At 36.0% G+C, this 144,179-nt stretch overlaps 5 protein-coding genes and 1 long non-coding RNA gene across 6 annotated transcripts; 4 read left to right on the top strand and 2 right to left on the bottom strand.

Annotated features, from left to right (window-relative positions):
- The first annotated feature begins 30,049 nt into the window (after positions 1 to 30,049).
- Positions 30,050 to 33,409, top strand: LOC136200841 (uncharacterized). Its single transcript, XM_065991317.1, has 5 exons — positions 30,050 to 30,617; positions 30,702 to 30,775; positions 31,922 to 32,057; positions 32,188 to 32,478; positions 32,928 to 33,409. The coding sequence occupies exons 1-5, from the start codon at positions 30,489 to 30,491 to the stop codon at positions 33,186 to 33,188; spliced, it is 891 nt and encodes a 296-aa protein (XP_065847389.1). The 5' UTR covers positions 30,050 to 30,488; the 3' UTR covers positions 33,189 to 33,409.
- A 4,690-nt stretch (positions 33,410 to 38,099) lies between these two features.
- On the top strand, positions 38,100 to 44,387 carry LOC136200899 (putative pumilio homolog 7, chloroplastic). Its single transcript, XM_065991404.1, has 5 exons — positions 38,100 to 39,836; positions 40,864 to 41,026; positions 42,228 to 42,391; positions 43,522 to 43,777; positions 44,018 to 44,387. Exons 1-5 carry the CDS (start codon positions 38,374 to 38,376, stop codon positions 44,120 to 44,122), a joined length of 2,151 nt encoding a protein of 716 aa, XP_065847476.1. The 5' UTR covers positions 38,100 to 38,373; the 3' UTR covers positions 44,123 to 44,387.
- Positions 44,388 to 45,266: 879 nt separating this feature from the next.
- Positions 45,267 to 47,460, bottom strand: LOC136200986 (annexin Gh1). The gene is made up of 5 exons (XM_065991503.1): positions 47,309 to 47,460; positions 46,562 to 46,707; positions 46,253 to 46,471; positions 45,931 to 46,143; positions 45,267 to 45,799 (listed from the first exon to the last, which is right to left on the bottom strand). Exons 1-5 carry the CDS (start codon positions 47,382 to 47,384, stop codon positions 45,503 to 45,505), a joined length of 951 nt encoding a protein of 316 aa, XP_065847575.1. The 5' UTR covers positions 47,385 to 47,460; the 3' UTR covers positions 45,267 to 45,502.
- A 35,460-nt stretch (positions 47,461 to 82,920) lies between these two features.
- On the top strand, positions 82,921 to 83,728 carry LOC136234716 (uncharacterized). Its single transcript, XM_066024190.1, has one exon. It carries the CDS (start codon positions 82,975 to 82,977, stop codon positions 83,611 to 83,613), a length of 639 nt encoding a protein of 212 aa, XP_065880262.1. The 5' UTR covers positions 82,921 to 82,974; the 3' UTR covers positions 83,614 to 83,728.
- Positions 83,729 to 104,935: 21,207 nt separating this feature from the next.
- LOC136200961 (uncharacterized) lies at positions 104,936 to 106,664 on the top strand. The gene is made up of 2 exons (XR_010673621.1): positions 104,936 to 105,279; positions 106,248 to 106,664. It is a non-coding gene; the product is annotated as an uncharacterized lncRNA (long non-coding RNA).
- Positions 106,665 to 107,479: 815 nt separating this feature from the next.
- On the bottom strand, positions 107,480 to 109,577 carry LOC136200960 (MDIS1-interacting receptor like kinase 2-like). The gene is made up of 2 exons (XM_065991465.1): positions 108,257 to 109,577; positions 107,480 to 107,931 (listed from the first exon to the last, which is right to left on the bottom strand). Exons 1-2 carry the CDS (start codon positions 108,837 to 108,839, stop codon positions 107,639 to 107,641), a joined length of 876 nt encoding a protein of 291 aa, XP_065847537.1. The 5' UTR covers positions 108,840 to 109,577; the 3' UTR covers positions 107,480 to 107,638.
- Positions 109,578 to 144,179: the final 34,602 nt, after the last annotated feature.

Below are 144,179 nucleotides of genomic sequence, written 5' to 3'. Positions count from 1 at the left end.
TATATTCATTTGCCTAGCTTTTATTCCTGATATACGCCCAGTGGCTGGCGAATGAAAAGTTCCACAGACGGATCAATTACCTCAAAGATAGGACAATTGATCCCCATCACGGGCGTATCCCCTTTCCACAAAGATAAGAAGCACAGACCCTCAGGAGCTTTCAAATGAGCTCAACTCTCTCCTTAAAGACAGGAAAAATATTGGTCACCATCAAAAGCGGGTTAAAATTATCTCAAACATGAGAAAATTACACCCTAAACTTTCTCCTCAAAGATAGGAGAACAATAATCTCAGCGGCGGATCGATCTACCTCAAAGATAGGAAACAATTGATCGTCGTCAGAGACAGAGTTAAAATATTTCTCAAACGTGAGAACTTTACACTCTCAAATACTCTTCCCAAAGAAGAGTCTCAAGACCTGGCGGCGGATCGATTCACCTCAAAGATAGGAAGCAAATCGAGCGCCTAAGGCAGCTTAACTTCCTCACCAGGAATAAAAGCTTCTAACCTTCACAAAGGTTCACACATTGGGGTACGGCTGGCCACCTACCCCAAACAATCGGAGAAATCCTAAACCAGATTCTAAAAAGTTACTTGCTAAAAGATATAATGCATTAGTAAAAATAGTTCTGGAAAGAAAAGGGTTCATCCAACAATGAAGCCTCGTCTTCATCAAAGTAATGAAGCCTCGTCTTCATCTCCAAATAATGAAGCCTCGTCTTCATCCAAATAATGAAGCCTCGTCTTCATCTCTAAATAATGAAGCCTCATCTTCATCCAAATAATGAAGCCTCGTCTTCATCCAAATAATGAAGCCTCATCTTCATCTCTAAATAATGAAACCTCGTCTTCATCCAAATAATGAAGCCTCGTCTTCATCCAAATAATGAAGCCTCATCTTCATCTCTAAATAATGAAGCCTCGTCTTCATCCAAATAATGAAGCCTCGTCTTCATCAAAACAATGAAGCCTCGTCTTCATCTCTAAATAATGAAGCCTCGTCTTCATCCAAATAATGAAGCCTCGTCTTCATCAAAACAATGAAGCCTCGTCTTCATCCAAGCAATGAAGCCTCGTCTTCATCAAAAGCAATGAAGCCTCGTCTTCATCAAAAGCAATGAAGTCTCGTCTTCACAAATGCAAAGTAAAAACACTTTGGAAAATGAGTAAATGCTAAAAAGGCAAGTGCCTAGAGTGTCAAAACCCCCCACAAAATGCACAAAAGTCCCTAAATGGATGATCATTCTTACTGATCCCTAAGGGCGGGTCATTCTCCTCAATATGGCAGAACTGAAGAAAAGAAGTCCCTAAGGCGAATCATAATCCTATGCGGTAGGAACAAATGGTCCCATGAAGGGCAGGTTATTCCTTTCTAAAGGAAATATAACTCTCAAGAAGCCCCTAGAGGCTAACAATAGATACGGTTGACCACCTATCCACGAAGAAGCAAAATCCCCTAAAAGCGTATCATATCCATATGTGATCCCCCATCTAGGGCGGATCCACTTTCCTCCAAGATAGAAAAATGAAACACCATTTAAACAGCCCTAAAGAGTTTTTTATACCTTTAGGGGGGCTTCTGATAACAACCCAAATTATTCTTGAATAAGGAATAAGGGAAAATAAATAGAAATAATGGCAAACCATTATTCCTTCTAAAAGAGATATTTATGCATGATTAATATGAAATTAATGACAATCATTGCAGGATTAATGCAAGGGTGAATATATAAATAACGAAAAAAAGGAAGGAGTTTCTAGCATTATGCCACATCACGTGGACCATGGCGAGATACGCCATAACGAGATACGCCCGATGGGAGCGAGTAGTGGAGACCCGCCATAGCTCTCAAGGAGAGCGTACATACGCCTTGACGGATCAAAGAATACGAAAAGGCGCCTTTATTACCATCCATGAATGAGAATAAATACAATTAAATGATAATTAATAGCCATTAAAGGGGAATAAAGACTTTACTGTTCGAATACCTCAACTCTGAGGGTTTCAATACTAAATGTTGGGATTAATGGAGAATCGATAGCAATTAAAGATGAGTAATGACACAACTCTTCACCTGCTTCCCCATTAATGCTGAAGGTTACAGAAACCTATATAAATACCCCAGCTTCCTAGGATCAAAGGTACACTTACTGATTCTCTACTTTTGTGCTTACAGTTTATTCTTAGAAATATTACTGACTTTGGCATCGGAGTGTCCCCGACCGATCCCAACGGCGCCTCACAGGGAAGTGCTCCGATCAAGGATTTTTGCACAAGTTATCAATTCTCAACTACATTGTCTTCCCAACTAGCCCCTAGCATTTACGTAATCCTAAACTCATATAATATCAGTGGCGGAACCACTAGAGCAAAGAATCTTGAGATTTTCATCATTTTGTCTCGCTTGATTCTTCAACTTGTCGTCTCTTATCCTTTAACTCCTCCTTATTTTTCATAGGCTCCTTAACCTATCTCTTAAAAGTTGTTTAAGGTAGATGTTATTAATAAGAAACAATAACTCGAACTCTTTAATTTAATAGTGCTTCTGAATTTTATAAGTATTACATTTTAGACATAAAAAAATAAATTACAGACACAAAAACTCGCTCATTTCCAATATATAAAGCAATAAGCACATAATCCAAAACAAATTTATTTGTAAACTTACTCTATCAATAAAAAAACAAACTTGCAATCACACCTTGTATTAGACGTAGCGCCTCCCTTGTCAAAAGTGAAGTGTTTCTTTCTTTTCTGAATGTCGAAAAGACGAAAATAATTAAGTTCGTAATTAATCTAGTAAAAATTGAGAATTAATTAAATGAAAGAACATAAACATAAATTGATAAATATTGTATAGAAAATGGTGTAGCAATTTTAATTTGAAAGAGGTGAAACCCTCAATTTACAAGTTACCTAATTAATAAAAGATGAACCTTAACTCTCAGATGAGCAATTCTAATTTGATTTATAAAAGATAACTTACAAACATAAAAGAAATGAACTTATATCCTTTTTAACCTAAAGGATAAAATTACCTCAAAGCCCAATTATATAAAAACCTAAAGGATAAAATTACCTAAAGCCCAATTCTATAAAAACCTAATCTAATACAAAGAGAGGATCAAATAGTCAAATTATAAAACTAATAAACCTATGGTCATCATTATAATTTAACTAAAGGAACTAATTAAAAAAAAAAGATAACATTATAAAAGAAATTAAAGCATAAAGGTAAAGACGGAAAATGTTGGAGCCAAAATGTAAATTGCCACTGAAAGAAGGACCTAGGGGAACATTCACCAACTATCACTTTGATTCAAAGAATCAAAGCAGTAATATGGGAAAAGGGATAAGAGCTGAATATGACCTTAATGGTTTTGTAGAAGCTCATATTTAGCTCTAACATATAAAATGTTCTAAATTTAAATCAAATGTTTTCAAACAATGTCGATTTTAGTCATACGTTACCAAAAATTGAAAAAAAAATAGTTTAACTGTTGTTTAATTGTCAAATCGGATCTTCAAAATATCAATTATGTTTAAAATATTTAATGTGATACTAACACAATTATGAAAAAAACTGTTAAAATTAAGTCTGCCACATATAAGTGAATCACAATTTTTTTTCAAAGCGTCTAAAATATTTACCGTGCTACTAATACAGTTACAAACAACCAACTAAAATTGTACAAAATGCTCGAGTTTGTTCAAAAACTTATTTAGAAGGTATGATGTAACAGTTAAACCAACTTTTCAGATTTTCAGTAACGCATACCTAAAATTGATCTTGCATGAAAATATTATTACACCATCAAATTGTGTTCGACCAATTTATTTATAACGAGTCAGAAACTAACTTGTTACAAAAAGCTTACTTGCACTGGGCTTATCAATACCGTCACAAAAATTTAAGTTAACTTGATTTGGTTAGACTATTTGTAACATGATCTTATAATGACTAATACGAAAAATGTTATCGCAACGATGCATGCATGAGCTTGTTACAATTATAGTATTACTAATGATGTTTTTCTACTAATGATCTCTCTTAGATAATTCCATTCAATTCGATCATAGACCTTACTCAACGAATTTCAATGTAAAAATCTCTTTTCTTCCCTTTTAATCTAGTTTCATAATATAAAAGACTTCAACAACTACTATAACATGACCAGTAGGAAAAAGATATCAAAATAGTCTTAAGATTTTTATGGAAGAATAATTTTGTCTCCACATACAAAATAGTACAATTTCAGTCGCAAGATTTGAAAATGCACAATTAAAGGCTTCATTAATAAAAATTGACACATCAGATGAACGTGTCATTAACCTTACAATCAGAACCCTCAAACTCAGAGACAACTCATAGAGGGTGGAAGCATTATATTGATGCAGATAGCAGTTCGAAGTAGAAATTGTTTGAAAATTTTAATTTTAAACCACCAAAAAGATTCTCAAGTTAGTCAGAAGGGTCACCCCTTATGTTGAAGTGCCTTACTCAAAAGAGCAAGGCAATTTAGGACATCGGGCAAGTTGTGCTCCCATCAGAGTCTTGGGTCGCCAACCTCGATGTGAGGTCGATGACATGAGACGATTCTGTCGAAAAATAAAACGAATAGTTGGGAGAAATCGAGTTAACGAAGTTCAACTCGAAGCAAAGAAGGAGAATCAAAATTCATTATGCCTCTTATTAACTCGAGAAAATAGTAACAAGACAATTTGAATGTTCGGATGTGCTGAACGATTTAGAGTTCAGTGAAATACATCAAGATATCGCCAGGAAACAAAACACATGTCGAGAAGCATTTTCAGGGGTCCAAATTGTCGACCCGAGAAAGAGAGTCGACTCAGTCCCTTTTATTTTTCGACGGAATCGACTCTCTTTCTCGGGTCGACGATTTGGGCCCCTAAAAAATGCTTCTCGACATGTGTTTTGTTTCCTGACGATATCTCGAACTATTTCACTAAACTCTAAATCGTTCGACACATCCTGAACATTCAAATTGTCTTGTTGTTATTTTTTCGAGGTAATAAAAGGCATAATGATCTTTGATTCTCCTTCATTGCTTCAAGTTGATCTTCTTTAACCCGATATCTCCCGACTACCCATTTTAACATTTTTTTTATCAACTTAATACCGTTATCAAATATGACATCTAGGTGTAAGATACATTAATCCAATGTTTCACATTTAGGAGTAATAATTAAATTAGCAATCATCCAAAAACCTTATGAATATTATAATACCTTATTACTTATCATTAATAAGATTCCCAAGCACAAATTGAAATCTATTAGCAATAATCTTTGAAATAATGATTGCAATGGATTTTGAACTTTTAACTAAGAGATAAATAAAGAGTAAGGTTGAAAGAAAGAGGCATAATTCCCGCACAACCAAAATAAGATTAAAATAATAGCGAAATTGGCTCATTAAATTATAAAAAAATAGTTTGATAGGTGAAAATGATTTGATACGAATGAAAGCTAGTATTATTTATTAATCATTAGGCATCCCTGCCGACACGACTTCTATCTCCTTCCTTCTCCGATAAATTTGGCAGTTAGTTGCTGATATTGATATGGATGTTTACTTACAATTAATCATATTTGGGTATATTAGATCACAAGAATTTTTACATACACCTTAATGAGCGAGTGAATTTACTCATTCACCGTTAGATACAGACTTATTAAATCTAAATTTAAGAATACTTTAAATCTCAACCTTAGGATTCTAATAAGCCTAGATTTAACGGTGAATGAGCAAATTCTACATGCTCATTAAGGTGCATGTGATCAAGACTGGATTAGACCATTAGTTATTTGTGATTGTTGTATTTGTGACGAAATTTCGTCACAAATGCGACAACAATGGAGGAAAATGGTGGAAAATATCGAAAATTGAAATGATACCATTACAGATAAAGAAAGAAGCAAGACTAGCGAGAAAAGCAGGCGTATAAGTTAAAAACATATAATTTCTACGGAAAATTGAACATAATACTTCAAAAATCTCAAAAATCACTAACGATTGATATCAGAAATCGAAGAAGATGAACCGAAGAAGAAGAAAATGATGAAGCAGATCCTTTGATCAATAGAACTAAGGGTAATTTTGTCCAAAGTGGATGAAATGGTCTAATTTGGTAAAATGGAAGTAACATGGGTTAAATATATAAATGACATCTCTTAATTGGACTAGATTTGTAATTAGCCTTATATTAGACCATTGTTGTTAGTTATGGTTGTTATTAGCAGTTTGCCATTAGTGGATTAAGATCCGTTTGTTTTATCTACTGTTTATTTTGTTTGTTGTTTGTTATGGTTTATTGTTGGAAAAAGCTGTTTTTCCTGAAAGCATAGATTCTCTGTTTTTATAAAATGCTACTTTTCAGGTGTAAAAGGCAAACATGAGGTCCTAACCAAACACATAAAGCTCTCTATTTTGAAGTGAAAATTCATACATGAGTATGAAAATGAGCAAGCAAATGCCTCTTAAATTTTCAGTGTTTGATAAAATTATTATAGTAATATGTAAAATAATTAATAGTTTTTTATTTGAAAATAATGTCAAGTTTTATTAACTTAAATCAGATAAAAGAATGTTGCTAAGAAATGGCGGTAAACATGCTCACTCACTCCGAACAGACATAGAATTGACTGCTTTTACTAGAGCATGGACAGTTGAATTCGTTGAATGCTTAATAAAGGCGATAGAGCACAACTTTAAATCTCGTAATAAAAGAATACAATCAGATATAATATCAACTAAATACGAATGACGTTCTAAACCTATTTGAATTGTCTTGATTATGATGAGACAATCCGACTGAATTTGAATTTTTCTCACTAGGGCGATGCATCTTAATCCAACTTAAAGCTTTTTTTTATAGTCATGATCTCGGTTAGCTAAGGACTTAATATGAATATGTTTTAAATTAGTTAATAAATAAATTATAAAAATAAACAAAGTAATAAAAACAACGAATAATAATTTATTTAATGGAATAAAAACTTGTTTTTTTAGTAATAATATTATAGAGATAAAAAAAATTAACGTTAAAAAATAAACGTGTTTTGTGAAAATAAAAATGATAATTTTTTAAAATTAAATAAATACAAACAACTTTTTATGAAAAGATCTAAAACTCTAATGCTTTCATCAAAAAGACTAGAAATTGTTGTTTTATAAATCTAAATAAACACTGTGGGGTGTTTGGCAGCTACTTTTTATGTTGTTGTTTGCCTTTTCACTTCAAAAGAGAGGGGTTTAGGCGTTTGGTTAGTGACCTCATGTTTGTCTTTTACACCCGAAAATCAGCATTGTATAAAAGTATGGAATCCCTGCTTTTTGGAAAGACAGATTTTTCCAACAGCAAACCGTAGGTAAAACAAACAGACTTTATATTTTCTGCGATTTGGAGTGAAACACTAAGAATGTGTTTAGTAAATACAACTTTCTCAGCCTTTCTAGCTAAAAGCAGCTCTAAAACCTTAACGGGGTGTTTGTTAGAGGGGATATATGAGGTGGGATAGAGATAAAAAAAAACCGAGATAAGTTAACTCATGTTTTTTTGATAGATAGAAGAATGAGACAATGGAGGCATGAGCCTCTTATCACTTTAAAGTTATACCTAGAGAGGAGTGATATAAGAAATAGAGATAACTTATTTGGATGGAAAAGTCTAATTTGTCCTTCAATTTTTATTATTTATTCCATTTGGTGTGTTTTAAAAATTTAGTAGGATGTTACGAATATGTCTCAAGTTAATTTTAATCTTTGAACTTTTAAAAATCTAAGTTTGTCCATATATTATTGCAGTATCAATGTTGAATAAAATTAATTAAATTTATCATCTTTAAATATATTAGATATTCCATTTTTTTTGTTTTGAAAATTTAATACAGTGTTTCAAGTATTTATCAAGTTATTCCATTTTTTGTATTTTGAAAATTTAATACAGTGTTCCAAGTATTTTCAAGTAGGGAATTCTAACCGGGGTATCTGATTTCAGTGGATCATAAGATGCCTTATGAAAAAAGTATAACCGTCAGGACACGTGTCCAAATCACAGAGTCAAATTCAAATATATGTTCCTAATACTTAAGAAGCGCCGTAATTTACACTAAAAAGGAGACATGTATAAAAGCATACAGAATATGAGCAAATTAGGCATCAACACGTGGAGAACTACTCATCAGTATGTACTTTTTATTTATCTATAAATATATTCCTAAAGAGACACATGTACGCAATCAATTCCGCCTTCACTCTGCTTTCAAGTCTTACTTTCTTCCTAATAAAATCATTGACTTAAACATTAAACATTGAAAAAAAGGATATCGTACACCGATCCTTTTTTAACAGTTTTTTAATTCTTCTCAGATGACTCTAGCTCAGTCTGTCCGACCTATTTTGTAAAATGGAAGGAAATCAATATACATTGACAACACAATTTATTTATATAACTAAATAATTCTCAATCTATAATGAGTCATTTTGTGCACATTGTGTAAGAAGATAGGAATAGAATTTTATTAATTAGTGCTTTTCATATGAGAGCCTGCAGATGCAAGCTTATCCCATAACTACAACTATTACTTTAACCAATCCCAGTTTCTCTTAAATTAATAAATATATATCAAAGTTCACTTTAGCCACATGCTCACATTGTGATTACAAAATCCCATTCATAAAAAATAAAAAGATAAAGATATAAAAATACTCAATCATTATTAATAAGGAATAATTTTATCTCAAACATGTAATTGAAGGTTTAGAGGGTGTTTATTTTTACTTTGATGATTTTGGAAGTATAAATTTAACTCTGTTAAGTAAGATCAATTTTAGCCATACATTATCGAAAATTTGAAAAGATTAGCTTGACTATTATTTAACTATCACATCGAATTTTTAAAACATCAATTATATTTAAGATATTTAATATATCACTGACACAGTTACAAATTTCTGGTTAAAATGCTAACAATTAAGTATGAAAGAGGATGGAAGAATTGCTGCCGGCAGTGTATTGAGAGATGCATGAGGTGCTTGGTTGTCAGGTTTTGCTCAGAATCTGGGGTTGGGCTCCTCTTTTATTGCTGAGCTCTGGGTATCTTTTCTGGGCTTAGGGTGGCAGAGGATCTGGGGATTTGGAAGCTGCTAGTGGAGTCAGACAATCTCGAAGCAGTCAGGATGATTTCTGATAAAAGGGCTCTGTGTTTAGGGAGCCAGAATTTAGTTGAAGCAATTAGAAGGATTTGCTCCTCTTTCGATTCTATCAACTTTTGCCATGTTTTCTGGGAGCAGAATCGGGTGGCAGATCGGCTTGTTGCTGAGGGCCATGAGAGGGGTTTGAGCGTCTCTATTTTCTCTTCTCCTCCTGATTTCCTGATATCTTTGCTTTCTGAAGATATTGTGGGGGTTAGCTTTTCTAGGCTAATCCCGGGTTAATTTGTTGTGGTGTTTGTTTTTTCTTTACTTTCTTTTCTCTACCAATAAAAAAAGTCTGACACATAAAAGTTAGTCAAATTTTTTTTTATCAATGTGTCTAAAATGTCTACTGCGTTAATAGAGTTGCAAATAACCAACCAAAATTGTACAAAACTGTTTCAGTTTATCGATAATTTGTTTTGGAATGTCTGATGTGATAGTTAAATAACAGTCAAACCAGTTGTTTCAAATTTTTAGTAATATAGGACTAAAATTAATCTTACTTAAAAATATTAGCATTAAATTTAAACTATTTCATACGTTATGATCAAATCTGCGGTTCACTTAAAATAATAGATTTAAATTTGGCTCTTATTTATTTTTACTTTTCCAAACAGTTTTTACTTTTTTTACTTTAAACAATAATATATTTAGTGTTTAATTAGGTTATAAAACAAAAGTTATTATTAGCTTCTTTGATGAAAATAAATAGATTTTTTTTTTTACTTTTCAAGAAAATTTAATTGTACTTAGAGATTTTAAAAAAAAAAGTGTATTAATTTGATTTTAATAAAATTATTGTTTATACTTTTAAAAAATAGATTTTTTGGGTAGGGAAAAGAAAGTAAAGATAAAACAAACACTACAACAAATTAACCCGGGATTAGCCTAGGAAAGCTAACCCCCACAATATCTTCAGAAAGTAAAGATAACAGGAAATCAGGAGGAGAAGAGAAAATAGAGATGCCCAAAGCCCTTTCATGGCCCTCAGCAGCAAGCTGATCTGCCACCCGATTCTCCTCCCTTTAAACATGGCAAAAGTTGATAGAATCGAAAGAGCAGCAAATCCTTCTAATTGCTTTAACTAAATTCTGGCTCCCTAAACACAGAGCCCTTTTTATCAGAAATCATCTTGACTGCTTCGAGATTGTCTGACTCCACTAGCAGCCTCCTAATCCCTAGATCCTCTGCCACCCTAAGCCCAGAAAAGATACCCCAGAGCTCAGCAATAAAAGAGGAGCCCAAACCCAGATTCTGAGCAAAACCTGGCAACCAAGCACCTCCTGCATCTCTCAATACACCGTCGGCAGCAATTCTCCCGTCCTCTTTACGCGACCCATCGGTGTTCAACTTTACCATCCCTTCACCTGGTCTATCCCAGCCTATCAGCTGAACAGTCATCTTTTGGATAGAACCTGTTAAACTATCAACCTTGGAACACTCAATTATTGAATTAACTTTTCTAAAGAAGAAAGCCAATAAATTAGGAATGACAACCGCTCCTTCTCCAAATACCTCAACATTCCTCCAATGCCAAATTTGGTGGCAGACCACAGCAAACAGAATTACTCCATGTTCGAGCTCAGCCAACAACTTCCCTTCAACACCCTCCCTAAACCAGTCTTGTTCTGAATAGGAAAAGAAGGCAAAAAGACACTGCTCAGACAGAACTTTCTTCCACACGGCCTTACTTCCAGCACAATCTCTAAGAACATGGCAACTAGTTTCCGCATAAGCTTTACATTTACTACAAGCATCAGAGTCCACCAAATGTCGTCTTTTCCTTTCAACATTCGTTAGAAGCCTATTCTTAGCACAAAGCCAAAGAAAACTCCTAATACGATAAAGAACCTTCAAGGACCAAATACCTTTCCAAAGGTTTGAAGGAGTAACATCCAAATTGTGATTAAAGGCCTCAAAAGCAGATTTACAAGAATAAGCACCATTATTAGTAAACGACCAACAGTGAGTATCGCCATCTTCCTTCATACTGCTAACTTTAACTCCCTGGATTCTCAAGAGCGTTTCGAGATTGAAAAAACGATCAAATGTAGACCAATCCTACTTGCCCTCCTCAGTCACAACATCCGCAATTCTCCAATTTCGGACCTCAAGAGGCGGATGAAAAGTACAAATCTCTAATAAAGGCCGCTTCCCAAGCCACGCATCATTCCAAAAACTAATCGATCTACCATTGCCAACTGACCAACCAATACCAGTACAAAATTCAAAAAAAAACTGCATTAACCCCCTTCTATAAAAAGGAATAGACCTGAACCTTTTCTTTTTCCCCCCAAAAATCCTATCATTCCTATATTTCTCGCACAGGAGCCGAACCCACAGAGCAGACGGAGATTGTCACATCCTCCAAAAGAGTTTCATTAATAACACTTTGTTATTATCCCTAGCCTGTCTAATCCCAAGGCCACCCATACCTTTAGGTTGGCAAACCTCCTTCCAATGAACAAGATGAATTTTCCTTCCCTCCACCGAGTCCCCCCACAGGAAGCGCCGATTGATTTTATCTAAACCGTTGAGAATTGGTTCAAGAAGACGACAAGCTTGCATAATATGATTGGGCGAGGATAGCTCCCATTTATATAATGTTTTTAGGATTAATTTAGATTGTTTTAATTAGCTTCTAGTTCAATTTTTGTATTAATTTGATAGTTTTTAGTTAAATTTAGTATTTTCCATTATTTATGGTATTTTCGGTGTTTTCAGGGTTTTTCAGGACTATTTGAGCATTTTTGAACCAGACCCAAGCCTATTGGAGCATTTCCGGATTATTTAGGGATCGTCAGAGCACTTTTGGAATTCATCAGGGACCATTAGACCACTTTTTGGAAGCCCATGGACCTAAACAGATAAAAGTCGGAGCAAAATCGCCCCATTTAGGACCTGTCTCGTCGAGACAGGCCCTCGTCTCGTCGTGTCTCGGCGAGACGAGGCGGGGAAAGGCACACCAGCGCCTTCCCCCTTAGTGGAATGCGCGGATCGGACCCTAAAGCCCATTAAAAACACTTTGTAAATGTCCTTTTTTACCCTTGAGGCATTAGGGTTTGTTGGTCCCGTGTAACTTAATATGATTAGTTCCAAGGGGGGTTAGGAACTAATATAACTTTTTCGCTTAATAATGCTGACTTAATTAAATGTTTGATAATTTAACTCAGCTTTAGTTCAGCAAGGCTGAGTGAAGTGTGAGACCGCTTTAATCAGACACTGACTAGAGCTGTTTCGATTGTGAGTTGGAAAATAACACTTTAGGTCAGCTTCCAACTCAGCACTCTGATTACTCAGTGTCCGCTTATACAAATTATGTACTGAGTAATTTAAGCAAGCAACACATACATATATATATTAAGAGAAAGGGTTAGAGATTACTCAGCAGTCTTATCCTGGTTCAGCCTCACCGCCTACGTCCAATCCCCAGAATCCCTCCGGGCTTTTTCAATCCACTACTGAGCTCTTTAAAGGTAGAGCACAACCCATTTATAATAGCAATTGAATATGCAAGAGTACCGTCCTCTATTCGTCTACTCAATCCTATCAACCACTGAGAACTATAACCGAACACTCAGATTTTCTCTACCATTGAGTACTAAAACCGAGTACTCAGCTTCACTCTTCTAACCTTTACAATTGATACAAGATTGTTCTCACTAAATGAAGAACACTTTAGATGAATACAAATTCACTCTAGACTTTTACACAATGATTGGAAATTGGGTGTAAGAACTTGCTTTCTTTTCAGATAGCTTCTATTTTGGATTTTCACTCTTGTGAAGATTTGCTTTTCTGTATGTTTTTGCTTGTATGTGTCATAAGGATCCAAATGATGAACTTGTCCTTTTATAGTGTATTCTGAAGCTTCAAATCATTTGAATTCCGATATATCCGTTGGGAGTAACGGTCTTTAATCGTCATTGAATGGTCAGCTTACAGAACCGCAGGCCAATCCTGTCTTCTGATTTGCGCAGGAGGCAGGCTTGCCAGTTTCGTCTTCTTATGTCAGGTTTTGTTTTCTAGCGCCAGGTTTGTCTTCTAGCCAAACGCCAGACGGTCCATGTGTCTCGAAAAGGTCTTTGATCGTAATTCCGAGGCTTCTGATTTGTTGCAGAGATCTGTCGGACCTTGTCTTTTAGTAAACGGATCATTGGCGCTGACCTGACGAATACGCAGCTTGATTGTTCGACTTTGCCTTTAAGATTTTTCCTTTATCGGGACTGAGTTACATATTACTCAGCTTCTTTGATCGGCTTTGCCTTCAAGCGTTATTCTGAAGAAGACTTTTCTTTTAACGAGGCTGAGTTACACTCTACTCAGCTTCTGCTGTATGTCTTTTCTTGTGCTGACTTCGTTCTGTCTTTCTTTTCATGAACAGTTCCTGTTCTAGTCAGTTTACTTACTCAACATTGAACAGACACATTAGTACAATTAAATCAAAGCACTTAAATTTAATTGTCTAAAACATGGGATTAACGTAAATAATTTTATCAAATCAAAATCATGTGGAAAGGTGTTTCAACAGGGTTTCCTGCCTAACTCTATAAATAGGGAGCTAATCCTAATCTTTGAGGGGGAGATTAGTCATTCAATAAAGAGGGGGAGATTAGTCATTCAATAAATCAGAGAGCCGTTAGGGCTTTCTCTCCTCCACAATGTAGATTTATATTTTTGTTTAGATTAGATTTCTAACTTTCTAGATTAGGTTTATTTTCAGTTTTTATTTCTTTCAAGAACAATTGATGGGAGAAGCTCCTTATCTTCTATTTCTGTTATCGGAATCGATAAAGCGGGTTTTGGATTTCTATCTCTCCCTCTTATCTTTTACTTTTATATTTAATTGAAGCTTTTTCCATTATTCCTATTGTCCTATTGCTATGATTGGTTTGTCTATGAACTGATCTCCATCCAAGTTGGGATGGAGATGAAATTGATTGTATGAATATGTATGATTAGGGAACTAGGGCCTTTTGATTGATCAGTTTATGCATGCTTAATGCCTAGATGATGTTAGGAAGAGGATTTATGCTAGAATGAGCATTGATAATGGTCAACTAGCCTATTTATGTATATAATGTGCTTAATGCATGTGACCCTGACTTAGATAGGATTATAGATAGACGAGAACCTGACTATGGAATTGTCTATACCGAATACCTGACTTCGCTAGAGACCACTAGGAATGAGGCATTGTGGCTGGGCTATGGCTTTAGCCTTAGTTGTCAATAAACCTAATGCTTTGCATGACCTAGGGTATATGCCTAATCAAACCTTCACCCGAATGTATGTGAATAGGAAGGACGGATACTGATCACATTAGTCTTTCACTTGGGACAATTACCTTCAATCATTGGTAAAACATAAATCTGAACTCCCTAAACCCATACATAGGATTTAATCAAAGGATTCCTTAGCCTAGATTGTGCCATCCATTAATTCATCTTCTACCCTGTCAATTGTTAACTTTATTTTGTATCTTTATTGCTTTCAATTAGTTAATTAGTTATTCATAAACCCAACTCTTTATCCAACCCTCTAAACAATTAGATCATTCTAGGTAGATTTACTAGTTGTAACAAATAGCCTTTGTGGTTCGATCTCGTGATTAGCACAATATTACTTATTGCGATAGGATACACTTGTCCTATTAAATGTTATATACTTTACGAGCATCAAGTTTTTGGCGCCGTTGCCGGGAACTATTTCGTTTATAATTAGATTAAATTTATCGGGAACTATTTTATTTATGATTAGATTAAATCTATAAATACCCAACAACACCACCATCAAGTTTTTGTTTGGTGGCTGTTGTCGGGGACTATTTCGATTTTGATCTGTGTAAATTGAATAGGTTGAAATAATTGTTTAGATTTGTATATATATATATATGTATATATATTTTCGGATTTTTCGTGTCGTCTCGTCGAGACACCTGGCTGTCTCGACGAGACGTAAAAAAAAAATTTCCGTCTCGTCTCGGCGAGACACTGTTCATCTCGCCGAGACGGACTAAAAAAAATTTCGTTTTTAAAAAAAAATTAATTAAAAAAATTAAACTTTGTTTCTTTTTCTTTTGTTTTCTATATTCTTATGTTTGTTTTCTTTTTTTTTTGGCAGAACCCTCTCATCGGAATACTCACCGACGCCAAATTGATTTCCAGGACATCCGCTTGGATTTGAACAATTTAGCATCGTATATTCGGGGTTGGATGGACAACCACCTCTGAGGGAGTTTTTCTATCCTATTTCTTTTTTGCACTTTATGTTTTGCTTTTATGTAATGATGGAAGTAAATGCATGTTGTAAGTGTGGGGAGGAGGTATAGTATATGATGATTTTTGCTTCTGTCATTTGCATATTTTTAATTTTTTTTTTTTTAAATTTTCTATATTAGGTTGCATGTTTTTGTTTTAATTTTAGGATTTCATGCTTTCTGTTTTTGTTTGCTTTTTATTTTGATTCTAGGAATAAAAAGAATCCTAGGCAGTTGAATTTGATACATTTAGCTATCCCGCAATACAGTTGACAATGCGCTTAAAAATTTGCACATTCTAGATGAAATTTATGCATGCGAAAAATCTTGAACAACGTTTGAGTCTCCAAAGAGTATTGTTTGCCTAAAATTGACATGGAACAGATCGTTAGTTGAGGCTAGAATTGATACAAATAACCCTTAAATTGTGAGTTAGAGCCAGAAAGATCAATATTTTTAGACTCATATTTAGGAACAATTGATCTCTTAGGTGTGGGATTACATTTATTGTCATTGTGCTCATAGGAATTGGATCCAATACTGGTTGAATGTTGTGTTTTTATTAAACTTGAAATGATTAGACAACCTAGGTATAGCACTTTGTGATTTAGCCTATTCTTTGTTTAGCCAAAATCCCTTAACAATTCCACTAGAGCCCCTTTTGAGCCTTTTACCTCTTTCTTTGATCAACCCTGTTACAAACCTTAGCCTTCTTAAATATCTTTTCTCACCCAAGTTAATTGACTCAATTTAGTTTTGATAAATCCTTAGACACACATATCCTTCAAATTCCCGCTAGCAATCATTAAAAGGTTGTAATTTTAATAGACGAAACAACCTTTACCCAATTGAATTTCACTCTTTTCCCCCTCTATTCAAAAGAAAAAAATGGTTAGAAACCAAATAAAAAAATAAATTATAGAGGAAAGGATAAAAGATGTGTTTATATTTTAGTTGCTTTCCGAATTCACAAAAACAACCTTGAGCTTCAACCTTCTTATAAATAGCGGAAAAACGTGTCCATTTTGGATTCTGACTTGCTTGAGGACAAGCAAGATTTAAGTGTGGGGAGGTGGTTGATAGCTTCCTAATGCGAAAAATGTGTCCTTTTTGCAAAATTTTTAACTATTTGAGTCATTAAATTTTTGCCTACAAATTCCCTTTTTCCTACCCTAACCTTTAGCCAATGTTACAACCCTTTAAAGACCTATGATTTTATTTAATTTTAATGCATTAATTTTGACCGGGTGCATGATGCAATCCCAATGTGACCACTTTGTGCAATAACTTTTAGAGCGTTTACAAATAAATTTTTTTACCTAAACACTTGAGCGTTAGAGTGACCACTTGTGAGCTATCAATTTTAGTTCTCTTCTTTCATTTTCGTGAAGTGTTGATTGATAAAACCAATTAATCAGTTTTGGAGACTCGTCTGAGGTTCATTATGTTTTTAATTGCAAAATGAGTAGTCTGAACTATTGTGGATAATAAAGTGTAGTAGATTCTTGTTTTTGTAAAGGAACTATTTGTTGATTTTTCTCTGTTGTGAATTCTGTCTTGCTTGAGAACAAGCAAGATTCAAGTGTGGGGATGTTGATAGCTCCCATTTATATAGTGTTTTTAGGATTAATTTAGACTGTTTTAATTAGCTTCTAGTTAAGTTTTTGTATTAATTTGATAGTTTTTAGTTAAATTTAGTATTTTCCATTATTTATGGAATTTTCGGTGTTTTCAGGGTTTTTCAGGACTATTTGAGCATTTCCGAACCAGACCCACGCCTATTAGAGCATTTCCAGATTATTCAGGGACCGTCAGAGCACTTTTGGAATTCATCAAGGACCATTAGAGCACTTTTCGAAAGCCCATAGACCTAAACAGATAAAAGCCGGAGCAAAATCGCCCCATTTAGGACCTGTCTCGTCGAGACACTCCTTGTCTCGACGAGACGAGGCGGGGAAAGGCACACCAGCGCCTTCCCCCTTGCTGGAATGCGCGGATCGGGCCCTAAAGCCCATTAAAAACACTTTGTAAATGTCGTTTTTTACCCTTGAGGCATTAGGGTTTCCTCCCTAACTCTATAAATAGGGAGCTAATCCTAATCTTTGAGGGGGGGGGGGGGATTAGTCATTCAATAAATCAAAGAGCCGTTAGGGCTTTCTCTCCTCCACAATGTAGATTTATATTTTTGTTTATATTAGATTTCGAGCTTTCTAGATTAGGTTTATTTTCAGTTTTTATTTCTTTCAAGAACAATTGATGGGAGAAGCTCCTTATCTTCTATTTCTGTAATCAGAATCGACAAAGCGAGTTTTGGATTTCTATCTCTCCCTCTTATCTTTTACTTTTATATTTAATTGAAGTTTTTTCCATTATTCCTATTGTCCTATTGCTATGATTGGTTTGTTTATGAACCGATACTCATCCAATTTGGGATGAGGATGAAATTGATTGTATGAATATGTATGATTAGGGAACTAGGGCCTTTTGATTGATCAGTTTATGCATGCTTAATGCCTAGATGATGTTAGGAACAAGATTTATGCTAGAATGAGCATTGATAATGGTCAACTAGCATGTTTATATATATAATGTGCTTAATGCCTGTGACCCTGACTTAGATATGATTATAGATAGACGAAAACCTGACCATGGAATCGTCTATACCGAATTTGTATTAACCCGACTTCGCTAGAGACCACTAGGAACGAGGCTTTGTGGCTGGGCTACGACTTTAGCCTTAGTTGTCAATAAACCTAATGCTTTGCATGACCTAGGGTATATGCCTAATCAAGCCGTCACCCGAATGCATGTGAATAGGAAGGACGAATACTGATCACATTAGTCTTTCACTTGGGACAATTACCTTCAATCATTGGTAAAACATAAATCTGAACTCCCTAAACCCATACATAGGATTTAATCAAAGGATTCCTCAGCCTAGATTGTGTCATCCATTAATTCACCTTCTACCCTGTCAATTGTTCACTTTATTTTGTATCTTTATTGCTTTCAATTAGTTAATTAGTTATTCATAAACCCAAATCTTTATCCAACCCTCTAAATAATTAGATCATTCTATGTAGATTTACTAGTTGTAACAAATAGTGTTTGTGGTTCGATCTCGTGCTTAGCACAATATTACTTATTGCGATAGGATACACTTGTCCTATTAAATGCTATATACTTTACGAGCATCAGGCGCCGCACAGTTCACTGACTGAATCAAAGTAAGACGACCTGCAAGAGAAAGTGATATTGCCTTCCAATTAGCACTCTTACAATTAATTTTGTGAAAAACATCATTGAAAGACGTCATAGATACTCTATCACTATGGAGAGGAATCCCCAGGTAGTTGCCCAAAAATTTGGTAAGAGGAATGCCCAACAACTTACTCAGCCGTTTACAGACACCCTGATCCATATTATTAGAACACAACATCCGCGATTTTTGGATATTAAGTTTGTGTCCAGAGGCAAAACAAAAGCAATTGAGGATATCCATAATCACCCAAATTTGCTCTTCACTTCCTTCGACAAACATCATCACATCATTCGCAAAAAAATAAATGCGTCACCGGGAGGCAAAACTTGTTAATGGAAACAGGATGAAAACTCCCAGTTACCACAGCCTCCGTAAAAAATAGATTTTTATAATATTATTGTTGAATAAATAAAATTTTGCACTAAATTAGAAAACTCTATTGAAAAATTCAAATTTTCAAGATAAAGAAAAAATCAATTTTAAAAATTGGTTCTCATTTTGTAATTTGAATTCAATTTTTGAACCCAAGTGTATCTTGATTACCGTATCATCAGGGGAAAAATTAAAAACATAAGGATTCTTTTGGGTTCCAATTTGTGATTTCCATAATTTCAAAGGAGCTTTCAGTAGTTACAAATTTTGAAAACGTTCAAACTTCAAAACACCCGTTTGGATAAACTTTTGATTTTAACAATGTTTTGCCCAACGGATACCTTTACCGTTACGTCACACAACAATCAAATCCAGATTGACTAATGACGAAATTGACCCTCTATCAATCTTTACTTTACTACTATAAAAAAAACATTGACAAGAAGTAAATTACCTTTAATGCAATTTGCGTAACTTCCTTAAAAAAAAAATAGACAGTTAAAAAGTTAAAAAGTATCACCAGAACCTTAATGTTTTAATTTTTAGTTCATTGCTTCAAGATCCATGACGAGTTTTGTTAAGCTGATGCTTCGTGACATAGAGGTTCCCGATGAGATATTGAAGGAGTTAGAGCATCTCCAACAGCCTCTTAAGTTGGCTCTTAAGTTAAAATTTGAGGATGGAGAATAAAAAATCAGCTTCAACAGTCTCTTAGTAGCTCCTCAAATCACTAAGAGCATCTTCATCCCCTCTATTAATAGAGAGCTTCTCTCCACCTCTTAGGCCTTGTTTGGATGACGGTATTTTAAAGTAAAGTAAGGTACGGTAAGGTAAGTGAAGTGAATTGAAATAATTTGTTGTGTTTGGATAGAAGGTAAGGTAAGTGATGGTTTAATAATGTAATTGTGTTTGGTTTGATGGTAAGGTAAAGTAAGGTAAGGTAAGTTATATACAAAATTACTTTTATATCCAAACAATGTCTTATTTTAAAATAAACTATAGAGGGTAATTTTGGAAAAGAAAAATCTGTCACCTCCCTACCCTCCAATTTGGGGTGTAAAGAAAATCACCCAAATTTCACCCCACATACCCTCACTTACTATTATATTAAATTACACCTCAAAACAAACAAGATTAGCTACCCTCACTTACCCTCACTTACTTTAAAATACCTCCATCCAAACAAGCTCTTAGTGTCTTTTAACTCATTTTTTATTAATAATTTTTTATTAAAGATTCTCTCTCCTTTCACTATTGGTAAATATCACAACAATTAATAATTTTAATGATAAAATAATAAATAAGGAGTGAATATAAAGAGTATTGTTGGAGATGATATGTCTTAGTCACTCTTAAATCACTAAGAGTCAATTATTTATATTATTTTTAGGGAGTGCACTAAGAGTCTCTTGGAGATGCTCTTACAAATGCAATTGAACCTGAATTTGTATAGGTAAATTTTTACCGATGTCAGTTAGAATCATTTGAGTCAAACAATGTTTCAGGTTTTTGAATTTTTCAATTTCAAATCAATCTCTACCACTGTCGGCTAAGTCTATTTCGGTCGGGTTTTCACCATAGGAGGTCCGTCATGATGTTACACTACTGTTTGAATTCTGATTCCAATTAAGAAACGACAACTAAGCATGACATGTGTCAAAGAAAGAGTCGCCACTAGGATTTTAGGTCTAAAAAAGTTAAAAAGGTTTCTTGCGGAAAACAATTAGGTTCGAAAAGTTAGATACATTTAGGGAAGATTAATATTCTGATACATCCCCAACCTCATGAACTCTCATTTTTTTGTCATTTAGCGTCGTGTACTTAGTGGCCAACTTTTTGCCTAAATTATAACACATTTATGACTAGCTAGTTTCTCCTTAGAAGCATTAGCAATAATGTCGATATATCATATTATTCTGACTCGAAGATGGAAGTTAGAAAATCAAATGAACAAAATAATGCAACAATTAATTTTGGAATTACATTTATTATTTATATATGTTAATTTAAAACATGTATGTATTAGTAATTTTTATACTAACAGCAATAGCTAATATAATTTTAATAAACACTAAAAATCAATTTGCTATCGAGAAACAACTAACAACAATAGTAAATAGTTGACAGTAACAGTTGAATCAAACAGTTCTTAAATATTGAATTCACTTTTACCTTAAACAATAGTAAACAGCCGATAGAAACAGTTGAATCAAGCAGTCCTTAAGATTATTCGGAAGTTCAGCTTTACCTTACAAAATAACTTAACTTTATCTTATTAGTACAAAAATTGAATTCACTTTTACCTTTTTACCTTTTTTAATATGAAATTTCATTGCTATTGTCGTCATATTTAGTAAAAAAAACACAATATTGTACTAGGTTTGTAAGCAAGGATAAAAGTAAATTAAAACTTTTATTATAAAAGGAATGTCTCATTTATTTGTCGGAAAATGTTTTGTAAATAAATATTTTTTTTTAATTTTTCGGTATATGTTTTCTTAAAAAAATAAGTTAATGGATTAGTTAATAGAAAAATATATTACAAAAGCGAAAAAATATTATACTCTTTCCAACACCTTTCAGAACCATATACTTTATCCCGTTGGATTGAGACTAAATCATAAAGCACTAAAAGATTGAAGCATTTGGATTTGCAAAACGAGTCAAGAAATTCATTATGGAATGTCAATAGAGGTGAAGAGGTTTCAGGGGAGAACATGAGGGAGAATGGAAGTGGAGAGGGAGAAAATAATAGTGGTTTGGATATGTAAAACGAAACTAAGGAAGGGGCGAGGAAGATATCAGGTTTTTTGTAGGGGCTACGTCGGCTAGGGGAGGCGGGAAGCAATTCGTCGAACCGACATAGAGTTAATGAAGAGGGGCGGAATAGGGAGGCAACGAAAACTTGTGAAGCAGGAGGCAGACAAACCAGCAAGGGCAGAGTTCTAGACAGTCAACGGCAGAACTGTGCAAGACGGCAGCAGCAAAGCCGATAGGTACAGTGGCAACGTCTTATGCGGGGTTGGTTGAAAATTAACATAGACGACGTAGTGTTTCAGGCAAAAAAATTCAGTGGGTGGGGATGAGGATGTGCAATTTATGGCAGGAGCAATGAACAAGACAGACGGAGCGCAGGAAGCACGAATGGTGGACGTCTACGCGCTGAGGGAAAACCTAAAATGGACTAAGGAACAAAATATTGAGGCAGCAACTTCTGAGACAGATACGAACGAGATAGCAGATAAAGTAAATATGGAGACATCAGGCATTTTGTTGTTTGGAGACTTCATATATGATTGGAAAGAAATAATACAAAGTAATGCATTTTTGGTATCATTTATTCCTAATCTAACAAATAGAGCGGTTCATTCTGTAGCCAGAATAGCTATTTCTCATGCTAGTATTTTCTAATTCTTTGATTTGCTGGATTAGTTATCAGTTGTTATTCTTGATGATATTCATGCCCTCGTTAATTTAAAGTCCTAGTATTGATTAAAAAAAATTGAAGCATTTGTATTTTTTTTTTAACTCACGATGTAAATAGTCATGAATGTTTTTTAAAGAGTGGATTGTTTTATTCTATGCTGATATATGTAATATGTGTAATAAACATTTCCATTTGTTTATTACAGGCCTAATACATCACCAGCTTCCTGAACTTGCCTAAAATAATAGACTTTTCCTAAATTTTGCAAATGTCTCACTAGCTTTCTAAACTTGCTTATTTCGTATCACCAGCTCTCTAAATTTGTCAATAAAAGTAGATTAGCTCTCTAAACTTTGCAAGTGTCTCACCAACTCTCTAAACTCTCTTATTATGTAACAACTAAATATAAAAACTTATTAAATATAAATTCTAAAAATACGTATTTATCTATTCGAGAGGTAATTTTTTCGCTTCTCCTATCTTTCAATCTATTATAAGAGTTAGTGTTGCAGGTTTTGAGAGATTGAATGGATGAGGATCGAGAGTTCGTATTATGGTTTTTGTATTTAGTTGTTACAAAATAAGCAAGTTCGGGGAGTTGGTGAGACACTTGCAAAGTTCGGGAAGCTAATCTACTTTTATGGACAAGTTTAGAGAGATGGTGATACGAAATAAGCAAATTTAGGGAGCAGATGAGACATTTGCAAAGTTCAGAGAGTCAATCTACTATTTTGGACAAGTTCAGGGAGCTAGTGATATACAGTAAAACCTCTATATAGGAATACGTTTGGGACCGGACAATTTGTATAACAATTGGGAGGTTATTCTTATATAGAGTTTGGTACCCAAAAAAAAATCAACACTTAAAGTTTATAAATTTAATGTTTAGCATATCAAGTCTACGAGTTTTATTTCCAATACCTAAAGAATTGGAAGAGTTTTGAGTTTAGTTTCCAATACATAAAGAAAAGAGTTTTATGGGAAAATGGTAAGAATTTATAGTTAAAGTTGGAATTTGTGTACCAACTCATATTTAATCTCAATAATTTTTAAAATTTTTAATAAATTTTGTTTAAATCCTTAATACATATATACATTATTTACATAATTATTCCTATATAGAGGTCTAGTTTCTAAAGGTGGGACTTGGATTATGTATAACAATTAACATTTGGGAGGTTATTCTTATTTATAACCGGCCCAAGTTGGGACCGAAATTTTTTATAACAAATTGGAGGTTATTCTTATATAGAGTATTCCTATATAGAAGTTTTACTGTATTAGGCCTTTATTATAATATATAAATTTTAGTATAATTTATAAAATTTACAGCCGAAAAATAAAAAGGGTAAATTATATCTATGACAACTGAACTGTACACTTTTTAATATTGATGGTCACTCAACTTTAAATAACTCATCAAAATGACTATTAACGACCTCAAAAATGAAAATACTCAAGAATTAAAGTTGTTTAGAAAGACATTTACCATGAAACCACATTTTTTATTTTCCAAAAACACATTTTCTAGAGCTTTTTCTCTCTAAAAATTCATTATCTCTACTAACCAAACAACACCTAAATGACCTCTATTTTTTTAAGAAATAAAGTTCCTTATAATAAAACTCTTCGAATTTTGTATTTTGAAACCGTCAACGGTCGTTTTGAGTCGTTAAGTGTCCACCGGTGTTAAAAAGTGTAAAGTTTAGTGGCTATACCATTAAGTATTGAAGTTCTATGACCATAATATTAAAATAAGTAAAGTTCAGCGGCCATAAATATAATCTACCCAAAATAAAAAGTATAATATACTACAAGTTAGTGATAAAAAATATTATTCATTCCCTAAAAAATTTCCAAGAAATAAACAAATAATTTTCTTTCCAACATAGTATCCAATCACCGGAAAATATTTTCATTCAACTATAATTTTTTTATCATCCAATATTTTTCAAAACATAATATTCTAAAAAAAACGTCTAAATTAGTCTATTTTATACAATATAGAAATAATTTATTTTACAGAACGATTTCTTGCTAAAATTTAACTTTTATCCTTTATTTTAAGGAAAAAAGAAAAAAGAAAAAACCACCCAGTACTCAAACGGGAAAAAGCCTAAAAAAGATTTGAACCCTATATATGAACTGATTTATGTGTGTTAACAAGTTTATGCATGTTCTTACAACTGGAGGTGTGGAGGGGAAATCGACAGAGAAGCCCATGTGGACTATGAATACACCTTCTTCATAAGGGGTGTTTGGAGGGCCCTTCATCACGGCAGTCCATTGCCGTCGGTCAGGACCATATATATTGACAAGCCACCTGGGTGCCTCATATCGGAGTAGGGAAATCTGAAACTCAACATTATGATAGAGGTTCCTTATAAGTCTATCCATGCTCGATGTAACTAGAGTAAGTATAGTGTTAGGTTGCCTTGGGTGACTCTTGAGAATTGTTAAACGCTTCATATTTATAATGTGGGTGGGTAAGTGAAGGGTCTCAGAATGGAGAAAGGGTAAAACGAGATTAATTAGGTCTATCTGTATACGGTACGTAATTAATGAGCATCATCAATTGGTTTTGCAGATATCAAGACTTTGGGGATTCTAGGAAATGATGACTTAGATATGCTGCAGTTCAAGTTGGATTTGGCTTTCCAATCAACACCACCACACCTCTTGAAAGATTGACTACATATTGAGAGATTTGGAGATGTACATTGCTTATTTTTTTTATCTTACTACATTCAGAAATTTGTGTAGTTCAAATGTACCCAATTTTCCAGTGTTTGTTTGGGCAAAAAAATAAGTCAAAGAAAAATAAATGGTAAGTCAATGGAAAAGGAATGAAGAAATAAGGGAAAATGTTTTACCATTTTCAAAAGGGTAAAACATTTTCCCCAGAACATATGCGTTTAGAGAAAAATAAGGAAAACGTTAAAAAATTTAAAATACAAAAATATGAAACACGAAAAAACATTAATAATGTGAAAACGTTACAAAACACGAGAATATGAAAAAAACCCCGCAAAAAACATGAAGAGGAGAACAAACGTGAAAAACACAAAAACGCAAAAAAAAAGCAAACACTTGAAAAGGCACAAAACATGAACAACGCGAAAAAGTGGAGAAATACGAATTATATAAAAACGTGAAAAATACAAAAAAAAAAAAAACACAAAAACGTGACAATAAGTGAAAAACGCGATAAACATGAAAAGACAAAAAATGCAAACAAAACATGAAAACGTAAAAAACACGAAAAACTGAAAAATACAACAAAAAAACATGAAAAAACGTGAATAACACGAAAAAGTAACAAAATGTGTAAAAAACGTGAAAAAAAAGAAAACGTGAAAAACCGAAAAACTAAATGTGAAAACACAAAAAAAAATGAAGAAAAAATGAAAAAAAAAAAAAAAAACACAATAACGTTAATAACACGAGAAAAAGCACGAAAATATAAAAAATGTAAAAATGTGAAAAAACATTTTTCATGTTTTTAATATTTTTTTACTTTTCGTGATTTTTGCATTTTTCCACTTTTGTGTTTTTAACAAATTTTCAGTTTTTTTTTGTGTTTTTTCACGTATTTAGTGGTTGGAAAATATTTTCTAGTGTTATAACCAAGCACCGGAAAATATTTTCCAGTGGTGTTGCCAAAACAGAAATTTTTTTTATTTTTCTGTATAATATTTTTTCTGCATAAAATTTTCAGAACACAATATTTTCCCTCAACAAATGGGGTCTAAATATGAATTTGAACGTATATCTCAAAGCACCAGAATTAGGAGACTTGAATTTGAATGATCGGGAAAAAAATATCATTTTGGATATTCGATAATAACCACTTAACGCCATAATTAATTTCTTAAAAGTAGTAATAAATCTTAAAACAATCTCAATCAAAATCAAAATCAAATCAAAACAGGCCAATATATCATTTCTGTTATCAATTTACGGATATGAACTGAAGTTTTAATGATTAATGACCTTTATTTTTTTATTTTTTTTTGCGATTAGGGACTTAATTTTTGAAACATATTAATTTTTAATTTTTAAATTCATAAACAACTCAAATAAGGACTTTTCTTATCTTTTTCCTTTCCTTAGTTATTATTTTTGTTATTACTATCATTTTCAAATTCTGCACCGACCTCTAGGCATATGGAAAATCATTTTTTTAAGAAAAATATGACATTATGAAAATAATGAAATTTTAATTTTAATAAAAATATAAAAAATTATAAATTTTAATAACTTATAATTCTTCATGTTTTTCTTTTGATGCTTATTTTTTTTTTCACTATATGAATTAAAGTTGAAACGAATTACGAACAATGTATAAGGTCATGTTATTTTTATTTATATATAATTTATTATTAGTAATTTCAGTTCAGTTCAGTAGCATTCAGTTCAGTGATTTATCATTATTTATTATAATTATAATTATTTATATATAATTTATTATTATTTATTATAATTTATATATAATTTATAATTTAGCATTATTTATATACAATTCATCATTATTTTATTATAAATATAATTATATATATATTATATTATATATATATATTATATTATTTATAATTTAGTATTTTTATATATAATTCATCATTATTTATTATAATTATAATTATTATATATAATTTATAATTTAATATACATATATTTTATCATTATTTATTATAATTATAATTATTTATCTATAATACATAATATATAATTATTTATTATAATTATAAATATTTATATTTATATATAAAATTTATCATTATATATATATATAATTTATCATAATTTATTAATTTTATTAATTGATCATTATTGTTAATTCAGTTCAGTAAAAAACGTTTAACTCTCAAAAACTTATTTTGGACCTTCATAATATTCAAATCTCAACTCTTGTTTGATGAAAATAATAAATAATTTACTAGTCCTTATATTTTTATTTAACATATTGTATACTTCTTGTATTTTAATAATCATTAACTTTTGTTTTATACAATAGTTTAGTTCCTTATAAATTATATAATAGAGTTACTAAATTGTTTAATAATTCAAATATTTAAAGGATTTAACTTTGAATATAACAAAAGTTAAGTACTAAATAATGTATTATTAAAATATAAAGACTAAACTGTATTATTAGGTTCCTCTATCCATGTCCTCTCTCCAAACAGCCACAAAAGGTATTAGGATATACCCTTCCCTTTCCAGAACTAAACCAGACAGACAGGGAAATTGATGACCATTTCTTTATTTTCTGCTTGTTTTTCTTTCTTAGATTCATTTCCGTTACCCATGCGCGAAACAAACACCCCTAAAAGTTTATATAGTTGAACTGTTATTTACTATTTGTTTTTGTTGGTAAGCACTATATATTAGTAATTTTTCCCTTTCAAAATAGCATGTACCACATCCACCTTAGGGGTAATGGCATTTCTAGGGATGTTAATGAGCTAAGGAAGTTTGGAAATTGTTCAAGTTCTGTCGGGTCAAATTTCGGTTAAAGCTTGATTCGAGTGAGCTTGGCTCGAGCTCGGGATTGGCTCGAGAAATTAACAAGTCGTATCTGAACTTCATTAAGTTGGGTTTGAAAGCTCACGAACAAATTCGATAATTTTTTAATACTATATATATTTAATTAATCTTTAATTCAAAATAAATAACTAATCATTGTGGTAAAAAAATAGAAAGAAGAAGACTAATTAATCTTAGGGCTTGATTGGATGAAGGGTAGTGAAGGGTTAATAAAGGAAGGGTAGAGAATGGTAGGGAAAGGTAATGAAAGGGAAGGAAGGGGAAAGAAAGGTAATTTCTAACCCTTCCAAACCCCCCAAATTGGAGGGTTTAAAATTGTATGAAATTTCTTAAAAATAAACCCTTCAAAACCCCTCCAAACCCTTACCCTTCTAATTTTTTTGTGTTCCAAACATGGGTTTGTAGAAACTCTTACTAACCCTTCCCCCTCCCAAACAAGGGTTTCTATCAACCCTTACTAACCCTTCCCTTACTAACCCCTCTGAACCCTTCATCCAATCAAACCCTTAGGGGGTGTTTGGTTGCTCCTTTTTAGGCTCCTTTTGCCTTTTCACTTCAAAAGGGAGAGTTTTAGGTGTTTGATTAGTGACCTCTTGTTTGCCTTTTACAATTGAAAAGCAGCATTAGGTGTTTGGTTAATGGTCTCCTGTTTGCCTTTTATACCCGAAAAGCAGCCTTTTACAAAAGCAAAGAATCTCTGCTTTTTGGAAAAACAGTTTTTTCCAAAAGCAAACAGCAAACCGTAACAGCAACAGCAAACAACAACAGCAAACAGCAAACTGTAACAGTAAACAGCAAATAGTAGGTAAAACAAACGGGCCCTTAGACTCTAACTCTCAATTAGTCATAATTCGCCAGACGATTCAAATAAATACTTAACTACTGCTTTAGGAATTTGACTAGGTGAAAAATTAAGAATTCAAAGTTAAATTATGCTAAAGACTAATCAACTTCTCGCTCTCCAAGTTCTCTCTCTATGTGTACTTGTTCTATGCATGAATGATAAATATGGTTAAAACTAAGTAAAAGTTTATTTTAGTCAAAGTTTGGTCAAACTCGGTTTGAAATATTAGCGAGCCAATAATATCGAACCTACGTAGGTTCGGTATCAGTTCGGCGGCTCGTTAACACTTATATACCTTTCTCGTTAACACCCATAGGGCTTTCTGCAAAAGCAGGTTTGATAACTCGAATAATATTCTTATCTTAAGTTTCAATAAAAGCAACTAAGCTTTAGGAGGAATTTTATTTGCCAAGGATTACAAATTTTTCACTTTAGAGGTTTTGACTAGTGAAACCTCTAATAGTTGTGTTTGGTGAAGAGACGTTTGAAATAACTTATTTAGTAAAAAAAAACTAATTTTTAAAAAGTTTATTTTAGGAGATTTTTCAATTACCTTATTGCTCCATCTCTTTTTATGGATATTTTTACTCCTAATTAATATTTTTTTAATCCCAAATGAATGTTTTACCATATCCTTATTTATCATTTTATTTAAACCGTTATTAGCCATCAGCTAAATTTTACCAAATAAGTTTACAAAATCCACTAGTCAAATCTGCTAACCAAGAAGGTAATTAGCTAACAACTAATGTAATCAATTAATTGCTAAATATGATCATTATTTAAGTTATTTATAAAGTGTAAATAAATGGATTTTAAACATTAGTAAATCAAAAAAAGAATTAAAAAGATTGGGTGGGTAATTACACATGGGCCATTACGACTTCCAAACTATTTAATGGTGGAACCAAAAATAGATAGAAGCATATGAAGCTGTTAATCTGGTTTGTTTGGGGAGCTTTTAGGATTCGAAATGAAAGGGGCAGTATGGGCAACTCAATTATCCTCCTAACACCGGCTAAGCAAGTAAACGCCTAATAAAACCGACAGGTGGCAGTAATTCACAAGCACATGGTAGGCATAAAACCCTCGAGTAGTAGGCGGTACGAGATTCAAATTGAAGTCTAGTGTTGGAGGAGGAGAGAGAAAAACCAGAGGTTTGGGTACCGGGTATAAATAGAATCGCCTCTCTTTCATTTCTCTTTTCTTTGCTTTTAAAACAGAACAAAGAGATTTAGAAAAGAAGAAGAAGAAGTAGCTGCCACTCTTTCTTTCTCTCTCAAAATCATCCCCAAAATCAAAAATCAAATCACCACCATTAATACGCAGAAACTTCCAGATCAGTATACTCTACTCCTTGGCCTAACCTAACCTAACCTAACCTAAAACCTATCTTCGTCGTTTTCTCCGGATCGGTCCTTTCTTTCTCCGGCTGAAAAAAACCTAACTAGCTCACTCACTCACTGTGCAGTAGGGGGAGGGAATTGCTTTTGTTCTCATTCATCTTTAATTTTGTATTGCTTTTACTAAGGAGGAGGAATCGATTAGAGAAAATAATGGAGAGGATCACTCCGGTGAGGAAACCACATACTTCTACTGCAGATCTGCTTGTCTGGTCTGAGAATCCGTCTGCTGATTCTCCTGCCGTCGGCTCCGCTCCTCGCTCTGCTGCCCGTTCTCACCAGGTATTTCCATTTTCAGCTACTGCTTCATTTTGATTCTTGGTTGAATTTAATCGTTTAATTGTTCTTTTTGCCTATTTTGATTAGCCGTCCGATGGGATCAGTAAGGTAGTCTTTGGAGGTCAAGTTACTGATGAGGAGGTTGAGAGCTTGAACAAGAGGTAAGATCTGCTTCTGCTATTTTCACTTATTTTCTTTTAAAAATAAATAAATAATGTTTTTGTATTTTTTGGTTTAAATTGTATAAATAAACGGACAAATAAACTGATTTTGTTTTCTTATGGCGGTTTTTTTTCTCTCCATATTTTTTTGTCCGTTTCTCTTCATGATTTTCTCTACCTATCGGTGCATCCTTTTCTATGCCTGTCATTTATGATGACAAATTTATTGACTTTGAATTATTTATTTTCCAGATATTTTTCTAGCTTCATCTTCTTTCCTTTCTTAGTTTGATCTGCTTGTGAAGTTTAACTGATCTCCTAGTTTGATTCTTGGATTTGAACAATTGTTTCGTTCATTTTGTCTGGGTGATTACACTTTATAAATTTTCCTTCGCTACAAATATTTTTCATTCTCTGAAATTTGAGAATGATTTGATTTGGGCTCAGGGTTTGATTTGAACCTATTGGTTGCCCTCGTTTAGATCCCTGTTAAAGAAATTGTATAGTTAAATATCATCAGTTGTAGTGATTAATAATAATTTGAGATTCTATCTAGTATGTTAGTCAAGGATCACAATTTAGGAATTTGTTGCAGAGCATAGTGATTGACAACAGAAAGAATAATTAATATGCAGGCCTGATATTTGATTTTAAATGTTTTTCCGTGGCTTGAAACTTTTGATTCTTTTAACAAGTTTTCAATTCCATAAACATTCATGTTTACAGTCAACTTTGTCCAATCCATTCATCCTGTAATCTTTTATTAACAGTTTAATTGTGGCTGTATCCTGATTAAGGTGTTATAGTTTTTAAAGTGTCTATCTCTTAGGAAAGATTAAGAAACAGAAAAATAAAAAGCACCCCTAATGCAGTACCGCTGCATTAGCTGTTAACAAAAAGGTAATCAATTGGGAGGCAATTTCACTCAGGCAGCTAATATTTCTACGGTGTCACTGAACATAGATATTTTATATTTTGTTGTGTCAATATATACTTGTTTATTGAAGAGTCTATCAAACAAATCGATATATAATTTGTCTAATTGCAACCAGGTTTTCCCATTTTGCGTGTTGTTTATGGTCAAGATTTTGATATCATGTTTTCTAAGTACAAGGTTTCTGAATTATGTCAACTTTGCATTTTCAGGAAACCTTGTTCGGGGTACAAAATGAAGGAGATGACTGGTAGTGGTATTTTTGCAGCCAAAGGAGAAGATGATGAATCTGAATCTGGTGGTGCCAATCCTACTTCAAATAGCAAAACAGGGATACGCATGTACCAGGTAATTGCTATATCATTTCATTTCCAAGTTTCATGATTATCTGTAGGTCAGAACAATGAGATTTGCCACGATGAATTATGAAATATGCGAACTGATTTTCCTTTTATAATTTATGTTTGGTAATTGCTAGCAAGCACTTGCTGGAATTAGTCATATTTCATTTGGAGAAGAAGAGAGTGTTTCACCCAAAAAACCTATTACCTTACCTGAGGTGGCAAAACAACGAGAATTAAGTGGAACTATAGAAACCGAGGCAGAAAGGGAGGCCAGGTTGAAGAAACAGCTTTCTGATGCCAAGTGCAAAGAGCTCAGCGGACATGACATCTTTGCACCCCCTCCGGAAATTTTACCACGACCAACTACTGTGCGTGCTTTGGCATTGAAAGAAAGCATTGAATTGGGTGAACCTGCTCCACGTGATGTAAGTACTTTTTAAGAAAGTTTCTAATTTGAGCTTGTTCGGTGCACAAACAAACCATTTGCTCCTTTTGTACTAACCACCAAATATGTGGGATTCAATCCTTTATATTGATTACGCAGCAAAGATTGCAATATTCATTGTCATAGGCAAAATATACCGATCTGTGGCATCGGTCTTGTGTTTCTAATCCTAGCACATAATGAGACTGAAAGTATGCTATGACTAACAACTTATTGCTACTTTATTTGCTTAAGATATAGTTTGCAGATAGGTTGATCATATTATGAAAATCAAGATTGTCGGGCATTAATTGCCCCCTAATTCACTCCATTTATCACTTAGAACTTCATAGTTTTTCTGCAGAATAGCCTTTTATGATGATAAATGTTTATTATTCTGAAGTCATCTACATCTAACTGGTTTTTCTTTAATCTGCTTAAACTTTATAGCCCGTTGGAGGACAAATTGCTGGGGAAGAGCCACTCAAGACATCAAAGAAAATTTACAACAAGAAAATTAACGAGCTATCTGGAAATGACATATTCAAGGGAGATGTTCCTCCTTCATCTGCTGAGAAATCTTTAAGTGTAGCAAAAAAGCGAGAGATGAGTGGCAATGACATATTCTCGGATGGGAAGGCAGAGCATCGGGACTACCTAGGCGGCGTTCGCAAGCCCCCAGGCGGGGAGAGCAGCATTGCATTGGTTTAACATGTTTAGGTCTAACTCTATTTATCTTATCACTGTGTCTGGTTTTGTTCTTATTCCTAGTTGGGATGTGTTATTATATTATTTTACCTGGTATTATTGTGGGTTTTGGGGATCTATCTTAGGGCTTAACTTGTCATTATCCAGTAATGTGGACTGTTCTAATTGGGTTTTTATATCCATCTTCTTGTGTTTTTCAGTGCTTGTTTTAATGATTTATCTCCCATGCTACTTGCATAATTTAACTCCTTGTTTCTATCTTCAACTTTTGCCCACTTTTTAGATCAGATGGGCAATTTGGTCCCTAAAGTTCTTTAATAGGATCGATTTAGTCTGAATTTAAGTTTGGGTGTTACTTTGGTTCTTCAACTTGGCATTTATGATTAAACCAGTCGAGAAATGACACTTGTCATTATATGATTGATAGTTATTGGGTATTGCTATTTGCCGCCCCTTAATTATTTATCACCGCCTTCTGTTGGATATTTTCACCCTTTGTATATTTTTGAACAAAATTTGAAAACCCTCTCTCCCAAGCATAAACTGAAATTATAAAAAAAATTGACCCGGGAACTTCGGAAATAGATGATTTCAAACACGAGGTGACAAATCGATCCGAGAACTACTGAAATTAATGTTTTGGTGAAATTACAGAGAGAATTTCAGTTTTTGTTCAAAATTATGCAAAGGGTAAAAATGTCCAAGAGGGAGCGATAATAAGTAAAAAAATGGCGGTATTTAGCTCCACGCTAGTTATTGGATATATGTGTTGTTTCTTAGGTTGACATGTGTTATTTTGCACGGATTCAATTTCAAATGTCAAATTAAAGGACTAAATTGATATTAAAACTTATGTTTGACTAAATTAATTAATTGATTCTACAATAAATTGATGTTTGACTAAATTGATTAATTGATTCTACAACAATTTTCTGTTCCTTAATTCAAGCATTTGGAGATCTAAAGTTTTTAATTACTTCATTGTGCTGATTCATGCCGATGATCACTAGAAATTTCTATTTCCTAAACTTTGACTTTAATTTGTAACCAATAAAGTTTTAATTTGACTATACTAATTTCAATTGCACATTGGAATCGGATGCAAAGCAATTTTGAAATTTCTTAGCCAATTCGATTTATACGTTGCTATTTTATTTTCTGGTTTTGTTAAAGTAAGCAAAGAAAAATGAATTGAAAAAGCAAAAACCATAAAGGCACATAGAAAAATAGAAAGTTTTAAAAAAATAAAACCATCCATTCCATTGCTAAAAAGGGCTTAAATATACCTTGGCTAAGAAGATACCTCTGCTGTACTCATTTTCCTATCTTTTACCTTGCCTAACAAATTTTTTTCTATCTTCTCACAATTTTACATATTAAAGACTATTTAGTGACATTGACATATCCAAGATTACGAGTGCTCAATTTATATTTATTTTTTAGTATTTTTGCATAAAAAATTAATTTTGGTGTTTTACAATGACCAAAGGCTGTAATCGTTCTGAGTAGAGGTTTGGCTTACTTATGGTTGGCTCATCAGAAAATTAACGAGCTTCAAGCTTGGTTTGAGTTTGAAATCTTATTCGAGCTTTGTTCATAAAGGAAATTATTTGTTCGTGAGTAACTTGTTTATTTTGTTTATGAGTTTTGTCCGTGAGCACATCGTTAATTTTGTTTATAAATTTTTTCGTGAATAATTCATTAATCATATTCATAAGCAAGTTCATGATGAAAGCTCATGAACAAATAAACATACTGCTTGTGAATAATTCGTTTATTGCTCGTTTATTGTGTTCATGCACGAACTCATTTATAGCAAATAAAATAATATCAAGCTAAGCAAATAAAATACTATCAAAAATATAAATATCTTAATTCATCAATAATTTTAAAATTCTAAGAGAGTGTTTGTTTTAATTTTTCGGATGAGCATTTAACGTTTCACTTCAAATCCCAGGAAATATAGCGTTTGGTTAGATTTATACGAGAACATCCATTAGCATTTTCTTATGGAAACAACTTTTCAGAAAAGCTCAGAAAATAAACTTTTCGTGAGCAGCTGTTTGTATTTATTTAATATTAACAAAATTATTATTTTTTATTTCCATAAAACACATTTCTCCGAAATAATAATGTTTTACTTCATCCAAGAAATAATTTTTTTATTTTTATTTAATTATTTAGATTATTTTTATTTTTTTTTTTTGGTAAGAAGGGAAGAAAAAAATTTAGATTAGATTAGATTATTTTTATTAATTTGTGTATTACAATTTTTATTTTTTTATTTTATTTGTTGATTAATTTAAAACATATCCATATTAGACATTTGAGTAAATAATTTATTAGTCTCTATATTTTTACCTAACACACTATTTAGCCATTGTGTTTTAATAACACAGTTTTTAGTTCTTAATTTGGTTTTATTCAACAGCTTAATTTTTTACATATTTGAGTTATTAAACAATTCAGTCTCTAAGCCTTTGTTTGAGAGTTTGAAGGTTAATGGAGGTAATGGAAAGGGAATAGAAGTGATGAAAATGTAAGTTAAAAATTAACATTGTTTGAGAGTTTATAGAATATAAATGAGGTTAAAAAATTTAAGTTTATTTGAAAATTTAAATATAGAGGGGAATGAAAGTTAACTTTGCTCGGCAGAGATAAAAAAATTTGGGTAAATAATTTATTAGTCATCTCTTTTTTACCTAACACACTGTTTAGTCCCCTTATTTTAAAAAATACATTATAAGATCCCTATCTTTTATTTATGTTAACCATTTGGTCCTTCTGCCTATTCTTTTTTAGATTTTTAACCGTTATATTTGACATAAACAGGCAGACAGAAAATAACAGAGTAACATGACCGTATTATATCTGCTATGGTTGTCCTGAAAGCTAAGATATGTTTGGTTAAAAATCTAAAAAAACTAGACAGAATGACCAAATGGTTAATATTGACAAAAGATATGGACTTTATAATGTGTTTTTCAAAATAGGGGACTAAGCAGTGTGTTAGGTAAAAAAAATGAGGACTAATAAATTATTTACCCAAATTTTTTTAATGAGCTTTACGTTACTCTCATTAACCCCCAATTTGGAGGTTAGAGTTTGGAGGTTAAATGAAGTAAACATTTAACTTCCATTAACATTCCTTTACTTAAAACAACTCACAAACAAGGTTAACATGATATTTAACCTTCTATTATTCTAATTTACTTCCATTAACCCCATCTCAAACAAGGGTTAAGTCTTTGTTTGGGAGTTTGAAGGTTAACGGAGGTAAGAGTTAATAGAGGTAATGGAAAGAGAACGGAAGTGATGGAAATGTAAGTTAAAAATTAATCTAGTTTGGGAGTTTATAGAATGTAAATGAGATTAAAAGTTTAACTTTGTTTGAAAGTTTAAATTTGGAAGGGAATAAAAGTTAACTTTACTCTGCGAAGATAATTTTTTTTAATAAACTTTACGTTATTCCCATGAATCCCAAATTTGGAGATTAAATGAAGTAAACATTTAACTTCCATTAACCTTCATTTATTCTCACAAAAAACTCACAAACAATAATAACCTGATATTTAACCTTCCATTACTCTCATTTACTTCCATTAACCTCATCTCAAACAAGGGCTAAGGGATTAAACCTATTAAATAGAACAAAAATTAAGGATTTTCTTTTTGATAAGAAAAAATTGAGGACTAAACATTGTAGTATGAGGTGCTGTTTGATAAAACTGAAAATTAAGTGCTGAAAAAATAAGTACTGAATTTTAAGTGCTGAATATTATAAGTGCTGAAAATATTGAATGATATAATTTTTATAAAAATATTAGTAGATAATGTTTAACTTAAAACGTTAAGTTAAATATTTTGACTTATCAAAATAAGTGATTTTTAACTTAATTAACCAATTTAAGTGGTGGAGAAATAATCGTTATCAAACGCACTTAAATTAAATTAAGTGCTTAATATTTTAATTTAAGCAATTAAGTGCTTTATCAAACAAGGCCTTAGTATACGAGGACTAAACAATGTCTTAGATAAAAATTTAGGGACTAACAAATTATTTGTCTTAGATATTTTAAATGCTTACAACAACCACTAATCACAATTTTACCAAACAGCTAAGAATCAACAAAACAATTATTAGCTAAAAATTGAACCAAACATATCCTAAATCTCCAAGAATCTATTATTGAACTAAGTTTTTTCATGTACGTTATAATTTAGCTTGTTCACGAGTCTATTTACGAATCTATAACCAAACATTGTCGTGAGATTTTAAACCGATAAAATTCAAGCTCAATTCATTTATAAATCGAATCTTAAAATCGCATTTAAACTCGATTCATTTATAAATCGAAAACAGTCAAATTTTTTTATTGAGCCAGGTGGCTCAGCTCATTTACGGCTGAATCTCTCCTGATCCTTCGAATCTGTAACCATCAAGATCATCTTTATTATTCTATATTTCAATTGAGTAATTATTTTGTTTTATCTGAATATGGAAAGAAAATAAATTCGATTTACGTTTTCCGCGTTCCATTTATTAAATAATTAAAATAATTAAAATAAACATAGAAAAAAAAGGAAAAAGAAGAAGACAACTTCTTAAGGAAGGATAATAAGCTGTGAACAAGTCAATATCCAGTGAAGAGAAAATCAAGCTTTCTGTTTTAACTTAAAAGATTCTTATAACTAACATACGAAAAATTAATTATTATAATATTAATTAAATTAATTATCGTTAATTAATCAAATAATAAATCACATTAATTAATAGAAAATAGAATCCTAGTCAGCTTCTCTCTCTTCTCTCTCTTTTATTTCTCTCTTCTTTTCTTTCTGTCACTGTGTGTTGTGTTGTTTCTTCATTGTGTGTGTGTAGTGCCGACTCACAACTTCATTGTAATGGCGTGAGCCTGAACACTCTGTAACTGAACCGTACGGCCTCCCTCTCTCAATCGTCTTCCTCCATTGAAATTATCACAATCGCTTCCATTTTCTTCATTTCATCTTCTTCTCTCTCGATTCCTAAATTCGTTAATTGAAATGGAAAAGCGGAATTTTTTATGCTGTTTTTAGTCTCTCGAAATCGATTTCTGACGTGGGTTTTTGGGGTTTTCGAAAAGGGTTTTTTTCGTTGTCTGTCTGTCTGTTTGTTTGTTTGTTTTGTTTTGTCTGTACACTGATAATGGGGAAACTTACTGATGGTGATAAGTGGATGAATGGGAATGTGATCAGAAATGGGGATTACTTTAATGATCAACGAAATGTGCCTTATTTTGGGCTTCTGATTCCTCAATCGATTGGAATTGGTTCTGTGATTCAGTCATCGGAATGTTCTTCTGGTTCGTCTTCTTCGTCGAACTCTTTCTCTAATGGGTTTTTATCACATGAAGATTCGACTGTGAAGAACGACAGAGAAAGGGAGATTTTCAATGATGTGCCAAATGCGCCATACTTTATTCCTCAGAGTATGGTGTCAAATGGGTTTTCATCAAATGAGCTTGGTTCACAATTTATGGCTCCTATATCTGAAGAGTCGTCTAAGTATCAATTAGGACTGTGTTTTGATTCGAAATCGCCTCTTGATGAATTTGGGGGTTTATCTCAACGTTTCTCTGGAATCAATATAGGTGAAGAAGTACTAAATGGTGGTGGTACTAAAATGAAGGGATCATTTGATGTAGACTCTAGTTTTGGGTTTGGGTTTAATGATCATAATGTTCAATACAATGCTAAAAAACATAGCTCATTCTGGGATTTCAACAATGGGGGGTCTGGTTTTCAATCATCATCATCTCCTAATGGTGTTTCTTACACTAATTATGATGATTTAAACCGTACAATCACTGGATTGAAAAGGGATTCTTATAATACTTCTTCAATGGGGTCTTCTCTTGCTCATAATCTCAATCTCCCCAATAATCTCTGTTCAGGCTCTGCTTGGTACACTAATAATCAAACTGATTATCTACTGGAACAGAGGAAGGAAAAGATGGGAAGTTGGATTAATTGGGATAATCATAATCCATCATTAGCTGGATCTTATCTTGTTGATCCTTCTCCTATTCTCTCTCAACCAATGAATCAAAAACTCCATGATGGTTCTGCTAGAATTTTGAGAAACAGAGGAATTTTAAACAATGGGTTTTCTCATCCAGTGAGGTCTATGAAATGTGCTGAGGATAGTTTCATTATCCAAGGAGGAAAAGCTTCAGCAAATCAACATTTGTACAACAAAAGAAGTGAGTCACTGTTTAATGAGATGTCAGTGAGAGGAAAAAGCATTAAGCTTGATAATTCTAGCCATGATGGGTCAAATTGGGTGAATGTGAATGTGAATGTTCAGAAGCCTGTGGTTCCAAGTGTTAATTCATTGAGTGAAGTTCAGGGTAATATTTATTTGATGGCTCAGGATCAGAATGGATGCAGGTGGTTGCAGAGGATTTTTGATGAAGGAACAAAAGATGATATTCAGATCATTTTTAATGAAATTATTGAACATATTGTTGAACTTATGTTGAAGCCTTTTGGCAATTATGTTATCCAGAAGTTCTTGGATGTTTGTGATGAAAAACAAAGGTTGCAGATTGTTTTAATGGTCACTGATCAACCAGGCCAGCTTGTCAGAATTTGCTTAAACACTTATGGGTAATCTATTCTACTCCCTTTATGCTTTATTACAACTACAACTTGAATTTTTTTTATATTTTATGTATTATTTTGACAAAATTACTAGGGCTAAGTAAATTGTACATTTACATGTTCGTGATTTAAAAGTTTGTAAATGCGGGTTTGATGTTTCCTTTTGCAAAGATAAAAGTTTTTTTACTAAACTTGTTAGTATACAAGAGAAATTTGAGGAATTTGTATATGTTAGGAGGGGTACAAAAGATGGAAAGAGGTTATAAACTTTTAAATTATAAAAACATCTTTGCAAAACTATAAGCGTTTGTTTGAGAGTTTAGAGGTTAATGGGACGAGAGTTAAAGGAGGTAATAGAAAGGAAAGAGAAATGATGAAAATGAAAGTTAAAAATTAACCTTGTTTGGAAATTTATAGAATGTAAATGAGAGTTCAAGAAAAGGAAGGTTAAATGTATTCTGCAGAGATAAATTTTTGTAATGAAGTTTACCGTTACTTCCATTAACCCCCAATTTGGAGGTTAGAGTTTGGAGGTTAAAGGAAATAAATATTTAACTTCCATTAACCTTCATTTACTCTCCAAAAACAACTCAACACAAGGTTAATGTGATATTTAACCTTCCATTACTCTAATTTACCTCCATTAACTCCCTTGCAAACAAAGGCTAAGGTTTGTTTATGTACTAAGAACCAATGTTGCTTCTGAACCGGTCCTAAAAAAACAGTTTATGATTGCACATTTGCAAAGACATGTTCGTGATTTAAAAATTTACAAATGCGGGTTTGAGGTTTCCATGTGCAAAGATAGATTGTTTTACTAAATCCGGTAGTATAAAAGAGAAATTTGAGTAATTTTATTATTTTTTATGCTTAAATTTGTATAGTAGAGGAAACTTCAAACTTGTGTTTGCAGACTTTTAGATCACAAAAATCGTGTTGCAAAACCATAAGATTTGTTTTTGTACTAAGAAGCAAGAACCCAGGTTGTTTCTGAATTTGCAAATTTTGATTAGAATCTTTGTGTTGTAAACAGGACACGAGCAGTGCAGAAACTGATTGAAACTCTGAAGACAAGGCATCAAATATCATTTGTGGTAACGGCACTGAAACCTGGTTTTCTTGATCTTGTCAAGGATCAAAATGGTAATCATGTCATTCAACGTTGCTTGCAATGTCTCAGCAATGAAGATAATAAGGTAAATTAAACTTTTGAATGTGTTTTGGATCAAGTATTCGCTATTTTACTTTGCATCTATTTGAATTCTTGAGTTAAATTTAGTGTGTTTTACTTTATTTTCTTACTTGTTTCGTGTGCTCTTAGGTTAAAGTATATTTATCGCCCCTAGACGTTATTTCAGGACATAGAAGTTTTTGAGCTTTATATTATAGTAACATAGTCCATAAAAGAAAATCCATTGAAAAATAACAAAGTGATGATCTCGAAATAGATATTTGACCATAATTTATAGTGACATGGATAAAATAAGAGTTAATGATAAGTCAAACTTATCTAAGTCATCGTATTGTTAATTTTTTAAATGGATTTTCTTTGATTTAGACTATAATGTTACAATAATATAAACTTCAAGGACTTTTATATCACAATATGAATTTTAGAAGACATAATGTGCTATTGAACAAAATGGAGTCTTTCGTTGGAGGAGCAGAGAGCACTATCACAATTTTACACAAGTAAATGCATAGTTGTTAAAGGCGCGCGCACAAGGCACTAGGCCAAGCGCCTTAAAGGCATGTGCTGTTGCCAAGGCGACAACAAGGTGCGACTTTGTGCGCCTGGCCGTGATTATAAGAGGCATGTCATGGCGCACTTATGTGGGTTATTTTAGGATTTTAATCTCCACCGTTAAATTAGACACACATATACACAATGGGAACTGATTTTGTAGAAGAGTATCAACAACAACAACAAAGCCTTAGTCCCGAAATGATTCGGGATCGGCTAACATGAACCATCATATAAAACCGTGAAATCAAGTCGTGTCAGCGACACAAATTCTCTCCCTCCACTTTGTTCTATCCACTACTATATTTTCCTCGATCCCCAATAAACTAATATCACTCTCTGATCAGCTTATTCCAAGTTTGCTTAGGTTTTCCCCTACCCCTCACCACTACATCCCTTTGCCACTCTTCAGTCCTCCTAACCGGCGCACTTTGTAGATGGGTATCATTTGGATTAAAACATTCTTCATTAGAAGCAATCTGAAGTCATTTAGTGTTTAAATCTCAAGAAAATTGTTCATATCCTATCTGATTTTCTAATTTCTTAATAACATAAAGGTATGTTAGTGAATTAAGCATTGTTTATTTATATCCTATCTGAGCGTTTTACTTGTGTTGAAAGATTCTGAGCTTGTTATTCCTTTGTTTGTGCAGTTCATATTTGATGCTGCTGCAAAGTTCTGTGTTGACATTGCAACTCATAGACATGGATGCTGCGTAATGCAACGCTGTATCACACATTCTACTGGGAAAAGTCGAGACAAATTAGTAACTGAAATTTCTAAAAACTCACTTCTGCTTGCTCAAGATCCTTTTGGGTAAATTCTTTTTACTGTTTGAAGCTCATTTGTCACTTCATATGCTTACTTTTAGGCATGTTTATGTTGTGCTATTTAAGAGTAGTAAAATGGGTTATCATGTCATAATCGTGTTATGTGCATTTATACCATCCATGTAATTATATATGATATAAATGATACAAAAATGATAATCATGTCAAACGAGTCTTATTAAGTGGGTTGTCGTGTCAGAGATTGACAACCCTAGTTTTATTGCCATGCCAAATTTTAGCTAGGTAGTTCTAGAATAGGATTACTATAATATATTGTGGATGAAATGCATCCACGATCACTAGAGTAAGGGGTCTATTTCTCAACTCAACTTCTTTTTCTTTTAATAAAATCAATACTTCACATTTCATTTCAATAAAGTCATTCAAGCGAATTTGTGTACAAAAACTCATTGAAATATTGATGTGACACAAGTCAATTCACTATATGCCAATCAAATGTCATGCCGGTCATGTGTGACTTTTATGGTTGATGTGGCACATCCAAAGATCATTTTTGTTTTAAATCACATCCTTGTCTGATGTAGTGCTTAGTTGGGAGAGATAATCTGCTGTCCCCAATTTGGTGTCTCCTTCCATACCTCTCTCACATAAAAAGTCAATAAATTTATGTGTGGGTCCTCCTGACCTACGTAATAAAAATTATTGACTTTTTATGTGAAAGGAATATGGAAGTGGACACCAAATTGGGAACGGGCAGATTATCTCCTCTTAGTTGGTATATAGTCAACCAACTTATTCTTTTTGTGTGTGCTATGTCAATGATTTAGTGAAGTTTTATACATAAATTTACCGGAATAACTTTATTGAATTCAAATATGAAGTTCAGTGATTTTACTGAACGAAATAAAGTTCAAAATTCTTTGTAAAACTTTCCTAAATGTCGGTGACCGTTGGTGCAATTTACCCGATATACTGTCGTGTTTCTTAAGCTTTTGAATATAATGTTGAACATCATGAATTTCAATAGCTAGACTTTGACACTAGTGCTTACAAATACAAATGTTCCATTTTCATATAATTTGGTAATTCTTTTCATTTTGCAAGATAGATCTGTTTATTAACCTGAACCTTTGTTTCTTCTTCTCTTTGTGGCAGAAACTATGTAGTTCAATACATTGTAGAGCTGAAGAGCCCATCTGCTGTAGTCAATCTGCTAACTCAATTCAAAAGGCACTATGTACACCTCTCAATGCAGAAATTTAGCAGCCATGTTGTTGAAAAGTGCCTTAACCATTTGGAAGACAGCCGCGAACAGATTGTCCGTGAACTTATCTCCGTTTCGCGCTTCGAACAGCTCGTGCAAGACCCTTTTGCCAACTATGTCATTCAATCTGCCTTAGCAGTCACCAAGGTATGAAAACATACAACTTATTATATAGTACATTTTTTTATATAGTTGCATCAGTAGCGTTCACCAGGACCCTGATTCACCGTTAGATCTAGGCTCATTAAATCTACACCTTAAGATGCTTTGAATCTCTATTGTATGATTATAATGAGCCTAGATCTAATGATGAATGATCTATTCAGGGTCCAGTGAACGCTACTGATAGTTGCATATAGATAATGTTCATGATGTCTTGTCAAGCAGGGTCCTCTTCACTCTATGCTGGTTGATGCAGTCCGGCCTCATATGATTCTACGTACAAATCCGTATAGTAAGAGGATCTTTTCGAGGAATCTGTTGAAGAAATAACGTTTTGTTTATCTGTGTTGTTGTTCTGTGAGAGTTTAGCCTTGTTCAGTAGTAATAAATAGTGTTTCAAAAGCCAGAGATGCAGAATATCATCAGGGGGATTGATTCACTGCTGATATTTTTGCTAGGAATTTTTCGATCGTCGGTGAAGATGTTTATGATGCAGATACGAACATGTATTATTCTGTTGTGTCCTGTTGTTGTCTTGTTTATGTATTATATCTTCCATGGTCAGAACCTTTGGTATCTGCTTCCAAATTTTGTAGTCTGGACAACCTTTTTTAATTGTGTGTTTAAGTTATTTTTGCACATCTCTCTTTCTATTCTATTTACTTTGCTGCATTTGGAAGAAAATTTTGATAAAATTAATGATGATGCTTCAATATGGAAAATAGGTGATTGAATTTATATGGATGAATTGTATTATTTTCTCAAAATTGTCTTGTTTTTCTGAAGAAAATAATTGAATTTTTCAGTACGAAACATTTGGAAAATAACATGGTTAATAATTTTACATTCTTGACAAATTCACAGTAGTTCCTAAGCTAAATAAAAAGGTTAAACAATCCTATTCAAGTTCAATCCAACTCACTAAAATTAAAGTAAATTTTTATTCAGAACATGCAGGATTAAAACATCAGCAGCTTTATGAACTTGATTTAAAAAACCTCTTGGCTTTTTAAACTTATAGACTGTTTCGTTAGCTCTCTAAATTTACTTAAAATGACGTGATTAACCTCTCAAAACAAGAGAATTTGTACAAATCTGAATATATATATCACTTTAAGGTTCAGGGAGCGAAGAGATGAAGAGATCCCTGTAAATTTAAACAAGTGTGCTAAACAAAGTCCAAACAATCAATTTACTTTTTAAACCAAGTTCAAAGAGCCATTGATATATTAAGCTTTTGAGTATATAAGATTTATTTAAAACATTTTTCCATTATAATAATAATTTTAATTATTACAAGGCGTACAAAATCCATATTGAAACACCGATTTTGAATGCAAAAAACATTTGAGACCGGTGTCTGAATATTTGTAGCAACATTAAATCTGGTGACTGAATCACCGAATTTGGAATCGGGGTCTTAAAAACCAGTTTTGTACACCCTTTTAACAACCTAGACATGAGAGTAGTAATCTGAAGAAATAAAGATAGTAAAGAATGTTTTGAACAGGGGAAGCATAGCCTTCATAGGCATGTTTTATTTACTGAGATAGGATATGTTCTGATAGGGGAGCATAAAACAAACCGTACAACCGAAACTAAAACAAAACGACAAAACTTGACAAACATACAAGGCAAATTGAAATCACAAAACCACATATTGCCTCATGACAGAAAATTCCCCCCACTTGAAAGAACTGAATCAACATCTCAATCATCCTTTTGTCCAACAAGTGCCAAGAGCATTTTCTCATAATCTCCACGTGTGTCCTTGGCAATGGCATGTTCAAGTGTAACACTGTTTCTTCGCTGGTATTCTTCTTTTATAATTTTCAAGTCAACCTCAGCCCTTGTGGTGACAACTCTAGTCAGAGCACCTTCATCAGTACCAGTTTTATTGATAGCCAGACGGAGAACCTTCTCAAAATACTTCTCTGGGTGTACCAGACATTTCACTGTTGACCTTAGTAGTCCCAGGAATTCATCCTTGGGGTCAGCTTTCAAATCCTCCAAAGATAGTAGTGACAATTCAAGCATATCATCAGTTTTTCAATCAACAGAAAACCAAATGCATGAATGTTATGACACAATAATTCATTTTGAGTGCAAACCAATTATACAGACTAGTTCTTGCATACCTTGTTGATATCATTGCCGAAAGCATTTTTGTATTGATTCAGAGTTGCATTAATTTGTGCTTTGCTTCTGGTAGCCAGGATCCTGATGATATCATCATCACTGTAAGCCTTGTTTGAGATCTTCTCATGGATTAGCTTAGCCTCAGTTTTGGCCAAGGTCATGTTCACCTCATCTCCCTCATATCGGTATGCGCATACAATAGGAAACAAGAGCTGACAGCACAAATATGATGTTGATCACAAATTCAGACAACCATAGCTTAAGTTCTAACAACAAACAGTGAAATAGACACTTAAAACTTTTAAAATCCAGATAGGATACCTTGCGGAAATCCCCAGTGGTGTGATGTGCAACGTCCTCTTCAAGGGATTTCTTAAAGCGAGCATGATAAGCCTGTCTAACAATAAGCAACTCTTTTGAGGATCTTGTGCAGGCGATTTCCATAAGAACCTGGTTGCTTGAAGTCCATCTCTTTGTTGCCTCATTAGCCAAAAGTGCATCACGTTCAGCAGGAATTAGTGTCCATAGCAGCACCACTCTCTACTCAGACAAAAAATATATATTTAGTAAATCAAACGTTCTTCTGATGACCATATGCAATTCAAATAGGAAGTGCTTTATAAAGCTAACCTCAAAATCTTGAGTAAGTTCCTTGTCCAATGCCTTGAGTAGATCTTCTCCGAAGGTCTCGGCATATTTCTCTCGGATCTGCTTGCGCTGAGCAGCATTCCTGTGGCCCAATATGGATATAATCAAGTCCTCATTGGTTCCCCATCCTGCAAAAGTTTTTACATAAAATTTAATTCATAATTTCACATAAATCAGGCAGAAAGTAAACCGTGCAAATACCAACATGTCTTCACTTTTTCTATACCTAGACAAATTTTTTTATATGATTTATTTCAGGACAGAACTTTCATCTTTTACGTAATTCCTTTCAATATCTCACTTTATTCGTTTTGCTTTAACAATTAACTAACGTATGCGGATGTGGATATTCATACAAAGTCAACCGTTCTGATTACTAAATTTGATCAACCATCCATCTGATCTCGATTTCTCTAAGCCAGTAAGAACTGATTTTCGGTTACTTAGCAGTAACAATGGCGTTGCAACTTTGCAAACCGAAGATAAACACTATTTTCTGACAATCTAATCAAGATCCACAAAAGAAAAAGGGCGATCCAGCTAAAGAGATGAATCGCACATAAAACAAACCGTATTTTACAAAGAAATACGGATAAAGTGATTTTAAAACCATCCACAAACATTAGACTCCACACAAAGCGACGATCAAAGACAGATCCAACGAGAAATAGCACGATCATCATAACAAAGAATTAAACAAAAGTGGAAACAGAGCATGGAAAAAGAAACCTGAGAAAGCCTTTCGGAGCTGCTCACAGTCTTCGGCGACAGAAGGAATTGAATGAGGAACGATAAGAGTCGACATTGTTCTGATCTCTCAGGTTCTGTGAAATGATTTAATGGAAGTGCTGAATATCTGTTACGCTCTCTGTGTGAGAATCGAAAACGAGAATGGAGGATCATAATGTATATGCTCTACCTTTATATATGGAAAGTGGGCCCTACCTTTTTAATTGATTTGATTAGCCCTGTCGATTCGATGGGTCCATTCGTTAGATATTAACAAAAATGTGCTGTAACTCTTTTACGATTTTATTCTAGTTAATTATTCATACAATATAATTAGCTGAACCACTCCTCAAAATATCATTATTTTTCTTAAATATTTTAGATAATTTGTACGATTTTTCGGTTTGAATTTTTTAGGTATATTAAAATTTGAATTCGAAACTTACTTTAAAAGTCTCAAAGAGAGATTGATAACTCTCCAACCGAAGTATGCAGAATGTCCGTTTCCGGATACCAAGTTTCAAAAAAGCTTTTCAAAATAAGCGTTTAACCACTTAAATCAGCCTTAATTAGTATTTATTTTTTTCAATTTATGATTTTAATTTATTTTCTTCAAAAAATATTTCTCATAAAATATATTTATTCGAAAAACTTTATTTTCTACCAAATAAACTGAATCATATAAATTAAAGTAAACATATACAGTAAAACTTCTATAAGTTAATAATGTTGGGACCATAGAATTTTATTAATTTAGAGAGTTATTAATTAATCGATAAATTAATAGTTATTAATTTATAGAGTGATTTTAAATTTTTTTTAAATAAATTTTAAATTACTAATATAAATAAAGTTTTTGTCTAAAATCAATGAACAAATAAAATTAAATGTGCATTATATAAGTTAATTGAACCTGGAAGTTCATTGTATTTGTGTTAAAAATATTCAATGTATCATAGTTAATGAATTACTATATAAATTTATCTGGAGTGTTGTTTCAAATCATACCAAAAATAGGCTTCTCATGAATCTGTCACAACGAATTTAGAGGAAACAACCACTGAATACATTTATGAACTTGAGGGAATGATTGGTCAGCTTGGTTCCCGCAATCCAATGGATGTCAATCAAATATTGGATTATCCAGGTGAAAACAATGAATGCTCACAAGTCCAAAGTTTAAAAGAAATTGTGTCGCACGTTATGCAAAATTCAATTGAGGATGAAGCTGATGATAATTCAGTACCTTTGAAACCAGTCACAAGAAAGGAAGCAATTATATCATCATCCACTCTTTACAATTTTTTTTGTTACAATTTGACAATGATACACCGGAACTTTTCAATGCACTGAGAATGGTTAGCGATGAAATTCAACTAGATTTAAATTTCAAGAAAAAACAAAATACTATAGATTCATATTTTACTAAATTATCCTAAGTATATATATCTATATATATTTCGCACATGTATTTGAGAAATTATTAATTTATAGAGGTAATAATACAATGTATTTATAAAGGGTTGTTCCAGAAAATTATTATTTTATTAATTTATTAAAATTGATATTTTTTGAACTGGTCCAAGTCGGGACTAGAAGAAATTATTATTTTAAAGAGTTTATTAATTTATCGAGTATTAATTTATAGAGGTTTTACTGTATAAATAACAAAAAATGCAAGAAAAGATGAAAGTTTTTGCAGGATTTCTTTTGTTATTAAAGGTGTAAGAAGATAAGAATGATATAAATAGAAAAAGATATTAGTATTAAAATACTAGAAAAGGAAAGTCGAAAGTTTTTGCAATGCCTAATAATGATATATAATATATGGATATATAATATTGGTTACAGCCTAATAATGATGATAATACATCAAATATAGTATTGTACTATATTCTTTGGAAAGAAATTATTTTAGAAACCTAAAAAAGTAAAGTAAACATTTTTTTTTTTTTTTGAGAGAAAACATTATTTTTCATTAGAAAAGTAAATATACATAATCATTTAAGGGTAGACATTATAATTGTTCATAATAGTATGAGACACATTTTAAAAACACTTCAGGATGCATGTGAATATAATGACTCTCATTTGTACGTTATAATCTTATTTTTTTATAATCTTATTTTTTTTATAACATCCAGATTTTTTTTATCAATTAATGAGAAATAATATAAAATTAATGATAATTAATGTATGATTAATACATGGTTAATGATCAATATCTGCTCCTTATGAGAGCTCTCCCTAACACCTAGGTTTAGGATTTATCTTTTTTCTTTTTCTTACCTTCGACGGATCCACAATCGATACTGTACTTTCCCGAGCAATGGAAGAGAATCTTCAACACCTTCAGATCGTCGACGACGGCTTTGAATTCCCTGCAGCAGAGATCGAACCAATAACAAATAATTATCAATTATGTTTGGTCGGAACCCTAATCACAGATCGCAAATACAAATTCGAAATCTTCAAAGGAAGAATGGCGAGTATATGGAGGCCTGGTCGGGGAATAACGATAACGGATTTAGGGGGAAAACTAATTCTGTTCCGCTTCTATCATCAATACGACTTACAATGGGTTATGGAAGGAAGCCCATGGACATTTGATAACAGCCTTCTTGCACTCTAAGAAATCCAGCCAGGTGTCGAACCATGCAACGTACCGCTTTTTGAGATAAATTTTTGGGTTCAGATCCATGGACTCACAGCGAACTTTTTTACTGAATCTGTTGGACATGCCCTTGGCAACTTCATTGGTAATTTTATTGGCTATGACCCCAAGAATAGATGGACAGCAGACAGACCTTACATGCGCATTAGAGTTCGCATTGACATTCGACTCCCATTGAAGAGAGGGAAGAACGTGAGGAGGGCAGGCGGGAGCTGGTTGAAAGCCGAATTTAAATACGAAAAACTGCCGACTTTTTGTTTCATCTGTGGCCTAATAGGTCATATTGACAGACACTGCGCAAAATTCTTTGAACAGCCCATTGAGGAAGTCGTTAGACAATGGGACGCCTCCATCCGCGTACCGAACAGAAAAACAAGTACAGTTGGAGGAGAACGATGGCTTAGGGAGGAGGAGGAGGACGTTCGTAGCTGGCAGATGCGAACCACTGCATTAACACCTGAGGCAGGAAACTTGAACAGTCTGGGAGCAAATATGGGGACTGGGGCGGGAAGGAATACTGACAAAAGGACTACAATTGAAGAGGTAGAGGAGGATACTGATCTGACCATCCCGGATGATCGCAAGCGCCGAAGAGAAGACGGAATTGGGGGAAGCAAGATAACAACAAATATAAATGACACAACTTTTGTGCAACCCATGGTATGTGATGAAATATCCATAACAGACGACAGAATTAAGCAGGCAGCACCAAAGGAGTCCGATCCAAAAAACGGAGCAAATGCAGGCCCGGATGGAGGGGTCTGCCCACATACATGAAAATATTAAGTTGGAACTGTCGGGGGCTTGGTAGCGCCAGGGCAGTTCCGGTTCTCTGTGAAATGATTCGAGTTCACAAACCTGATATGATTTTTTTGTTCGAAACATTGGTGTGTAAATCGCGTGTTGAATTTCTAAGGAATAAGATCCAATTTGATAGCTACTATAATGTTGATTGTGTTGGACATAGTGGTGGAATATGTGTTTTTTGGAAAGTTTCCAGTGATTGCTCCTTACTTTCCTATTCAGCAAACCATATAGATATGGAAGTGGTGGATGGTAAGCATGGTAACTAGAGGGTTACAGGTTTTTACGGGTACCCTGAGAGGACTAGAAGAAGAGCTTCTTGGGATCTCCTTCGCTCACTGGCGGGGGCATCAAATCTGCCGTGGGCTATCTTAGGAGAATTTAATGATCTCTTATCGCCTGAAGATAAAATTGGGACTCATGACCATCCTGATTGGTGCCTCAGGGGCTTTAGAGAAGCTATTAAAGATTGTGGGCTGTACGCTCTTCCGCTTGAGGGCTATCAATTTACATGGATCAGATCAAAGGGGAAGGCAAGTGAGGTGCAAGAGAAACTTGACCGGGTGTTTACAAATGGCGAGTGGCTGCAGGTCTTTCCAAATGGGCTATCTAAGAACACGATGGCTCATTCATCTGATCACAGCCCCATCATCTTACAAACAACCCCGGATATCATCAATCGCTCCAATCATCATTTTATGTTTGAAGATAAATGGCTCCGTGAGCCAGAATTAGACACATTGGTTCAGACGAGCTGGAATAAGACGGTGAACAGTCCTGTGATGGAAAGGTTTGCGGAGGTTGCTAATTCCTTAGGAAGTTGGGGTCGTCAATTGATGCAGAAGGAGAGAAGAGAGACCCGTGATAATATGATAAGATTGGAACAGCTCAGAACGGTTTCTTCGCCAGAAGCGGCTGTCGAATACGATCAGGTCAGATTAAAAGTTATTGACGACCTGCTGAAAGTTGAAGACCATTGGAAACAGCGTGCTCGCCTCCAATGGCTTGCTGACGGAGACACTAACACAAAGCTATTTCACTCAATAGCTAATGGTAGGAGAAAACGCAACCGTATCAGTAAGATCCAAAGTGAGGAGGGCGAATGGGCCACTGAGCAGGAGGATATCTGCTCAATTGCGCAGAATTACTTCAGGAAATTATTTGCTGGGTGCGGGCAGGATGTTAGCAGTGTCACAAACCTGATCTCAAAGAAAATATTTGGGGATGCAAGCTTACAGCTCCTAAAACCATTTACAATTGAAGAATATCATGCTGCCTGATAGGGGTCAAAAACCCCTATCTTTGGGTACGGTTTTAGGACGGTTTTTAGGGTTATTTGGCTAATAAGCGAGCAATTCTCGCATTTAAATGCTTTTGTGTGAGTAAGTTAGGAATTGAGAACATTCTATTTACTTTTCGTCGTTTAGGCTTGTTTTGTAATCAATTTAGGCAAATACGGCCGAAATAGCATGCGTATTAGAATTCCGTTATCTTTTGAAGCTAATTGGTCCGTCAAAAGTCGCACCAAACGAAGCGTTTGCTCAAAATAAGCGATTGACGGATCAATTTGGCTTTTGGACTAATGTTTTCCGGAGTTTTTATGCGTGTGCAGGTGTGAAGTCGGACGCAAAAGGTCGCGGAACTCATCGAGCTTGGATCGAGCGCGCTTCGCGCGAAAACGCTCGACGAGCAGGGCCCTACGGGCCATTTCTGCTCGCCGAGGCCTGCTCGGCGAGCAGGAGCCTGCTCGTCGAGCAGGCCACCAGGCGCCTGCTCGGCGAGCAGGGGGCTGCTCGGCGCGAGCAGCCCTGCTCGCCGAGCAGCCTTTCCTGCTCGGCGAGCAGCCCTGCGGGAATTGGTCAAAAAGACCAATTCCGCCCCCACGAAGCCACGCTCGGCCCCACGTCTTCTTACACCAACTAGGACACGAAAATAGGTCAAAACGAGGCCCGAGACGCATCTATAAATAGGGTTTTTCAATTGTAATTCAAGATCTTTTACTTTTGTAATTAGCTTAGCTTCCACCTTGAGAAATCCTCTCCACCTCCTCCATATCCTTCAAACCTCCATTGAAGATACCTTCGAAGCTCCGTTCACCGAGGATTACTCAAGCTCCATCCTTAAATCCTAGAAAGACGCCTGCATTGGTAGACAGGTTCCCTGAAAGGGATTTTTCTTCTTTTATATTTTGTCTAGCCTCTGATACATGCTATGAATTCTAGGTTTATTGTAACTTCGTGACAATACATTCATCTTTGATATATAATATAGTTTTTGTTCATTCAGTTGTTTTAATGTTTTAATCTTTGTCTCACGCTTTGTCTGATTGGTTTAACTCATTCGATAATCCCAAAATTAGGTTGGCACATATTGCGAGCTGAATCTGACCTAGTCAGTGCCTATAGGATTGACGACCCTATAGAAGATTAAGCCCAAATTACTGAGCCTTAGAGCTAGTTTCGGCCTTACAAGGGAATCACGAACTAGGGACTTTAGGAGGATAGGTCGGGTTAATCGCCTTGGACACAAGCGACTTAGTTTCAATTCAATTGCTTAAACATTCTATCATTGTTATCATCGTATTCCTTCATGTTCATTCAGTTAATTGCTTTGGTAAAAGATCAATTAGGGGTAGAGTAACTTAGTTAGGGTTAGAATAACTTAGTTAGAATTAGATAACTTAGCTAGGATTAGCATAATTCAACCTAGGAGTAGATTAATTAAACAAACCAAACTCAAAACCCCCTAAGCCTAGATAACATCCGAGATCGAGTAGCTTGATACTTGCAGAAATAAATCATGTGGACGATAACCTGGACTTAAACCAGAAATTTATTACTTGATAACGACGGGGTACACTTATCCCTTAGTGAGTCCTCATCTCTAACCTTAGGTGGGGACGCATCAAGTTTTTGGCGCCGTTACCGGGGATTTATTTCTTCTGCAATATCGAACCAAAGGTCGACTTGTTAGTTTAGGCATTCTTTGTGAATACTTTCCTTGTTAATATCATTCATATTTATATAGATATATACACTTGTTGATATACTATTACTTAAATTGGATCGTTCTTCCAGCAATTATGGACAACAGAGCATCAAACCCGTCCATGAACGATCTTAACACAAAAATGGACTTCCTGGTGGCTTCATGCAACCAAAATAACCAACCAAGGATACCATTCTGCGAGAGATGCGGCCAGAATCACCCCGGTAGGGTATGCCACATCAACTATTACGTACCTAGAGGTGAGAATGTAAGTTATTTGGGTAATCATCAAAGGTATAATTCTGAACCCTCAACTTACAACTACTACGATCAGGAGCACACACGATATCCACCGGCGCCCTATATGGCACCTATGGATACCCTTCCATGTCCTCATTCTAACTCTACTTTTTATGGCAGGCAGACAGGGTACTCAGAAGGAATAATGACTCTCCTAAAAGAGATATCCGTCCGACTGGCAGCCAACGAGGAGGCATGCAGGACCCTGAGTGACCAGCTCGCCACAATCAGACAAGAAGAAAGGGAATGCCACGAGGCGTTCCTCTTGCAAGAAGAAGCAGCTCAAACCATCGCCCTAAGGAGCGGCAAGGAAGTGGACACACTCGTGGCATCTCCATCGCAAATGCCTCTGTCATCTCAGGTAAGTAGGGAACCGGAAGTGGTAAGCAACCCCGGTCCCGCATCTGAAACTTCAGCCTCTGAAAAAGTTGTAGAAAAAGTGGTTAGGCCTTATACACCAAAACTGCCATTCCCTCAGAAGCAGAAAAAGGCCAACCTAGATAAGAAATTTGCCCGGTTCTCGGAAATCCTTAGTAGATTAGAAATAAACATTCCATTAATGGAAGCACTAGAGGAGATGCCGAACTATGCAAAATTTCTTAAAGACATGTTGTCGAAAAAGAAAAAGTTTGGGGAAAATGAGATAGTGGCTTTAACAGAACAATGCTCGGCCATAATCACCCATAAATTACCCCCCAAGCTTAAAGGTCAAGGGAGCTTTACCATCCCGTGTAGGATAGGCAACATGCACATAGATAGGGCATTATGTGATTTAGGAGCGAGTATTAATCTTATGCCTCTATCAATTTTCAGGAAATTAGGGCTCGGAGAACCTAAACCAACAAACATGACACTGCAGCTAGCGGATCGGTCAATTGCACGGCCTAGAGGCATAGTTGAAGATGTGCTTGTAAAGGTGGACAAACTGATCTTCCCGGTCGATTTTGTGGTCCTCGACATGGAAGAAGATGACTCCGTCCCCATTCTCCTCGGGAGACCATTTCTTGCAACCGGTAGGACACTAATAGACGTCCATGGAGGTAAATTGGTCCTAAGGGTGCAGGACAAAGAGGTAACATTTAACGTTTATGAATCCATGAAATTTCCTCAAGAACGCTCCAAAAGTTGTAACTTTGTGGATGCACTTATAGATGAATGTGTTGAGGAAGTTGATCTCGATATAAGAAATGCCTCTTTAGAACTCGGTCTAGGTGGTGAGGAATGTGAAAACTCAAGTGAGCCATTTGAAGATCTCCCACCTGAAAAATGTTATTGGGTTAAGGGTAGAAAAGAGGACCTTGATCGTGAGATCAAACCTAAACCTAAGACCTCGTTGGAAGAACCTCCAAAATTGGAGCTTAAACCCTTACCCAACAACCTAAAATATGTTTTTCTTCAACCTCCCACAGATTTACCCGTTATTATTTCTTCTTTGTTGACAGTTGAACAGGAAGAAAAATTGGTGGAGGTGCTGATGGAACATAAAGGAGCCTTTGGATGGTCAATCCACGACATCAAAGGTATCGACCCCAAAATCTGCACACATAGAATATTTCTTGAGGAGGAGATCAAGCTATCTGCCCAACCTCAACGACGGCTCAACCCTAATATGAAAGAGGTGGTAAAAGTCGAGGTTATAAAACTCCTCGACGCAGGTATCATCTTTCCAATCTCTGATAGCCAATGGGTAAGCCCGGTTCAATGTGTGCCCAAAAAAGGGGGAACAACGGTAATGGAAAATGAAAAAGGAGAATTAATCCCAACTAGAAAGGTTACGGGTTGGCGTGTATGCATAGATTATAGGAAATTAAACGAGGCCACCCGTAAAGACCACTTTCCCTTACCGTTTATTGATCAAATGTTGGAACGGTTGGCAGGGCACGAATTTTTCTGTACTTTAGATGGGCTATCCGGCTATATGCAAATTCCTGTGGACCCTTTGGATCAAGAGAAAACCACATTCACTTGCCCCTATAGGACTTTTGCATATAGGCGGATGCCTTTCGGATTATGTAATGCCCCTGCCACATTCCAACGTTGCATGATGGCTATGTTTTCTGACATGGTCGAGGAGTTCCTAGAAATTTTCATGGATGATTTTAATGTTGTAGGACCTACTTTCGACCAATGTCTTGAAAACTTGGACCGAGTCTTAGAACGTTGTGAAGACAAGAACTTGGCACTTAATTGGGAAAAATGCCAGTTCATGGTCCAAAATTGTATAGTATTAGGACACAAGGTGTTAGGGAAGGGGATCGAGGTCGATCCGGCGAAAATTGAGGTGATTGAAAAACTGCCACCTCCTACCAATGTGAAATTGGTTAGGAGCTTTTTAGGACACGCGGGGTTTTATAGACGATTTATAAAAGACTTTTCAAAAATCACTAAACCCCTCACTCAATTATTGTTAAAAGATGCTGATTTTAATTTCAATGAAGAATGTATGCTTGCATTTAAATTACTGAAAAAGAAATTAATTGAAGCACCCATTATGGTAAGCCCGGATTGGTCCCTTCCCTTTGAGTTAATGTGCGATGCCAGTGATCTGGCTGTAGGAGCCTGTCTTGGGCAGAGGGTGGATAAACTTTTTCGCCCAATTTTCTATGCTAGCAAAACCTTAAATGATGCACAACAGAATTATTCAATAACTGAAAAGGAATTGCTAGCCGTAGTATTTGCCTTTGACAAATTCAGATCTTATTTGGTGTTATCTAAGGTAATTGTTTTTACTGACCATGCAGCCCTGAGATATCTGATGAGCAAACAGGATGCAAAACCTAGGCTGATCCGTTGGATCTTACTACTCCAAGAATTTGACATCGAGATCAGAGACAAGAAGGGGGTAGAAAACGTGATAGCGGACCATCTATCCAGGTTAGAGTCAGATCGTCAACCCTTAGAGCATGAGGCAATCAAGGAAGTATTCCCGGATGAAACGCTGTATTCGGTAAAAACTCTCCCCTGGTTTGCAGACATCGCGAACTACAAAGTCGGTAACATTCTTCCTCTTGATTTAGATGCAAACAAAAGACGTAAGTTTTTGTTTGAAAGCAAACAATATTTTTGGGAAGAATCCTATTTATTTCGATTCTGCACTGATGGCATGATTAGGAGATGTATACCTGAGGAAGAGGTAGAGTCAGTGATTAACATGTGCCACTCTAGGGAACCAGGCGGCCACTTCGGGCCAGATAGGACAGTGGCTAAAATTCTCCAAAGTGGACTTTGGTGGCCACAAATGCATAGTGATGTCAATAATTATATTAAATATTGTGATGCATGTCAGAGAGTAGGGAATATTTCTAGGAGGAATGAGATGCTTCAACAAGGCATACTCGTCTGTGAGCTATTTGATGTTTGGGGCATAGACTTTATGGGACCTTTCCCTATGTCACACACTAACCAATACATTCTTGTTGCGGTTGATTATGTCTCTAAATGGGTAGAGGCCGAAGCCCTACCCACAAACGATGTTCGAGTAGTGATAAAATTCCTGAAAAAGAATATCTTTACTAGATTTGGTACACCCCGGACTATCATTAGCGATGGGGGATCCCATTTCTGCAATAAACAGTTTGACACATTGCTCCAAAAGTATGGCGTAGCCCATAGGGTCGCAACACCTTACCACCCTCAGACAAGTGGTCAGGTAGAAGTGTCAAACAGAGAGCTAAAATGCATTCTTGAGAAAACGGTAGGGAATGCTAGAAAAGATTGGAGTCTTAAACTGGACGATGCTCTCTGGGCATACCGGACAGCATTCAAGACTCCCATAGGAATGTCCCCCTACCGTTTGGTTTTTGGGAAATCTTGTCACTTGCCTGTTGAATTAGAGCACAAAGCTTATTGGGCGCTAAAATTTCTAAACTTTGACCCTAAACTTTCAGGTGATCTACGGTTAACACAACTGCACGAACTGGATGAGCTCCGATATAACTCTTATGAGAATGCCAAATTGTACAAAGAACGAACCAAGCGGGTGCACGATAAAAAAGTACAGCGGAAAACCTTCCAAAAAGGCGACCAAGTGCTATTTTATAACTCCCGACTGAGATTCTTCCCGGGCAAGCTCAAGAGTAGATGGTATGGACCATTTTCAGTTCTTGACGCACATCCCGCCGGTATGGTTGAGATCATGTTGAATGATGGAACCACCCAGAGAGTTAATGGACACCGACTTAAACTTTATCTCGATAAAGACACTTCAGGTGTCCAAATCCTCCGGCTTCAGAATGATCAGTAAGTTGTCTTCTCCACCTTAACTTTTTACACCCGTACTTCATGATTTATGATGCAATGTTGGAACTTATTGCATATTTTTAGTGTGAGGAGGAGGGGTAGACAAACTTACAAAAATTGTATAAATTTTTAAATTTTTGTTGCGTCGTGTCTAGTTTAGGTTTGCGTTTTGGTGTTTTATTTTTGCTTTATTTATGTTTTTGCATGTTTAGGACCTAAAACCGTGAACCTCCTTCGAATCTAAACTTCGTTATTTGTCTTTGAGGGCTGAAAACCGAATCTAAAATTGCATGACAACTAGTTTAGGCGTAAGACACAACTCTTGTATTTGTAAAAGCATGAGCTACAGTTTGCATTTAGACCCTACTTTTGAAGAAATGCTAAAATCATTACTTAGGTAGATAACTTAAGAATTGAAGGCATGTGATATTAAACTTGAGTTTGGGGAAAACTAGTAAACACAAAATTGAAACCCAAAGAATTGTGAGCTGAATTTGAGCCTAAGAGCGAACATCAAAAAGCTCTTTTTCTTGACATTTTTTGTGTGAATGCACTTGTGGAAGATTACAGATTTTGCACCTAATACTGTGTTGAACCTACATGCAATGATTTGAGATGATAAACGATGAATCAGCCTCATTAGAATTAACCCTTTTCTTTACCTTGTTTTTCTTTTTCATCCACTCTAGGAAGCCCCTTTGAGCCGACATTTTTGTAGTTTGTAGATTTTTCTTTCGTTCTAACCCGTTTTTGCGAACCACAACTTGGTTCGCCACTTAACCCTTGTTTTTGCAAAGCTCGAACTGAGCCTTTGTTTTCTTCTAGCGCTTTATCTTTGTTTTATGGCATTACAGTAGCAAGCCAAAAGGCTAAGAAGTGAATGAGCATCACTATCCCAAAAAGAAAAAAAAAAAGAGAAAAACAGAAAAAAAGAAAGAAAAAGAAAAGAAAAGAGACGAACAAAAGGGAAGAACTTCATTCCCCAGTTCTTATAAATCAAAAAACGTCTCAAGAAAACATTCCAAAAAGAAAATAATAAGGGATGAATAAAAAGCTCAGTCACTTCATATTTGCTAAAGCCATTTAAACTTAGTTTTTGTAGCGCTAGAACTATTAACCCTTGTTGTACCTTTAACCCTCTAACCACATTACAACCCCGATTAGAGGCTATTTTTGATATCATCGGAATCATATAGCATAGTAGAGGAACGCGGATGAACGTGCAAAATCAACGTCATCCTAAGCAAGAACATAAGCCGAGAGTAAACACCTTAGCCACCAAAAATTGTGTGAATGAGTGAACTACCTATGGTGAGGTGTTTTACTTAGCGATCCCCTCAAGCTCGTTTAATTGAACATGTGTCCATTTGCTTAAAACTATAACCCATGATAATTGAAATGCGGCTTTTGGATATCGTGTCTCTACTTTGTACTTCCGAATGCATGTAATTATAGATGCTCGAAATTATGTCAAGCACCTAGTCAAACTGGGAAGTTTTCTAGCTTGCTTGTGATGGCGGGTTTAGTTTTTTTTAGTTTACTTGGGGACAAGTAAAGTTTTAAGTGCGAGGAGGTTTGATAGGGGTCAAAAACCCCTATCTTTGGGTACGGTTTTAGGACGGTTTTTAGGGTTATTTGGCTAATAAGCGAGCAATTCTCGCATTTAAATTCTTTTGTGTGAGTAAGTTAGGAATTGAGAACATTCTATTTACTTTTCGTCGTTTAGGCTTGTTTTGTAATCAATTTAGACAAATACGGCCGAAATAGCATGCGTATTAGAATTCCGTTATCTTTTGAAGCTAATTGGTCCGTCAAAAGTCGCACCAAACGAAGCGTTTGCTCAAAATAAGCGATTGACGGATCAATTTGGCTTTTGAACTAATGTTTTCCGGAGTTTTTATGCGTGTGCAGGTGTGAAGTCGGACGAAAAAGGTCACGGAACTCATCGAGCTTGGATCGAGCGCGCTTCGCGTGAAAACGCTCGGCGAGCCATTTCTGCTCGCCGAGCAGGCCGCCAGAGGCCTGCTCGGCGAGCAGCCCTGCGGGAATTGGTCAAAAAGACCAATTCCGCCCCCACGAAGCCACGCTCGGCCCCACGTCTTCTTACACCAACTAGGACACAAAAATAGGTCAAAACGAGGCCCGAGACGCATCTATAAATAGGGTTTTTCAATTGTAATTCAAGATCTTTTACTTTTGTAATTAGCTTAGCTTCCACCTTGAGAAATCCTCTCCACCTCCTCCATATCCTTCAAACCTCCATTGAAGATACCTTTGAAGCTCCGTTCACCGAGGATTACTCAAGCTCCATCCTTAAATCCTAGAAAGACGCCTGCATTGGTAGACAGGTTCCCTGAAAGGGATTTTTCTTCTTTTATATTTTGTCTAGCCTCTGATACATGCTATGAATTCTAGGTTTATTGTAACTTCGTGACAATACATTCATCTTTGATATATAATATAGTTTTTGTTCATTCAGTTGTTTTGATGTTTTAATCTTTGTCTCACGCTTTGTCTGATTGGTTTAACTCATTCGATAATCCCAAAATTAGGTTGGCACATATTGCGAGCTGAATCTGACCTAGTCAGTGCCTATAGGATTGACGACCCTATAGAAGATTAAGCCCAAATTACTGAGCCTTAGAGCTAGTTTCGGCCTTACAAGGGAATCACGAACTAGGGACTTTAGGAGGATAGGTCGGGTTAATCGCCTTGGACACAAGCGACTTAGTTTCAATTCAATTGCTTAAACATTCTATCATTGTTATCATCGTATTCCTTCATGTTCATTCAGTTAATTGCTTTGGTAAAAGATCAATTAGGGGTAGAGTAACTTAGTTAGGGTTAGAATAACTTAGTTAGAATTAGATAACTTAGCTAGGATTAGCATAATTCAACCTAGGAGTAGATTAATTAAACAAACCAAACTCAAAACCCCCTAAGCCTAGATAACATCCGAGATCGAGTAGCTTGATACTTGCAGAAATAAATCATGTGGACGATAACCTGGACTTAAACCAGAAATTTATTACTTGATAACGACGGGGTACACTTATCCCTTAGTGAGTCCTCATCTCTAACCTTAGGTGGGGACGCATCACTGCCCTATTTGAAATGCAGCCGGGGAAGGCACCGGGGCCGGATGGTTTTAATGCCGGATTTCTGCAGAGATACTGGAGCTTGATTGGTGAAGAGATTTTTAAATCAGGGACTTCTTGGCTGAACTCAGGTACTTTCCCTCCTGATCTTAACCATACGATTATCACTCTCATCCCCAAATGTGATAATCCGATTACAGTGAAAGACTTGAGACCAATTGCACTTTGCAACGTTGTCTATAAAATCACAGCCAAAGTTCTTGCTAACCGCCTCAAACCACTTCTACCAGATTTAATTTCTGAAAACCAATCAGCTTTTATTAAGGGTAGATCTATTCATGATAATGTGCTATTGGCTTTTGAGGTGATTCATAGTATGAAAAAGAATGTAGGGAAAAAGTGCGGGGATGTAGCACTGAAAATTGATATTAGCAAGGCCTACGACAGAGTGAGTTGGAACTTCCTTGCCTCCATACTGGATCGAATGGGTTTCCCTGAAATCTGGACTAAATACATCATGCTATGTGTTACTTCGGTGACGTATTTTGTAAAGATAAATGACGGTTTAGTGGGACCTATTACACCGGAACGGGGTCTGAGGCAAGGGGACCCCCTATCTCCCTACATGTTTCTCCTCTGCGTCGAAGGCTTAACTACACTGATATCTGAAGCTGAAAGAAAAGGAAAATTACATGGGATTCGAGCTTGCAGAGGGGCACCACCAATCTCCCATTTGTTATTCGCTGATGACGCTTTCCTATTCTTCAAAGCAAACATCGAAGAGAGCAGAGAGGTAAAGAATATACTGAGGAAGTATGAGGAGGCCTCGGGTCTGGCGATAAATTTCACCAAATCTGGGATTCTCTGTAGTAGCAATGTGAATGATTTACTCATCGACGGCATTTCCTCGATTCTGGAGGTGTGGCAACCCCTTAACACCGGGCGGTATCTTGGTCTCCCATCGCTAGTAGAAAGGAAAAAGAAAGAAGTTTTTGCCCACTTGAAAGACAAACTGGAGAAAACTTCAAACTTGGCGTGGTAAGCCCCTGTCAAAAGCTGGTAAGGCAACCATGATCAGAGCAGCTGGTCAGGCTATCCCAGTATATTACATGAGTGTCTTTCTCATTCCTGTGTCGACGGCAGAAGAACTTCAGAGAATTCTGAACTCATTCTGGTGGGGAAATAAGAAGGATGGAGCCAGAGGAATCAATTGGATGTCCTGGGAAAAGTTGTGTGTATCTAAGGATGGGGGAGGCCTTGGTTTTCGTGACTTAACTGCCTTCAATTTGGCTCTATTAGGAAAACAAGGGTGGCGTTTACAGTCATCTCCAGATTCTCTTGTCAGTAAGGTCTACAAAGCTGAATATTATCCTACTGGGGATTTTTTAAACTCTAGGTTGGGACACTCACCTAGCTATATTTGGCGGAGTATCTAGAGTTCCCAAATTCTGCTTCAGAAGGGAGTGAGATGGAAGATCAGCGACGGCCAGAACATAAATGTGTGGAAGGATTATTGGTTGAGAGATGAGTACTGTCAGAAGATCACGTCGCCAATACCAGAAGGAATGCACAATCTAAAAGTTAGTGACCTGTTCATATTTAACTCTGTTGATTGGGATATGGAACTACTACAAGATCTGTTTTCTGAACAAGATATTGCTGCAATTTGTCGCTCAACAGTGCGAATTAGAGGAAGGAAGGATAAGCAAATATGGCATGGTACTAAGGATGGAGAGTATTCTGTTAAAAGTGCCTACAGGATTGCCACCACTATTCTCACAAATGATGAAGAATTAAGAGCAGAGGGGCTATGGAATCAGATTTGGGCTGCTGCTGTTCCTTTTAAAATCCGCTATTTTTGTTGGTGTTTGGTGAGAAATTGCATTCCTACCAGGGTCAAAATTAAAAACAGAGGTGTTAATATCGATGACAGTTGTGTGCTTTACTCATTGGATATCGAAGACATTTGGCATTTGTTTTGGCTCTGTCAAAAAGCGCAGACGATGTGGATTGTTGCGGGATTGCATGGAGCAATTGCTGCTGTTGCAGATATAGCAGCAAACTTTAGCGAATTGTTTTTTGGTTTTTGCAGGACTGCTGATTCTGCACAATCGGAACGATTCATGACGCTCTTGTGGTGTTGGTGGAAGGCAAGGAATGAGCTATTATGGAACCAAAAACACATCCCTGTGAACCAATTAATTGACAATGGCGTTAGATACACTGTTGATTGGAAGATAGCACAGACAAGGAGAAAAGCGGATTCAATACAATTAATACCAAGTCTATGTGACAAATCTTGGCACAGACCTGCTGTCAACAGACTATCATACTGCTCGGACTTCAGCACCTTCACGTTACTGGGCTATTCGGGATGCGCTGCTGCAATCAGGGACTCAACAGGAACCTTAATCACGGCTAGAACAGACATTACAGACGGCTTGATGGATGCAAGAGAAGGGGAAGCATGGGCATTAGCACAAGCAATTAACTGGGTAAATAGCCTGGGACTCACAGATGTGGTCTTTGAAACTGATTCCCTACTTACTGTCCAAGCTATCAACTCTCTCAAGACGGATCTTTCGGAATTTGGCGACCTTATCGCTCATTGTCGATCTCTTATCTCAACAAACAGCGGTTCCTCGGTCCGCTTTATCAAGAGGCAAGCTAATAGCTTAGCTCATGCTTTTGCAAGAGCGGCTTCACAATATGCTAGGCCAACCATTTTCAATTCTGTACTGAATTTTATTTCTTCCCCTGTATTAAACTTCTGTCGAATTTTACATCAGTAATGAAATTCCTTTTCAAAAAAAGAAAAACATGGTTAATAACAATTAATAGAGGATTGATGATAATTAAACTCAATTAGAGCAAGAGAGTTGCAAAAGAGAGTATATATACCCCAACCAGGCAAGAGTTCTTACCGGGTGCTTCTAATAATTTGCCCCCAACTAGGGTATGCTACAAGTAAGTTAACAACATTCTCCTTTATTCCACACTTATTATTCTCCTATGATATTACTGAATTTATTACCGGAGAGTGCCCACGACCGAACCCAATCGCGTCTCACAGTGGAGCCACTAGCAAAAGCAACGGAGGAGAAATGTGTTGTTATCAAAATAGTGCGGTGAACGTGGACTCTAATAAATAGAAGATCACAAAATCTTGATTGTATAGAGTTTCACGATGAATAAAACAACGAAGTCAATAAAATGGAAACTCCAACCTCAAACATTGGCTCTATCAGTATAAAACGAATCTATCCAAATATAGGGTTCTCTGTAATTGGTGGGAAAAATGTTACCTACATTAATATGAAATTTATTATGACAAACCAGATAAATTTTTTTTTTATGACAAACAATATAAGTTTTTCCCCATTTCTTGTTCTATTGTAATAAAAAAAATTTGAAGTTCACTACCCATGTGAATGCTATGAATGCCATATATGTTATTATAATATATCTAACAAATTATGAATGTCATATCAACCATTGAAATGGATCTTCATTAAATTTTCAGGCACAATATGCATTACATTTTTATGCATGACAAGTGTAATATGCCTTTATCGTTGAATTATAACAAAATGCATGTATAAGGCACGCATGCTTGGAACTTTATGTGTATGAAGCATGTAGTAGAAGTTGCTTCATATTCTGTTGGTTGATGTTCTCCTTGGCATGTGCTTATACTTTAGATGGTAATTCAGTATGTGTATGAAGCATGTAGTAAATGGTTGTGAAGTTGCTTCATGTTCTATTGGTTGATGTTTTGTTATTAATTGGTTGAATATGTATGAACTGATTGACCATGCTACTTTGGATGTTCATTGAGTACGTGTATGAAGCATGTAGTAAAAGGTTGTAATGTTTTGTTTGGCATGCTCTTGTAATTTAGCTGGTAATTCAGTATACGTATGAAACATGTAATAAAGGGTCAGTGGAGTCATATGTATGCTCTTATACTTTAGATGTTCATTGACTCATTAAGCATACGCTGATTTCGTATTTTAAATTCATGTTACAACTGGTAAAGCTTATAACATTTTAAATTCATGTTACAACCCATGAGTTATCATTTTTATGCTTTTAATTCTTAAATTGGTCTTTGACAACTTTTATATAAATTGCCCATGTAATGTTTCATTCACTTCCTTTTATATCTGTTGCCCATGTAATGTTTCATTTGACACTTTTTATATCTATTTCATTCACTTGAATATGTTTACCTTACTTTTTCTGTTCTTCTATTAAGTAAAAACAAATAAATAGGTACGAATAAGCTTGTTTGTTTGTTTGTAAGGTACCATATCTACCATTAAGGTAACTTTGATGTTCTGTTATAACTTCAATAGGTTTGAACTAATTAGCATGCTCTGATTAGACTTGCATTAGATGTCTACTTCAAATCATGAAGTATATAGATTTGTATTTCAAAATAGGATTAAGTTGTGCATTATACAAAATCTAAAAAAACATATATCCACATGTTAGACAAAAAAGTTAGGCAGCACACACTTAAAAACTAAAGGGAACTTAATCTTTGAGTTGTGAAACTGCTTAGTGCTCTCCCTTTTGCACATAATGCCCCCATTGCATGCTCTTCCCTCCATTTTGAGGAAATTGCATCATATTCTATCCTGTTGATGTTGTATTGCTCAGCAACTGGTTCATATTTTGGATATGGCCCCTCGATGTAGGGCTCTATCATCAAGTCATATATATGCCACAACAACTAACAAGTGAATATATAAATTAGATGGAAACATGGCATTTAGATGGACCAAAGAAATAGATAAGGACTAACCATGGTAGTGGGATATGAAAGGCGTGAAACAAGCCGGGGAAGAGAGACCAGCCCTTGGAGACTAACTTTAGGAAGATAAATCTTAGTCCTGAAGGTAAACTGAAAATAGGAATAGGTTAATCAGTGTATATATGTGCATGGTATTATATGTAATATTACTATTAAATGCTTAATAAGATTTGTGTTATTACTATTGAAGGTCTTGTTGGGAACTCTTGAGGGTAGTGGGTGTGTATTTTGAATACACCTCCTTCATAGGGGGTGTACTTGGGGCCTTTAATAGTGAATGTCCATCTTAACAGGTGAACATCTAGAGGTCCTGCATGAATCAAACATTGATAAAAAGAAATGCAGTAAGAAAAAGTCTGCAGAAGTAGGTTAATTGAGATACCTTCAACGCTTATAAGCTAACTTGGTGACTCATGAGCGAGTTTGCACAAATCTAACCAAATTCGTCAGAACTTGAAGTGTATCCATTTGCTGGTATGCTCTTTTGTCTGAATGTTTTTAAGATTAGGGCAAACCTCAAAGTAGAAACAACGTTCTATTTATAATGGGTTAGGGGTGGAAAAGTTAAAGGTCACACTGAAGCTGAAACGATGGTGTGTACTATTGTGTCAGGTTTATTTGCTTTGTAATTATGGATTATTTGTCTAATTAATGATTGCTTTTGCAGATAAACAAGACATTTGAGGATTTCTTTTTTGGGGAATGAAGACTAATCTTTATTATGTAATCCACATCGATTATGATATGTCCATTTGAAATCAACTTGTGTATGTTGCTTTTATTTGTTCTTGACTAGTTTCTATAATTTGATTTCAAATCTTTGATATATAAAAAATGATGTTCATTTAGCATGTCTGCTTCTATGCCAATCTGAATATTGCCCAGAAATTTCATTGAAATACTAGGCAAAGAAGAAACCAAGTCACATTGAATTAAAAAAAATGTCATATAAAGAACAATATGAAGACAAATAATACATAAAATCTATCATCTGAATCAAAATCCATTGACATAATTGATTAAAACATATGTCATATGCAACACGCTACAACGACAGAAATCAATATGCAAAATGTCATCACTATAACCAAGACGCTAATTTCCCATAATTTTTTTGACATTTTGTTTTAGTAGGCTACCATTCAAGGGTCATATAGGTATCAGAAATAATAAATATAATGTCATCGGAATACGCGTAAGATGATAGTGTACCAATAAGTTGATGTCATGTGAGGTTGATTCAAATGACAGAACGCAACCGTCGTCTAAAAGGGAATCAAACAATAATGAGCCCCGTAACAGTTTTATATTCTTCGGGATGGCGGTTTTGAACCGTAATCTGAAGGGGTTATCGGGGTAGTGATGACCTATATAGTAAATGGGAGAGGTAAAATAGGAAGAATGAGATAACTGGCTGTAGAGGGAATCAACGATCGAAAAAATGATTAACAGTAATAGTAGCCACATGTGTAATTTAGTGTAAATTTCAATAGCTCTATATTACATTTTGAAATTTCTTAGCCATACCGTGACAACGGGTAAAATTTGTTGAAACACCTTTCCACATGATTTTGATTTGACAAAATTATTTAAGATAATCTCATGATTAAGACAATTAAATTTAAGTGCTTTGATTTAATTATACTAATGTGTTTGTTCAATGTTGAGTAAGTTTACTAACGAGAACAGGAACTAAGTGTTCAATAAAAAGAAAGACAGAACGAAGTCAGCATGAGCAAAGACACACAGCAGAAGCTGAGTAAAATGTAACTCAGTCTTGTTAAAAGAAAAGTCTTCTTCAGAATAACGCTTGAAGGCAAAGCCGACCGAAGAAGCTGAGTAGAACGTAACCCAGCCTCGTCAAAGATGACCGTTCTACAAACAACGGCTATTTGGAATTCAAATCATTGAAGACCAGAAATCATTATAAATAGACACGTTCATCATTTGGAACGAATAACACATACAAGCAAATACAGACAGAAAAGCCAATCTTCACAAGAGTGAAAATCCAAATTAGAAGCTGTCTGAAAAGAAAGCAAGCTCTTACACCAAATTTCCAATCATTGTGTAAAAGTCTAGAGTGAATTTGTATTCATCTAAAGTGTTCTTCATTTAGAAAGAACAATCTTGTATCAATTGTAAAGGTTAGAAGAGTGAAGCTGAGTACTCGGTTTTAGTACTCAGTGGTAGAGAAAATCTGAGTGTTCGGTTATAGCACTCAGTAGGATTGAGTAGACGAATAGAGGACGGTACTCTTGCATACTCAATTGCTTTGTAAACGGTTTGTGCTCTACCTTTAAAGAGCTCAGTAGTGGATTGAAAAAGCCCGGAGGGATTTTGGGGACTAGACGTAGGCGGTGAGGCCGAACCAGGATAAGACTGCTGAGTAATCTCTAACCCTCTCTCTTGATATATATATGTATGTGTTGCTTGCTTAAATTACTCAGTATATAATTTGTATAAGCCGACGCTGAGTAATCAGAGTGCTGAGTTGGAAGCTGACCTAAGGTGTTATTTCCCAACTCATAATTGAAACAGCTCTAGTCAGTGTCTGACTAAAGCTGTCTCACACTTCACTCAGCCTTGCTGACCTAAAGCTGAGTTAAATTATCAAAGAATTAATTAAGTCAACATTATTAAGCGAAAAAGTTATATTAGTTCCTAACCCCCCCCCCCTTGGAACTAATCATATTAAATTACACGGGACCAACAAGTGGTATCAGAGCTCAGTAGCTCACTATTCAAGATAAAACTATCTTGAACTGATCCCTGTAAATGGCTGAGAACAACACTCGTTTCCTTCTAGGAAATCAAACAACACAGATACTCCATGAGGGATTATCTATTAGTCAGCCTCCTCTGTTCTTCCGGTCAAATTATACATTTTGGAAGAACAGAATGAAAAACTTCATTCAGGCAACAAACATGAGTGCATGGCTGGCTATAGTCCAAGGCCCGTTTGTTCCCTATGAAATTATTAACGGAGGAAAATCTGTCAAGAGTGAGTCTAAGTGGTCAGAGGATGACCTTAAAAAATTACAAAATAATGCTTCGGCTATCAATATGCTTCACTGTGCGTTAAATGCTGCAGACAAAATTTCAGGTTGTGAGTCAGCACAGGAAATCTGGAAGAAGCTGGAGGTGACCTATGAAGGAACCAGCAAGGTCAAAGAGTCCAAGGTGAATCAACACATGAGACTATACGAGCTGTTTGAGATGAACGAAAATGAAGACATCTTTGAGATGAACTCAAGGTTCACCAATATCATAAATGAGCTTAAGAGACTCGGAAAGAACTTCACAGAAAAAGAACAGGTAAAGAAAATCTTAAGAAGTCTCCCCAAGAGTTGGCAAGCTAAGAAGACAGCTGTGGAAGAAGCTCAGGACCTGACCACGTACAAATATGATGAGCTGAATGGATCTCTGCTGGCCCACGAGATCTCCATGAAGAATTTTGAGGCTAAAGAAAAGTCTGAGGACAAGAAGCAAAAATCTCTTGTCATGAAAGCCGACTCAACAGAAGCTGACTCATCAGATGATGAGGAAATGGCCATGTTCACAAGAAAGATGAAAAAGCTGTTTAGGAAAAATGATAAGAACAGCAAAAGGCCATTCAAAAGAAGTGATAAATACAGAGCTGAGTCTAGCGATAGCAGACATAAGAAGGATAGCTCCAAGCCTGTTACTTGTTTCGAATGCCATCAAACTGGGCACATCAAGTCAAGCTGTCCTACTCTGAAGAAAGAAAAGAAGGGCAGTAGAAAGACAATGGTGGCCACATGGAGTGACAGTGATGAGTCAACCTCATCAGAAGCTGATGCCACTGAGTCAGCAAACATTTGCTTCATGGCTGATGAAGCTGCTGACAACTGCCAATCTGAGCAAGCTGACCTCTCCGATGGGTCTGACCATGAGGAACACTGTAATGAGGCAACATCTATACCCTTGCTCAGAAATGAAATGGTTAATGCCCTGAGTGATCTCTATACACTGATCAAAAAGTGTAACAAGAAAATAAGAGCACTCAGCAGGCGGTGTGATGAGATTGAAGAGGTCAAACTCAGTGACCTCCGACATCTGCTCTAGGACAATACTAGGCAAGATGAAAATCTAAAAATCATGCATCGGTTTGTCTCGGAAGTCCAATTAGATTCTAAGAATCTGAGAAAGGACATCACCTCAATACAGAACCAACTGAGTTCATCGACTAAGAAAAGGTTCTACCCAAATACTGAGTATTCAGGTACTAGTGAGCAAAGACGGTACACTCAGCGGAACAGTCAGTGTGACTGTTGTGGAAAGAGGGGACACACTGTAAGTGTGTGTTGGTATGCTCAACACCGTCGTGCTGACCAAACATGGAAACACCCTCAAAGGGTAGTTTATTGTGACTTTTGTGGGAAATATGGCCACACCATAAATATATGCCGTCACAAAATAAAATATGATACATCACCTGTTCATTCTAATAAATGAGGACCCAAAAAGAATTGGGTACCTAAAGATAACTAGTTCAATTGCAGGTGAGCCTGAGATGTGCTGAGAAGTCAAAGCTATGGTATATTGACAGCGCATGCTCGAGGCATATTACTGGTGATGAAATTCAGTTCATCACACTTGTGCATAAACAAGGAGGAAGTGTAAGTTTCGGAGACAACAAAAAGGGTAAGATAGTGGGATCAGGTACTATTGGAGGAAACCCTACTATTGAGTCAGTCTCCCTAGTCAGGGGTCTCAAATATAACCTATTGAGCGTAGCTCAACTGTGTGACAGCGGTAGAAATGTTGTATTTGATGCCACTAAGTGTCGAATACTTGAGGGTAAAACAAATGATTTGATTTTAACTGCCCCTCGTGTTGACAATGTCTTCATGCTGAGTTTAGAAAAAAAGGTTTCAAAAAATATATGCTTAGTATCAAAGGAAGATAATTACTGGCTATGGAATAGGAGACTTGGTCATGTAAGCATGGACCTCCTTGCCAAATTAGCAAGAAAGCAATTAGTTGAGGGTTTGCCCAAACTTAGATTTGAGAAGGATCAATTATGCAATACTTGTCAGCAAGGTAAACAAACCAAAAAGTCTTTTCAAAGTAAAAATGTAGTCTCAACCAAACGTCTATTAGAATTACTACACTTGGATCTTTTCGGACCAGTCCAGCCGCTGAGCTTGGGTGGTAAGAGATTTTCCTTGGTCATTGTAGATGATTTCTCTCGGTACACTTGGGTCATCTTGCTAAGTAGCAAGGATGAAGCTTTTGAGATATTCTCAACACTGATTAGAAAACTTGAAAATGACAAAGACCTAAAATTAGCTCACATCCGAAGTGATAATGGCGGAGAATTCAAAACCAATAGTTTGATGAATTCTGTGAAGTCAGCGGCATTGACAATAATTTTTCTGCTCCTAGAACTCCTCAACAAATTGGGGTTGTTGAAAGGAAGAACAAAACCTTAGTTGAAATAGCTAGGACAATGCTGAGTGAGAATAGGCTTCCAAAGTATTTCTGGGGTGAAGCTGTCAACACAGCTTGTTATATACTCAATAGGGCTTTAGTTAAACCTATACTTAAGAAAACGCCCTATGAACTTTGGAAAGGACGAAAACCCAACATTTGGATATTTTCGTGCCTTTGGTTGTAAATGTTTTATTCTTAATACGAAAGACAACCTTGCTAAGTTTGATTCCAAAGCTGATGAAGCTATCTTTCTAGGGTACTCAACAAACAGCAAAGCATATAGGGTGTTTAATAAACGAACTCAGGTCGTAGAAGAGTCTGTACATATTGAGTTCAATGAAACTGACCCTGCAGGGAAGATAAGTCAGCCTACCGAAGATGACCCATGCTTAGCTTCCACTGACCAAAATGGAGCCGTTGAGTCATTACCATAAGGGCTGACAAAAGGTAAAAACGAACCTGAAATTACCTTTGCTGACCAATCTAAAACTGCAGAAATTGTTGAAACACCTATTCCTGAAAACTCAACACTACCAAAAGAGATCAAGATTCTAATAGGACACTCAGAGAAGTCTATTCTTGATGCTGCTGAGAACACCCTGATGACCAGAAATCAACTCAGGAGATATCTCAGTAATGTTGCGTTCGTCTCAGTTCATGAGCCAAAGAACTTCTCAGAAGCTGAGCATGATGAATTCTGGATAAACGCTATGCAAGAGGAACTTGATCAGTTCAAGAGAAACGAAGTATGGGATTTAGTGCCTAAACCAAAGAACCAAAAGACCATTGGAACGAAGTGGGTATTTCGCAACAAGTTAGACGAACAAGGTAACGTAGTCAGAAACAAAGCCAGACTTGTAGCTCAAGGTTACAGTCAGCAGGAAGGTATTGATTATGGTGAGACCTTTGCACCCGTAGCTAGGTTGGAGGCAATAAGAATATTATGTGCATATGCTAGCTTTATGAACTTTAAACTGTTCCAAATGGATGTTAAGAGTGCATTTCTTAATGGAGTTATAAATGAAGAGGTTTATGTTAGTCAGCCTCCAGGGTTTGAGGATTCAAAATTCCCAAACCATGTTTATAAACTTAAAAAGGCTATGTACGGCCTAAAGCAAGCACCACGTGCTTGGTACGAAAGGCTGACCAGGAACTATGTTAGAGGACAAGCTGACACAACCTTATTCATTAAGAAAAAGGGTAAAGATACCCTGTTGGCACAAATATACGTAGATGATATTATCTTTGGTGCTACTAATGAATCTATGTGCAATGAATCTAGCAAACAGATGCAAACTGAGTTTGAGATGTCAATGATGGGAGAACTCAACTTCTTCCTTGGACTTCAAATTAAACAAGGAAAGAATGGCATCTTCATTAGTCAGGATAAGTATGCCAAAGAAATATTGAAGAAGTTCGATATGGAAGGTTGTAAGCCAATATCTACCCCAATGGGTACTGACACTGTGCTTTGTGCTGATGAGAAAGGTAAGTCGGTAGACAGCAAGTTATATCGAGGTATGATTGGCTCTCTACTTTATCTAATTGCTAGTAGGCTAGACATTCAGTACTCAATATGTTATTGCACAAGATATCAAGCCGACCCTAAGGAATCTCACTATATAGCTGTGAAAAGAATTTTTAGATATTTGCAAAGCTCAGTAAATGTAGGTTTATGGTATCCAAACACAAATAACTTCACACTCATTGGATACACTGACGCTGACTATGGACGAGACAAGCTGGAGCGTAAAAGCACTACAGGAGGATGTCACTTCCTTGGAAGCTGTCTAGTGTCTTGGTTCAGCAAGAAGCAGTCGTCAGTTGCCCTGTCAACCACTGAAGCTGAGTACATTGCTGCTGGAAGCTGTGTGGCACAAGTCCTATAGATTAAGCAACAGCTAGAGGATTATGGTGTACAAAGAAAAACAATCATAGTCAAGTGCGACAATAAGAGTGCCATTGACTTATCCAAAAATCCAATCCAACACAGCAGGATGAAGCACGTCAGCATTAGGCATCACTTCATCAGAGATCATGTACTCAAGGGTGAGATCAAGCTGACCTATGTTCCAACAGATGAACAGCTTGCAGATATCTTCATGAAGCCCTTGGCTCGTGAGCAGTTTAGCATACTAAGGGAAGCTATCGGTATGTGTAATCCTCTTCAATAAATTTTCTGCGCTAAATGGATGTTGAGTGATTATTATATCCCGAGTGATTATTGCATGATATGTAACTATCATAAGCTGAGATAACATGAATGACATAAAATCACTATATGCTGAGTAGACATACATATTGAGTGATTACTATGTGTTGAGTTACTAAGCATGCTAAACATCCATTCTATACGAAACAACATACTCGGAACTCCAAACGGTTAGAATCCTAGATACTGAGTAAAGCCACTTGCACAATTAATGCTAGCACGCGCATTTAAGTAGCCACCTAGGATGACGTAGACATTATGATTAGAAAACCATGCGCCGAATGTGTCATTAATGCCAGAGATAACTGTCGATTGATCAACTCGAGGACAAACCGCCATTCCGACCTATCAGATTAACTCGAAACGACTATAAATAGTGGACGATTTCCCATTAACCTCTATTTACACTTGAAATCTTTGGCATTCGATTTCTCTCTCTTAAATTCCCTAATCTTCTAACTCTCTCAAGAATCCTCAAGAAAACATGTCTAGCGATTCCTAGAATAACTCCGGCCACCAATACGACGACGATCACTCCGATATGAACCCTCCATCTCCTGCTGAGCAGGAATATCAAGAGACTTCTGTAGAATCTCAAGAACAAACCCATGGTCAGCATGACCAATCTGTTCCCAAGGTCAGCATGCTTCGTAAAAACCCTCAAGTTGACCAAGCAACTCCTTCAAAGAAGAAGAAGGAGAAGAAGAACCTGAAACCCAAGGAAAGGACTTTTTCCCCGGTATTCAAAAACATCAAAAACCTCAAAGTTTTCCGTTCCCTCTGGTTCTCTAAAGGATTCGTAGAAGCTGAGAAACCCTTTTGCGAATGGATTTCAAAGAATGGCTAGACCAAACTCTTCTCTCTCCCTGGAACCACCTACCCGCAGTTGGTAAGAGAATTCTATACAAATCTAAGGGTTGCCGATGATGATAACGACTATATGGTTACCAAAGTCAAAAACAAGGATATCATCATCACTGTGTCTTATCTTGCTAAACTGCTAAAGCTGAAGGAAAAGGAATCTGAACTCAGGTGCACGAACGACTACCTGCGCATTGATTACCCTATTGAGTTCTGTAAACCAAAGAACCACAAAGGAGAAATCGCCAGTACTAGCATGGGTCAACCTAAAAAACAAGCTCACTACACCCTAACCAACTTCCTGTTTCCCAAGGTCAACTCCTCATCCTCAGCTTCCAACTTTGAGCAATGCTTCATCTGGCACATGCTGAACTACAAGCCGCTCAACATGCCCGTATTTCTCATCGGAGCATTTCAAAGAAGCACCGGGATCCTTAGGATGGGCTCTCTCATCACCAGAATACTTCAGGATCACCAGAATACTTCAGGATCACCAGGTCAGTCTAGTAGAAGAGATTGAGATCGAGGGCACTGAGATCACCTCAGCAGTACTGTTCGGCTTAGCTCACAGCCAACCCATCAAACCCAAGAAAGGAAAGGGGGCTATAGAACCCGCTGAGGAAGATATGGAAGGGGATAATATGGTTGAAAGAGCACATGATGAGCTGATCAAGAAAGGAAAGAAAGTAAGGGTTGAAGAAGCACCCGCTGAGCGCACTAGGCAGGACCGAAAGAGGAAAGCTGACCAATCCTCAACCAAAGATATCAACACAGCTCCGAAGAATCTTAGGATAATATCCAGTGCGAAGGAAGCTGCTCTTGCTGAGCAAGCTCAAGGGGAACCTAAGTCAGCTGAGAAACAAAAAAGGCAAGTTGAGCCTGAGGAAGAAAGTGAGGAAACACCTGATCAGCCTCTGAAGAAGAAGAAGAAAACCTCTGGGTTGAAGCCGATAGATGCTAACCCACTTGACTTTGTGATTACAAAGGAATCATACTTCGTGCGAAGTCAAGAAATTGATTTGGAGAAGACTACTTGTGATTAGGAGGAAGAACATGGCGGTACTGAGGGTCAGCCTCAAGCTGATAAGATGGGTTCTGCTGAGCCAAGTAACACAGGTGCTGCTAAGCAACCTACTGAGAACCAAGCTGAGTCACTAGTGCAGGACAAGGTTGTGGAAGGCCTTGATGCTGACCTTGGACTTAACTCTTCCTCTGAGTCCCTTGACTCTATTACTGCTGATCCTTCACTTCAAACCAATTAGGACAGCATAGAAAAGTAGTTCAAACACAAAGCTCTGAAACCCAAAGTCATAGACTTATTGGATGAATCTCCACTGAGGGACCCAATCACTGATCTCACTAGGCTTCAATTATAGTTCTTCACAGACATCATTGAACCCACTCCCGACCAAGTGAAGGAAAAACAAGCCTCTATTTCTCAAGCTGAGGAACAAGCCGACCCAAAAGCTCCTAAGGGTCCAATCTCTACCGACACTTCTGCTCATCCTTCCACTAAGCAAGTGCTCGAAGTCCATGCTGCTCAACCCAACATGTTAGCAAAGGAAACTCCTCCTGCTCAAGCCAGCTCTGAGTTGCCTCCTCCTCAAAACTCTACTCAACCTCAGACTGACACTGAGCAGGTTAATAACTCTATTGATCACACTCTTTCTACTCCTACCAAGCAGACAGAAAACCCGTCAGCTCCTGTTGCTGACCTAAATAAAAGTGCAGCCGCTGACCAAGCTGGCACCTCCACTTCCGGGCAGCACCTAACACCTCCTCCATCCGGTGCTGACAAGATTCCGGCCCCTGAGCATCTCACTGATGAATCCTACACCTATCTGAATGCTTCTGAGTCTGGAAGGAAAATCATTGACTCAGCTCAAGCTCTACTTCAAGATATTCATCAGTCTCACACCGATGCTGCTGCGTCTATTCCTGCTGAGCCAACCCAATTATCCTCTGTCACTCAACTTCTGACCGAACTTAAGGGTCTCAAAGAACTGATGAGTGTCATGACATCTTTTGTCTCTCAATAGCCCAAGCAAGAATCCATCGTGAAGCTGGCTGAACTCCAGCTGATGATGGTGAATCACATGAACTCCATCCAAGGTCAACTCAATGCCTTATCAGCTGCGAACTCAACATCTGCAACCTCTGCTGAGCTCAATCACCTTTTCTCCCAGCTGTCCTCTGAGCTGACTGGAGCTCTTGACCTTATCTCCTCCTCTTCTCAATGCTCCATATAACAGATTGGTGAAGCCATTCGCCTACTCAACCTGAGCAAAGAAGAAATGGACACTGACCAAGTCAAGACCAACGAGATTCTACAATGCACTCAGTCAACACTTGCGCATGTCCGGCATATAAATGTTCAGCGTCAGTCCTATGATACTGCATTCCTCAAGATGTATCATCAATCCTATGCACGAATGACAGATTCGATAACTTGGATCGGGAAATCTCTAGAGTATTTACTCAGTATGCTAAGTGCCAACATAAAAATCCCCACCTCAAGTATGGCCGATGGCGTGCAGGTCTTTAAAGGTCTAAGGGAGAGTACGAGTCAAATGCAACAGTATTCCTCGATACTGACTCGTGCTGTTCATCAAGGGACTTTCTATGCTCCTCCTCCTCCATCTCATGATGCTGGCAAAATGGGGGAGAAATATCAAAAGAAGCAAGCTGCTGGAACTCAGCAGAAAACGGGGGAGAAAGGTAAAGCCAAAATGCCAGCTGCCAGAACTCAGCAGAAGCCTGGTTCAACTTCTGCTGTCCCGAGCACCCACACTCAGCAACAACGAACTGCCCAAACCAAACCCAAGTCAAATCAAGTTCAAGCCAATATTAAGAAGTAGAACTAGCAATAGTCTATAGTCTTTGCTTGTAACTTATATTTTATGGCATGATCATGTTAAGCTGAGTAATATTATATATAAGCATCTTTTATCCAAACTGTCTTTATATATGCAATGCTTACTTGCTGTGTTTTTATGCTGATTTGTCTGATTCAACTATCCATTGAACAACAATCAAACAAAGCGTGTGAACTTAAAAATTAAACAAGTTAATATACTCAGCACACTTCCAACTCTGATACCTATATTTGACCTCTTCTGAAAACTGACCTTAGGCTCATCTGAATTAGATCTTGGAAGGTCTAGAATTGAACTAAGTCAGTAAAGGCATGCCTTAGTTTCACTCGATTAGATCTTCGAAGGTTTAGAGTTGAATTAAGTCAGTAGATGCAACCCTTACGGGGGAGTAATTTCAGAAGAATAAGAAAAGTCAACTATCATGGGGAACCTTAATGTTGAGTTCCATAATTAAATACTTTTGCCAACATCAAAATGAGGGAGTTTGTTGAAACACCTTTTCACATGATTTTGATTTGACAAAATTATTTAAGATAATCTCATGATTAAGACAATTAAATTTAAGTGCTTTGATTTAATTGTACTAATGTGTTTGTTCAATGTTGAGTAAGTTTACTAACGAGAACATGAACTAAGTGTTCAATAAAAAGAAAGACAGAACGAAGTCAGCATGAGCAAAGACACACAGCAGAAGCTGAGTAAAATGTAACTCATCCTTGTTAAAAGAAAAGTCTTCTTCAGAATAACGCTTGAAGGCAAAGCCGACCGAAGAAGCTGAGTAGAACGTAACTCAGCCTCGTCAAAAGAAATCTTAAACGCAAAGCCGAATGATCAAGCTGAGTATTCGTCAGGACATCACCAATGATCCGTTGACTAAAAGACAAAGCCCGACACAGGTCTGCACCAATTCAAAAGTCTCAGAAATCCGCCTAGAGACCTTTTCGAGACGCATGGATCAACTGGCATTTGACAAGAAGACAAAACTGGCACTAGAAGACGAACCTGGCATAAGAAGACGAAACTGGCAAGCCTGACGCCTGCTAAAATCAGACGACGGGATTGGCCTGCAGCTTTGAAAGCTGACCAAGTGATGACAAAGATGACCGTTCTACAAACAACGGCTATTTGGAATTCAAATCATTGAAGACCAGAAATCATTATAAATAGACAAGTTCATCATTTGCAACGAATAACACATACAAGCAAACACAGACAGAAAAGCCAATCTTCACAAGAGTGAAAATCCAAATCATTGTGTAAAAGTCTAGAGTGAATTTGTATTCATCTAAAGTGTTCTTCATTTAGAAAGAACAATCTTGTATCAATTGTAAAGGTTAGAAGAGTGAAGCTGAGTACTCGGTTTTAGTACTCAGTGGTAGAGAAAATCTGAGTGTTCGGTTATAGCGCTCAGTAGGATTGAGTAGACGAATAGAGGACGGTACTCTTGCATACTCAATTGCTTTGTAAACGGTTGGTGCTCTACCTTTAAAGAGCTCAGTAGTGGATTGAAAAAGCCCGGAGGGATTCGTGGGACTGGACGTAGGCGGTGAGGCCGAACCAGGATAAGACTGCTGAGTAATCTCTAACCTTCTCTCTTGATATATATATATGTATGTGTTGCTTGCTTAAATTACTCAGTATATAATTTGTATAAGCCGACGCTGAGTAATCAGAGTGCTGAGTTGGAAGCTGACCTAAGGTGTTATTTCCCAACTCACAATTGAAACAGCTCTAGTCAGTGTCTGACTAAAGCTGTCTCACACTTCACTCAGCCTTGCTGACCTAAAGCTGAGTTAAATTATCAAAGAATTAATTAAGTCAGCATTATTAAGCGAAAAAGTTATATTAGTTCCTAACCCCCCCTTGGAACTAATCATATTAAATTACACGGGACCAATAAAATTCAATGGCCATGTATATAATTTACCCAACAATCAAACTCCATTGCTCTTTTCATATACTTAGGGAGCGTTTGGTTCGTGTAGGGGTAACAGAATGGAATCAAGAAAGGGAAACAAGAAGAAAGGAATGAAATGACCCTGAATTCCCTTATCTGTTTGTTTCAGTTCCACAAGGGAATGATATTCATCTGATTCCCTTTGTGGCTGTTTGGTTCAAATGAGCTAATAAACTAAATTTGTGTTTTTAACAACAATTTTCATACATTCATGTGTATGTATAATAAATTAATCATATGTAAATATAAGAATTAAAATCAATTACTTCAACCATTAAAATCAAAAAATGGTGTAACGGATAAAACAGAAATAAAATTAATCGTAAAAATGCATAAACATTCTAATTTAAAGAGAAAATAATAATTTTAAAGTAATTAAAAATAAATACTAAAACTGAATAATATGAAAAAGAAAAAAAATTGCTCAAAATTAGTTTTTAGGGCAAAAAAGTAAAAATAAATAAGTATAAGGATCAAAAGTAAAATTAGTCTACGGATAAAAAAAAATATAAATAAATAAGTATAGCGATCAAAATAAAAATAAAAAAGTAAAATTTAGTTAAAAATATTTTTTAAAGAAAAAAATAAAAAAATATAAATAAAAGGATCAAAACTGAAATTAATCCAAAGATAAAAGAAGTAAAAGTAAATAAATATAACAACTAAAATAAAAATTAAAAAGTAAAATAAAGACTAAAGTAGAATTTTACAATGAGGGTAAATTTTCAAGTTAGTAAGAGAGTGGAAAGGGAATGGAAAACCTTAGAGGATTGAGGGGAATGAGATTGGAAGAGTTATGGGTAAACCCAAAACTGAAATTGGCAAAAGAAATGATTGAATTGATAAAACAAACACCAACAAACGGAATGAATGCTTCTCTTTCCCTTACCCTTTCATGAAACCCTCAAAACAAACGCCCCCTAAATCTAGTCTGTGTTGTTAAATAAGCCACAACTCGTACTCGTAGATTTATGCTTATAAAAAAACAAAATGCATAATATTATAAATTTATCATTATTATTTTATGGTATAAACCTCGTATTGGCCCTTAAACTATACCTTAAAAATCAATTAGGTTCCTAAACTATTAAAATCGTTAATTAAGTCTTTAACTTATTTAAAAATTAACAATTCACACCCAATTTTCTAATAATCTTAAGAATTAATAGTAATCTAATCCTAATCTAACAATTAAACACATAATTAAAACTCTTTTTCAGGATTTTTATATTTTCTCTTTATTTTGGGTTTTACTTCATATTTTCTATTGGCGAAAGAGATATTTCTCTTCTTAATAAATTTTTTAACATCGTTTCCTTTTTCAAACATTTCTTTTATTTTATCTTGGATCTTTTTTAGACTTGAGATGAATATATTTCATATCCTCTATAATATTGCTTATGTGTTGAATTATGATTAATTACTATTAATTCTTTAACATTATTAGATAAGCGGGTGGGAATTATTAATTTCTAAATAGATTAAAGATTTGATTGATGATATTAATAGTTTAGGGAGCTAATTGATTTTCAATATATAGTTTAGGGACCAATATGAACTATATGCATTATTTTGTGTATTGCTATTTACTGTTCCAAATTACTTATCACCGCCCCCTCTTGGACACTTTTGCCCTTTTTATTTTTTAAGCTAAAAAACTGAAATTCTCTCAAATTTCTTCGAAATTCAAAAACCCGAACAACATTCATGGGACTTAAACACGGTAAAGGAAAAAGACTAATGATTCCTCGGATAAGCAGGCCCGTCCCTGAGCATGGGCTCGAGGGGCGTCTGCCCAGGACCCATGGACGAGAGAGGGCCCAATTATAGTAATGTATAGTACTAAGGTTTAAAACTATACCTAAAATGTATTTTGATTAAAAACATTATTATCAGATTCTTTCTAAATTAAAAACGTTGACATTAGATTAAATTAAAAAAAATAATAATTATACTTAATTAAAACATGGGCATAATTGCCAAATTTTCTAATTTACCTCAAATTCTTTCCAAATTTCCTAATAATAATACTGAACATCAATTCCCTAATTTATCTCAAAGTCTTTCCATCATTATCTCTCTCACCCATCAAATCATAACAAAATTTCTAATTTATCTTCCCATTTTTTAACCAAACTCCAATCCCAAAGAATATTGAACGGTATAATATTATCTTTCATCTTCAGTTCATATTCAATTTATTAGCTATATAATCAATTTTGTTCTCTAATCACCTTATTGTGAAACTTTCAATTGCTAATAGCATTTTTTTGTCTTTTAAAAACTCTATCAGATTCTGATTTACTTGGTCTTATAAGACAATTTGGGAGAAACGCATCAAAATCTTAGCCCCTAAAGCCCGTTAAGTGAGATGATTTTAAGATTTGGTTTTTTATTTTTATGTTATCATGCTTTGTGTCCTGAAGAGCATAAAATCTATTAGAATTATTTCATAATTTTTTAAATTTGAGAATTTTGCATCTAGAAATGCTCATAGACATCATTTTGTATAAAAAATTGGGTACTTAAAGCAATATAAAATGTTTTTTCATATACAGTGTTTTTATTAGATCGTTTATTAGGATCCCATTTGGTAACTCGCCCATGGGCCTCTAAAATCTCAGGATCGGTCCTGCGAATAAGTATTTTTATTTGAAAATCGAATCGAAAACACGAGTTCCATCTCCGGATTCGGAGACAAAATTCATCCAAAATGTGCTAAACGGGTGATTCACACCATTCCGCCTAGGCAGAAACGGATGAGCTATCTGTTTCTGCCTAGGCGGAAACGGGTGGATCACCCGTTTCTGCCATGGCAAAAACGGGTGGTCCGTTCCGCCATGGCAGAAACGGGTGATCCACCCATTTTTGCCATGGCAGAAACGGGTGATCCACCTGTTTCCGTCTAGGTGGAATGGTGTGAATCACCCGTTTAGCACATTTTGGATGAATTTTTTATATATATATTGATTGGATCGATTAGTTTTTGGAGACGAATTTCAATTAGTGTAAATAGGAATGGTAGTTATTCGATTTCCTCAACATTTCATTTTTCATAAATCCAATTTTTGACTCGGGAGAGAGAGAATATTAAGTTTTTGAATGGAAGAATGAAAAGGGCAAAAATGTCCAAAGGGCGGTGATAAGTAATTTAAGGGGCGGTGAATATCAAAACCCTATTTTATTAGTATTAGCTTACACAATACGACTCAGTCAAATCATATTGCAATCCATAACTTGTGCTAAACAGAACAGAATTAAAAAAAGCTTCCCCTGTACTCTTCTGCTCATCTTCAAAAAGCCTTCCCCTCTGACCCAGAAGTTCATCTTTCTTTCTTCCAGAGTTGACATTTTCATATCTAGTTTAATTTCTCCAGAATGTTAGGTTCTACATTGGAATTCATAAATGATGCTACTTCCAGCTCTCTTTACATATTCTATTTCTGCAATTTCATAATTGGAATCATCTTTCTTGCCTCTAAAACATCCACTTCTTCTCCGGACGACTTCGATGAGCAAACTCAACTTCTACTTACCGACGGACACACACCAGCATTAGCAACGGATTCCCATTTGGTCATTGATCGGAATAACATGTTAATAGAAATGGGTGAAGATGAAGAGAAATCAAATGTTGCAGAGGAATCAATTGAATGTGAGATTAATGAAAATGTCGATGATGATGATGATGATGGAGATAATGAAGAAGATGATGAATTTAGGAGGAGAGTTGATGAAAGGAACATGTTAATAGAAATGGGTGAAGATGAAGAGTCGTCAAATGTTGAAGAGGAATCAATTGAATGTGAGATTAATGAAAATGTCGATGATGAAGAAGATGATGAATTTAGGAGGAGAATTGAATGTGAGATTAATGAAAATGTCGATGATGATGATGAAGAAGATAATGAAGAAGATGATGAATTTAGGAGGAGAGTTGAAGAATTTATTGATAAAGTTAACAGGGGATGGAAGGCAGAGTTGCAGAGGACTGCATACTTGGTTTCTGCACAGTAGTGACGAATTCGGGATTCAACAACAACAAAGCGTTAATCCCGAAATGATTTGGGGTCGACTAACATACAGTGACGGAGCTAGGAATTGACAGTGGGGCTAATTTTAGTTCGACTAATGGGGATAATTTTTCGAAGTCCAGCTCGTCAGGGTTAGGCAAAAAAAATTTAAGCTTCAGCACACTAAAACTTTATCATTTTGGTATGTTGGCTATAAATTATAATATTTTCATATATTTTTTTTAATTTTTATCTATAATCTTTTTTAATTTTTTATAAAATTTAATTTAGAAATTAAGTTAATTAAGTCTCAAAATAAGAAGTTGATTTTTTTATAGATAATAAATTCTTAAAAAAATAGATATACTAAAAATAAGTTCAAATAAAACAATAAAGAGTCCAATTGAAAAAATAAAGTTCAAATAAAGCAAAAAAAAAATTGAGTTTGGTGTAGTTTGAACCTATAACCTCTCACATGAGAATAAGACTTTTAACCAACTTGACCACTTTAAACTATTGAAATAACACTACATAGGTTAAATATATATGAATATTAGGGGGGCTTATACGAGATAAAACTAACTATACTCAAGGGCGGAGCCGGTGGTCGGGGGGGCTTCGGCCCTCCGGGCTCTGGGCTGACTCCGCCCCTGCTAACATGAACAATCATATGAAACCGTATAATCAAGTCGTGTCAGCGATATAAATTCTCTCTCTCCACAGTAGTGATGAATTCGGGACTTCAAGATAAAAAAATTTTGATGTTTTTATCTTAGAAAATTAAAATTTCATACAAAAATCTAATGAATTTTCTAGCCATCGGTGTGTTCGAATCCGTGGTGTCTCTGCATAATCTGGATCAACTATTAATTTTGCTTGCCACAATTTGCTTTAATAAAAATAGGTTTTCATGTAAATTGTAAAAATTTGATTAAAAGAAGAATTTTTTTTTTTGGGGGGCAAAAAATAGATACAATATTGTAAACACTGCATATATTATTTATTTTTACATCATTTGCTCTCGAAACTTGTCTAAAAAGTTTGATTAGCTCATAAACTTTTAAAATATCCCGATAGCTCCTCAGTTAGCTCTTTAAACTTGCATAAAATGTAATCAATTAATCACTTAGATGCAAAAAAGTAAGTTAAATGTGGAATATGTATTGCACGCGTCTTAAAAAAGTAAAACGACCAAGGTTGGAGTATACAGTTCTAATATTAGAGAAGATAAGTTTTATAGTTGAGTAAGTAAGAACTTCATTTTCAATATATTTTGTGAATTAGTTGTTTGTGTTATATTTATAGGATTCCAAGAGTAGTTCTCGTAGTCGGTTAGAATGTATGTTCTAACTTCTTTCAAAGACATATGTCAAGCTCTCAATGATGGATGTTCCCTGAAATGAGAACAATTGTATTGTCCAAAACAGTCTTCCCTTGATTCTAGGCGCAAAATCATGGACCTATTTCAGAGTGATTTTGAAGTCTTCTCATTGGTCCACGTGTCTTGGCGATTACTTTGATCTTAGGGATCTTCTTGCGACATTTGTTCTTGCTTATTTCGATACGAAGGCATGTGCAATTCCTTATATGTATTACAGTAATAAAGAGTAATGGAAAAGATGAAGTTTAGAAACTATAATATCGTCAAAAGTGTTTTGTTTATGAAAATGTTAAGGGAGGGGAGATGTATCTCTGGCACTAGACAAGAGAAAACTTCAAAACTATAGATAAACTTACAAAAAGACTTACACATTGGTCCACTTATTAATGATAGCGAGAATCGAATCCAAATGGAGGTACCACAAGAATCGATTTCTTAACATTAAACCCACCTTCTTAGGCATTATTCATAATGCTATAGTTAATTTGTAGAGTATGAATATAATTTACTATAAACTGCATCATCGATTGTTTCCCTATGATAATGTGCTCAATGGTAAAAAAAAAAAAAATCAATACGTCGTGTGGACTTTTAAAGTCACCAGAACCAAAACTTTATATTTCTAAAATAAAGCTTACATGTCGTGTGGCTATTTTCACATGTCGTGTGAATTTTTTTTTTTTTTTTGATATAAACATCAACTTGTATTAAAAATTGCAATCAAGGTTAATACAAGAAGACAAAAAATCCGAAAAATCAGACACTAATACTTGAGGCCCGTTCAAACAGGATCCCCATTTCGCAAGTTCGTAAGCCGCCACGTTCCGCAACCGTCCCTCATAAATGAAGCACGAATCATTAAAAGAACACGCCACGACACGAATAGATCTAACAATCAGATCGAGATAGCTCACATCTCTATCAGAAGTAATCGTATCCACAGCACCCTTATAATCCGATGACACAATAACATTTTCTACACCACACTGTCGGGCAAAACTCAGCCCATTCAATATTGCCAGCAGTTCCGCATGAAGAACGGACCAGCACCGTCCCAACGGACACGCACCACTCATTATCACCGCCCCAATTGAATCCCGCGCAATAAAACCCGCTGCACCAAAATTATTCGAAACAGCAAAAGCAGTATCACAGTTCAATTTAATCATCCCATGCGCATGAGGCTGCCACTTATTGTCCCTTGAAATATTACTACCCTGCACACAATCTCCTTTTGAACCATCAACAACATTTGCAACCCCAATCATAAAAGCACAATCATCAAGAGATTTCTCACCATGCATCACTCTATTATGGTCAAACCAAATCATCCAAACAACCGAACAAAAAATCAGAAACTCGTCACACGGAAGAACCGTTCAAACAAGCTCCATCTACTCTAAACACCTTTCTCCTGGCAAAGTATATACTTTTACAGAAAAATTCCCACACTTCCATCTCTTCCTAGACCAAAAACAATATTTCATCAAATGAATGAGAGATAACCCATCATATCCACAAAATGGACAAAACGAAACAGCAGGAATATTCCTACGAATCAAAAAATCAGCACATGGTAAATAAGAATTACAACATGCCCAAATGAGATGGAGCACTTTCGGAGGCAGCCGGGGCTTCCAAAGATGTTTCCAAAACCGTTTTGGACCATGCGAAGACCCATGAAAAACATTTACCACCTTATTTCAATCAAGAGCAACAAGATATCCAGATTTAACTTTATACAGCCCGTCCTGAGATAATGGCCAAAAAAACCTGTCAAACACGGTAGCTTGCAACGGCAAGTTCAGAATAGCTTCTGCATCATCCTCAAAACAACACTCCTTCACAACACTAATATTCCACAAACCAGAATTAGCAATAATCAATGAACTAACAAAAATAGAAGGAGAATCGTGTTTAAGAGCAAGCGGACGTCTACAAGGAAGAGAAGGAACCCATTTATCAAATAGAATTTTAATATTCAAGCCATCCCCTACCCGCCATGAACCGCCCTGTAAAAGAATAGCACGAACACTGATTAGAATCCTCCATACAAAGCTATCTGACGCCCTACCGGACACCTCCCACCAATGTTGCCCCCTCAGATATTTACTACTGAAAACCTGTGCACAAAGAGATGAAGGATGATTAATAATTCTCCAAAACTGTTTAACAAGTAAAGCCTGATTAAATGAAAATAAATGTTTGGAACCCAAGCCCCCATTTTCCTTATTAGCACACAACTTATTCCACCTAGCCCAATGAATAGACCGCTTATTATCAAAATCACCCCACCAATAACCCGCAATAATCATCTGCATCTCTTCACAAAGCATCTTGGGAACCAGAAAACAGCTTATGATGTACAACGGAATAGCAAAAGCAACAGCTTTAATCAAAACTTCCTTACCACCTCTAGAAAGAAAGCGCTCATTCCAACCCCTCACCCTTTTACGAAGTCTATCCTTAAGAAAATTGAAGACCAATTTTTTTGATCTCCCAAGAATAGTAGGAAGACCCAAATATTTGAGAAAAGCCTCCACAGCACGAACGTTCATAAACACCCTCAGATTTTCTTTAAAATCGGCAGAAAAATTAGCACTAAAACTGATCTCCGATTTTTCAAAATTCACACATTGCCCAGAGGCACTCCCATATTGAACCAAAATATCTTTAACCACAACCATCTCCTCAAAAGAAGCCTTGAAAAAAAAAGTGAATCATCTGCAAAGAATAAATGAGATATCATAGGCCCACCCCTGCCAGGCACAATCCCGTGTAAACATCTATCAACCTCAGCCTTCTTAATCAATGAAGAAAACCCTTCAGCACAAATAAGAAACAAATAGGGTGAAATCGGATCTCCTTGACGAAGACCCCTGCTAGGTTTAACAAAACCTTTAGGCACCCCATTTATAAGAAAATAAAAAGAGGCCGACGAAACACATTTCAACACCAAATCAACAAACTGACAAGGAAACCCCATTCTTCTCATAACTAAGTCCACAAACGACCACTCAACACGATCATAGGCTTTACTCATATCAAGCTTCAATGCACAAAAACCATTTCTTCCATGGCACTTATACTTCATAGTATGGAACATTTCAAAGGCAATAAGAGCATTATCAGTAATAAGCCTTCTCGAAACAAAAGCACATTGAGTATGGCTAATAATCATATCCAAAACACTTTTAATACGATTAGCCAACACTTTCGAAACCAATTTATATATGACATTACACAAACTAATTGGCCGCAAATCCTTCATAGAGCAAGGAGAATGTACTTTAGGAATCAAAGTAATAAACGTGTGATTGAAGTTAAATGGAAAATCCATACCATTAAGGCAATTCAGAACCGCGTTCGTCACCTCCACGCCAATTACATCCCAGTAAGTAAAATAAAACAAACACAATATATGGGTATTTCCACACGTGGTATGAACTTTTAAAAGTGAATTTTCAGATCTATCTTTTTCCTTTTTTTAGCTACCTCCTAATTATAACTATGCCATTATTTATTTACAGCTCTTTCCATTATTTTTTTATAAGTTTCCCACTCCTTTATTTATATTATTAGGTTTTTTATGTAATTTAATCCTTTAAATTAGAAAAAATATAAAATTCATCACGTTTATGTAATTAAGGTAATTTTTTTTATCAATCAATATAATTTCTCTTTAAGAATTTTAGAATTATTTTTTTTTTCATCAATAGAGATTTTTAATTCCTATGAATTTAGTTTAATTTGTGAATTTTGGGATTTAACTGTTCCTTCAAATTTAACTTGCAAATATTTTAATAATTACGATTAAACCACATTATATCTATTTGGATCCTCAAACTAAAATTTCAAAATCAATTAAGATCATAAACTATCAAAATCATCAATTAGGTCTCTAAACTAAACAAAAATCATCAATTGGATCCTATCATATTCTAAAATAAAAAAACTGTGACTATTTGATATAGCCTGTAATAACCTCTGTATTGGTTCAAAAATGAGTTTGTGGAAGATGACCCGAAACTGCTCTACCAAATAATTTTCAATGAGGTCTCAATTGATGATTTTTGTTTAGAATAGGACTTCAATTGATGATTTTTTTTATTAGTTTAGAGACCTAATTGATGATTTTGATCATTTAAGATCCTAATTGACTTTAAAACCCTAGTTTAAAGAGCAAAACAAATATTATGCCCAATTAAAAACTAGTCACAAACTCCATCCGCATCACTGCGTAGGGATGCAAATAGGGTGGGGACTTCCCGTCCCCATCGGTAACCCGCCGCGACAGGGACGAGGAATCCCCGATAAAGATCCCCATGGGACGGAAATGAGGATACTTTTATCCCCTGCGACGGGAATGAGGCGAGGATGGAGAAAGGTATCCCCTCCCCGTTAATCTCCGATTATCCCCCGTGATAATTGATTTAATTCTATTTTAATTAAGTGATTGATTGTTTTCAATTTTTTTAGTTTTTTTTTTATTTAAAAAATTTGAGAATGATTGTTAATACTTGGTATATGATTAGCCACTTTTAATAGAGGTAGAACCTTGAGGATTTCTATTGATCGATAAGAGTATAAATACCCTAGAGTTTATAAAAAAACAAGTCCTATAATGCTAATGTGGCTAATGCGGATAGAGTTTATAAAAAACAAGTCCTATAATTATATTTATAATTATACCTATAATTATACTAATGTGATAATTATAAATCAATTAAATAATATATTTATTAAACAAGATAATTACATATCTAACAATTTTTTTTAAACGTTTTTGTTTTTACTGATTTTTTAAACATAAACGGTGATTTCATACAGTGAATGTGAATAATGTTTTTGAAACATTTGTAAACGGAAATCCCCGCGAAATGAAGATGAAAATAAGTTTGTTTCCGTTTAGCTCGCAAAGATGAAAATGGTGAATCTCCGACTAATCGAGGATGGAGATGGGAAAATCCCTGCCCCTCCCGGTTTACATCCTTATCACTGCGTGGTCTTAGAACTGTCCTCAAGTCACATCCCACCCTCATCACTATGTGGTCTTAAAACTTTCACTAAAGTCAAGTAAAGACAAAAGAAGGAAATAGTTTTAATCCCAGACCACAGCAAAAAAGTAAACAGACCTCATCTAATCGGAATAGATAGGGAAAAGAAAAGCAAGTTGCAAAAACAGCCAGCTCTCCTTACTTTAGTTATGCCACCTGTCTCCCTGCATGTTTTGCAATCAACACCACACTCCCCATACTCATCACAACCCCAAGACGATAAACTTCGCCATTTCTTTTGTCTTCTTCGATTTCGTTTCATATACGCGGCACATCGCTGCTGCCTGCTTCCATCAACTCTTATTTTGCGTGTCCAAACACTCCCTATTTTTTCTTTTTTTCTCGGTAAATATATCATATGTCCCTCAACTTTTGTTTAATTTACTTTATATCTTCCAAATTTTACAATCAGATATAAAATTACATTAACCTTTAATTAGTATAACAATAAAAGAATACAATTTGTTTAAAATGATCAATTAAACTCATATATCTACGAGAAATAACAGTGGAAATTTTAGACAAATTAAAATATGTAAAATAGGTTATTGTAAATAAATTGAAAAGGTGAAAATTTGTCGCTTAAGAGAGTTAACATATCGAATTAACGGGCAAAGTAATTTTTGAAATTGACTGATAATATTAATTTAATTTAAATTGAAGTTTAAGTATTAAACCATCGGTTTGAACTAAACTGATTATATTTGTCAATTTTAGAATTATTTTGAACCTTAATTTTAATATGTCTATTTTAGTTAATTCCAGTGAATATAATATTTTTAGAAAATATGAAACAATTGAATTATTTTAGATAAATATAAAACATAAAAGATATATTAACCTTAAATATGTTTATTTTTTCAACTTTTTAATTTGAAGTGTTTAGATAAATTTAATTAGGAGAGAAAAATTAACTTTTTATTTAAAAAATTAAAAAATATATTTTATAAAATTACGTATCTAAATAATTTTAATTTTTCGATTTTTTTGAGATCATTCGACTACTATTTAAGGTAATTCATTTCTATGTTAGTTAATGTTTCAAAAAAAAAAAATTTATGTTAGTTAAAATTTTTATTTTGCATAATACATGTATGGATCTCCAAACTAAAATTTCAAATTTCAAATTCAATTAGATTAAATTATTATAATTATTAATTAAAACTCTGAATAAGTATATATTATCAATTGAATTTTTTATTTTAAGTAAAAATTATCAATTAAATCCTCATAAAAAAATCATTCTATTGAATATTTTCTGATCTCTTTTCTAAATACATTTTGAGCATATAGAAAAATCATTACAATCCACGTTAAATAGTTATATTTTCTGATTTTTGGATAGTTGATAAGTCAATTTATTATTTTTGCTTAGTTTGAAGATCTGATTGATGATTTTGATAGTTTAATGTCCTAATTGGCTTTAAAGCTTTAGTTTGGGATCAAATAAATATTATATCTTTTTATTCCTAATGATGAAGTTCAAGGTTCATAACAAAATAAAACCAAAGTTAAGGGACCATAAATGTAATTTACACAAATTTCCCCTACATAAATACCTCTGCTTTAAGCTCATTATAGAACATATGAAGCAACAATTAAGAACAAAATACTCCACTCCAATGGCAAAATCAGCAACTGCGCTTCTTCTCCTCGTCGTTTCCCTGATTCTAACACAGTCGCCGGCGGCGACTGGTTTCGACGGAAAAGTTGGGGGAAGAATGAAAGTAAGAGACGTGAAGAATAACAAGGAGGTACAAGAATTGGGGCGGTTTTCCATCCACGAATTCAACAAGCTCCTCCTGCGCCACGGCGGCAACGACAGACAACAATTGATGTTCTCCGAAGTTGTTGAAGCCGAAAAACAAGTGGTTTCCGGCGTGAAATATTATATGAAAATTGAGGCGACTAATCGGATCGGTGAAAAGAAGCTTTTTCATTCAGTGGTTGTGGTTAGGGCTTGGTTGAAATCGAAGAAGTTGATTAAGTTTGAACCTGCTGATATAATTGAATTGAGGAGATTCAAGAAATGAAATGATAAATTAGGGGTTTAATGTGGAAATTTTGTGCGGTGTTTTGGTTAATACTCTTGAGTTTTTTGAACTTTTCCTTTTTAATAATTCTGTAACATCTTGTTATCTTCCTTTTCTTCTGAAATAACATAACACAATCAATATTTCTGTTTCCATTTCTTTTTTCGTTTTTGTTTCTTTTTCGGTACATGCAATTTGATTTCTAAACATAAATTATGTATTCTTTTCAAGACAGTACAAGTATTTTTAAATTTAGTAAAATATGTGATTTAAAAAGTTTATAAATTGGTATTTTATGTCGTCATTCTTTTCAAGACAGTACAAGCTTGGATGGTTTAATTAAAGGTTAAAAAAAAAAAAAATTATTTTTATTTTATAAATTAATTTTTTAATATCTAATTATTATAAACAAATTTTAAAATAAAATAAAATATTTAAATCAGTTTCTATTTTTTTCACATCTTTTTTTAATTCTAAATAAACTTTTTTTATTTTTAATACTTGTAAATCAGTATCCGATAATTTGAATGAGTATCGGATAGTTCAATTCTTTCTATCATCCAAACGGTATTGGATTTGGATGGTCTTCTTTTTAATTAAAACAGGAGATAGGTAGTTGTTGGGGGGCGAAAAAAAAAATATTATCTTTTTATATTAGATTAAATAAAAAAATTTTAAAAATCCATCGAATTTATAAATATTAATTTTAAATTTTATTATTAAATTATAAAAAATATGAATATTTTTTGAGAACGAATTATTATGTAATTGATTCAAAATAATAAATAAAAATATCTATGTTTTATAATACTTGATTTAATTTATTAATATTAGGAATAAAATTACTAAAACTCTTATACTAACAAGAGAGATAATTAATTTATGTATATAATAAGGGAGGAGAGATCAGGTGTGATACATCTCTTATGGTGTGACATGTCTTATTGTGTAATAAGGATCAATTTTGTAATTAATTAAAAGGAGGTGGTAAATTTGTAAATAAAAGAAAAGAGAAAATTGTTTTATTTTTTTTCTTTAAAATGCATTTTTCTGATTTTTCCAACCTCGTTTTTCAAAAAATTTTATACCGTTGGACTCGTCTTAATTAAACGGTCATTTTAAGATCCATGAAGCTCAAATAAAAAAAATTCCGGTGAATGGAATCCGGGTGGACGTTTTCCGGCAAGCAAATAAATGTCCAGAAAATTCTCAAAAAATTTCAGAACATGTAAAACATTATTCTAAGAAACTTTAATTCTTGGATCGAAGCGATATTTCTTACGGTTTAGTCCCAATAAAACTTTTTCCTTAATTTTATCCATTTTACATTCTTCAACAATTTGTTGGGCAAAAACTGTAAGGAATCTGACTTTGAGCCAAGAATTAAAGTTTCTTAAAATAATGTTTTACATGTTTTGGAATTTTTTGATAATTTTCTGAACACGTTTTTTGTCCTACTTACGTTGTTCCAAATCAATGTACCATTTGTTCCAACATAATACTTATATTGTTCTAACATAAAATTGTTTTATTTCTTTTCTTTAAAATACATTTTTCTGACATTTCTAACCTCGTTTTTCGAAAAATTTTATACTATTAGACTCGTCTAAATTAGACAGTCATTTTAAGATCCCTGAAGCTGAAGTAAAAAAAATTCCGGTGAACGGAATCCGAGTGGGCGTTTTCTGGCAAGAAAAAAAGTGCCTAGAAAATTCTAAAAAAATTCCAAAAAATCTAAAACATTATTCTAAGAAACTTTAATTCTTGGGTCAAAGTGGGATTTCTTACGGTTTAGTCCCAATAAAACTTGTTCCTTCATTTTATCCATTTTACATGCTTCAACAATTTATTGGGTCAAAACTGTAAGGAATTTCGCTTTGAGCCAAGAATTAAAGTTTCTTAAAATGATGTTTTTCATGTTTTTGAATTTTTTGATAATTTTCTGGGCACGTTTTTTTGTCCTACTTACATTGTTCCAAATCAGTGTACCATTTGTTCCAACATAATACTTGCATTGTTCCAACAGAAAAATGTTTTATTTCATTTCTTTAAAATACATTTTCCCGACATTTCTAACCTTGTTTTTCGAAATTTTTTATACTATTAGACTCGTCTAAATTAGACGGTCATTTTAAGATTCCTGAAGCTCAAGTAAAAAAAATTTCGGTGAACGGAATCCGGGTGGGCGTTTTCTGGCGAGAAACAAAGTGTCCAGAAAATTCTCAAAAAATTCCAAAAAATGTAAAACATTATTCTAAGAAACTTTAATTCTTGGGTCGAAGCGGGATTTCTTACGGTATAGTCCCAACAAATTGTTGAAGCATGTAAAATGGATAAAATTAAGGAAACAGTTTTATTGGGACTAAACCGTAAGAAATCCTGTTTCGACCCAAGAATTAAAGTTTCTTAGAATAATGTTTAAATTTTCTGGAATTTTTTGAGAATTTTCTGGGCACTTTTTTTCTCGCCGAAAAACGCCCACCCGGATTCCGTTCACCGGAAATTTTTTTACTTGAGCTTCAGGGATCTTAAAATGACCGTCTAATTTAGACGAGTCTAATAGTATAAAAAATTTTAAAAAACGATGTTAGAGATGTCGGGAAAATGTATTTTAAAGAAAAGAAATAAAACAATTTTCTCTATCATCTCTTTCATTTTATTTACCAATTTGCCACCTTGCCCTTTTTAATTATCATCAAAACTACGTAGTTTTGTTATGCCACACAATAAACTCCTTGTCACACCTTAAGCCATTGTCACGCTGGATCTCACCCCTATAACAAGGTTAGGAGAAAGAAATAGAATAAATTAGTTCCATTATTTTTTTTATAGGAATTCCAATATAAAAGAAAAATAAACTACTAATCCTAGCTCTTCATATTGAATGAAGCGGTAGGATTTAAGCAACCTGTTTTGGTTTAACAATCCGAATCCGTCGGTATTGTCTTGATTTATGTTAAGAAATCGTTTTTTTTTCCTTTTTCTATTTTTTTTCTTTAGTAATACTAAAGACTATGCTTACTTTGTTTTAAAGTAAGACTTACTTTGTGTGTTTTTACCATTAAATTAATTTTATAATCCATCATCCAATGATGAAAACACATCAAGTAATAGTATTTTGTCAAAAACAAAGTAATCATAGAAGGCACCGTAAATCAATATCCGATAGTTAAATTTTTTTCTATCATTCAAAATAGACTATGTTGATCCATATTAAGAAATTGTTTATTTTTATTCTCTGTAAACATATTTACTCTTTCTATTCATTCTCTAAAAATACTTGTAAACAGGGCCGGCTCTAGGGTAGGCGGCCGCCTAGGGCCTCCGATTTACGGGGCCTCCGATCGGAATTTTTTTAAAATTTGATAATTATTAAAATATTTAGAGTTAAAAGGTATATGGATTTAAACCTATAACAAAAAATAGTATTAGGCTGAATGGTAAAGACATAGTGGAGGTGATTATAAGGTTTGAGAGTTTGATTCCTTGTATTAATATTTTTTTATTCACATTTTATCTTATTTTTTCTTTCTTTCTTTAGACTCTGATTTATTTAAAATTTTAATATTTGGCAACTAATTTATTATTTAGTCACATTTAGAGTATAAACTATTTAAATTGATGAAATTTCACACAATTATGACCTTTGATCAACATTTGTTGGTTCATTTTTTCTCTTATTTTTTCTTTCTTTTTTTGTTGACAACATTTGTACTGATTTTTTCTGAATTTTTTTTCATATTTAGGAACAATGTATAAACTATTATTTTGTTATTGTAGTGATTTTTAAATTTTTTATTTTTTTAAGACGAAATGCACTTATAAATTACAATTTATAATTTGATATAAAATGCTATTTAGACTCTGATTTTTTTAAAATTTTAGTAATTTGTCACTAATTTATTAGTATTTGGTGATATTTTGACATATGAGCTTGACATGTCGTACGTTTTAAAGTTGATTTATCCAAATAATTAATGAGATTAAATCGAGAAAATAAATCTCTAAACTAAAATTTATCAAGTCTAGTTATCAAAATATCATCATATGTCAATAATTCTATTAATTTTCCATCCAAATGATAAAATTTTGGATAGATGAAGCGCCAAATGACAAGATTTCTTGGATCAATCGATGTCCAAATAGTGATTTAAGCCTGTAATTCATAATAAATACGCGACTCAACCAATTTTTAATCTCGAAGATAAATTCTTCTATTTCTTTTCATAGAATCTTGTGATTAGGTTCGAGTTCAGCCGTCCAATATTAATTTCCAGAAATTAATACTTTGTCGTGTGCTTGCTTCTCGCATGACTGGTGAGAAGAAACTTGATTTTAAATATATAAAAGAAAACTCGATTTACATATACAAAAGCAAGAAAAATAATAATTTCTTAGTTTTATGTTATTATTATATGACTTGAATTGTAGTTAATAGTATATTGGTTTTACTATTTAATATTTATTATTTCTAAAATAGTATTAGATTTAGATATGAAAAAAAAAATGTGCACAATACGCCTAGGGCTTCCAAAATGCTAGAGACGGCCCTGCTTGTAAATCAGTATCCGATAGCTCAATTCTTTCCTATTCTTTCCTATTCGAGCTGCTGCCTCTGGGATTTCAGTGCTTCAAATTGAGGATGAGCTGGTCTTTAATCCGAATCAAATTGGGACACATATTGCTGAATTTTATTCAAGTCTTTTTAAAAATGATGAGGTCTTGCCGCAGAATTATGATCTAGTTTATGAGGTTGTTCCACATCTTGTCTCTGACTTGGATAATGATTTGCTTACTCGTTGCACGGATATCGTATGGCAGTCTTTGCAATGGATAGTAGTAGTTCTCCTGGACCTGATGGGTTTTCTAGGGTCTTTTTCAGTCTTTCTGGGATATTGTTAGTGCTGATGTGTTTGCTGTTGTCAAAAGCTTCTTTATGAGTGGCATGATACATCCTGGCCTGTGCTCCAGTATTATGGTCCTTATCCCAAAGGTGGAGGGTGCGATATCTCTTGATCAGTATACGCCTATTGCAATGAGCAACTTTAGTTATAAAATAATTGCAAAAATTTTGGCTGATAGACTCGCTTCTATTGCATCTCGCATTGTTTCTAAGAATCAATTTGGATTTATTCCTGGACGAAGTATTCACCAATGCATTTCACTTGCTTCTGAAGGCACTAATATGCTTCGTAAAAAGTGTTTTGGAGGGAACTTAGCCTTGAAGGTTGACATCAGGAAAGCTTTTGACACTTTAAATTGAAATTTTTTACTTGCCGTGATGGACGCTTTTGGTTTCTCTATTCAATTCAGAGACTGGATTCTGAATGTTTTATCTGCATCTCGGATTTCAATTTTGAATAATGGAGCCATTAGTGGACATTTCAGATGTTCAAGATGGGTTCGACAAGGCGATCCGTTGCCTCCTATATTGTTTGGTATTGCCGAGGACTTTCTTAGTCGTTAGTTGCTTCACCTCGTGGACACTGGGCGACTTGCTCCAATGCAATATACTTCTGCAAAGGTATTTCTGACTCATTTATTTTATGCCGATGGCATTCTTCTCTTCTGCAGGGCCTCTTCGGGTAATCTAGCTGTTATTAAGGGTGTATTTGAGCTGTATGGATCTATCTCGGGTTAGTGTGTTAGTTGGAAGAAATCTGAATTATTTCTGGGCTCCTTTGTTTCTTCTGGACGTGGCAATCGTCTTGCTGATATTATTGGTATTCATCAAGGGTCTGTTCCATTTCGATATCTTGGAGTCCCTTTGTTTTTTGGTTTACCAAAGACACGACATCTAACTAGTTTGATGGACAGGGTGCTTGCTCACTTTGCTAAATGGAAAGGGCATTGTTTGTCTATGGCTGGGAGAGTGGCTCTGGTAAATCCTGTAATTACTGGTAGCTTCATTCACTCTTTCATCATTTATAAGTGGCCCTCTGCGCTGCTTACACGTATGACTAGGCATATGATGAATTTTATTTGGTCTGGATCCATTAATTGCAAGAAGCTTGTCACTGTCCCTTGGAAAATTTGTTGTCAAAACTTCAAGGATGGAGGTCTTGGAATCAAGAATCTTTCTATTCTAAACAAGGCGCTGAATGGAAAGATGGCTTAGGGTCTTCTTCAGGAAAAGTCTCTCTGCTTTAACTTACTTCGAACTCGTTTTCTCAATAAAGCGGGACAGTCACGACATTATATCATGAATTTTTCTATTTGGGGCTCGATAAAATCCATTTATTCTGAAATTGAGCATGACTATTTTTGGTGGATTGGTCATCACTCTGAACTTAATTTTTAGAATGGGGCTTGGATGTGTCCTTCGCTGGCTGCACAGGTTGGCCTATCTGCTAGTCAACAGCGCCGTTGTCTTGATTTGGTGGAGGATTATTTGGATGGTAATAATTGGCACAATCTGCCCGTGTTACATGCGGATGGAGAATAGATTGCGGAATATTAGGCGGGGTAGGGACGATGTTGATATATGTGTTTGGAAGCCTGCTACGAGTGGGGTTCTAACTGTTAAGCTCATGTATGCTTGGCTTATATCTCCTCCTACTCAACAGCTTTGGAGTCATTTTTTAAGGTGTCAGAGTGTTCCTCCTTCACACTCTCTTATTGGATGTCGGGCTTATCTTGGGTATTTACCAATACATGATCAGCTTCAGTTGCACGGCTGTCAAGTTGTTTCTCGTTGCAGTTTGTGCTCGTTAGATACTGAAACGTTGGACCACCTTTTTGTCTCCTGTCGGTTTTCCAAATTTATTTGGCATGGTGTAAGCTCATTGTTTGGAAGACGAATTAACACGGACTCGACTCTTAAGAATCTGGTTGATCATGCTGTTATTCAACGTTTCAGTACTCAAATCGCTGATTTGTGGGCGGCAACAATTGTTAATACGATTTGGGCTCTATGGCTTGCTCGTAATAGGTCCATTTTTGATGATGAGAGGGTTGATACTTCCGTCACGCTGAGACGGATTTGGGGAGCTGTTCGTGAATCTGCTCACACTAGACGGGGCTCCGTTTGGAATTCGCTAGTTGAACTTCAAATCTTAGGTGAGCTCGGGATTGAAAAGCGTCTTGCTAAGGCTCCGCACACTCCGATTTTTTGGCAACCACCTCCGAGGGATTGGATTAAGATCAATACTGATGCGTCTGTCATGGGTGCTCCTGGTCCCCCGGGTTGCAGAGGTATTTATCGCTCGCATACTGGCCTGTGTCTTGGTGTATTTGCCTTTCCGATTGAAAGTTCTTTTGCTTATTTTGCTTAACTATCTGCTGCTGTTTACGCCATTGACATGGCTATCAGCAAAGGTTGGCGGAAAATTTGGCTTGAAAGCGACTCGATGTATATTGTGCAGATGTTCAAATCTAAATCTTGTTCGGTTTCTTGGTTCCTTAGACAAAAATTGTTCAATTGTTTAAATCAGATCGATTCTATGACTTTTGTGGTGTCTCATATTTTTCGTGAAGGTAATCATGTTACGGACTCACTTGCAAATTATGGACGGACGACATCGACTTGGTGGGATGTTGTCCCAGAGTTTTGTGGATCGGTCTTTTTTCATGATCGTGTAGGACGTTGCGTTTATCGCTTTTCCTAATTCTTTGGCTTCATTTTATTCTTTATTCTTTTTGTATTATGACATTTATTTACTCTTTTAATAAATTTGGTTCGAGGCTTTTTTGGGTCTGTGTTGAGGGTGCCAGCATAGCTGGGATGTTCGCCGCTTACCCTTCCTCGTTAACCAATCTTTAATCAAAAAAATTACCTTAATTTTATATTATATTTTTTTATTTCACTATATATGTTATTTTATATTTTATATGATTAGTATGTTAGGATTTTTTTTTTCTACTATAAAATATGAGTTTATAAAAATTAATTAGAATAATAGGTTTATTATTGAATAAATAAATAGTGAATTAATAAATAAAGAACACTAATATCTTTTCTTTAATATCTTTAATTTCTATGTAATTCTGTAAAACATGTAATATGAAACAGAAGAAGTATTGTATTGACTCATGTTAAGAAACCATTTATTTTTATTCTCTTTAAACATATTTTTCTTTTTCTATTTTCTCTCTCTAAAAATACTTGTAAAATAGTATCTGATAGCCCAATTCTCTTCTATCATTCAAAATGGTACTATGTTGATCCATGTTAAGAAACCGTAGCTCAATTCTTTCCCTTTTCAAAGTATTCCCATGTTAAAAAAATTGTAGCTCAATTCTTCCCCTTTTCAAAGTAAATACTGGATGAATCTTAATTCTGTCAATAATTATAGACAGCTTTTCAGATAGAATCACATAAAAAGTGGAGAATTTGGGCTAGTGTTTCTACTATAAGATCAACATTACACTATTTTAAATGGTCGGAGCTAAATTGCTCTTCCCGAAAAGCATAGGGGCCAATTTAGACGTTTTTATAAAAAATGGAGAATTTTGGCTAGTGTTTCTACTATAAGATCAACATTACACCATTTTGAATGGTAGGAACTAAATTGCTCTTCCCAAAAAGCATAGGAGCCAATTTAGATGTTTTCATAGTATTATTATTTGTTTGTGACTATAACTACATGTATGACCTATATCCAGCCATTTCCGTAATTTTAATTTTAATTTTCAACAAATTTAAGAAACTAGATAGAGAAAATATCTGAGAATTGTATATTAGCTATATTCCCAACAATATGACTGTTTATACATTTACATGAGATAGAGATTATGCTATCTAGAAATTTCAATTGCTATATGTGGGGTTGTGCGATAGGACCAAAGAATAGCAGTAAGGTGCTCGGACCATAATAGCCTTTTGTCGTACAATCGTGCCTTGATCTTTTAGAGTATTGTTCAATTAATGATTTCGATTAGGATTGCTCTGTGGATGCACGATGGAGGTGAATCGATTATTGTTTATAATAATAGGTTCTTTACAAATACAAAACCAATGTATTGATCACCGGTTTTGGTTAACCATATCAAAACCAAAGGATTACAAACATAAAAACAGTTTGTCAAAATGAAATCAATATTATAAGCTTTTATTTTAAATTTATACTCCAAAATGATATTTTTTATATTAAAATTTAAAGTAATATTGTATAAATATGTAATTGTGATAAGAAATGATCGGTGAATTGAATGTTAGGGATAATTACCTATTTATATTTATAGTATAGATAAAAGGGTAAATAATTATAAGGTCCTTATGTTTTTACTTAACACACTAGTAAGTCCATCATATTATTATAGGATCCTTAAGTTTTATCTTAATCAATTGTTTAGTCCTTCCATTTGTTTTTATAAATGAAAGTCCAAAATTGTCCCTAGTTATATACATAAAAAATTTATCTTTTAGTTTCAAATTTAATCTAATTGATTTTAATGAAGTTTTTGAACTATATATACACCAAAATTAATATACTTGAAAAAATGTATCATTAATTTTCTTAAATTGTAATTATTTTAATATAATATTTTTAAACTAATATTAAATATTATTATAAATTTTTTAAAAATTATATATTTTTTTTCTTCATTCGTAAAATTTATTAGAATTGTAAAAAAAAAAAAATACAATGATAGTCTTACTTCTATTTTAATGATTTTTGAAATATTTTTCATTCATTTTTTTAGTCAATAAATTTTACGTTATTAAATTAAAGTTCTATAATTATATAAAAATTAATAAATCAATTACAAAGTTTATATTGGAGAGATTATGATTATGTAGGAAAAAAGAAAAAATATATAAAATAGAAAAAATAGATGTTTTATTATTAAAACGTAAAGTAAAGGGTAATTTTGATATTTTAAAATTTATTTAATATAGTTTGACCATTGACCCAAGTATAAAGACCAAGGAGTTAACAAAAACAAAAACTGAGGGACTATATAATTATTTCTAAAAACACAGTGACTAAGTGGTGTATTAGGTAAAAACACAATGACCTTATAATTATTTACCCTAGATAAAATTATAAAGGATTATGAATTAATCTCATGATTATATTTTAGGGATAAGTACAAAAAAAAATGTCTGTGGTATACGCGTTTTGCGAACTCGAACCTGTGGTTTTTTTTTTTTTTTTGCAAACAGAGGTATGTGTTACAGGCCATTAGCAAACAGAGGCTAAATTGACTAACGGTGTTAAAATTCAAAGAGAAAAGAGTTAATTTGGTCCATATATTTATTTCTTTTATAAATTAACCCCCTAATTATCTAATTATCACAACTAAACCCAAAATCAAAAATAAAAATAAAAAAATATCATCTTCTCCATCCCTTTTTAATTTTTGATTTTCATTCTTCTTTCTCTCTCTTCTCTCTCTTCTTCTTCTTCTTTTTCTGTAAATTTCAGAACGTCTAGAACTAGACGTGATGAACGTCTGCATTCTAGGCTCACCCCCTTTATTTTTGCTTCATCCTTCATTTCTTGCATAGTGTTCTCAGAATCATTACTGAATTGCTAACAATACGTTAATTTGGAAAGGAAAAAGAAACGGAATGTGAAAGAGAGAAAGAGAGGAACTGTTGATACATGGGTATTTGGAGTCCGGGCAAATGTTAATTGCACGTCAACTGTTCGATGAAATGCCTGAGAAGAACGCAGTTTCTTGGAGAAATTGTTCGGAGATTCAGTATCGTGTTGGGATGAAATTCAAACAGAAATGGGAATCATTACAGAGTTCTACTTCTTCTTTCTGAAAGTTGTTCCATTTCCAAATTTGGAATCAATCAATGCGACGATTACAAAAAAAAGCATAATCCAAAACACATTCAACTATTTACTAGAATTACTTTTCATTTTACATCACTGAAAGTTAACTGTATGGAATAAAGATTTAAAGAAACAGACAACAAAATTTACATAAACCAGAAACTTTTCTTCACTAAAATATACCGTAAATAACAACATTAATACATTTATGATCTTTTTCACTTGATTTCATTACAAAATCCATTGATATATCAATTGTATTATAACAAATTAAGAACCTGATTAAGAAAAAATTACAAGTACCAAGGACGATCATAAGCAGCCATGGAAGGAGCGAAAGAAAAAGTCGTAACAGGAACAACAATACTAGCCTCCATTAGAAGAAGAAGAATGAAAATCAAAAATTAAAAAGAGATGGAGAAGATGGTATTTTTTATTTTTATTTTTGATTTTGGGATTTATTTGTGATAATTAGATAATTAGGGGGTTAATTTATAAAATAAATAAATATAAAGACCAAATTAACTCTTTTTTCTTTGAATTTTAACACCGTTAGTCAATTTAGCCTCTGTTTGTTAACGGCCTGTAACACATACCTCTGTTTGCAAAAAAAAATACCACAGGTTCGAGTTCGCAAAACGCGTATACCACATACATTTTTTTGTACTTATCCCTATATTTTATTACGTACATCACATATTGATTAAGGAGGGCCTCACTTTTTAATTTAGCTCTTTTGGCTAAACAGGGTTGGTGTTTAAGTACAAATCTGGATTCATTGTTGGCTCGTGTGTACAAGGCTAAGTATTACCCATCATCTTCATTCCTGGATGCGGGTTTGGGTAATAGGTCTAGTTTCATTTGGAGAAGTGTTCATGCTGCTTAATCATTGGTTGCCTCTGGCGCAAAAGGGTAGTTAGGTCTAGTGATTCAATTAAAATTTGGGACGATCCGTGGCTTCTGGATTCCATCAATCCTTTTGTTGAGAGTAGTCCTCTTCTAGGTTTGGGGAGCGAAATGGTGGAGAATCTTCGGACAGATTCAGGTGAATGGGACTTGGATCTGATACAGGGAATTTTTGTGGAGAGAGGTATTGGCCTTATATGAAGCATCCCCTATAGTTTGTAGAATGTTACTGATTTGTGGGAGTGGTTCTGAGATGCGAGAGGCAAGTTCACTGTTAAAAGCTCTTATCGACAGTTATGAGTTTTACAATACGAGGCAGATTCTAATATGGCTACTAACGGAACTACATAAAGTTAAGAACTTGTTGTGGTGGACTTTGTCAGGATGTCTCCCGTCTCTAAAAGCATTAACCGCTCGAATGGTCCCGATTAGTAGTATACCCTATGTGTCAACATGCTGAGGAGGACGATTTTCACGCTTTAGTATCTTGTCGTAATGCCTGTTCGCTGTGGAGTCTTACTCGATTTTAAGGCGTAGGCGATAGCTGCACCTCCTTCAAGGAATTCTGGGTAAAATTGATAACTGATCATCCTGATTCGGTTGACACTGCGGCAATATGTTGCTGGTTCTGATGGATAAATCGAAACAACCAAGTCTGGACGCAGCAGATGGTGATCCCGACAATGCTATTGTTATCAGCAATGTCCTACCTTACGAGATGGTGAGCTGCTCAAATCCGGGTGCAAGGTTCCATCATTGCGGGTTTGTCAGTTCAGTAGAAATGGAGTAGACGGGCCATCTGGCAAGTCAAAGTTAAATGTTGACGGGGCTGTGTTTTCTGACAATGGCTATGCAGGCTTTGGGTTCGTCTAGTATCGTGAGACTCTGAGGTGGCTGAAGGATTCTGGCAGGCAAAGCGTTTTGATAGAATCAGATTCTCAATTGCTAGTATATATTAACGAGAAACTAACGACAATTCGGCTCTAGATCTAATGATTAAAGATTGCAATGTCCATCTCTTTTATTCGTAAGTTAACAAATTTAATTGCTCATTCGGGGCGTGTCTACAAAGATTGTTTCCTTCCTTAAAAAAAAAACACTTACTTTTATATAATTCGTAGGTTGAGTTACTAATTTTTTTTTTTTTTTGAAATAGAGTTACTAATATTTTTAAAAATGGTAAGTAAAATATTTTTCTTACTTTATTATAATTTTTTGACCGGCGATCTTCCATCAACACCGTTGACAGTAACCTGAACCGTTACAGAGAGTTGCATCCTCCCTACCATCTCGGTCACCGGACTCATCTCCACCAGTAAGGGCTGCGGCTTTCCTTTCCTCCAGAAGTCGCGTCTCGCACCTAAATCCTTGCTGCCGGCAATCACCGTTCCTCTGCCTCGCAGCCTTCAAGCAACATGTCTCGACAAATTTCAAGCTCTCTTCTCTCCAGTGCGTCATGACTTGTCTTCCAGCACTGCCGCACCGTTCTAGTTCTCATTCAGCTGGCTCTCTACTCGCCGTCGCCGGTTCTTCCTCAAATTGCTGTCCTCTATTGCGTATCAGGTTTTATGTTCCCAATTAGTTTAGAGATTTTAGGCGATTCTATGAGTTTCCTCTACTATGTCTTTTCAATTTGAATTTGTGAGAATTTCTTTGACTGCAATTTCTCCGTAAACTGTTGCTTCGATGAAGATTAAATAATGGAAGCTCGTGAAGGTTATTAGGAGGTTAATTATGTAACCATACTTAGGAAGGAAAGTCGTCTTCCTCATCGATTCTATAATTTCTTCTACCATGTCTTTTCAAAGGTTATCAATTTGGTGGCACCTCCCTTCCCTTCTCCTTAGCTCCCCTTTCATATTAAACCTTCTCTAACCTCCATCCAAGCAAACAACTTATTTAGTGATTGCTACGTTTGATGCTGTCCCTCTCAAATAAACTTTGTTTCCTTTAATTTATTGGATTTTATTCTCTCTCTGATTTACTGAAATATGACTATATGACTCATGCTGCTTGATTGAATTTTTACTTTAGCCAAATCCTCCTGTAAATTGAGCTCATAATATTGAATTTTGACCATAAATTTGAAAGTAATTTGGTTGGTTGAATTATTTCTCCTGTTGAACCTATTTCAGGTCATTTCGGTATGTGTTCTTCCTTTTTGCAATGATTTTGGGGTTAAGTCAATGCCAGGCATATGTTGCTTACTTTGTAGAATTTAATGAAAATGGTTTTGAGGTGAAATCTACTCTAATGAAATAGCATTATTAATCAGATTATTCTTCTATCCACGCTCTAAATTCCATGGTACTTTGCTCTGATTTTCTTAATTGAAGAGTAGGAGAATTTATATTCAATTCGATAATACTCTGGATATTACCAATTCTGTCTTGCTCTAAATTATGATTAGTCTCTTGGTGTTCATATTATTCTAATCATTGTTTCTGGTTGTTTGACCATTTTTGGTTTCTCAATTCGATTAATTTGGACTATGGTTTGTTTCTGTATTTTGATTTGACGAATTGCTGCAGAAACAGCGGGAGGCCAACACTTCCACAAGAGCTCAAAAGAAGAGCATGAGGGAGCACTCCAATTACAGCAAACATCCAACTGCAGCTGCACTTCATTTCAGGGCAGTACTTCTACCTCTGGCCTACAATTTAGATGTTTATAGTGAATTTATGTGTTGAGTGGGTTATATATTGATGCTTGCTAGAGTGAACACGACCTCAATTTTTTGCTAACATGGACTCATAATAGAATTTCTCTTTAGAACTCCTTTTCTGTCTCTTCACCCATCCTAGACCAAATATAAGGTTAAAATATCCGGGTCATTATTAAATTTTGATGGTCACTGTATTTAAGTTGATTTGGAAACTCGAATAGTGATCCCCATTTTATTTGATAATTTATCCGATATCGGATTTCTCAGTTCGAGGCCCGTCAAACATCTTTTAAGTCGATTCTCTCTCAATTAAAGTTTTTTTTGTGTATAATATAATTCGAACTCGAAATCTCCAACTTAAGCAACACTTAACCACTTAAGCCAACCTTATGAATATTTACTCTCTCTGTTTTTAAAGAAATATAAAAATAGTCAAATGTCTTAATTATAGTATTATTTTATCATAGTATTTCTATATATATATTTTGAGTATACCTATCATTTTGTTTATTTTATTGTTTTTAATATTAAAGGGTAAATTACACCCATGACCATTGAACTTTATTCATTTTCATAGTATAAACTAAAAATTCAAAATATAACATAAAAGTCACTCAACTTTTACATTTTTTAACATTATGGCCGTTAAACTTCAATTAACGACTCAAAATGATTGTTGATGACCTCAAAATGGAAATGTCCAAGAATTAAAGTTGTTTAGAAACACATTTGATTTACTATGGAACCACAATTTTTATTTTCCAAAAACACAATTTATGGAGTTTTTTCCCTCTAAAAATTTACCTTCTCTTTCCTAGCCAAACAACACTTAAATGATCTCAAAACGAAAGAGTTGAAGAATTAAAGTTTCTTAGAATATCAATTCATGGAATTTTCTATTTTTTAGGTAATCAACAGTAATCAACAGTTTCTGTAACTTAAATGTTATCTCTAGCACACATCTACAAGCAAATATTCATTGGCATAAAAGTTTGTACAACACAAATCTATTCCAAATTTTATTGATTTAAGAAACTCTAATACCATATCATACAACCGTAACCCAAAAGTAATGTTTATATTTCTAGCTCTAGCGTGATAGCATCTGATAAATTAATACATGAAGTACTATATTTTTTAAACTTAATTATCTGATTTGGGACTCTCAAATACTGGAATAAACATTCAGTATTTTATCCTAATTGCAACACTTATTATTTGTCTAAATCCTTTCCAATGGACCGGAATGAAAAAATCTCAGTTATGTAACAACTGAGAAACAAATTTCATGTCCGGTCGGAATTGGGGATTAACATTTAAACATAAAAATGCCAAACTTATAATAGAAGTCAATTGATCTTGAACCTCAGTTGAGGGCAGCAATACCCGCTTATCCAACACATCCGTCAATACTATCTCCATTTTTCCGGTAGGTGATAGCAACATCGAAACCAGATCGCTAGGATGATTCCCTTTGATGATTTCCAGTACCAACACTCCAAAGCTATACACATCACATTTTTCAGTCACTTCCATTGTGTAAGCAAGTTCTGCAAATCAAACCAAATGAATACAAGTTACAATCAAGGGTGGAGGAGGGACAGGGGGTTACGGAGGATCCCTCGACCCCTGACTCAGGGGAGAGATAAAAAAATAGAATTATGGAAATTTTCAGCGGTAAATGTGTAATTTCCATCCGTAAAGCATCAACGATGGAATTTGAAGGAAGTATCCATCGATGAAACTCAGTCTCAAAATATTCTGTAATTTTTCACATATTTTCGTTGATTGATCCCTGGAGTATTTTATTCTGGCTCCACCACTGGTTACAACAGTAAACAATCAAATAATTATATGGAACCAACAATGTAATACCTGGAGCTACGTATCCAAATGTTCCTGCAAGCACAGTTTGATTAGACGAGTCTAGATTGAGAAGCTTAGCTGTGCCGAAATCAGAAACATGAGCTTCATATTCTGTGTCCAACAAAATATTCTTGCTTGATATGTCTCTGTGAACAATAGGAGGTATGCATTCATGGTGCATGTAAGACAAGGCATGAGCCACACCTTTTACAATTTTCAACCTTTGATCCCACTCCAATTTCTTGGCTGTTGCATCATCTCTCAAAACTTTTTCCAAGCTACCATTCTGGAGGTACTCAGAGACTAGAAATGTGTGTCGAACGTGTGAACAAAATCCGAAGAGTTTCACAACGTTTCGGTGCCTGATCTCTGTTAATACTCGAATCTCATTCAGGAATTCTTTTTGATTTGCCACATCTTTGAATTTCTTGACAGCTACAGTGTTTCCTGATAACAATTCTGCTCTATATACACACCCGAATCCGCCCTCTCCAATGCAATACATCTCGTCGAAGTTGTTCGTTGCTTGTATGATCTCTTCGAACACTACTTTTCCATCGAAAATCGATATCGAGAGCAACTCTCTGTCCATTCCATTGCTTTCTGTCTTTGATATTGCCTTGCTTTGTCGAAAAGTAAATAACACAATAGATCCTAAGGTGCAGAACAGAAGAACTGCTCCAAGAATGGGAAGTACAACAGTCAGGAAAAGTTTTCTGCCCTTTTGAAGAGCGTGTTCATGAACCGAAGCGATTTTGCAAGGTTGCAAGGTGCTAGCATTGCCACAGAGTCCTCGGTTCCCTTGCAACGCAGCATCATGGAATGCTTTGCTATCGGGGACAGGACCCCATAGCTCGTTTTCTGATAGATCAACAGACTTTAGGTAGTCTAGTTGCTCGAAAGTTGCTGGAATAACACCACTGAGATTGTTTCGAGAGAGATTTAGTCTCTCCAAGCCCCGTAAACTTGAAAGTTGTTGCGGTATCTGTCCGCTGAGCAAGTTGCAACTCAGATCGAGCTCTGAAAGACCATTGGGTTGTTGAGGAATTGAACCTGTGAGTTTATTATGAGATAGATTCAGAAACACCAAGCTCAAACTTCTGAATTCTGCAGGTTATAGCTCAAATCAAGCTCAGACAATTGAATCAACTTCCCCAGCTGAGCTGGAATGGTTTCCTCAAACCTGTTGTTACTCAAATTCAAATGGTGCAAACGCGACAACTTCCCCATGGTATCGGGGATGAACTTGCTGAATCTGTTTGATGATAAGTCAAGATACTCAAGATTCGAAAGTGATCCGAGTTGAAGAGGAATTGGACCAGACAATTCATTCCTGTCCAAAGTCAACCTCCCCAAAGAAGAAATATTTCCAATTTCTTTTGGAATCTCCCCATTGAGACGGTTTGAAGAAAGATTGATCTCTACTAAAGGAGCAACATTTGCAAGCTCTCTTGGTATGCTACCTGTAAGATTGTTTCCTGCAATGTGCAAGCTAGCCAAATTGGAACATTTTCCCCAACTCGAGGAGATTTCTCCATAGAAGTTGTTATCACTCAGGTATATCAGATTCAATTTCGGATACACACCGAAATTTTCAGACAAATTTCCAACAAGTTGGTTATGATCAAATCGGGCTCTGACTAAGCTCGAGCAATTTCTCAAACTTTCAGGAATTGTTCCTGTTAGTAGGTTGTCATTTACTGTCAATCTCGTAATTGATCCACCAAGGCAAAGATTTCGGGGCAAAGAACCAGTTAACCGGTTCCCACTCAGGTGGAGCTCAGACAAGTTCATCAGGTTTCCAATTTCTTCAGGAATGGAACCAGCAAGTCTGTTCTCCTTAAGGTATAAAACTTCTAGCTGCTTCAATTGACCAAAAGAAGCTGGAATTGAACCATTTAGTTGATTCAGAGTCAAATCAAGATCTACAAGAGACGTCAAATTCCCCATCTCAACGGGAATCGGACCTGAAAGCTTGTTTAAATGGAGATGAAGGAGTGCAAGATATCTGAAACCACCAAAAGAAGCTGGAATCGAACCAGAAAGATTGTTGTTTTTAAGACTCAGTTTCTCAACAAGTCTCAAGTTCCCAATTTCATGAGGGATTGAACCAGAGAGTTGATTGTCGAACATGTATAACACAACCAGCTTCTCCAAGTAGCTCAAACTAGAAGGAATTGAACCTGTAAATTGATTCGTATCTATGTAAAGTTCAACCAAGCTGGAGATGTTTCCGATTTCCGATGGAATGGAACCAGAAAGTGAGTTTCCAGAAAGAGAAAACCAAGCTAAGTTAGTGAGATTATCCAAACAATTTGGAAGTGAACCGACCAAATTGTTGTCATACAAAGCAAGCTCTTGAAGCAACGTTAAGTGACATAGTTCTGCTGGAATTGAGCCGTTGAACTCATTTTCAACTAGGTGAAGTGTTTTGAGGTTTGTTAAAAGACCAATTTGAGGTGGGATTTTTCCAGAGAGAAGATTAGTACTCAAATCGAGATAGACGAGTTGGGAAAGAAGACCAATTTGAGGTGGGATGAAGCCATGAAATTGGTTGAAACTCAGGTCAATGTATGAAAGTTGAGGCAGGGAAGAGAAAGGGAAGTGTTGGAGAGTACCATTTAAAGCTAAACCAGTGAGGTTTAGATTAAGGGGTTTTCCAGAAAGGTTGCAGATAATACCAAACCAAACACAAGTGGTTGTGTTAGTGTTCCATGAAGATAGGACTTGCAGATTAAGGGGTTGTTGAAGAGTGGCTTTCCATTTGAGAAGGGCACTTGCTTCCCTAGTAGAGACAGAAACAGCAAAATTAGAAGAAAGTGAAATTAGAAGGAGAAGGATTATAGGATAAAATTCCATCACTGATATTTTTCTAGGCAAATTATATTATGAGCTAGTAGCCATGTTACCCCTATGCTTTATATAGCAATTTCTAGGGGTAGAGTGTATGGATGAATTTAAGTGTGAGGTAGATTAATTGCATTCATGGTTTAAATTTAACCCTAATGTTTTAAGCGAAGTTTAAATTTAGTCTCAACATATGAAATGGTAGAAATTGAACTTTTAAGCAAAATCAATTTAACCATGTGCTATCAAAAATTTGAAAAGACTGTTATTTAACTGTCACATCGGTATTCCAAACGAGTTTATCGATAAATTGAAACAGTTTCGTACATCTTTTGTTGGATTTTTGTAACCATGAATGTGTCGGTCAAATCACTATTTTAGCGTTTTTTTTTTTTTCTGAATTGACGGGAGAGTGACTTCATTAAAATAAAAAGTTGCTTTTTTTTGGAACTAAATACCAAACTTAGTGACTATTATCATTTCAATTTACCTCAATTTCTAACTAAATTAATTCAAAGGGGAGACTTGAGGCCATGAGAGACAAGTCTCTCACCACCAATATTATTTATTTATTGCAAGGTTGTTCTTTTACCCCAAATTGGACGTAATTTCATTAATTGGTTCAAATAAAACAAGTCTATTCATCAGCAGAGTATGCAAGTCAAGGTCGTCTTTTGCTTATTCTTTAGGCTGGAAATTTGATGTAGGTCTAGACTTGGTATAAAGTCTCTTACCATCTTCATCAAAGTTGATATTTTTGATTTAAAGAAGGCTTAATGCATCATTTGCCCTCTGAACTTGTCCAAAATGGTTGATTGGCCTCCTGAACTTTCAAAGTGTCTTGATAGCCTCCTGAACTTTCATAAAATATTCAGTTAGCCCCTGAACTTGCATAAAATGTAATCAATTAATCACTCGGTTGTAAAAAAGTAAGTTAAATGCGGAAGATATGTTGCACGCATCTTAAAAAAGTAAAACGACCAAGGTCAGGGTATGCGATTATAATATTGGAGAAGAAAATGTTTTATAGTTGAATAAGTAAGAAATTCTTTTTTAACATGTTTTAATCTATTTTGTGAAGTATGTAATAATATTTTAAGGCACGTGTTGACTTACTATTTTACAACCAAATGATTAATTGATTACATTTTACGCAAGTTCAAGAGGTTAACTGAACATTTTATGCAAGTTCAGAGGGTTGTCGAGACACTTTGAAAGTTCAGGGGGTCAATCAACCATTTTGGACAAGTTCAGGGGGCAATTGATGTATTAAGCCTTTAAAGAATCATTCTATCTTAATTGAAAACATGAGTACTCTTTTAAGAAGAAATCAAGTTCTACTTCCGTATGCTGGAGGTTTGAACAGACTGATATTGAAGAATTAACGGATGACTTGTGGTAGGGATGAAATGGCACTCGAAATTCTCCTCGAATTTGTTCTTTATGGATTGCGTTTGAATACGTATATTTTACATTTTACATTTGTTCTGAACTGTTCTGGTCTGGCTTGCTTATACCCACACATAAAATAGATTAAGTTTGAGATTTGTCTCAAAAGCTGAAGCTCTGTCCGGCATGCCTTGTATTGTACTTATTATATATTTTTTCCTTATCTAAATTTAATTTTTTATTATTACTTTAAATATTTTTTGTTTATTTAAAATAATGTTGGATGAGTGTTGTTGAATTAATTAACTAAATTTTAGTTTGTTGCATTACTATTGTGTTACAATCATAGTTTAATTTTTATTATTTATTTAATAATATAAATTTCTTTGTTTGACGGGTTGGACTATGTTTGGAAATTAGTTCCCATAGCACGAGTCATCCTGAGCTGAAACTGATACAAATATAGTACAAACGAGAGGTTTGAATAAGATTGTTAAATGTCAAACTCGATTAAGACTAGTATGAGTTCAGCCCAACCCATTCTATATATATATATTAGCTTTCACATGGCATACATGTAGTTGCCATGTGACTATCATCTTGTACGTAAAAAAGTATTTTCTAACATGGTTGTTACGTTACTATTTATTGAATTGGTTACGTCACTATTTTGTACGTAAAAAAGTTTTTTCTGCTTGAATTGGTTGAAATGATTTATTGAAATAAAAAATAAAATTTATTGACTTTATTGAAACAAAATGAAGTCTAGTAAAAAATTTTAAAACTTATTTCAAACTTCAGTGACCATTGGTGCAATTTATCGTGAAAAGAGCATTTGCACTTAACACACATTTCGATCTCTAATAGCTTAATTTTTTTTTCAACAAAACCATTAAAATATTGATTAAAGTACTAAAATTAGTAATTTATCCTTAATACTTCTCGCGTAAAACTTTACTTTCTATTCTCTTAAATATTATTTTATTTGGGTGGAGAGAGTTTTGGTGTAAAATTTGAGGATTGAACCACTTTTAAAGATTTGATTAGTCAAACACTAGTAGTGGCTGATGTGATTGAATCTCGAAAGTCCATTTTGGAATGTCATGGAACTCGGATAGAAAATTGTCACGCTGTTCGGGTGATTCTGGACAAATTTAGAGCGACTTAAAAAGTTCAGGGATCAAACCAGCAATTTGCCATTTAATTAATAAACAGCAGCCATTTCTGAAAAAATAATGATTTTGGAGCTCGATTTCGAGAACGGTAGAGACCATGATTAAGCGAAATGAAAGCTAAAATTTAAAGTTTATATGTAAAGGAAGGGTCTGAAAGTGAAATCTCGAAAAAATATTAAGTAACGAGTTCGGAATAAATTTTTGAAAATAACTCTAACAGAATAGTTGATTGATGGTTGGAAAACAAAAAGCTTGATTCTATTTTGTAGCCTATATAATTCTCATATAGATGAATATGAAGCCATCTTCTTTTTTTCTCCGTAATCAGTCCTTTCATTTACGATCAACATCTTCTCGAGTCTTTCTTGAACGAATTTTTTTCTATGGAAAAATAGAACATTTTGCAGAAGTTTTTACTAATGATTTTCATATCATTTCGAGGATAATTTTGAAGGCTGTCGAAAATTCTTACTCTTTCTTCTTTCTCTCTTCTGTTTTACTTTGTATTTTTCGCAGAATGCAAAGCCTATGAAGATAATACTTTTTAAGATCATGAAATTACTTCGCATTTTTCGCAATCTGCGAAGCTTGCGAAGGTAATACTACGTCACAAAATGACTTTTTCTTCGCAATTTTCGCAATGTCCGAAGTAAAAGTCATGTTCTTAAGTAGTATTACCTTTGCAGTCTTTGCAAATTGCGAAAAATGTGAAGTGGTATATAACATTCAAATCATAATAATAATAGCGCAACAATAATTCTAACACTAAAATCATAATATTATCAAAATTTACAACAAGATTGCAACAATAATTATAACATTATCAAAATTTACAACAAGATTGCAACAACAATTCAAACTCTAAACCCTAAATCACAGGAATTTGCTTCCAGACTTTACAGAAGCAAGAAAAATCGGCGGCATCATACAAAATCAATGACCTTTGGAATGATAATTGTGATTTTTCTTTTCTTTTCAAAAAATCAGCAGGTTCTTCATCACATCCCCTCACTGTGATTGATGCTTTTGTATCAAACCTTCACAAAAATTAGGTAATTTTAGGGAAATAATGAAAGAAACGCTCCGTAGAGAGAGAGAGAATATGCGAAGTCTGCGAAGCAAAAGATAAATGGAAAATGATGGTTTTGCTTTGCAGAAAGCGATTATGCGAAGAGAAAAACAAGTTGGAAAATGATGATTTTGCTTAGCAGAATCGTTTTCTATGAAGCAAAATCATCATTTTCCAGGTGATTTTCTGTTCGCAGACTCCGCAAAATGTGACGAAAACTTATTTTGCGAAGTAATTTCTGGAAAAAGATGAAAATGAAACGATATAAACCTACCTTAATTCCGTCTTTTGCCATTGAGATCAGCAATAAACATATGATAAACGCAGAAGAACGTCGAATAACCATGATTTCGATTCGCACAAGAAGAAAGAAACCAATAGACGATCATGAAACAGGAAGATGAATAACCTGTTGGTCCCTTGTGATTAGTTCCAAATGGGGGGGGGGGGGGTAGGAACTAATGTAACTTTTTCGTTTTAATTGCGCTGACTTAATTTAATTCTTTGAGTTTCGCAACTCAGTTTTGGTCAGCGTGGCCGAGTGAGGCGTAAGACGGCTTTAGTCAGATACTGACTAGAACTGTTTTACTTGTGAGTTGGGAAATGACACTTTTGTAGTCAGCATTCAGCTCAGCACTCTGATTTACTCAGTGTCAGCTTAAGCAATTTATATACTGAGTAAATATAGCAAGCAACACATACAGATATATATTGAAGGAGAGTTAGAAATTACTCAGCACGACTTATCCTGGTTCGGCCTCTCCGCCTACGTCCAGTCCCCAGAATCCCTCCGGGCTTTTTAAATTCAATACTGAGCTCTTTAAAGGTAGAGCACAAACCGTTTACAAGGCAGTTGAATATGCAAGAGTACCTTCCTCTATTTGTCTACTCAACTCCACTAAGCGCTACAACCCATCGCTTAGATTTTCTCTACCACTGAGTACCAAACCGAGTACTCAGCACACTCTCTCAATACTATGATTGATACAAGATTGTTCTTTTTCAAGCAAAGAACACTTTAGATGATTACAAAGCAAATCACTCTAGCATTTACACAGGAATAGAAATTTGGTGTAAGATCTCTTTCTTGTATTGATGTGCTTTTTGTATGTATGCTCTTATTCTCTTTTTGTTTTCGCAATCGGCAAAGGATCCAAGAAGTATACTTGTCCTTTTATAGTTGTATTCTGAAGACTTGTTCATTTGAATTCTGGATTTGTCCGTTGAATCCAAGCGGCTTCTTTTTGCGACAAGGCTCTGGTCAGCTTCAGGTTTGCAGGCCAATCCTGTCGTCTGAATTCCGCAGGCGTCAAGTTTGTCTTCTTCTCGCAGGTTTCGTCTTCTTGTGCCATTTTGTCTTTTAGCAAAAGAACAGTTGACCCATGCATCTCAAAATTGGCTTTTGCGTAATTCCAAGGTTTCTATTATTGGTGCAGACAGTTGTCGGATCTTGTCTTTTAGCAAACGGATCATTCGCGCTGTCCTGAAGATCACTCAGCTTGACTTTGATAGCCGTTGTCTTTGATTTGCTAATTCAGATACTGAGTTCTCTTTTACTCAGCTTCCATGGTCAGCTTCGTTCTGTAAGACATAGTTCTTAAGAAGACTTCTCTACTTTTGATACTGAGTTGCGTTCCACTCAGCTTCGTTGATTTGTTTGATTTTTAAGCTTCTGTTCTGAAGATGTCTTATCTTCTGTTATGCTGAGTTACACTTCACTCAGGTTGTGCTTCGTTCTCATGCTGTCTTCGTCCTGTCTTACTTTTTATTTCTATTTCCATTTATATTTATACTCAACATTGAACAAACATATTAGTACAATTAAATCAAAGCACTTAAATTTAATTGCCCCTTAATCATGGATTAACTTAAATAGTTTTGTCAAATCAAAATCATGTGGAAAGGTGTTTCAACAAACTCCCCCATTTTGATGTTGGCAAAATATTTAATTGATGGAACTCAGTATGAGATTCCCCATGATTGAAATTCATTTTTATGCTTCTGAAATTACTCCCCCGTAAGGGTTGCATCTATTTACTTAACTTAACTCTAAACCTTCTAAGATTTAATTGAGTAAGATTAAGATATGCTTATGCTGACTTAGTTCAATTCTAGACCTTCCAAGATCTAATTCAGATGAGTCTAGGTCAGTTTTCAGAAGAGGTTAGTGTATGAAACACATTTTTACTCAGCTTTGATACATGGTCAGTTTGGTATCAGAGTTATGGGAAAACATTATCAGAGCAAATGTATCAAGTCTAATGTGTGTTGAGTATATTCCGTTTTCTTTTGTTTGTTTGTTCAATTTAAGACCGATCAGCATTATACGTAAGTAAGCATCACATAAGATTAGTCAGTTTGAATCAGAGATGCATAAGTTTATAGATAGTCAGCAAGACAAAATACACCAGAACACAAAAAAAAATACAAGTCAAGAATAGAAACTAGCCAAACTATTTCTTCCTATTGACTTGGGCAGGATTAACTTTGCCTTTTCCCTTTTGTTGCTGTTGACTACCAGAAGCTCCTCCTGTTTCCCTTGAGTGATGCTGAGTTCTATCATCTTGTTCTTTCTCCCCTGTTTTGCCAGCATCGGGCGGAGGAGGAATGAAGGTGTCGTTGAGAGCATCACGAGTTAACCTCACAGAATATGCCTTAAGCCTTTTCGTGCTTTCATTTAGACCATCAAAAACAGGAACAACATCGTCCAAGACAGAACCGGGAATTCGGATGGAGGCACTGAGCATACTCAAAATATATTCTTGGGATTTTCCTACCTATGTGATAGTGTCAGTCAGCATGGCATAAGCTTGATGATACATCTTAAGCAAAGCCGAATCATAAAATTGACGTTGAGCATTCGTGTGACGCACATGTTTGTAGGTGGCTCGGGAGTATTGCAAAAGTTCGATCGTCTTGAGTTGGTCAGTTTCCATTTCTTCCTTACTCAAGTTGAGTAGGCGGACTGCCTCACTTATTTGCTCGATGGAACACTGAGACGAATAGGAGATTAACTCACGAGCTTTGGTCTGCTCAGCATTTAGCTGGGTAAAGAGTTGATGAACCTCAGCTGAGGTTGCATACATTGAGTTCACAGCTGACAAGTTGTTAAGTTGACCCTGGAGAGAGTTCATATGGTTTACCATTGTCAGTTGGAGTTCAGCCAGCTTCACGATAGATTCCTGCTTGGGTTGTTGAGATTAGAGAGATGTCATGACACTCAGAAGATCCTTAAGACCTTTGATTTCAGTCAAGAGGTGAGTGACAGAAGAAAGTTGAGTTGGCTCAACATGAACAGACCCAGCGGCTTCGACATTGGATTGATGAATATCCTAAAGGAGTGCTTGAGCGGAGTCGATGATTCAGCGTCCAGACTCAGTAGCATGCAAGTATGCGAAGGGTTCATCACTATGTGGCCCAGATGCTGGAATATGAGTAGCACCGAATAGAGGAGGTGTTTGGTGCTGTCCAGAAGCAGATGTGCCAGCGAGGTCAGCGGCTGGACTTTTATTCAGATCACCAGCAAGAACTGACTGGTTAGCGTTCTGCATTGAAGGATTAGGAAGAGGATGATCGGCAGAGTCATTGACTGGCTCAGTGTCAGCTGGAATTGGAGTTGGAGATTGAGGAATTTCAAAGCTGACATGAGCAGACTTTTCCTACGCTGACTCAGTGGTTTGTCCAGTAGGAACTTCAAGCACTTGCTTGGTAAGGATTGGATTTTCTGGAGTCTTGGGATCGGCGTGTTCCTCAGTTTGAGAAACAGAGGCTTGCTTTTTCTGGAGTTTCCTTAGAGACAGCTCAGTGGGATTGGAGAAGAACTTGAATTGCATGTCAGAGAGATCAGTGATGGGATCCCGTAGAGGAGAATCATCCAGAAGGTCAATAACTGGAGATTTATGAGCCTTTTTCTTGAGTCGCCTTAATTTCTTAGCCTTTGGAGGAGAGGGATCAGCAGGAATAGAGTCAAGAGACTCAAAGGATGAATTTAGCCCTAGGTCAGCATGGGCTTTTGTTGTTGGCTCAGTTTGTTCTTCAACCTGCTCAGTGTTAATTGTCTCATGTTGCTCAACATCTGCTGTCTCCTCAGCATCAAACTGACCTTCGAGATTACCCAACTCTTCTTCATCTTGGTCAGTGGGGGTTTTCTCAAGATCAATGCCTTGACTTCTCATAAAATATGAGTCTTCAGAGATTACGATGTCAAGTGGGGGTGCATCAATAGGATTCAACCCAGAGGAGATCTTCTTCTTCTTTCTCAAAGGCTGCTCGGGAGTGTCCTCTTTCTCTTCTTCCTCAGGCTCAACTTGCCTTTTGAGGTTTTCTGCTGACTTGGGTCCATCCTGACTTGGCTCAGCATCAGTTTTCTTTCCTCTTGACACAATTTTCAGCTTCTTCGGAGCTGTGTTAATGTCCCTAGCTGCCTGGTCAGCTTTCCTCTTTTTATCCTGCCGAGTGCGGTTAGCAGGTTTCTTTCCTTTTAGCGCATCCTGACCTTCTTCAACTGCGGCCCCTTTTCCTTTCTTAGGCACTATCGGTTGGTCAAAGGCTAGACCGAACAATACTGCAGCTGTAATCTCCGTACCCCAGATGTTGATTTCCTCCACTAAGCTTACTTGGTGGTCTTTGAGGATCCTGGTGATTAGAGAGCCTAACCTAAGGGTACCAGTACTACGTTGGAAGCCACCGATGAGAAAGATCGGCATGTTGATCGGCTGGTAGGTCAGCATATGCCAAATGAAGCACTGCTCGAAGTTAGACGCTGAGGATGTGGAGTTGACCTTTGGGAAGAGGAAGTTGGTCAAGATGTAGTGGGCCATCTTCTGATTCTGACCCATGGACGTCCTAGCGATTTCCCCTACATGACCGGCGGGCTTGCAAAACTCAGTGGGGTATTCGATTTTAGTGTAGTCGTTGGTGGTTCTGAGTTTGGCTCCACTATTGGTCAATTTGAGCAGCTTAGCGAGGTAAGGAGGATTGACAAAGATATCTTTCCCTTGTACCTTGGTGATCATGTAATCCCTGTTATCATCAGCGGCTCTCAGATTGGTGTAGAATTCCTTTACCAATTCTGGGTAGGTAGCTTCTCGAATAGAGAATAGCTCGGTCCAGCCATTCTTAGAAATCCATTCGCAGAATGGTTTTTCCGCGTTTATGAATCCCTCAGAAAACCAGTGTGAATGGTCAACTTTGTAGCCTCTTACACTGTTGTAGACCAGCGAGTACGTTCGCTCCATTAGTTTCTTCCCCTTATCCTTTTTCTGTTTCTTTCTTGACGAAGTTGCAAGGTCAATGTGGGGGTTCTTGCTTGGAGTTTGGTCATGCTGACCGTGTTCTTGAGACTTAGTGGGAGTCTCGCTGTATTCCTGCTGAGCAGGAGATTTAGGGTTTTCATCGGAGCGGTTGTCGTTGTAACCGGCACCGGAGATATTTTAAGAATCCGACATGATTTTCAGAGATTTTTGAGAGGTTTGGGAATTTTAGATGGAGAAGAAGATTGAATGCCAGAAATCTTAAGCGTAAAGAGATACAAGTGGGAATTCGTCCACTATTTATAGGGGTGTCGAGTTGATCTGAAGCGTTGAGGTGGCGGTTTGACCTCGAGATAATCAACCGACAATGATTCTAGCATTTATGACACAATCGGCGCATGTGTTTTCTAATTATTGCGCTTACGTCATCCTAGGTGGCTATTTAATACGCGTGCCAGCATTAATTGTGCAACGAATCTTTACTCAGCGTTAAGAATTCTAAACGTTTGGAGTTCTGAGTAGTCAGTTTTACGTAGAGAATTATTCGGGTGCTTAGTAACTTAGCTTAAGATAATCACTCAGCGTGTATATCTACTCAACATGGGGTGATTTCATATCATATTTGACTCAGCATGCAATAGTTACATATTTAGCACAAATCACTCAGCATGGTAATCACTCAAAGTTCACATAGAATTTTATTGAACATGATTAGACATACCGATAGCTTAGTATGTTGAATTGCTCACGACCCAGAGGCTTAGTGAAGATATCTGCAAGCTGTTCATCTGTTGGAACGTAGGTCAGCTTGATCTCACCCTTAAGTACATGATCTCTGATGAAGTGATGCCTTATGCTAACATGCTTCATCCTGCTGTGTTGGATTGGATTTTTAGATAGGTCAATGGCACTCTTGTTGTCACATTTGACCTCTATTGTTTCTGTTTTGACTCCATAATCCTCTAGCTGTTGCTTAATCCATAGGACCTGGGCCACACAGCTTCCAGCAGCAATGTACTCAGCTTCAGTTGTAGACAGGGCTACTGACGATTGCTTCTTACTGAACCAAGATACTAGACAGCTTCCTAGGAAGTGACATCCTCCTGAAATGCTTTTACGTTCTAGCTTATCTCGTCCATAGTCAGCGTCAGTGTATCCAATGAGTGTGAAGTCATTTGTATTTGGATACCATAAAGCTGCATTAACTGAGCTCTGCAAATATCTGAAAATTCTTTTTACAGCTATAAGATGAGATTCTCTGGGGTCAGCTTGATATCTTGCGCAATAACATACTGAGTACTGAATGTCAGGTCTACTAGCAGTAAGATAAAGTAGAGAGCCTATCATACCTCGATATAGCTTGCTATCTACTTGTTGGTCCCGTGTAATTAGTTCGAAGTGGGGGTTAGGAACTAATATAACTTTTTCGTTAATTATTTATGCTGACTTATATGTTTTAGATGAATTGGTCAACTCAGCTTTTGGTCAGCTTGGGCGAGCTTAGTGCCAAACAGCTTTAGTCAGATGTTGACTAAGGCTATCAAGCTTGTGAGTTAATAATTGACGCTTTAAGGGGTCAACTTCTAACTCAGCACCTTAATTTACTTAGGGTCAGTTTAGGCAATTTATATGCTGAGTAAATATGTCAAACAACACATGCAATATATATATATATATATATTTTGAGAGAGAGTTTAGAGATTACTCAGTATCACTTATCCTGGTTCGGCCTCTCTGCCTACGTCCAGTCCCTAGAGTCCTCCGGGCTTTTTGAATCCAATACTGAGCTCTTTAATGGTAGAGCACAAACCGATTACAAGGCAGTTGAATATGCAAGAGTACCGTCCTCTATCGTCTACTCAACTCCTACTAAGTGCTACAACCCAGCACCTAGATTTCTCTACCACTGAATGTTTACAGCCAAACACTCAGCACAATGCTCTCAATGTTACAATTGATAAACTCTTGTTCCTTTTCAAATAAAGAACACTTTAGAAGATTACAAGTAATCACTCTAGCATTTACACAAAGAATGGAAGATGGGTGTAAGATTTTGTATCTAAGTGCTTTTGTATCTTTTCTCTCTTGTATTTTTCTTTTCTGTTAATCGGCCATGATCCAAGGAGTTTGATTGTCCTTATATAGGGAAAATCTGTGTTGGATCATTTTGAAATGATTTAACCGTTGATGTCAAAACGGCTCTTTTAGGGGACAGCTTCTGGTCAGCTTCAGACTGTTCCGGCCATTCCCTTCCTCTGTTTTCCTTCAGATGTCAGGCTTGTCTTCTTGCGTCAGGCTTGTCTTTTTGTGCCAGTTGTCTTTTACCAATAATCCATTGACCCATACATCTCGGAATGTGTCTTTTGTGTAATTCCAAGGTTTCAATTATTGGTGCAGAGGTGTGGCAATCTTTGTCTTGTAGCAAACGACTCTTTCATGCTATCTTGAGGAATCACTCAGCTTCTACTGCGTAAGTCTTTGCCTTCGGCAATTTCTAAGCTGAGTATATTTTTAGTCAGCTCAGCTTCGTAAGACAATTGTTGTTGCGGCTTCTTATGCTGAGCTTTATTTCGCTTCTCTTTGTTGGGCGTTTTAGTCTTTTGATGCTAAGCTTTATTCCACTCAGCTTGATACTTTAGGCTTCTAAGCTGACCTTCATTCCACTTAGCTTGTTTTGTTCATCTCATGCTGACTTCATCCTGTCTTGCTTTTTATATTTATCTTTATTTATATTTATACTTAACATTGAACAAACGGATTAGTACAATTAAAATAAAGCACTTAAATTTAATTGTCTCTTAATCATGGATGATTTTGTCAAATCAAAATCTTGTTGGAAAGGTGTTTCAACAAACTCCCCCATTTTGATGTTGGAAAAATGCATAATTATGGAACTCAGTTTTGAAATTCCCCATGATTGATTTATTTTTCATATTTCTGAAATTGCTCCCCTGTAAGGGTTGCATCTGTTAATTTACCTCTAAACCTTCCAAGATTTATTTGAGACAAACTAAGAATGTGTGTACTGACTAGATTCAGTTCTAATTTATTTTGAGTCTAGGTCCGCTTTCAGAAATGCTTGAATACTCAGTTTGATTTATTCATTATTATGTATACTGAGTATTTGTTTGTTCAATTTGCTTATGTTAATGTGCATTGATAAGCATGGCATTTGGACAGAATGAAAGACAAAGTTCATTGGATAGATAATGAGACATACAAAATATTTGTGCCTACAGAATAGAAAATCTTAAGTTTCACTAGTCTCTCTTCTTTAGATTCACTTGTGCTTCATGCACAGCCTTACCCTTTTCTTTCTCTTTGCTCCCTGATGTACCTGCCCTTTGTTGAGTTCCATCTTGAGTTCTCTCCCCCATTTTGCCAGCATCGGGGGTATAGATAAAGGTGTTATTTCTCGCAGCTGAGGATAAAACATTTGAATAGCGCTGTAATCTCTTCGTGCTTTCACTCAAGCCATCAATCACCGGAACACAATCATCTCGAACGTGTCGAGGAACTGGTATTGACCCAGTGATCAGGCTGATAATGCACTCATGGGACTTACTAAGCCAAGTAAGAGAGCTGGTAATCTGAGCAAAGGATTGGTGATACATCTTTAGTAGGGCAGAGTCATAGAAGATGCGTTGAGCATTGTCGATGCGCATGGCCTGCAGAATACCTTGTGAAAGGTTCGACAGATTATCATCAGTGATGGGGTCAACATCCATCTGAGCTTTGTGGACATTAAGAAGACTCACGGCTTCACTCAATTGATCAATTGTACATTGAGAAGTGGAGGAAACGAGTTCACGTGTACAAGTGAGATCAGCAGTCAGCTTGGCAAAGCATTCGTGCAACTCAGCAGATGTGGCATACTCAGGAGTGACCGTTGTCCCAAGGTTGGACAGTTCTGTTCTCAGTTTGGCAAAGTGTTGATCTAACTTAGCCGAAGTTGCATATCCTGGATTTGGTGCAGAGGGATTGTTGATTTTACCTTCAAGGGAGTTCATGTGGTTTATCATCAGAAGTAACAGCTCAGTCAGTTTGGCGATGTGATCTTGCTTAGGTTGCTGTGTTTGAACGGAGGTCATAACACTGATAAGATCCTTGAGTCCTTTAATTTCAGTAAGAAGTTGAGTGATGGCAGAGACATTTGGTGACTCAGGATGAGCAGACCCAGCAGCATCAGAAGTGGTGAACTCCTGGAGAAGAGATTGAGCAGTTTCTATGATTCGACGACCAGACTGGGTTGCACTAAGATATGCAAATTGACCAGTGGAGTTTGGCTTAGACGTAGGAATGGAGGTGGAGCTGGATGGTGGTGGAGTTGGCTGCTTATTAGCTTGAGTAATTGGTTCTTGATGTGGTTCAGTACCAGGAGCTAAGTGTTCTTCATGAGGTTGAGATTGAGTAGGTGGATCTATGGTTTTCTCCCCGTGTTGAGTGGCTGGATCTTCGAGCTCTTGCTCGGCAGGATTTGGATTATGTGGAGTCTTGGCATGTTCCTCAGTACGAGTAACAGAGGCTTGATTTTGCTCTGGTTCCTTAGGAGGAGACTCAACATGGTGGGAAAAGTACTCGAACTGGATATCGGAGAGATTCGTAAGTTGCTCCAAAGGTGGAGAATCTGTCAGAAGATCAATAAGAGGAGCTTTAAAAGCTTTCTTTTTCAGTCTTTTGAGGGACTTAGTTTTAGGAGGTGAAAGGTCAGTTTGAACATTTAGATCCTCAATCTCGGCTTCAACATCCAGATCCTCACTTTGCTTATCTTCTTCTTCTTGGTCAACATGTACCTCCTGATGTTGCTCAACATTATCCAACTCAGCATGATCTTTTTCTTCAACATTAGGCTGAGTATTATCATGTCTTTGTTCTTCCCATTCATTAGCTTGCTCAACTGGAGTTTTCTCAAGATCAATCCCAATGTTCTGAGTGCAGTGAGATTTGGGTGTCACAACCCAATCAATGGGATCAGCTTCAACAATTTTCAACCCAGAATTTCGACTTTTCTTCTTTAGAGGTTGTTCTGGGGATTCTTCACTTTCTTCTTCGGGCTCAGCTTGCCCTTTCCTTTTCTCTGCCGACTTAGGTGTAACCTGAGGTTGGTCAGCATCAACGTTCTTTCCTCTGGTCATAACCCGCTTCTTTCTGGGCACAGTTTCAATATCCTTTGCACATGTTGCAAGTGCTTTTCTCTTCTTCTTTGCCTTAGGGGACTCAGCAGGAACCTCCTTCCCTTTCTCAGGCTCATCTTCAGGCTCAGCTTCCTGCTCAGCATCATCAGCTTCTTCTTCTTCCTCAAGTTCTTTAACCCCTTTCAATGGCTAGTTGAAGATTAACCCAAACAGCAGAGCTGCGGTGATTTCTGTTCCCAGACTCTTAGTCTCATTGATTGTCTCTATTTTGTGATCTTCAAGAATTTTGGTGATTAGAGAACCCAGTCTGAGTTTCTTACCTCCTCGTTGAAGTGCACCAACCAGAAATACAGGTAGATTGAGTTGGTTGTAGGTCAGCATGTGCCATATGAAGCACTATTCGAAGTTGGATGCCGACGAGGCTGAGTTAAGTTTGGGGAAGATGAAGTTGGTCAATATGTAGTGCGCTATCTTCTGGTTTTGCCCCATACTAGTGCTGGGTATTTCTCCTTTGTGATTTTTGGGTTTGCAGAATCCCTTCATCTGGTCAAGTTGTTCCGTTGATACCTTTTCCTTTGTTGTTCTAAACTCGGTTCCTTTGTTAGGCAAGTTGAGTAAGGTTGCCAAGTAGGACGGAGTGATTACAATCTTGTGACCCTTAACGTGCGTCTCCAGATAGTCAGCATCGTCCTTATCAACATGGAGACCGGAGTAGAATTCCCTAACCATCCGAGGGTAGGTGGTTCCGGGGAGAGAGAAGAGGCCTGTCCACTCGTTCTTCTCAATCCATTCACAGAATGACTTTTCGGCGGTGATGAAGCTGGGAGAGAACCAGCGGCATTTTAGGACTTCCAGGTTGTTGACTTTCGTGTGAACCTTTACCATGGTTCTAGCCTTGGGTTTCTTTTGTTTTGAGGAGCTTACTAGGTCAGCTTGACGACGTTTGCTCGGGGTTAGGTTAGATTGAGGAATAGATCTGGGGCTTTCATCGGTGATCAATTTGCCAAAATTTTCACCGGAGATGTTCTGAGTGTTGGACATTTTCAGAGATTTTTGTGGAAGTTTTGAGAGAGAGAGAGATTCTGAATACCAAAGGATTTACACGTGAGGAGATCTGAAGAGTAATTCTTCCATTATTTATATAGATCTAAAACGGCCCTATTTATTGGACTAGCCGTTTTTTCTTTAGGGCGTTCAACCGACAGAGATTCTGTCATTTATGACATTTTCGGCGCATGGGTTGTCTCATAATTGTTTGTCTTTTCCAGGTGCTATTTATTACACGTGTTGGCATTTAATGGTGCAAGTGGGTTTTAGCGCAGTTTTCCTAGAAAGTGATCCGTTTGTGATACTGAGAACCTAGTTCTATCAAGGTGAATTTCCTATCTCTAAGCAACTTAGTATATGATAATTGCTCAGTATATGTACTTACTCAGGATAATCACATAGTATGTATATCAACTCAGTATGGGGTGATTTTTCTACCTTCCAAGCTCAGTAAGTAGTAGTTATTTAATTTACTCAGCATGACATTTGCACAACGTTCAAATTTTCACTCAGCATGGCAATCACTCAACATTCACTAGAGAATTATTGAAGGGGATTAGACATACCGATAGCTTCCCTTAGTATGTTGAATTGTTCACGTGCCAAGGGCTTGGTGAAGATATCTGCAAGCTGTTCATTTGTTGGCACATAGGTCAGCTTGATCTCATCTTTTAGTACGTGATCTCTGATGAAGTGATGCCTTATGCTGACTTTTTTCATCCTGCTATGTTGGATTGGATTTTTGGACAGATCAATGGCACTCTTGTTGTCACATTTGATCTCTATTGTTTCAGTCTTCACTCCATAATCCTCAAGCTGTTGCTTTATCCATAGAACTTGAGCAACACAGCTTCCGGCAGCCACGTACTCAGCTTCAGTTGTAGACAGGGCTACAGATGATTGCTTCTTGCTGAACCAAGATACTAGACAGCTTCCAAGGAAATGACATCATCCCGAAGTGCTCTTACGTTCTAGCTTATCTCGTCCATAGTCAGCATCAGTATATCCAATGAGTGTGAAGTCATTTGAAGTTGGATACTATAGACCTGCATCAATTGAGCTCTGCAAATATCTAAAAATTCTTTTTACAGCCGTTAGATGAGATTCTCTGGGCTCAGCTTGATATCTCGCACAATAACATATTGAGTACTGTATATCAGGTCTACTAGCTGTGAGATAAAGTAACGAACCTATCATACCTCGATAGAGTTTAGTGTCTATTGACTTACTTTTCTCATCTTTGCATAGGACAGTATCAGTACTCATAGGGGTTGATATGGGTTTGCAGTCCATCATATCGAATTTCTTCAACATTTCTTTGGTGTACTTGGACTGACTTATGAAGATGCCATTCTTACCTTGCTTGATTTGGAGTCCAAGGAAGAAGTTGAGTTCCCCCATCATGGACATCTCGAACTCAGTTTGCATCTGTTTGCTAAATTCTTTGCACAAAGATTCGTCAGTAGCACCAAATATTATATCATCTACATATATTTGTGCAAGTAGGGTATGTTTCCCCTTTTTCTTAATGAACAAGGTTGTGTCAGCTTTTCCCCTGACATAGTTCCTGGTTAGCAAGAAGTTGGTCAACCTCTCATACCAAGCTCTTGGAGCTTGTTTCAGTCCGTACAGGGCCTTTTTGAGTTTATAAACGTGGTTTGGAAATTTTGGATCTTCAAACCCAGGAGGTTGATTGACATATACCTCTTCGTTTATGAAACCATTAAGAAATGCACTTTTGACATCCATTTGGTATAACTTAAAGTTCATGAAACTGGCATAGGCACACAATATACGTATTGCTTCTAACCTAGCAACAGGTGCAAATGTTTCCCCATAGTCAATACCCTCTTGCTGACTATAGCCTTGGGCTACAAGTCGAGCTTTGTTTCTTATTACATTTCCATGCTCATCTAGTTTGTTTCTAAAGACCCACTTGGTTCCTATAGGCTTTTGATTCCTAGGTTTAGGCACTAAATCCCATACCTCATTTCTGGTGAATTGGTCAAGCTCTTCTTGCATGGCATTGATCCAATATTCATCGTGCTCAGCATCAGCAAAGTTCTTTGGTTCATGCAGTGAGACGAATGCAACATTGCTGAGGTATTTTCTAAGCTGATCTCTGGTCATCAGCTTGTTGTCAGCAGCATCAAGAATGGACTTTTCTGAATGTCCTCTTGGGATTTTTATTTCTTTGGGCAATGTTGAGTCATTTGGAATAGGTGTTTCTACAATCTCTACAGGAATAGATTGGTCAGTAAATGTTATTTCAACTTCTTGCTTACCTTTGGTCAGCCCTTGTATAGATGACACAGAGGCTCCATTTTGATCAGCGGAAGCTGAGCTTGGTTCATCTTCAGTGAGCTGAGTTGACTTTCCTGCAGGGTCAGCTTCATCGAACTCAACATGGACAGACTCTTCTACAACCTGAGTTCGTTTATTATAGACTCTATATGCTTTGCTGTTTGTTGAGTACCCTAAGAAGATTGCTTCGTCAGCTTTAGCATCAAATTTTGCAAGATTGTCCTTTGTATTGAGTATAAAGCATTTACACCCAAAAGCACGAAAGTGCCCAATGTTGGGCTTTCGTCCTTTCCAAAGTTCATATGGGGTTTTCTTAAGTATAGGCCTTACTAGAGCCTTATTCAGTATATAGCATGTTGTGTGGACAGCTTCACCCCAGAAGTACTTTGGAAGCCTATTTTCACTCAGCATGGTTCTAGAAATTTCGACAATAGTTCTATTCTTCCTTTCAATAACCCCATTCCGTTGAGGTGTTCTAGAGCAGAGAAATTATGGTCAATACCACTGGTTTCATAGAATTCGTCGAACTGTTGGTTTTTGAATTCTCCACCATTGTCACTTCTAATATGAGCTACTTTTAGGTCTTTGTCAATTTCAAGCTTTTTAATTAATGTGGTGAACATCTCAAATGTTTCATCCTTGCTACTCAGCAAGATGATCCAAGTGTACCGAGAGAAATCGTCTACAATGACTAAGGAAAATTTCTTACCTCCCAAGCTGAGTGGCTGGATAGGTCCGAAAAGATCAAAGTGTAGTAATTCCAATGGTCTCTTGGTTGAGACAATATTTTTACTATGAAATGACTTTTTAGTTTGTTTGCCTTGCTGACAAGCTTTACACAGTTGATCTTTTTCAAATTTTAATTTGGGTAATCCCTCAACTAATTGCTTTCTAGCTAATTTGGCAAGAAGGTCCATGCTGACATGCCCAAGTCTTCTATGCCATAGCCAGGAGTTATCCTCTTTAGACACCAAGCATATGTTTTTGGAAAAATGTTTTTCTAAATTTAGCATGTACATATTTTCTACACAGGGGCAGTTAAAATTAATTCATTTGTATTTCCCTCGAGTATTTGACACTTGGTATTATCAAATACAACCTTTCTACCACTTTTGCAAAGCTGAGCTACACTCAGTAGATTGTATTTGAGACCTTTGACTAAGGAGACAGACTCAATAGTTGGGTTACCTCTGATAGTACCTGAGCCGACTATCTTACCCTTCTTATTGTCTCCGAAGCTTACACTTCCACCTCGTTTAAGCTCTAGTGTGATGAATTGTGTTTCATCACCTGTCATGTGTCTTGAGCATGCGCTGTCTATGTACCAAAGTTTTGACTTCTCCACGCATGTCAAGCTGACCTGCATTTTAAACTATTCATCTTTAGGTACCCAATTCTTTTTGGGTCCTTTCTTGTTAGTATAAACAGGTGCAAAGTCATATTTCAGTTTGTGACGACATACTTTTATAGTGTGGCCATTTTTACCACAGAAGTTACAATAACTTACTCTTGTAGGGTGATGCTGAGTGTGGTCAGCATTGTTATGTTGAGCATGCCAACATACCTTAGTGGTATGTCATTTTCTTCCGCAGAAGTCACATTGGACAATCCGCTTGTTGAACCAACACACATCTTTTGTGTGTCCCCTTTTCCCGCAACAGTCACACTGGGTGAGCTGTTTATGCTGACTAGTACTTGAGTACTCAGCGTGGGATTTATGTTTATTTGAGCCTTTTACTTGACTTTGTAGGGTTGTAACGTCCTTTCTAAGTTTCTTTGACTCAGATTGAACCTCCGTGACAAACTTATGCATTATTTGTATATTGGTGTGTAAGTCTGAGTTGTCTTGGAGGAGATGTCGAAGGTCACTCAGTTTGACCTCTTCAATCTCGTCACATCGCCTGCTGAGTGCCTTTATTTTCTTATTGCATTTCTTAGTTAGCTTATATAAATCACTCAGGGCATTTACCATCTCATTTCTAAACAGTAGTAAGGGAGTTACCTCATTGTTGTGTACCTCTTGGTCAGTTTCATCAGAGAGGTCAGCTTGCTCAGATTGAGATTGGTCAGCTCCATCATCTGCCATGAAACATATATTGACAGTTTCATTTTGCTCAGCTTCTGATGAGGTTGACTCATCACTATCACTCCATGTTGCCACCATTGCCTTTTTGCTTCCTTTCTTTTCTTTCTTCAAATTAGGACAGCTTGACTTGATATGCCCAGTTTGGTGACACTCGAAGCAAGTGACAGACTTGGAGCTATCTTTCTTATATCTGTTGTCACTTGGCTCAGCTTTATACCTATCACCTCTTTTGTATGGCCTTTTGTTGTTCCTGTCATTTCTTCTGAACAGCTTCTTCATCTTTCTAGTAAACATAGCTATTTCCTCATCATCAGTTGACTCAGCTTCTGTGGAGTCAGCTTTCATCACTAGAGATTTCTGTTTCTTATCTTCAGATTTTTCTTTTGCCTCAAAATTTTTCATAGAGATCTCGTGGGTCAGCAGGGATCCGATCAGCTCATCATATTTGTAAATAGTCAAGTCCTGAGCTTCTTCTACAGCTGTTTTCTTTGCTTGCCAACTCTTAGGTAAACTTTTCAAGATCTTCTTCACTTGTTCCTCTTCAGTGAAGTTCTTTCCAAGCCTTTTAAGCTCATTTATAATATTTGTGAATCTTGAGTTCATTTCAGAGATGTCTTCGTTCTCGTTCATCTCGAACAGCTCGTAGAGTCTCATATGCTGATTAACTTTGGACTCCTTAACTTTACTAGTGCCTTCATAGGTCACTTCAAGCTTTTTCCAAATCTCATGTGCTGACTCACAACCTGAAATCTTATTGTATTCTGCAGCATCTAACGCACAGTGAAGCATATTTATAGCCGAAGCGTTATTTTGTAATTTTTTAAGATCATCCTCTGTCCACTCAGCTTCACTCTTAACAACTTTCTCATTGTTAACAGTTTTGTATGGCACATGTGGACCTTGAACAATTGCAAGCCATGCACTCATGTTTGTGGCTTGAATAAAGTTCTTCATTCTATTCTTCCAGAATGTATAATTAGACCCAAAGAATAAGGGAGGTCTAGTGATTGATAATCCCTCAGGGAGTATCTATGTTGTTTGGTTTCCTGGAAGGAAACGAGTGCTATTCTCATCCATTTTTCGGGATCAGCTCAAGATTGTTAGATCTTTGAGTAGTGAGCTTGGGCTCTGATACCACTTGTTGGTCCCATGTAATTAGTTCCAGGGGGGTTAGGAACTAATATAACTTTTTCGTTAATTATTTATGCTGACTTATATGTTTTAGATGAATTGGTCAACTCAGCTTTTGGTCAGCTTGGGCGAGCTTAGTGCCAAAGAGCTTTAGTCAGATGTTGACTAAGGCTATCAAGCTTGTGAGTTAAGAATTGACGCTTTAAGGGGTCAACTTCTAACTCAGCACCTTAATTTACTCAGGGTCAGTTTAGGCAATTTATATGCTGAGTAAATATGTCAAACAACACATGCAATATATATATATATATATATATATATATATATATATATATATATATATATATTTTGAGAGAGAGTTTAGAGATTACTCAGTATCACTTATCCTGGTTCGGCCTCTTTGCCTACGTCCAGTCCCCAGAGTCCTTCGGGCTTTTTGAATCCAATACTGAGCTCTTTAACGGTAGAGCACAAACCGATTACAAGGAAGTTGAATATGCAAGAGTACCGTCCTCTATTCGTCTACTCAACTCCTACTAAGTGCTACAACCCAGCACCTAGATTTCTCTACCACTGAATGTTTACAGCCAAACACTCAGCACAATGCTCTCAATGTTACAATTGATAAACTCTTGTTCCTTTTCAAATAAAGAACACTTTAGAAGATTACAAGTAATCACTCTAGCATTTACACAAATAATGGAAGATGGGTGTAAGATTTTGTATCTAAGTGCTTTTGTATCTTTTCTCTCTTGTATTTTTCTTTTCTATTAATCGGCCATGATCTAAGGAGTTTGATTGTCCTTATATAGGGAAAATCTGTGTTGGATCATTTTGAAATGATTTAACCGTTGATGTCAAAATGGCTCTTTTAGGGGACAGCTTCTGGTCAGCTTCAGACTGTTCCGGCCATTCCCTTCCTCTGTTTTCCTTCAGATGTCAGGCTTGTCTTCTTGCGTCAGGCTTGTCTTTTTGTGCCAGTTGTCTTTTACCAATAATCCATTGACCCATACATCTCAGAATGTGTCTTTTGTGTAATTCCAAGGTTTCAATTATTGGTGCAGAGGTGTGGCAATCTTTGTCTTGTAGAAAACAACTCTTTCAGCTATCTTGAGGAATCACTCAGCTTCTACTGCGTAAGTCTTTGCCTTCGGCAATTTCTAAGCTGAGTATATTTTTAGTCAGCTCAGCTTCGTAAGACAATTGTTGTTGCGACTTCTTATGATGAGCTTTATTTCGCTTCTCTTTGTTGGGCGTTTTAGTCTTTTGATGCTAAGCTTTATTCCACTCAGCTTGATACTTTAGGCTTCTAAGCTGACCTTCATTCCACTTAGCTTGTTTTGTTCATCTCATGCTGACTTCGTCCTGTCTTGCTTTTTATATTTATCTTTATTTATATTTATACTTAACATTGAACAAACAGATTAGTACAATTAAAATAAAGCACTTAAATTTAATTATCTCTTAATCATGGATGATTTTGTCAAATCAAAATCTTGTTGGAAAGGTGTTTCAACACTACTGACTTACCTTTCTCGTCAGCGCAAAGGACAGTGTCAGTACCCATTGGGGTTGATATGGGCTTACATTCTTCCATATCAAATTTCTTTAACATTTCTTTGGCGTACTTGGACTGACTAATGAAGATGCCGTTCTTCCGATGCTTGATTTGTAAACCAAGGAAGAAGGTGAGTTCGCCCATCATGGACATCTCGAACTCAGTTTGCATCTGTTTACTAAATTCTTTGCACATAGATTCGTCAGTAGCACCAAAGATTATATCATCTACGTAAATTTGTGCCAGCATGGTATTTTTACCCTTTTTCTTAATGAACAAGGTTGTGTCAGTTTTGCCTCTGACATAATTCCTGGTCAGCAGGAAGTTGGTCAACCTCTCATACCAAGCTCTTGGAGCTTGTTTCAGCCCATATAGGGCCTTCTTGAGTTTATAAACGTGGTTTGGAAGTTTTGGATCTTCAAACCTTGGAGGCTGACTAACATATACTTCTTCGTTTATAAAGCCATTAAGAAAAGCACTTTTAACATCCATTTGATATAGTTTAAAGTTCATATAGCTTGCATAAGCACACAATATTCATATAGCCTCTAACCTAGCAACAAGAGTGAAGGTCTCACCGTAGTCAATGCCTTCTTGCTGACTATAGCCTTGGGCTACAAGTCGGGCTTTGTTTCTGACCACATTGCCTTGCTCATCTAGTTTATTTCTAAAGACCCACTTAGTTCCTATGGTCTTTTGATTCCTAGGTTTTGGTACTAGATCCCATACCTCATTTCTTTTGAACTGATCAAGCTCCTCTTACATAGCATTGATCCAAAGTTCATCATGCTCAGCTTCAGCGAAATTCTTTGGCTCATGAACTGAGACGAATGCAACATTGCCAAGATACTTTCTAAGTTGATCTCTGGTCATCAGCTTGTTGTCAGCGGCATCAAGAATGGACTTCTCCGAATGTCCTCTTAGAATTTTTATTTTTTAGGCAATGTTGAGTTGTCTGGAATAGGTGTTTCTACAATATCTGCAGGAATAGATTGGTCAGCAAAGGTAATTTCAGGTTCGTGTTTACCTTTGGTCAGCCCTTGTACTGATGACTCAGTGGCTCCTGTTTGGTCAGCGGAAGCTGAGCTCGGTTCATCTTCGACGGACTGAGTTGTCTTTCCTGCAGGGTCAGTTTCATCGAACTCTATATGGACAGACTCTTCAACAACTTGAGTTCGTTTATTATACACCCTATATGCTTTGCTGTTAGTTGAGTACCCTAAAAAGATCGCTTCGTCAGCTTTAGCATCAAATTTTGCAAGGTTATCTTTTGTATTGAGTATAAAACATTTACATCCAAAGGCACGAAAGTAGCCAATGTTGGGCTTTCGTCCTTTCCAAAGTTTGTTGAAACACCTTTCCACATGATTTTGATTTGACAAAATTATTTAAGTAAAACTAAATATATTCTAAAAACACTAAGTTTAAATGCTTTGATTTATTTAACTAATGTGTTTGTTCAATGTTGAGTTATATTATTTATAAGACATAAAAACTAAAAGGCTTAAAGCCCAAATACGGAAGTCAAAGCCCAAGTCAAACAGATCAAGACAACTCGGCCCGCGTGTGCAAAACGCTGTCGTTATGTACAAAACGCAGCTCAGCAGAAGAAGGATCCAGAAGACCTTCGTTGAACAACTTCGGAATGAAGCTGCTGAGTTGAATCGACAAAGAGTACAAGACAACAGCTGAGCAAGAACAACTTCCAGACAAAGTGTTTCCACTTTGGGTAAAGTTCAGAAGACACAGGATGCTGTCTAGTTGACCTTACCATAAATGGAGAGACATTCTGTCGAACTGACTAAAAGCTGACCGAGGACAGAAAATACTCAAATCTGATTGGCCGAGAGCTCTGAGCAAGACTGAGTGACAACGACAGGAAGCCGTTTCCCTCCAATGGTTATTTCGAAATTCGAAATGACTGATGCCTCAGACGTCTCTATAAATAGTGCCCTTCAGTTGCTTCATTTTTAACACAGAACATTATCAAACCATTACGCTGACCAAAATTCTACTCAAAGTTCTGTGAGAAAAAGCAAAGCAAATACTTACACCAAATTCTATATCTTTCGTGTAAAAGTCTAGAGTGATTATTCAATCATCTAAGGTGTCTTTGCAATTGTTGTTTAGGACAAATCTTTATCATTTCTAGAGATTAGAAAGGAGAGGCTGAGTACTCGGTTATAGTACTCAGCGAGAGATTATGAGTGAGTAGAGGTATAGAGGAAGGCACTCTTGTTATACTTAGCTTCTAAGTTGTAAAAGGTTTGATGCTCTACCGTTAAAGAGCTCAATAGAGAATTCGAAAGCTCGGAACGTGTTCCGGGGACAGGACGTAGGCTTAGAGGCCGAACCTGGATAAATCTGCTGAGTAACATCTTTCTAACCTTAAACTCCTTAATATATATTGCTTGCTTAAACAAAACTGACCAAGTAAAGAGGTCATGCTGAGTTGTGTGTATTGAGTATCTGAGTTCAGGAATAGACTCAAAGTGCTATATCCTGACTCAACGAAAGAAGTTGACTTAGTCACCAGTTGACTAAGCTAGTCTCTTATTTACTCAGCGCGCTGTGTAATCTTTTTTCAAAGAAAAAGAAGTCAGCCTTAACGTACTTAAATTTTAAATAGTTCATATCCCCCCCATTGGAACTAACTTGTTACGTTATAAGGGACCAACAAGTGGTATCAGCGCTTAAAAGCTCACTGTGAAAGGTTTAACTACCTTGAGCTGATCCCCACTATGGCTGAAAACAGCACTCGGTTTCTCCCAGGAAACCAGACAACTCAGATCTTACCTGAGGGGCTGTCCATTACTCGGCCTCCCCTATTCTTCGGGTCTAACTACACCTTCTGGAAGAATAGGATGAAAAACTTTATTCAGGCAACAAACATGAGTGCATGGCTTTCAATAGTCCAAGGCCCGTTTGTTCCTGTTGAAGTTGTGGCTGGCCAAACAGTTGTCAAAGCTGAGGCCAAATGGACAGAGGATGATCTCAAGAAGCTACAAAATCACACTTCGGCTATAAATATGCTTCACTGTGCGCTTGATGCTGCAGAATATAATAAGATATCAGGTTGTGAGTCAGCACAAGAGATCTGGAAGAAGCTGGAGGTCACCTACGAAGGAACCAACAAAGTGAAGGAGTCCAATGTGAACCAGCAGATGAGACTGTACGAGCTGTTCGAAATGAACGACGATGAAGGAATATCTGACATGAATGCAAGGTTTACAAACATCATCAATGAGCTCAAGAGACTTGGGAAGATCTTCACTGAGGAAGAACAAGTCAAGAAGATTCTTAGGAGTCTTCCTAAAAACTGGCAAGCAAAGAAGACTGCTGTTGAGGAAGCTCAAGACTTAACCACCTACAAATATGATGAACTCATCGGCTCATTGCTGACCCATGAGATCTCAATGAAGAATTTCAAGGTGAAGGAAAAGTCTGAAGACAAGAAGTAAAAATCTCTTGTCATGAAAGCTGACTCCACTGATGGGAGCTCAATAGATGATGAGGAGATGGCTATGTTCACCAGAAAGATGAAAAGACTGTTCAGAAAGAATGACAAATATTCTAAAAAGCCTTACAGAAAGTTTGATAAGTATAAAGCTGAGTCCAGCGACAACAAATACAAGAAGGACAACTCAAAGCCCATTACATGCTTTGAATGTCATCAAACTGGCCATATCAAGTCAAGCTGCCCCACGCCGAGGAAAGAAAGGAAGAAAGGCAAAAAGGCAATGGTGGCAACATGGAGCGACAGTGATGAGTCTTCATCATCAGAAGCTGATGCCACTGAGTCAGCAAAGATCTGTTTCATGGCTGACGAACTTGCTGAGCCGTGCATCTCTGAGCATGCTGACCCCTCCATCGCATCTGATGACGAGGAGCAATCAAATGAGGTAATATCACTACCCCTGCTCAGAAATGAAATGGTTAATGCCCTGAGTGATCTCTACACACTTGTCAAAAAGTGTAATAAGAAAGTTAGAGCACTCAGCAGGCGCTGTGACGAGGTTGAAGAGGTCAAGCTGAGTGACCTCAGATTCCTTCTTCAGGACAACTCAACTTTGCATGATAACATGGAGATCATACATAAGTCTGTCTCTGAAGTCCAATCAGATTCTAAGAAACTGAGAAAGGATGTCACAACTATCCAGAACCAACTAAAGGTTCCAAACAAAAGAAACATTCCTCTGAATACTCAGTACCGAGGTACTGGTCAGCAGAGATGGAATCCTCAGCGGAAAGTCCAGTGTGACTTCTGTGGGAAGAAAGGACACACCGCAAAGGTGTGCTGGCACGCTCAGTACTGGGGTGCTGACCAGTCAGTGAGAAATCTTAAACGGAAGGTCAGCTGTGACTTCTGTGGAAAGAATGGCCATACTGTTCAAGTATGTCGCCATAAAATAAAATATGATGCTTTACCTGTTGAACCTAACAAGCAAGGACCCAAAAAGAATTGGGTACCTAAGAGTAACTAGTTACATTGCAGGTAAGCCTGAGATGTGCTGAGAAGTCAAAGATGTGGTATATTGACAGCGCATGCTCGAGGCATATGACTGGTGATGAAACTCAGTTCATCACATTTGAGCGTAAACGAGGAGGAAGCGTAAGTTTTGGAGACAACAAAAAGGGTAAGATAGTAGGGTCAGGAACCGTTGGAGGTAATCCTACTATTGAGTCAGTCTCCCTAGTCAGCGGACTCAAATATAACTTACTCAGCGTAGCTCAGCTATGTGATAATGGGAGAAAAGTTATATTTGATGACACTGGATGTAAAATATACGAGGGTAAAACTAATGAGTTAATTTTAACTGCCCCTCGCATTGATAATGTCTTCATGCTGAACTTGGAGAAAAAGTTTTCAAAAACTGTATGCTTAGTTTCAAAGGAAGAAAATTCCTGGCTATGGCACAGGAGACTTGGTCATGTAAGAATGGATCTCCTGGCCAAATTAGCAAGAAAGCAATTGGTTGAGGGACTGCCTGAACTTAAATTTGAAAAAGATCAACTATGCCACGCTTGCCAAGCTGGAAAACAAACCAAACAATCTTTTCATAGTAAAAATATTGTCTTAACTAAGCGTCCGTTAGAGTTACTACACTTGGATCTCTTCGGTCCAGTCCAGCCGCTGAGTCTGGGTGGAAGAAGATTTTCCTTGGTCATTATAGATGACTTCTCTTGGTACACTTGGGTCATCTTGCTGAGTAGCAAGGATGAGACCTTTGAGACATTTTCAAATTTGGTTAGAAAACTTGAATATGATAAAGACCTAAAATTGGCTCACATCCGAAGTGATAATGGTGGAGAATTCAAAAACCAACAGTTTGTTGAATTCTGTGAAGCCAGTGGCATTGACCATAATTTTTCTGCTCCTAGGACGCCTCAACAAAATGGGGTTGTTGAAAGGAAGAACAGAACCTTGGTTGAAATAGCCAGGACAATGCTGAGTGAGCATAGGCTTCCAAAGTACTTTTGGGGAGAAGCTGTTAACACAGCTTGCTATATTCTTAATAGGGCTCTTGTTAGACCTATACTAAAGAAAACCCCCTACGAACTTTGGAAAGGACGAAAGCCCAACATTGGATACTTTCGTGCCTTTGGCTGTAAATGTTTTATTTTAAACACCAAAGATAGCCTAGCTAAGTTTGACTCAAAAGCTGATGAAGCTATCTTTTTAGGCTACTCAACAAACAGCAAAGCATACAGAGTTTTCAATAAACGAACTCAAGTTTTAGAAGAGTCAGTACATGTTGAGTTCGATGAAACTAACCCTGCAGGAAGATATCTGCCGCTGAGTCATTCCCTCAAGGGCTGACCAAAGGTAAAAGTGAACCTCAAATTGTTTTCACTGACCAATCTATACCTGCAAAGACTGTTGAAACACAGACAGCACAAGACATCAATCTACCAAAGGAGATAAGGATACCAAGAGGACACTCAGAGAGTGCCATTCTTGATGCCGCTGAGAATACCCTGATGACAAGAAATCAACTCAGGAGATACCTCAGCAACATAGCCTTCGTCTTAGTTCAGGAACCTAAGAACTTCACTGATGCTGAGGAAGATGAATTCTGGATGAGCGCAATGCAAGAGGAACTTGACCAATTCAAAAGAAATGATGTATGAGAGTTAGTGCCACATCCAAGGAGTCAGAAGACCATTGGAACAAGATGGGTCTTCCGCAACAAGCTGGATGAGCAAGGAAATGTAGTCAGGAACAAAGCAAGGCTTGTAGCTCAGGGCTACAGTCAGCAAGAAGGTATTGATTACGGTGAGACCTTTGCCCCAGTGGCAAGGCTAGAGGCTATTAGAATTTTGTGCGCTTATGCAAGTTATATGAACTTCAAACTGTTTCAAATGGATGTTAAGAGTGCATTCCTTAATGGAGTTATAAACGAGGAAGTTTATGTTAATCAACCTCTAGGGTTTGAGGATCCTAAATTCCCAAACCACGTTTATAAACTCAAAAAGGCTCTGTACGGCCTCAAGCAAGCACCACGTGCTTGGTATGAGAGGCTGACCAGTTTCCTTCTGACTAGAAATTATGTCAGAGGCAAAGCTGATACAACCTTATTCATTAAGAGAAAGGGTAAAGACACCCTGCTGACTCAAATATATGTTGATGATATTATTTTCGGTGCTACTAATGAGTCAATGTGCAAGGAATTTAGCAAGCAAATGCAGACTGAGTTTGAAATGTCAATGATGGGAGAACTCAACTTCTTCCTTGGACTTCAAATCAAACAAGGGAAAAATGGCATCTTCATCAGTCAAGCTAAATATGCCAAGGAGATATTGAAGAAATTGTTGAAACACCTTTCCACAAGATTTTGATTTGACAAAATCATCCATGATTAAGAGGCAATTAAATATAAATGCTTTGATTTAATTGTACTAATATGTTTGTTCAATATTGAGTGCAAAAATATATATATAAAGTAAGACAGATCAAAAGTCAGCATAAGCCAAAAGCTGAGTGAAGTAGAACTCAGCATCAGAAGCTTCTTTCAAAGTTGCCAGAACGAAGCTGACTAAATTAGAAGACTTCTTCAGAATTGAATAAGCAAGAACGGAGCTGACTAAGAAGGAGCTCAGCGTAGAAATTGAACATTCAAAGATAACGAATGAAGCTGAGTGACAGTCAGGACAACATGAAGGATCCGTTTACTAAAGGACAAAGTCTGCCAATCTTCTGCACCAATAATTGAAGCCTCGAAAACACACAGAAGACTAATTCCAAGAATCATAGGTCTATGGATTATTAGTAAAAGACAACTGGCACAAAAAGACAAGTCTGATGCAAGAAGACAAAACCTGACGCCTGAAGAAAATAGAAGAAGGGAATGATGGAACAGTCTGAAGCTGACCAGAAGCTGTCTCCTAAAAGAGCCGTTTTGGACACAACGGCTAAACCAATTCAAAATGATCCAATCTTCAGAAAATTCATCTATAAAAGGACAATGAGAGTTCTTGGATCATTTGCCCAAGTATCAAAAGAAAAATACAAGAGAGAAAATTCTGAAAGCACTCAAATACAAAAAGATCTTACACCAACTTTTCTATTCTCTGTGTAAATGCTAGATTGATTGTTTTTGTAATCATCTAAGGTGTTCTTTAGTTGAAAAAGAACAAGTGTGTGATCAATAGGAATATTGAGAGTGTTGAGCTGAGTACTTGGTTGTAAGTATTCAGTGGTAAAAAAATCTAAGTGCTGGGTTGTAGTACTTAGTAGGAGCTGGGTAGACGAATAGAGGACGTACTCTTGCATACTCACTGCCTTGTAAAGGGTTTGTGCTCTACCTTGAAAGAGTTCAGTATTGGATTGAAAATCCCAGGAGGAACTGGGGACTGGACGTAGGCAGAGAGGCCGAACCAGGATAAGTCGTGCTGAGTAACCTCTAAACTCTCACTCTCAATATATATATATGTGCATGTGTTGCTTGTTGCATTTACTCAGCTTATAAATTGTTAAAACTGAAACTGAGTAAATCTGAGTGCTAAGTTGGAAGCTGACCTTTCAAGTGTCAATTCCCAACTCTCAAGTCAAGCAGTCTTAGTCAGCATAGAACTAAAACTGTCTGACTAATCAAACACCCGTGCTGACCAACACATTAAGTTATCAAACTCTTAAAATAACATTAAGTCAGCATAATTAACAACCGAAAAAGTTACATTAGTTCCTAACCCCCCCCCCTTGGAACTAATTACTAGGGACCAACAGAAATATGATCTTGAAAATTGCAAGCCAATATCTACTCCTATGGGCACTGACACTGTCCTTTGCTCTGACGAGAATGGTAAGTCGGTAGACAGCAAATCGTATCGAGGTATGATAGACTCTCTACTTTACTTAACAGCAAGTAGACCGGACATTCAGTTCTCAGTATGCTACTGTGCTAGATATCAATCTAACCCTAAGGAATCTCATTACATAGCTGTAAAAAGAATCCTTAGATATTTGCAAAGCTCAATGAACGCAGGTTTATGGTATCCCAACACTCATGGTTTCACACTCGTTGGATACACTGACGCTGACTACGGACGAGACAAGCTTGAACGAAAAAGCACCTCTAGAGGATGTCACTTCTTAGGAAGCTGTCTTGTATCCTGGTTCAGCAAGAAGCAGGCGTAAGTAGCCTTATCTACCACTGAAGCTGAGTACATTGCTGCTGGGCACTGTGTTGCTCAAGTCCTATGGATTAAGCAACAGCTTGAAGACTATGGTGTTCAAACAAAGACAATTGAGGTCAAATGTGACAACAAAAGTGCAATTGATCTATCAAAGAACCCAATTCAACACAGCAGGATGAAGCATGTCAGCATAAGACATCACTTCATTAGAGACCATGTACTCAAGGGTGAGATAAAGCTGACCTACGTGCCAATGGATGAGCAGCTTGCGGATATCTTCACAAAGCCACTGGCTCGTGAACAGTTCAGCATACTGAGAGAAGCCATTGGTATGTTTAATCCTCTTCAGTAAATTCTAGCTCTTAATATATATTCATGCTGAGTGAATTAACATACCGAGTGATCTATTATTTGCTGAGTGAATAGATGTATGCTGAGTGATTAATGCTGAATGAATGAATATCACATACTGAGCAAACATTGGCACCGAGTAGTTATTTCAAATTGAGAAATCATCCATTTGCATAAAACTGACCACTCAGAAGATAAAACGCTTAGTATTCTAAACGCTGAGTATAAGATCCGTTGCATTTAATGCTAGAGCACGTGAATAGCCACCTAGGATGACGTATGCGCCGAATGTGTCATAAAAGCCAGGATCATTGTCGGTTGACAATCCCAAGGCAAAACTGACACATAGATTCGATAAGATCCACTCTTCATCGCTATAAATAATGGGCAAATCCCCATTTTTATCACTTTACACTTACCGAATTCTCAGGCATAAGCATTCTCTCTCTAAAAACTCTCAAGACTTCCAAAACCCTCTCTAAAGCTATGACTAAGATTTCAGTGAACATCTCCGGTGCCGGTCACCCTAAGACCAGTTCCGATGAACCTTCTAAGCATACAACTCTGCCTGAAACGACTAAGGCCACCACACCAAGCAAAGGGAAAGCTGGCCAAGCCACTTCCTCTAAAGGAAAGCCGACCAAAGTAAGAACCTATACTAAGGTTTTCGAAGACGTCAGAGAGTGGAAGATAGACTTCTCCAGATGGTTCTCTGAGGCTTTCGTAACAACCGAGCAACCATTCTGTGAATGGATATCAAAGAATGGGTGGACGGAGCTGTTCTCCATTAGAGACCCAACTTACCCTGACCTAGTAAGGGAATTTTACCACAATCTGCGGGTTGCTGACGACAACCAGGACTATCTGGTAACCGTGGTAAAGGAGAAAACAATCTTTGTCAACCCTACTTACCTTGCCAATTTGCTGAAATTGAAGAATGAGGGAACAAAGCTGAGGATAACTGGTGATCATGAAGGAACTAGGTACGTAGCCACCTTCTGCAAACCCCCTGGCCATTCTGGAGAAATCTCAAGCTCTTCAATGGGTCAGCATCAAAAGATGGCACACTACCTGCTGACCAATTACATCTACCCCAAGATTAATTGCACCAGCTCAGCGATGAATTTCGAGCAATGCTTCATATGGCATATGCTGACCTACAAGCCCATCAATATGCCAGTTTTCTTAATCGCTGGCTTCCAGAGAAGCACAGGAACTCTTAGGTTAGGCTCACTCATAACCAGAATCCTCAAAGACCATCAAATTGATCTTTTCGAGGAAACTGAGGCCCAAGGCTCAGAGATAACAGCTGCTGCGCTGTGTGCCTTGAAGTATAACCAACCAGTTAAGAAAGCCAAAAATGCTGATGAGGCTGTTGAGGAGACTGTCCCAAAGAAGGGCAAAAGAACAAAGGCTCCAGCTGCCCGCAAAAGAAAAGTTGTTGGGACTCCTTCGAAAGATGCTGAGCCGCCGACAAAGAAGATGAAGTCAGCTGCCCAAAAAGGTCAGGAAAGACCTAAGTCAGCTCAGAAAAGAAGCAGGCAAGATGAGCCTGATACAGAGGAAAGAGTAGATGACGCTGAGCAACCTCTGAAGAAGACGAAGTCTTCAGGGCTGACCCCTATTGATGCTATCCCCACTGACATTATTGTTCCTGGTGTTGAAACACCTTTCCACAAGATTTTGATTTGACAAAATTAATTAAGTGAAAGTAAATATTCTACAACACACTAAGTTTAAATGCTTTGGCTTATTGTTACTAATGTGTTTGTTCAATGTTGAGTTTATAATTTATCATAAGACATAAAGATCATAAGGCTCAAGCCCTATATGGAAGTCAAGGCCCAAGTCAAACAAACCCAAGATCACTCAGCCCGCGTGTCTTCAAAACGTTGCCGTTGAAGTAATGAGACGCATGCTGAGTAAAGAAGGATCGAGAAGATCCACGTAG

This window comes from Euphorbia lathyris, chromosome 7 (assembly GCF_963576675.1).
Source record: "Euphorbia lathyris chromosome 7, ddEupLath1.1, whole genome shotgun sequence".
Lineage (NCBI taxonomy): Eukaryota > Viridiplantae > Streptophyta > Magnoliopsida > Malpighiales > Euphorbiaceae > Euphorbia > Euphorbia lathyris.
Note: the sequence above shows the minus strand (reverse complement) of the source record. Positions and strands in the feature narration are given on the sequence as shown.

Coding starts and splice junctions, on each gene's coding strand:
- LOC136200841 (XM_065991317.1), top strand. CDS start 30,489: ATGGAGAGGATCACTCCGGTGAGGAAACCACATACTTCTACTGCAGAT. Junction 30,618..30,701: donor CTGCTGCCCGTTCTCACCAG/GTATTTCCATTT, acceptor TATTTTGATTAG/CCGTCCGATGGGATCAGTAA. Junction 32,479..32,927: donor GTGAACCTGCTCCACGTGAT/GTAAGTACTTTT, acceptor TAAACTTTATAG/CCCGTTGGAGGACAAATTGC.
- LOC136200899 (XM_065991404.1), top strand. CDS start 38,374: ATGGGGAAACTTACTGATGGTGATAAGTGGATGAATGGGAATGTGATC. Junction 39,837..40,863: donor ATTTGCTTAAACACTTATGG/GTAATCTATTCT, acceptor TGTTGTAAACAG/GACACGAGCAGTGCAGAAAC. Junction 42,392..43,521: donor CTTGCTCAAGATCCTTTTGG/GTAAATTCTTTT, acceptor TCTTTGTGGCAG/AAACTATGTAGTTCAATACA.
- LOC136200986 (XM_065991503.1), bottom strand. CDS start 47,384: ATGTCGACTCTTATCGTTCCTCATTCAATTCCTTCTGTCGCCGAAGAC. Junction 46,472..46,561: donor AACTTACTCAAGATTTTGAG/GTTAGCTTTATA, acceptor TTGTCTGAGTAG/AGAGTGGTGCTGCTATGGAC. Junction 46,144..46,252: donor CCACTGGGGATTTCCGCAAG/GTATCCTATCTG, acceptor TTGTGCTGTCAG/CTCTTGTTTCCTATTGTATG.
- LOC136234716 (XM_066024190.1), top strand. CDS start 82,975: ATGTTAGGTTCTACATTGGAATTCATAAATGATGCTACTTCCAGCTCT.
- LOC136200960 (XM_065991465.1), bottom strand. CDS start 108,839: ATGGACAGAGAGTTGCTCTCGATATCGATTTTCGATGGAAAAGTAGTG. Junction 107,932..108,256: donor ATTTGGATACGTAGCTCCAG/GTATTACATTGT, acceptor TTTGATTTGCAG/AACTTGCTTACACAATGGAA.